Here is a 144,179-nt window from a genome sequence, read left to right on the forward strand (position 1 = left end):
GGAAGCAGAGAACATGGTCCACTCGGACTCAATATCCCCCGCCTCCCCCGGGATCTGAGAGAAGTTCTCTCGGAGGTGAGAGTTGAAGATGTCCCTGACAGAGTGCTCAGCCAGACGTTCCCAACAGCCCCTCACAATCCGTTTGGGTCTGCCCGGTCTGTCCAACCTCATCCTCCACCTGCGCATCCAACTCACCACCAGTTGGTGATCAGTTGACAGCTCAGCCCCTCTCTTCACCCGAGTGTCCAAGACTTGCAGCCGAAGGTCAGATGAAACGACAACAAAGTTGATCATTGACCTCCGGCCTAGGGATTCCTGGTGTCACGTGCACTGATGGACACCCTTATGCTTGAACATGGTGTTTGTTATGGACAAACTGTGACTAGCACAGAAGTCCAACAACAAAGCACCGTTCGGGTTCAGATCGGGGAGGCAGTTCCTCCCAATCAGGTATCACTGTCATTGCCCATGTGAGCGTTGAAGTCTCCCAGTAGAACAATGGAGTCTCCAGTTGGAGCACTATCCAGTACTCCTCCCAGGGACTCCAAGAAGGCCGGGTACTCCGCACTGCTGTTCAGCCCGTAGGCACAAACAACAGTGAGAGACCGCTTCCCGACCCGAAGGCGCAGGGAAGCGACCCTCTCGTTCACCGGGGTAAACTCCAACACATGGCGACTGAGCTGAGGGGCTATAAACAACCCCACATCAGCCCGCCGCCTCTCACCCTGGGCAACTCCAGAGTAGTGGAGGGTCCAGCCCCTTTCAAGGAGCTGGGTTCCAGAGCCCAAGCTATGTGTGGAGGCGAGCCCGACTATCTCTAGCCGGTATCTCTCAACCTCACGCACAAGCTCTGGCTCCTTCCTCCCCAGCGAGGTGACATTCCATGTCCCTACTGAGAGGGGATTTGGTCCAGGTATTGGGTCGTCGAGGCACCCCGCCACGACTGCTACCCAGCCCACATGGCACCAGCTCATCACGGTCCTTCCTGCGGGTGGTGGGCCTACGGGAAGGCGGGCCCACATCGCCATTTCGGGCTGAGCCCGGCCGGGTCCCACGGGCAAAGACCCGGCCATCAGGCGCTCGCCTTCAAGCCCCAACCCCAGGGCTGGCTCCAGGGAGGGGCCCCGGTGACGCCAATCCGGGCGACGTAACGGTCCTTGGTGTTGTGTACCATAATAAGCTTGTGAACCACTCTTAGTCTGGCCGTCACCTAGGACCTGTTTGCCATGGGAGACCCTACCAGGGGCATAATGCCCCCGACAACATAGCTCCTAGGATCACTCGGGCAACACAAACCCCTCCCCCACAGTAAGGTGGCGGTTCAAGGAGGGGTACTCCAAATCTATTAATGTCATTATTGTTGTCTGTTAATCTCTGTTCCTTCAGGTGTTCCTGACGTGTTCCTGTTCTTGTTCACATCTCTTTCCAGTCCGCTGATGGAGGCAGATGTCAACCCTTCCTTAGTTTAGTCAACCAGAGGGGTTTTTTTCTGTTAAAGGGGAGTTTTTCTCTTCCACAGTCACTTGGTAATTATACAGGTCGCTAAATTTTTCTGGGTTTAACAAATAAGATGCAAGGATGCCTTGGACAGCCACATCATCCATTGGTTTTATCAAACTGAATGTGATTGTCCAAACTGTGACACTGCAGAACTGCATGAAGCACACTCAAATACAAGTCTTAAATTATGAGCTGAACACAGTTGTCAGCTGTACCATCTCTCCTGTCACCTTCAGATCTCCAGGGACTGATGTGTACAAAGAGACAGTAGTGACAAGCAGAATGAAATGACTTTCATAAAATAGGTAAAATATGAGAGCATTAAAACACTGCACTTAATCTGTCCATTCAAATTAGTTCCATTAATCATAATTAATTTGCTACATTAGATTTCCCTATTTAATTACATGTTCTACAGAGGAATAATTGCCTTGAAGGATGCATTTCGTGATTCATCATCCCTCCAGAGTGGCGCAGAATTTTCTCTAGTAATTAACAGAGGTGTGCACATTCAGGAGGTGTTGACAAGCATAGACATGACATTGAAATTTAAATTTATACAAGACCTTTTTTTTATTAATTGGAAGTGTGATATTTATTAAAGCAGACCTTCCTGTAGAGGATGCCTAATTATGGGTATGAACTAGGTAAGGGGATGCCCTTTTGTTATGCTGATGACACGTGTAACTCCAATAGAAAAGTTAGAAAAAAACTAATTTAGAGATGAGTTTTCAGAGCATAAGACAAATAGGTACATGTTGCTCAGGGAAATGGCTGGAAAGTGCACAGGGTAAATCTGCTGAGTGATATTGTACTGTAAAATACTACAGACAGTTTATAGAGGCTAAATACTTGTAGTTGGAAGCAATTTCCCATGAAACTTTAAAAGGACTGGATTAAGACTCTTTAGCTGGTGACAGAGGTTACCTATGTGTTGTTGAAAACGATATTCTCTGAAGTAACCAGCTGCTGGTCTCGTTGTTGTAATAAGAACTACATAGGATGACTGAGGTTACATTATAAATTGGTAATTTACAATCTATATAATTATGAACTCTCTGAAGCAGGATTTTAAGGTCTCAGCTGATTCTCCCCTCAACCTGCTATACAGCATCTGTAATGGATTTCTGACTTTGCTCAGCAGGCTGGATGGCCTCTACCTCACTTGACTGCTAGAACTGGGGGCAGCCACGCCATGCATCTCAGCCACCTTTGTCCCCAGACTCTTTCAGGTCGATCTGAGTCATATCAGTTTGATAAACCAGAATGGCAGAGCTTTTTTTTTTTAGCTGTGGCAGTACTTGTTTTAGTTCTCACAAGGCTCCTCTCAGATGTTGTTTCAGTTGTCATTTTAATAGCAGCATCTTTAGGTAGGCTAACACTAATTAGCAGCATTGGTTAACATGAGCTTACTGTAGCTTAGTAAAAAATAGGTAGCTGAAGAAGTTGGGCATATTCCAACTGTAGCCAAGTGATTATTACTGTCACATAAAAATAAGAAGGTACTGGGGGGGAACATGGAAGATGTTAACAAGCCCCCTGTGATATTACATACAAGTTTTGAAACCTTTCTTTTTTTAAGCTGTCTGCATTGAAACTGTCTCCCGCTCCCTCCCTATCTGCCCTGCTATTGCTCTCTGTCTTGTCATGCCAAGTGGTGGCATGACCATATTGCAATGGTCCAAAATGGTCCAAAGGGCAATGTTGCTAGCATTTTGCTAGAAAGCTATGTCTCAAAAATTCCACAGTATGTACAGTATGACCCTGCTCTGATATGGAAGAAAAAATCCCCCAAAAGTAAAACATGCCAGAGAAAACCTGAAAAATGAAAGCGATATATTAGTATCCAGAAAAGGTTTCCCTTTTCTTCTTCTTCTTCTTCTTCTCCTTGACTTTGGACGCTTGTTGCTACACAACAGGTTATCGTAGAGACATCGTACAAATGTTCCCCGACTCGGCATGCTGTGGACTTCAACATATTACAATCTCATGAAGCTGTGCTTTAAGGAAATTTTATGTCAAAATCCATGGCAAATGGCCCCATTCATTCGGATGGGGCTTTTTACTATGGTGAAAAAAAAACCTATCCGTTAATGTAGCCTGAACCGGAACGTGCACCCACACATAGCATACATCAACACATGTGGATCCATCGTGCCTCGAAGGGCAATACTTCTCTCAGTCAAAAGCGTTACCGTGGCAACGCTAGATGCCAAGAAGTGGAAAAAAAGGTGAAAATTCGGACGCTTATTGTTCGGCCGAACTTTATCGTACAGACATCATTCAAATGTTCCCAGACTCGGTTCGCTTCGGACCAAAAGATCTTTCAACCTCATTATGCCAATTATTACAGTTTTTGAGATATTAAACTTTCAGTACAAATTTGGACGCTTGTTGCTAGGCAACAGTTTATCATAGGGACATGATTCAAATGTTTCAAAACTCGCCGCGCTGTGGACTACAACATATTCAAATTTCATGAAGCTGTGATTACATAAATTTAAAAATGCCTGATGTCGCAGGGTGCAGGATTGGGGCGTGGTCTGCAGGGGAGAGAGGCAGTGCGGGGGAGTGGTGCACAGGTGACGCAGCTGGAACAGCTGATGCCTCACAGGTGTGTCTAATCACTCTCTGTGTATTTCAGTAGTGTGCGGGCCCTGGAGACAAGGGAGGAATGACACCGAGCAGAGCTCTACGGAAAGGAGAGCTGCTGAAAGTGCTGAGTGCCGATTTGTGCCTGGCGGAAATAAAGTTTGTGTATTTCTGCACTAAACCCTGTGTCTGCTGTCCTGTCTGGTGACCCCCAGTGGCCCCATCCCCAAAGGTTTATTAACAACATTTAACGGTTTATTAACAACCTTAAACTAATTCTTGGCCATTATTAATCACCCTAAACCACACAACCCTGAAGCAGAGGATGTGGTTTATTAACAACCCTAAACCACACCCCCTGTGGGGAGCACAGGAATGAATATAATACAATACAACCATAAATACCTCAAACTGAAATGGAACCACCCCGAACACAACCGCTACATCCCCAAACCAAAGCAGCAAGAGGGGACGAATGGGCAGTAGGGCATGCCCATATCAAAATTTCCTGAAATTTTCTAGTTTTTGTTTACTACTCTTGTCAGACCAATTAATGTTAAAGTCGCCATACCATATAGTTTCTCTAGACATCTCAAGTTATTTAGCTACATCTGTTAGTTCATCATAAAAAGAAATGTAATGAGATGGTGGATTATAGAGAACCACAATATTGAAATTCATTGAAGGTAACAAAATTATATTCAGACCAAGGCATTCAAGGTAGGTGTTCAATTCAATTAAATGACATTTAAGTGTATCCTTAATGTAGATTAATACCCCTCACCCCTTGCCCATATTTCTGTCCTTCCGAAAGCACTGGTATCCTGTGATGTCTATCATGTTAGTTGGCACAATACTCTGTAGCCAGGTTTCGGTGAAGCAGAGATAGTCCAAGTTTGAATCTAGGAGGAGTGCAGAGATCTGATCTCTTTTGGGGATTAGACTGCGGATGTTTAATTCTCATTTACTGCAACACATTGCTTTAATTTACCATGTGAAATAATCACATGTAATACTTTTTTCTTCCTTTACCTGTAGGTTAGACTCCTGTCAAAGTGTGCAATTTAATTGGAAATAGTTGTATCTTTCGAAAAAAAAGTGTTCATTATGGACTCAGCACTAATCTTTTAAGTCCTCTGGAGGTGTGGAATTTTTGTGCTGCACACCACATCATTAAACCTGGCATCTGGTGAGCCAGGCAGGGTTATGTATTCATTTGGAAAAAGTGTTGTAGCACAAAAAGCTTAAGGCAAGTGTTGCGGGAAAAAACCTTTCTAACCATGGGCACGGGGGAATGTTAAGCACCAAGAAAGCAACAAAAACACAAGCATACACAAAACTAATGGATTCTAAATATCCAGAGTAAAGTTTCTTCAACCCCATAAATTGTAAGTAATTTATGTTGATGTGTAACCATCAATCATGTACCATCTTAATTTGGCCCAATGCTCTTGCTTTGACATGTACTGTAAGGTGTAATGTGAAAGAGTTCTTTATTTAATATTCAGATCAAAATGACACAACAATTTACTCATTAACCTGTATTAATTTTCAAATATTTGATAAATATTCTAATTTATAATAGTAAATCTTGTCCACGTATTATACATATATCCCGAATACACAACAAAGTCATCCTTGGTCACTTATATACATAATAGACTCATACCCAAATATTCTCTTAGAATTTTTGGTAGCGAGAGAATAGGCAGAAAAAATCAGAGAAACAATAACAATGAATGAGTAACAAGATATTTGAAAAATCCTCTCCTTGAACCGTGTGGTGGCAAAAATTGTTGTTTAAAAATGAATGTCAGGACACCTCAGCTGTCTTTCTGAAGTTTTAATGAAAAGAGGAAAAATTACATTCAATTGAATGGAGGGTCACACACATACCGATCTGATCAGGTGAACAGTCGGTCCAAATGCCCCCCGATGTGATCCGCCCATGCTATCTTATACTGTAGTCTCAGTCAGGCTGGGAACAAAGACAAAACATCGCCCATGGCAACCGTTCTAGTCTCTGTGTCAAAGGAGCATGATCTCGCCAAGGAATGTTCAACAAAACAGGATTTGTGAAAGCATACATGATCAGAATTTATATGTTTTACCAAAATTTCCCATTACATTCCACCCTTTTTAGCATTTTATGCTAAACCATAATAAAATAGGAAATTTTGCAATGACCTACCCCGTGACCTTTATGCCCAGCCAAACGCTAGCACACCCAGTCTCCAACTTGGGAGTTAAAGAAACCCCGACAGAGGATCATAGGTCACGGGTACAGAAGAGCCAAAACCCCTCCCCTAGACAAAGGGAGAGTAAAAAGACTCATTCCGTCTAGCTACACTATCATAGATAAAAAGGGAAAAAAACCCCGAAGGGGAAAGTCCCATTATGAAATATAAACTGATCTACTTCAACCAATAACAAAACAAATACCATTCAGCACAATAGTCCATGAAGGGAAAAGGAGAAGAAAAAGAAGGAAAAAAAAATCAAAGGCACTGTGTGACCAAGCAGTTAAGGATAAAATGTGAGAAAAGGGTAAAATAATAATAAAAAAAAAATAATGACAAAATTATCCATATGTCCTGGCATAACTCTCCATGTATTAACCCATCGTAACACGGGGCTAATGCTTGACTCCCTCACATTTTGTCAACAGGACATAACAGCTCAAAATCAGTTCAAAACAGCATAAATGAAAATGTCTGCTGGAGGAAGGATTAATGCAGAATATAAAGTTAAAGTCGCTCTTCTTCCTCCACGAAAGGAGGAACCCACTCATCATCGCTGTCCATCTCCTGGGCAAACCGCCCAGGTGCGGTGGGGATGGCAGAAGCTACTAGTTTCTTCACCAATGGCAAAATACAACACAGAAAATCACACAAACCCAAAAGAATAGTCAGGAGTGGGGCAGAGAGGTGGAACACCGCAGTTTGCCACCCTGAAATGGAAAATCAGGACCTCCTCTGCAAATGCAACAAGTTATTCAGGTGTGCAAAAACATGTGTCATATTGTTCTCGTTGGTCAGCTTCCTCGTCACAGTGGCCATGGCACGATACCACATGTTGTCCTCTAGCTGCGCCGTCTTGGTAAGCCACCTCATTATTAGAGCCTGAGCACTGACAGTGCGAAGGCCCTATTGTATCTGCAGGAATTTATTTTTTTTTCTCGTTTTTCTTCCGATGAAATGAGGGCCTTTTTTCCTCCTTAAACGTGGCCCAAAAGTCACCAAATTTTGCACGCAAGCCAGGCCTGGCGAAAAATTTTATATTCAATGGTTTGCATTAATGGGCATGGCCTAATGGCTCAACAGCGCCCCATAGAAAACTTTGTGCCTCAAGCCCCACAATACGGTGGCACCAGGACACGCTCCGTGAGTATGGGGTCCTGGGCCCTCTGTTCAAGCCTGTTCGGTCTCTGTATGATTGGAGCAGGAGTTTGGTTCGCATTGCTGGCAGTACTGTAAGTCAGACTTGTTCCCAGTGCATTTTGGACTTTGGCAGGGCTGCCCTTTGTCACCGGTTCTGTTCATAATTTTCATGGACAGGATTTCAAGGCGTAGACAGGGGCCGGAGGGAATCTGGTTTGGGAACCACAGGATTTCATTTTTGCAGATCATGTTGTCCTGTTGGCTTCATCAGACCGGGACCTTCAGCATGTGCTGTGGGGGTTTGAAGCAGAGTGCGAAGCGGCGGGGATGATAATCAGCACTTCCAAATCCAAGGCCATGGTTCTCCACCGGAAAAAAATACATAAAATAAAAGCTATGTAAACACTAAACATGAGTCTTCGCTATACAATTCAGCTGGTTCTTTGTTAACATCATTTACATTCGACTATTCCACAACCTCAGTGAAATATGTTCTCTTTAAGTGGTTTCAGTTCCTCTAATCATCACATTTTCATATATAGTTATATTCAATAAACAGTATCAGTAAATACATCACCTATTTGTCTAATTCCGTATTTTACTGGTAGAAATCACTATTCACAGTGTATCATGAAAATCTAGCATGTTGAAATAACATGTGAGTTTAACCCTTTGATGCATGACCCATGATATACTGAGTTAAAAAAATGTTACTAAGTGTTTTTATGTGTTTTTAGACATACAAATAAGAACTGATTTGATCAACAAAGATCAAGTGATATAACATTCAATGTTTATTGAACTATGCAAAAACAATAAAATATACTTTTCAAAATATTTGAAAAGTATTTATTTATTTATTTATTTATTTTCTTGGAGAGGTTTAGGCTTTGTGGTCCGGGTTAGAGTTAAAATTTATGGTATAGTTTAAGGTTGGGTTTAGGGTTTAGTTTTAAGTTTAGGGTTTGGGGTGAGGGTTAGGGTTAAGGTTAAGGTTAGGATTTGGGGTTATGGGTTAAGGTGAGGATTTGGGCTAAGGGTTAGGTTAGGGTTAGGATTAGGATTAGGGTTAAAGGTTAGGATTTGGGCTTAGGGGTTAGGGTTAGGGGTTAGGGTTAGGATTTGGGCTAAGGGTTAGGTTAAAGGTTAGGGTTAGGATTAAGGGTTAGGGGTTATGGTTAGGATTAGGGCTAAGGGTTAGGTTAAGGGTTAGGATTATGATTTGGGCTAAGGGTTAGGTTTAAGGGTTAGGGTTAAGGGTTAGGTTTAAGGGTTAGTGTTAGGGGTTAGGGTTTAGGGTCAGGGTTTGGGGTTTTGGTTAAGGTTTGGGCTGAGGGCTGGATTAAGGTTAAGTTTAGCGTTGAGGTTAGGATTTGGGATGTGTCAGGTTAGGATTTGGGTTGTGTCAGATGAATGTAAAGGAGGAATGAGGACCCCTAGTGGCTGGGATGTGTCAGGTGCATGTAGTCGAGGTATGACGCCTCGTTGAAATGTGTCACGTGAATGTAAGTGAAGCATGGGGACCCCTGGTGTTTGGGATGTGTCAGGTGCGTGCAGATGAGGTATACTGTCACTGTACTGTGAATCTTCTGAGTCATAAGGCAGTTCTTCCACAATTCTGTAGGCCTTGCTGGCATGCCCGGCACTAGCAAAATATGAATTGTGACTGTTACTCATAATTAGGGTGGTGACCAGCAACCCTGCTCATAATGAACAATACACAAAACATAGATATTGATATATACAGAGGAGAAGACGGGTAAGAGGCACCACCCAGTGGATCATGTCAGTGCCCCCCTGCAGCATAGGCCTATAGCAGCATATCTACCACGAAGCTATGTTTGAGACTAACTATTATAGTCTTGTTCTATAGCTGCAGCTATGACTACTGACTCTAACACACTAGAGTTTACACTAACTAGAGATTTACTGACACCAGTTAGAGGTTTACTAAACACTAACTATAGGCTTAAAGCGACACTACGTAACTTTTCCACCTTAATATCATATTTCCAGAGTCATTGTGATGGTACATCAACTTCCAACAGGTTTAATGACACCTCTGTCATGGTCTGGGGGGGTCTGTTTCACATTCACTGGCACTATGTAACTTTGAGGAGCATGGTAGGAACCCTGCCACACTAAAAAACTACAAATCGTTACGACTTTGACTGCTTTACGGCATACGTCACTTCCCCCTCCTTCCCGATTCGCAGTCGAGACGAAAATGGGCGGGGCTTGGAGCTCAGAGCTCCTCAGAACCTGTTGCTGCGTCGTGGCTGCAGCAGCTCCACACAACAGACGTGGGGAAAAGATCCTAATGGTTTAACTTTTCAACGGTTTCCTGCTCGGAGGCAGAACCACGGAGACCAAGTATCTGACATAACAAAGTAAAAGAGTGAAAGAGTCGTCGGCTCGCTTTGGATCGCGGCTGTAACGACCAAACACCGGCTTCCACACAGTAAAGCCTGAATTATGGTTCTGCGTTAAATCGATGCACACCTACGGCGACGCGCAACGTACGTTCACTTGGTGAAACAGAAAAGCGTCCCGTCTTCTATCAAAACAAATGCAGCAACGGGACAGGAGTTTTCCGGCAGTACGCGCTGGTGCTCATGGCAAACGTAGTGATCTTTCTGGTAAAACACTACCGCTTTTGTCCAAAAGATGCCGCCAAACTCAGAAAAGCTGAAAGTTACGTTGTGCTGATTTAACTGAACAGAAAGGTTTTAAGTTTAAGCTTAACAGCAAGTTTAAGTTTAATGATCCCATGCGAACTGTTGACCTCTGAAGCATAAATCCACAGTATTTGTACCATATGTCCGGATGGGGGTGTCGTTGGTGGACGTTAAGGGCGGGCCCCGCACTCCCCCCAGCGGCATCATCCGCGGATGTGGGTATGACACTTCTCTGAGTACTATGGACCCAGTAGGAGAACAGATTACCCTCTGGGATGTTTTCCGCCGGGAGGCAGAGAAGAACATGCCACGGTTCAGGGAGGAGGGGTCCCCCTTCTGGGGAATGCGCCTGGCTTTCAGTGAGCCCAAGAGCATTCAGGCTCAGGGCAGGCAAAGGAGACGACGATGGCAGCGCCAGCCCCAGCCTGTTCTGGTTGGGGTCCTGGACGCACCTCTTCCTGTTCCTGAGGTGGTCCCGGACGCACCCTAGCCTATTCCCCCTTTCTGGGGAACACGACTGGCTCGAGACGGGCCCACGTGTTTCCAGCTCCAGGGGAAACAACGGCGGTGGCAGCCCCAGCCTGTTCCCGAGGTGGTTTCTGGACGCACCCGTTGCTGTTCTCGAGGTGGTCCCGGACGCACTTCAGCCGACGCCGAGGACCCAGTGTCCCCCAAACCGGCCCCTCAGATTCTGTGTCCCCCGAAGCCGGCCCCTCGGATTCTGTGTCCCCCGAAGTGGCCCCCTAGGATTCTGCCTGCACCCAGCCGGCACCTAGACCCCAGCCAGAGCCGGATTAAATAAATGGACTACACTAGGCAGCCTGTGATTTTTGGGCCCCCCTCCATCGATGTTATTTATGAAATCTTAAACTTACCAAAGTTACTAATAAAACTTAATTCACATTTTACATAGCAAAGTCATAGTCAAGTTGGTTCTTTGTATTCCAAAATAAGTCATGTGTTGTATATTAAACAGTCTATCAGACTATTTTTAGATTTTTATTATTTATACGTTATTACAATGCTCTATTAAATGCTATTAAATTATCCTTATCTTATCGATTGTGAGCATTTTGCAGAAAATCTTAATTAAATGTGTTGATTAAATTGAATAGTTAAATAAGAAGTCAAATCTACAAAGACCAATACAATTTGCAGTAAGACAAAGTGTGCTGTAGTATGTACTGTATGTCTGTATGTGTATATGTATGTATGTGCATGCGTATGCAGAGCCGTTTGAGAGATTTGCGAGGCCCTGCGTGAAATAGCCAGGGGGGCCCTCGCGAAATTTTTGGGTTTTTCGGGTCGGATTGGGTGTCTATATGCGCAATTTTAACTCTCCAATTAGCAAAATACTGGATACCTTCCCCTGCCTCATCATCATCTGGGCTTACCTCGACGCGGGGCCCTACGGCTGCTTGAGACCCGGTCGGATCAGTGATTTTTGTAACAAATTTATCAAACGTGCCTTTCAGAGAGGCATTAAACTCTTCCATTTTCTTTTGTTTTTTTCTTTTTTCATGCCCTGATGGAAATTTCCTGAATCTGTCTCGTTCTCTCGACATTGTGTGACAGTTTGTTCCAACTCCACCCGTCTGGATCAGAGCAGCTTGTGTCCGCGCTTGGTCTGATCAGTTGTATTGAACAACAGACACGCGTCATCATTGCACATATATTTATTGATATGCACAGACTAGTACACATTTAGGTCTGTAATGGAACGTGACTGTTGATATTTATAAGGAAAAAAAAAAAAAAATTGGGGGAAAAAAAAAACGGCCCATAGCGCCAGGCCCCTTGGGGCGCCAGGCCCCGTGCGGTCGCACGGTTCGCACATCCCTTGCGGCGGCCCTGTGCGTATGTATGCGTATATATATATGTATGTATACTAAATATAGTAATAATGCACATATATATATGCCTTAGGTTTTTACCGGCATGTTATCAACCATTAATATGTGTGCAGACAAAAAAAAAAAAAAAAAAAAAAATATTATTTTTTTTTTGTCCCTCTGTCTGGTCCCCCCCCCTGTCGGGCCCTAGGCACGTGCCTAGTCTGCCTTTGCGTTAATCCGGCTCTGACCCCAGCCCAGGACTCTGCTCGCACCTCAGCCCAAGTCAAGGTCCCGTGAACGCCCGTCTGCTCAGTCCCGAGAGTGTCCCTCTGACTAGAGGTGGGTGCAATTCATCGATGTGTCGATGCATCGCGATGCGTCACGTGACGATTTGGAATCGATTAATAAAAAAAATAAATTCAAATGTATTTATTTATCTATTTATTTTTTATCCTATCCAGATTCCAGACTGAATAAGCTGCTGAATCATTTCATTTTCAAGAATTCACATTTCTTATTGTTCACTTGAAATATGGCAGATATGTTTACACTAAATAAATTTGATGGAAGTACATATCTTGCTTACTTGAATTAATGAACTAATTAAATCCAGGGCTTGACCGTTTTCAGTGTTTTCCGCCAATAGAGGGGGCTCTCATGCAAGTGCAGCTTTCCCTGGTCAAAGTTAAGTAAGTCAAAGAGCAAATGTTTACATAGTCATAAAATAAATTATTTTGTGTCTTTGAAAAATACATGTCAAATGTTCAAAAAACCTTGTTATTTACTTAATGCGTGTTGTTAGAGGAACTGAGTTAATTGATTGGCTATTTATTTACAAATGTAGCCACAGATGAAGACAAAATCAATCTTGTATGGAAAAAAGCATTAAAAATCACAATAATCGAAGAATCGTGGCACCAATAATCGAATCAAATCGACAATCGTTATAATCGAAGAATTGAAGAATCGAAGCTCCAATAATTGAAATTGAATCAAATCGTGAGGTACCCTTGTTTGCACACCCCTACCTCTGACCCGTCTGCTCAGTCCCGAGAGTGTCCCTCTGACCTGTTTCGCCGGTCTGCCCAACCCCGAGGACGGCCCCCTGAACTGTCTCACCGGTCTGTCCGGCCTAGTGCTCCCTGAGCTCTGACTATGTGTTGGCCTGAGTTCTGGCCTTTTTGTATCCTGCTCAGCAGCGCTTTGGTTTTGTTCAAGTTAAATAAATCAGTTTTTGGAACTCCTGCCTCCTGCTCTCCTGCATCTGGGTCCTACTCCAACTGCATCCTGACACTATTTCCTTTGAACTTTTTTCTATTTGTTAATTTTTTATATATTTTGAAAGAGCTCTATTTTGTTTTTTATTTTCTTATCTGATGGTGAAACGCTTTAACATTGTGCTGTGTAATAAATTGCCTAACTAATTCAGAGTCCAGCTTTTTCCGAGCCTACAGGAATGTGGGTTCCTTAGCCTAGAGGAGGTCAAAGGTGCTACATCTTGCTTATTAAAAAACACCTTGGGTACCTGAGCTCTTCAGTCCAGCCAAGCATCAGAAACCTGGGGGCGTTGTTACACTCATCACTCTCCTTGGAGATACACTCAAAAGAATTGAGCAAATATTACTTTTATCATATGAGGTACATTTCAAAACTAAAGAATATTGGTTCACGCACTGGAAATATAAGATATATCCCCCTTCGGTCTTTCTGTTGCTGCTCTCTTCCTTTATTCATCCTTAGCAGCTGCCGCTCTCCTCTCCTCCTCTGTCTGCTTGCTCTTTCAAGGGATCTAGGAGCTCCTCCCTTGGCCTCTTCCTCCTCTGCTGCCTGTCAGAGCTCTCTGCAGGGGTAGATGTTGGTGAGCTCACTTCACCACCGGCAGTGGCAGCCAGGTTGCCTGCCACTAACAGGTGAGAGCTGATGGAGTGCTGTCCCCCGAGTGCAGCATCCATCCTGCTGTATCACTCCCAGGTGGCAGCAGTCACAGCATCAGCCTCCACACCCATACCTGGGGGTGGGTAGCTAAGCTCCTGAAAATTGGACATTAATAAGTACTGGGAGACAGGGCTTGGATTGTCAACTCAAATACTCTATGTAAACTGAATGTCAAACATATTTACTTTTCAAAGCAAGACAGGAAGAATGGGATATCTTGTATCCCCTTTAAATTATCCCACTTCTTTTTGGCTTGTTTGAATGTAATAGGTAAGCCAGAAGTGGCAATAAAATTATTTAATTAACATACAGGTGGAAATGAGCATACCGCCACTTCGATAAGATATTATTTAATACAGACTGCTTTTAGCTGCTCGAGAGCCCCTATCCAGCATGTTTCCCTGCTTCAGCTCACCGTGATAAAAGTAGCTGTTTCAACAACAGAACTGTCCAGACCTTTATGACAAGCTAATGATGACGAGTAATTTGAATCAGGTGTGAGGAAGCAGGGAAACATCTAAAACATGCTGGATAGGGGCTCTCGAGGACCAGGATTGGGCACCCCTGGTTTAACATATCTTGGTTTGCATGTAATAAGACTAGGTAATATATTAATTTCACCTTTTAAGTTGAATTATTGAAATAAATTCACTTTTACACCATATTCTAGTTGAATTATTGAAACAAGTTAACTTTTACACCATATTATAGTTGAATTATTGAAAAAAGTTAACTTTTACACCATATTATAGTTGAATTATTGAAATAAATTAACTTTTACACCACATTCTAGTTGAATTATTGAAATAAATTAACTTTTACACCATATTCTAGTTGAATTATTGAAAAAAGTTAACTTTTACACCATATTCTAGTTGAATTATTGAAATACATTAACTTTTACACCATATTTTAGTTGAATTATTGAAATGAATTAACTTTTACACCATATTCTTCACCTGTAGGCTATATTTTACATCTTGGCTGATGTGGACATACTGAAATAGGAGGCTATTTCAGTTGCTATATGGTTGTATGTCTGTACAGTCATGCAAGTTCAATGTTATTAAAGCACTTTAAACTTTAAATCAAAGCATTTAGTTTTTTCATATAAAATAAACACATTTCTATGCAGTTTAGAAGTTTGGGTTTTTTTTTTTGGCTCCTGCGCTGCTGAAATCGGGGCGTCCCTTATTTCTATTTCTGAAAAGTGGCAACCCCAGTAGTGACACATGCAGTTTTTCAAAAGTGATGGAACATTTCACACTTTTCCAAATGAGGACCTAAAGTGTCAGATTTGGATATATTGAATCACATCCCTACCTTTTCTCATGTGGCTGCAAAGCACTCCAGCAACAACTAAAGATCCCAATGTGATGCTGCCAACAGGACCATATTATCTACAAAAAGCAGATAAGAAATCCTGAAACCAATGAACTGGAACCCTCTTCCTCTTCTTGACTATACATGGAAAAATTGTTCTGTTTGTACTGAGTGTTTTTTATACCATTCTACAGGAGCACGCCCCACAGTATACCCTGAGGGACATAGTTGAATCCTTACTCGAACTCCACAAATTACATCCTCGCACTAGGACTATAGCCAGGTTAAAGAGCTGGCAGTCTCCTCAACCCGACACATTGCACTCACATAAACCCTTCTTTACATGGTTTATTCCATTAACACCAACTAAGTTCATTGATCTATTTAAAAGAGGAAGAAAACGTATTTAACTATACCTTGTTAATCAGTGCACAACTGCCAAGCTTGCTGCATAACGCTTGCTCAGAAAAAGCTTTTCAAAGCCTCTGACTTCTCCTTGCCTTTTACGATTACGTTTCATACATTAGTATTTTATTGTAGGATCCATTATAATACATTTTGCTCTAGAATACATTCTGAAAGCTTCTCAAGGCCTGTAAAGGGTTCTGACTGCCATCATCACCTGTTTTTCTTCTCTTTTCACTCGGATGTGAAAATGGAGTTCATGATATAAACACTGAAGGAAAGATGAATTGGTAACTTGACCATAAATATTCAAGCACCAGTTATATTAATTTTCATATTAATCTCTGAAGACATTTTAAAAATCTGCTGATTCTGCTATGTGGGAGGTGTGGCCTTTTGGCAAGATGTACAGAGGCTGCTACATTGGGGGTCATGGCTCTAACCAGCAAAGGGCAGCCTCTGTCATTCATTCCTCTTCTGTAAATAAGAAGAGACTGGTTAAGCTTAGCCATTAGAAGCAAATTTATGACTCTTTCAAGAGAGACATTGTGTCTGTCTGTTTTATGGTCGGGTGTGTGCCTCTGGGTTGTTGATACATCACTCTAATCCTACTGTTTAGTGCGATTAACACTGCTGTTTCACAGGCTTAAGTGGTTTTAAACCACTATATGTTGCACAAGTAAAAACACAGATGTTTAGTGCAATTTCATGACAAACAAAACCCAATGTACTTGTTCATATAATAATTAATGCCATAGTCACAGAATGAAATGAAGGTTCGTGATAGTCTCTTCTATTTTTACACTGACACAGGCAAGATTATTCTGTGGTTGGGGGCTGAGGTGGTAGCCCTGGACCAAATTGGTCACCACTTTGGGTGTTTGATCCAGGCACCAGATGAGCCTTCTTCACTCACTGTGAAATCAAATCCAACTTGAAAGGTTTGGAGTCACGGTTGCTGTCCTGCTGCTGCTGGTTGTTCGGCCTGATCCTCTTATGGCCCTTTTCCACTAGTACCTACTCAGCTCGCTTCTACCCGCCACGCCCCCGTCTTCCGCTTCTCCACTACGGGCTGAGGCGGGTGGAGCCGTGCCAAGCAGATACTTTTTCTGTAACCATTCAGGCGAGGTTCTAACCGGGCTGAGCCGGCACTATTTCTGACGTCACCACCCTCCACGCCACTGATTGGTCGGGGGGCGGGGCCGTCAGACGTTTGAATCAGGAAGCGGGAGTCAGCGCGAGAGCGACCCGCGGCTCGCAGCGATTTTATTAAACAGCGCAAACGTCTGTTTGGTGATCCAACTCTGAGGTGCAGATGTTCATAAACCTGGTGGCTGAAGAGAGAATTAAAAAAGGGATGTAGACGGGTGATAAGGAACGATCAGATCAACAGGCGCTCTGTTTTACTCTCAGCCGCTCGCGGCTCCAGCTGATTTCTGATCTGCGCCGACACGAACAAAGGGGTTGTGCAATCGAGTACGTCACAGCAGCTTCACCCCAACCCGCCCACTTCTCACCTGGCTGTGGAAAAACAAACGGGGACAAAACGCGTGGAGCCGACGCGAGTCGGGCTGAGTAGATACTAGTGGAAAAGTGCCATTAGATGTACAGTACCAAGGCTAGGCTAGCAACTGATAGTTGCAGTCCTCATTTCAGACGTTGTTTACAGCAGCATCTGAAAGGATGGAAGAATCAGTAAGAATTAATAAAAGGTAATGTTAGTCAGTATCATGGGACAACATGAGCTTTCAAAGCTATTCTTTAGAAACACATAGGTGACATCAAAAAGGGTTTTTGTAGTTCTGTTTCTACAGTTAATGCGTGAGTACCAAGCAATGACTCGTTAATGTGTACTAATGACAGATTATGCAACCTACTAAAAAGTTTAAATATTAAAAGCAAGTTGAGTTCACCTGCAGCCAGTGCTTCTGTACTTTGTGTATGATGTGTAATGAAATGTATAATGTCTGTTACTGTCAACTCTCATACTAATCTGTAAAAATGGATCTGATCTGCAATTTTGGTGGTCAAAGCATTTTGTGAAACACAATAAGGTCTTTCCAAATACCATGTCCCACTTCGTAGGAACAATTGCACATCCTTCAGATTTTCACCCAGACAGTTTCACCCATGTTTCATCACCACCTTTTTTGTCTCAGCACTGAGCGACTTTTCATGCAGCTTTTTTCTTTAACCTACAAAAAAAAAGCAGCCAATCTGGGTCTTCTGAACCTTAGACAACAGAGTAATAGAAAAGCTGTACTGTCAGCAGTTAAATTGATTGATATATGTATTTTTTCAGTATTTCTCCATTAGATGCTACCATTTATTTTGCATTTGAAATAATTATGTGTAATCACCCTTACAAATGGATGTACCATCTGCATAACAAGAATATATCTTTCACTGCAAAACATACATAATACATACATACATACATACATACATACATACATACATACATACATACATACATACATACATACATACATACATACATACATACATACATACATACATACATACATACATACATACATACATACATACATACATACATACATACATACATACATACAGTATGCATATAAATATGTGACAAAATTGCAGTCTTCATATGTGACCCCCTTTTCTATCCTCAGCTTTACTACTGTCTTTTTTCTATCATCCCTTCTTTCTCTGTTCAGACTCCCCCCCATTAAATCCTCAGTCCTACCCACCTTCCCTTTCTCCTGCCTTCCTTCACTCACCCCCACCCCATCCACTTCCATCACTGAGGCTCTGTCTCCTCAGGCTTGGTAGTCTGATGAAATGAAAAGTGTTGCCAACAATTATTTTTTTCTCCTGTTCTCCAGTTTTAATCTTTGCTCCTTTTCCCTCCCTCTCCCATCCACCAGCCTGAACAATTAATAGAGCTCTTCAGATTTGTGGAAATCTCCTCACCTTGACAAATTATGACAAATTATCACAACCCATTTTTTAAAAGAAAATACAGTGGGCATAATTTTTAGTGAAGTTCATGTTTCTCCTGGTTTGCACAACACGTGTAATTTGAATTTTGCCAACTCATCTCCCTTTAATGTTACAGTGAAACACGGTATGTTTTTCCTACAGGGTTGAATAATGTGAACATTTCAGAGCTCTGAAGCTGAGTACTGTGGATATTAATTTTCGGAGCATCACTGCTACCAAAATCATTTTAACATTAGCACTGAATACTTGGACTCCTTTAAATTGTTTTCTCTTGTTGTAAGCCAAATGCTGCTGAATGCTTCTGTTTTGCTATTTTATTATACTTTTCTTTTCTTCCCTCAACACTGGGCACATTCATTTGTATATGCCTGGTGTAGAGTAACCTGTCTTGAACCTTCATAGGCTTTGAGAGACACCATGCCCCTTAATAGGAAGAGGTAGGCAAAGCTAATGGATGGAAGGATGAATTGATGGTGCCATTCTATGTGCAGAAAATTTGTCCTGCATATACGGTACTCTTGATGCTATTCGTCTGTCATTTTATGTAAAGGTGTTGCACGATCATGGACATTGTTTCAGTTTGACCTATCACTAATATATTATATTATATTATATCACGTGTTCATGAAATTGCTTGTATTCTGACTTAAGTTTGTTTATTTTACATTTATTTGTTGCATGAACAAAAATAGCTTTAAAATGTTTTTGAAAATTTCAAACAAAGGAGGGGTGTGGGCTTGGGTTGGGCCAGATGTTACTAATGAATACTAATGAGGAAACAACAACAAAAACATGAATAATATGGCCATAAAACAGTATCAGCATCAGTTATCAGTTAGCTGAGATATCCTGTGTTTGAATTCAATTGGATATTTTAGTGACATTTACTGTTGGAAAATTAGGTTTTCATAGGCCGAAGCTTTTAGCAGAATTCCTTTCAAATTCATAAAGGATGCATTACAGTACTATTCACTAACACAGAGTATCTGTGGTTACAAAATTCATCATAGGTACCGGTTTCCAGAGAACATAAATAACACTTTCTGTGAGTAAGAACATGGTTGAGTTGTCACCAGTTATGTATAGATTACAGGGTTTTGCCGCATGCCGTTAGGAGAGGCACAAAGTGATTGAAAAGCCTACCTTGCTTTGCAGAGGAGCCTTTCTAATTGAATGCATGGATGGCTGGAGAAATTGATAGAGTTTGGGGGTTTGCTAAGTATGACTAAGCTCATGAAAATTTCTAATGTATCCTATGGAATCCCTGGCAAATTATTTTCAAAGTATGATTAATTGTGTCTGTCAAACATGCACACTCACACACAAAAGAAAAATCAATTTCTGGCAACAGGGCAAATGTGCTACACGATGGAAGGTGGAAGGCTAATGTATAGAAATTCTTCATTTGCTAGACAACTTTTGATATGAGTACCTTTTGATCCTCTACCACAATAATGACCATCAATAAAGGGGAGTACCAAGGTTATAAATACTTTATGTATATGTTAAGCATAATTTTAGCAAAGGTATTAATTTTTTTTTTGAATACAATAAAAAAAAAAGATTAAAATGTCCAAAAGCTCTTGTTATGGATTACAGTTACTACGTGGTCTCAAGCATTAGCATCTCAACCTGCGTGTGAATCATACAGTGTGTCATACACCAGTGGGGGTTGTACAGTAATGTGGGATGATCAGTTACAATTAAATATTTTTTTTAAATGTACTGATTTAAAAAGAAAAACAGTGACAAGCAAGATTTTCTTTTATCAAACGCACGCTGGAAATCCTTGAAGACAACGACAGTAAAGGGCAAGCTTTTCTTAAAGACTTCACAAGGCTTACAATATATCACAGTTACTACTACTACTACTACTGTCACTTAGCAGATGCTTTTATCCAAAGCGACTTACATCTGAGAGAACAACACAAGAAATAAATTACATAGGAGGGTACAGCTGGATAAGTGCTGGTCAGACTGCTGTGAGTCCCTTTGGACAGAGGTACTGCCATGCCAGTGCTACAATTTATTTTCTTTTTTAAAAATTGTATTTTAAGTGTTCCCTTTATACAAGAAAGCTACGTCTTCAAAGACACCATCTTACGATCATCTTGTCACAAGTACAGTACATGCAGCTTACTCAGTGCTGAGTCATGCAAAGAGCTCTTCCAACTAATTCTTATGAGCAGAGAAGTTTACTATAGCCTATGCAGAAGTGCTCCTTAAAGAGCTGAGTCTTTAGCTTGCTCTTAAAAGTAAGTACAGATCTTGTAGATCGCACAGAGTGTAGTAGGTCATTCCACCATCGGGGAACAATGGAGGAGAAGAGTCTGGCTACTGATTTCACGCCACGTTGTGGTGGAAGCACCAGGTGTTTTTCACTGGCTGAGCGGAGCTGCCACCAGAGTGTATCTCTGGATGAAGGACTGAAGGTAGGCAGGAGCCGTTTGGGTGATTGTTTGGTAAGCCAAAAGCAGAGCTTTGAACTTGATGCGCGCTGCAACTAGATGCCAGTGCAGAGAGATTAGCAGCAAAGTGACATGAGCTTTCTTGGGTTGGTTGAAGACCAGACCTGCTACTGCACTCTGAATCATCTGCAGAAGTTTAACTGAGCACACAGGAAGGCCGAACAACAAGGAATTACAGTAGTCAATGCGTGACATGACCAGAGCCTGAACCAAGAGCTGTGTCCTATGTTCTGTCAGGTAGGGTCTGATTTTCCTGATGTTGTAAAGAGCGAATTGACAAGCCCGGGAAACCAAGGCAATATGGTCATTAAAGGTCAGCTGGCTGTCTAATATGACACCAAGATTCCTAGCAGAAGACGTGGGCACAAGTGTGGTGGAATCCAGCTGCACGCTTATCTGAAGTGGTGTACAGTAATCCCTCGCTATAACGCGGTTCACCTTTCACGGTCTCGCTGCTTCAAGGATTTGCATTGTGCATTTTCTTCTGCATGCTGATTGGATAAACATTCTCCCCGCTACAGTTCTCACAGTTAATCGAGGGTGGCATGTTGGTTTATAAGAATCTTTTTGCCCAAAAGAAAACAACTACCCATAACTATGTTCTTCTCTCGCAAAAACACACCTGCACCATGGGCTTTAGAGGAAAAAGACGCAACAGAGGGGAGTAAAGTCAGGATGCAGCAGCTCAGTCAGAAGAGCGGTATACAATAATTACATCATTGTTTGAAAAGTCGTGAAACAACTGACAACATCATCGGACCATGCGGGTGCGGTGTACTTATTGTATTTTTTTCCATTATCGTTTTTCACTTTGACCCGTTCAAATCCAATTACTCGTGTTGCGGTGGGGCGGTGCTGATCTCCGCAATTTGAAGCCTTGTATACATAGCTGCCCCTGACCAAATTGGGGGCCTAAGTGAAATGTTATTTGGAGGCCCCCCTGTTGTGTAGTCATAATGAAAGAAGGCTAGCAGGCAAGCTACTTCAGAAACAGTGTTTACTTTACAGAGTCAGGAGAACAACTGCAGCGTGTATCCAGAATACATGAGTTACATGGAGTGACACTGCCACCTACGGGCAGGATATTTGTATGCAGGCAGACACGTATATACCACATATCCCTCTTACTATACATAAATACATCTTCACACTGAATATCATACAATACACAATATCAAGTTGCAAAAAAACACCTCGCAGCACACGAAGCACAGACGTCACAGGACTTGCATGTGGGTGATGGGGGGTGGGCAAGTCGGGGGGGGGGGGGTCCCGGCACAGTTCATCCAAGTGAGCGCCACGAACACGTGGTGCTCGAACTCAAAACGTCCTTGTCAGGGGGGCTGATAAGAGGGGGTTGGGCCAGGAAGGAGATTGGATATGGGGAGAGGGGGGTGTGTCAGTGTGTATGTGAGAGTCTGTGACGCGATAAGTCCGAGAACCTTTCGCCCAGAGAGCAGCCAAGCGTTCTTGATGTTATCGGGCAGCGGTACAGTTCTGGGAGGTAGATCCGCAGGTGTTTATGGGAGAGGGGGAGGGTTAGGTTGGGTGCAGAGCGTCATGTTTACATTCCTCCAGGGAGATTGTGACGAAGAGGCTTGCCAGCCGCTCCATCAAGGCCAAATCTAATCAACAATTTGCAGGCAGCTCAGTAATTTTCCGTCTGCTTTCCAGTCTTCTGGTTCCTCAATAAACTCCGATCAGACGAATTTGTGATCAGTCCCCGCCAAGCCGGGTGCCCAGCTTCTCCAAGGTGTTCTCCATCTTGTTAAAGAGCTCAAAGACCCCTGCTAGCCTACGATTCTGTTCAAGAATCGCATCCAGCTTGCGGCCCTGCCCACCCAACGTTACAGTCTGAGTGCGGAGCCCCGTGCTCAATCCTTCAGCAGCTTCGGGCAGCTCAGAGAGGGCCAGAACGGCCCCCGCAGCCTTCCGCGATTGTCGATAGGCCAGGAAGATCCCCACTCCAATTAGAAGAAATCCTGCTATCATAAATCCAATTATGAAGGCGTCCTCAATATCCTCGACAGATACAATTTTAAGGCACATCGGCCGCCAGTTCTTGTACGCGTCCATCGTGTAACCAGCAAAAAATGTCCCGTCGGGGCAAGAGGGCTCCCCAACCCCCTGGCTTCTCATTGCAAACATTTGGTCAATGGTACTGAGGGACCAGTTAATCAATTCCATGATTGTAGAGTTTCGGAGGAGTGAAAAGGAGAGACTCTGAAGACGAGACAGGACAAAAGCAGCAGCAGGGCAGATAAGGAGGGAGAGAGCAGAAAAAGCGTCCGCCTTCACTGAGAGCCGGAAGAAGAGTATAGTATAGTATATAGTTCTTATACTAGATAGTATATAGTATAAGAATAGACCTTTGTTCAAATTGGACACAAATAACAGTCCACAATTCACATCACATTTTGCCCTCTTTTAAAAAGACAGGATTCAGGTGGCAAAATCTTCCAGCCAAGCAGGCGGCGGAATCTGCCTGCGGCTCTGCTGGGGCCTAGGAGGTGGTTGAGCAGGCGGGGGTGTCTGAGGAGCCACATAAACATCCTCAGGCCGTACACAGGTACTGGTTGTGTGCACCTCAGGGACGGGGAAACTTGCAGGGGACAGGTGCAGGGCATTCCATACTTTACCATCAGAAAGTTTGTAGGTCGCTGGGCCTTTCTGAGCAACAACACAGAGGGGCTGTGTGAACTTGGTGTGTCCTTTCTTTATGATTCCTGGCTTCCTGATCCGAACATAGGAACCACACTGAAACTTTGGAGACTGTGCACTATGACCTTCATCCACATAGCGCCTCACTTTGGCTTGTTGCAAGAGGTCCATGCCTAGAATGGGTGTACCTCATGGGACAATATGAATGTACTGGGACGTGCATTTTGCCATGTATGTCACTGTCAGTTCCAGACAACCTATCACGGGTATAGGCTTCTTCGTGTATGTAGTCAGTGTTTTTCTGGGTTTCAGGAGTGGGGTGTGGCTGAAGTAACTATTGTACATGTGCTCTGGGAGAATAGAGGAAGCTGACCTGGTATCCACCAGCAGATTAGCAGTAATTGTAGGGCCACCTGAAGCTTCCTCCGTTGGAAGATGAGACCCTACGCACAGTCCGTGTTCTGCGTTTAGGGAGGGGCAGCACTGCTTGTATAATAATTGTAAAAAAAAATAAAGCTTACTACTTCACGGATTTCACAGGTTCTTTTTGGAACGTAACCACCGCGAAAAACGAGGGATTACTGTATAGTGAAAAGAGAAGAGGGCCAAGCACCGATCCCTGTGGCATCCCTGTTGCTAACTGATGCGATCTGGACACTCTTCCTTGCCGTGATACTCTGAAGGATCTTCTTGTGAAGTAAGACATGCACCACAAGAGGACAGATCCTGAAAAGCCAAGCTTTGAGAGTGTGGAGAAGAGGATGTGGTGGTTAACTGTGTCAAAGGCAGCAGACAGGTCAAGCAATATGAGGACTGAGGATAGACCAGCAGATCTGGCAGCCCCTAGTGACTCAGTAACTGACGGAAGAGCAGTTTCAGTTGAGTGGCCCTGCCTAAAGCCAGACTGATGTGGATCATACAGGCAGTTGTCGCGAAGGAACTGTGAGACCTGACTGAAGACAGCTTGTTCAAGAATTTTAGATATGAATGGGAGCAGTGAGACTGGTCGGTTGTTTTTAACCTGGGCAGGGTTGAGTGAGGGTTTTTTCAGCAGTTGGGAGACTCGAGCTTGTTTGAAGGCAGAGTGAAAGACACCAGATTTAAGGGAGGAGTTAATAATGTGGGTTATTGCAGGTTTGATGGTACTGTAGGTAAAATGCTCTGCAGTAGAAGTTTAGAGACTTCATCCTCATTTAGATATTGGAAGGAGCAGAGAGAGGCACTAGTACCAGGTTGGAGCGGGCAGAGATGGTCAGGCTCAGAGAATCGATTACTGATAATAGTAACCTTTTCATTAAAGTAGGAAGCAAACCTTTCTGCAGACAAGCCAGTGGGTGTTTGAGCAGGTAGTGGAGAGAGAAGAGAGTTAAACGTCAACATTTGTTGGGTGTTGGAGCATTTTGGATTTTGTTCTGGTAAAAGGCTATCTTGGCCGCCTTTAAGCTGGATGTGAAAAATGAGTACCAAACACTCTTTGGATTTGGGCCACTTTTTTTCCTGCTGCCCTAAGTCCAGCTCTGTGGTCCCTCAGAACCTCTGTGAGCCATGGACTGAGAGGTTTCTGTCCAGCTGGTTTTGACACCAGAGGACAGAGTTTATCCAGAGAGGAGGCGAGTGAAGAGCAGTGTTACTGTACCCTCATTAACAGAGTGGAAAAGTCGGAGAGAGAAGGGAGGGTAGAGCAGACCTCATCAGACAGCTGTGTGTGGCTGAGAGATTGTACGTTTCTGCGGTAGGAAACCATCTTTGGAGTCGGGTGAGTGACATGAGGATGGAAATTGATTTTTTTTTTTAATATATATTTTTATCCCCGATTCTTTTCCAATTTTTACCACCCAGTGCTCCTAGATAAGTCTGCCAACCCCGGGAGGGCCCTGCACTGAGCTCAGGTCTCCTCCTTAACCTGAGGAGTGAGCAGGCCGCTTCTTTTCACCAGACAGGCTGGGGTTTTTCTGGCCGGACGTAGCGTGTGGAAGGATTGCGTTATTCCGGCCAGATCCTCCCCACCCCATCTGGTGCCCCGGTTGGCCAGAGGGGGTATGTATCAGTTATTCTTCTGACTGATCAGCGTTTCAGTTCCTGTGTTCTGGCTTCCAGATCTGCTTCACGATCATACCAACTGTTTTCTGGTATTCTCTCTCCTGCCACTCTGAGCGTTACCACAATCCTGAGGACTGAACTCTGATCTGCATCTTACTCTGCTCTATTGCCTGCAGTGAGGTTGCTTTTATTAAAGACTTACTCAACACTCCGCCACACTGCCTTGTCAGATGGACAAGAGACTTGGGGGATCATTTTCTGGCATGATTGGGGCCACACCCACAAACACACACACACATACACATACACATACACATACACACACTTTTATGCACCTAGAAAACAATCACTGTTACGTGAAATAGATGTGATGAAACCCAGCTATCACACTGTACTGCTAACAGGTCTGGTTTGAATCAAAACTCAGACATTTTTATCACACTGTCTGTAAAATTAAAGCACTGGTGCAGAAGCCAGAATCTGTATGTATGTTTGGAGGGACAAAGATTTGAACTGTTGTGAACCTCAACAAGTCTGAAGCAAATCACACATTCTACCATTGGTTTGCATTCATTTTCAAGTGATTGGGGGAAGTTTGTAGAATGTGTATTTCATAACTGAATTATTACTTGCAGATGGTAACTGTAACCTCCCATACTTAACTAGACATCATGTTGCACTGAGTACAGGGTGGCTGTGGAGTAGGCTAGTGGGTAGAGTCAATTGCCCTCCAACTGGAGGCCTGCCAGATCAATCCCAACCCTTGTCATGTGCCAAAGTGTCTCTGGGCAAACCCATTATTGCCCCAGTGATTCATGCTGGGGAGGGTTGTGTCAGGAAGGGCATCCGACATTAAAAACCTATGCCAAATCAATATATAACAAAAAAAGATCCACTGTGGTGAACCTAGGGAATAAATATTAAAATTCTAGGGGAAAGTATCTAGTGTCAAAAGAACATTAAATGTTTTGTGCTTTTTATTTAGTTTTTTTTTAGAAAGAAAATGTAAGAATGGGAGCTTTTAATGAAAGTATGGATTTTAAAATATGTTAGAAGAAATGTAGGTTATTACATCTCCACCAAATAGTGGCTATCTGAGCAATTTCAAAAAAGGTTCATGTCGTTTCTGAAAGACCAACTGCATCAGAACAAGCTCTATAAGATAATAATAATGTCAATAATGCTAATAATCATAATAATGATAATAATAATAATAATAATAATAATAATAATTAAAGCTGCAAGCAGCGATGAACGGGCCCTCTCACCCTTGTGCACGTTCAAGCGTGCTGCAGTGGAAGCATTTGTATGACTTTCATGTAGATTCAGGCCTGGACATTTAGTGGATGACACCAGCCACGACTCTCTATATCCAACCATTCAAAAGTTATGGAATCAGATGAAGGGGTGGGGCTTATTTGCACCAATTATGTTCAAGGACTCAAAACCATGTCCGATGACACCACCCACATGTCTTTATCACAACCCGTTCAAAAGTTATGGCAGAGAATAGGGACTATCAAATATCGACCAATCAGAAGAAAAGGCAGGGCTAATTTGCACCAATAATGATCAAGGACTCAAAACTGATTCCGATGACACCACCCACGAGTCTTTATGACAAATGGCAGAAAGTAGGAACTATCAAAATATGGACCAATCAGATGAAGGGGGGGGGGGGCACGCTTTTTGGGGTCTATCGTCGCCACAGTAACGCTTTTGCCTGAGAAAAGTAATGCCCATCGTCGCAGGATGGAGATGCACATTTTGATGTATAACACACCTGGGTGCACGATACGGTTCGGGCCGCATTAACGGCCAAAGAAATGGCATAAATTGCGGAGAAATCACACAATTAATTCAAAATTTGAACGATGTCTCTACAATTACAAGTTCAGCCGAGCAATAAGCGTCCAAATTTTTGCCTTTTGTCATCTAGCGTTGTCACGGTAACACTTTTGACCCATCGAGGCACGATGGAGACGCATCTAACGATGCATGCCATGCATTGGTGCACGTTCAGGCGGCTTTGGTTGTGTTTGAGTTGGTTCTGTCTGAGGTGGTTCTGGTTGTGTTTGGGGTGGTTAATGGTGCTTCCGGGGTTATTAATGAACCACATCCCCTGCTTTGCAGGAGGTTTGGTTCTGGTTGTGTTTGGGGTGGTTCTGGCCCTGTCTGAGGTGGTTCTGGATGTATTCAGGGTGTTCAATGAACCAAAAGACTTCGCAGGGGCTGTTTTGCGACTTCAACTTTGGGCCATTTTGCGATCTGTCTGAAGAGCAGCAAATGCCAGTTCCAACAAAGACAAAGAGAACATTCACTCCAGTATTACAAAATCTTCAGCCAACTCTCGTGACACTTAAAATATTATTTAACCTGTGTAATTTTATAATTTCCAAAGACGTAATTAAAAAGAAAAGTTTTCTTACACAAGAAAATAATTAGCAGCAAAGACCATGCTCTTCGCTGCTGAGGACAAGGCCATAACAATACTTCCTCGATATTTTTGTCTCTTACTTCCAAACATCTTTTATTTCTGATGTTAGTATATTACATTTTTTATTTAATTACTGGTGTCTTACTTATGACCAGACACTATTTATACAAAATAATTGGTTTTCTCTATTAATTATAGGTGGTCATTATAAATTCACCAGCATGCCAAGGCAAATTACTCTCTTTATGGGACTGAAGAATTAGCAAAAATTTGCATCTTTGCGATCAAAGGGCTTGCATAACCTTTTTGTTGTAAATGGTGCAGGGTTGCAAGTTTAGACACTTCATCTGGCCTATCAGTGAACAGTGTTGTCTTATGGTTAGCCAGATCCGTAGCAGGCTTTGACAGCGAAAATAACTTTTGTTTGCTTCTCAGTAGACTTACATTTTTCCCCTTAACTCTATAATCCAATTATATATTAGGTTTTATTTTTCTGTAGCTGATGTGCTGTCTGTTTTATTCAGGCCATGTCTGAGCTTCAACGGAGGGGATGTATCTGTTTGTCACCTGCATGCTCATCAAGTTTCCAGAAAACTCAGACATAGAGTAAGCCCTGTTATTAACTCACATACCCACCAGATTCAGTGTAGGCAAATAAAAAAAATGTTTCTGATTTGTACCACAAAATTTCTGGAATGTTACTTTGAGAACATTTGCAGCAGTGTTGCCAACATTCCGTGGTTGCAAACATTTGCAACATTGCATTGTTGCATACAGTTTTACTGCCCGTGTCTGATGTATTTTATTGCCCACTGGGAAATGAGCTGTGGGTAAAGTGTAATTCATGTCAAATTTAATTCATAAGCAAGACATGCTGTAGGTGGTACTCATTTACTGAACAGATTTCATAATTGTGCAGTGAGAGAGTAAATGTCCTGCTCAAGGACAATCTGACAGCACAAGTGACTGCAGTTTTGACCTTCTCCCTACCCATTATGGGAGTGTCGCTCAAAATACTGGGCCAACCTGCCGATTAACTGATGCACTTCACAGCTTTATCAAGAGCTGTATAGGCCTTTGATGCAATAGAATGATAGTGATTTGTTATCTTCTCGCTCTATATAGCATAAGTCCATGTCTTAGTTTATCATGCACCCTGATCCATCACAGTCACCTTTATCTTTTTTTATTGTTCAGAGGACATATTTCTACTGAGTTAGGGGTATAACAAGTCAGCATAGAGCCCCAATGCAAGATGGTCAATGAAGGCTCTGCCTACTGATATTTAGCTTACTATTCACTCTACATATTTCACACACTGATAAAGCACACATGCCCATAGTGCAGTGGTCTTCAACCCTGGTTCTCGGGACCCCCTGTCCTGCATGTTTTACTGTAGATGTTGCCCTGCATCATCACACCTGATTCAAATTAATGGTCGTCATCAGCTTGTCATCCAGATCTGCACAAGTCTGTTAATGACACAGTCTCTTGTATCGTGATGTGCAGGGAAGCAGGGAAACATGTAAAACATGCAAGACAGTGGGTCCTGAGGACCAGGGTTGAAGACCACTGCCATAGTGGGTTTATATGCTTTAAATATGATCTATTCTCACAATGAAACCAGAATAAATGAAAGTAACTTACATTCCAATGTAACATTAGCAGATTAGGTAACTAGAAAACCTTTATCTTGGGCTTCTTTGTAGAACCAGCTACCAGTTAGTATACAGGTCATAGACACCCTCTCTGCTTTGAGACTGGGCTCGAAACTTTCCTGTTTGGTAGAGTTGGTATTCAGGGGTGGCTCACGTACCCTGAACCATCTCTTTGGTCATACTGGTTTAGATCAAGACTACGGCTTGACTTCCCATGACACACGGGGCTCTTTGCTCTTATTGTGTATATATATATGTACTCTTACTGGCCAATTTATTAGTCACACCTGTACAACTGCTCGTTAACGCAAATTTCGAATCAGCCAATCACCAGGCAGCAACTCAATGTATTTAGGCATGTAGACATGGTCAACACAATCTGCTGCATCAGAATGGGGAAGAAAGGTGATTTAAGTGAATTTGAACGTGGTATGGTTGTTGGTGCCAGACAGGCTGATCTGAGTATTTAGGAAACTGCTGATCTACTGGGATTTTCATGCTTAACCATCTCTAGGGTTTACAGAGAAAAGAAAAGAGAAAATATCCAGTGAGCAGCAGTTCTGTGGGAGGAAATGCCTTGTTGATGCCAGAGGTCAGACTGGTTCGAGCTCATAGAAAGGCAACAGTAACTCAAATAACCACTTGTTACAACCAACGTATGCAGAAGAGCATCTGTGAACGCACATGTCGACCCTTTAGGCGGATGGGCTACAGGAGCAGAAGACCACACCGGGTGCCACTCCTGTCAGCTAAGAACAGGAAACGGAGGAATTCGCACAGGCTCGCACAAATCTTTTTTTCAGCAGGTGTGGACACATTCTTCTTACAAAACTACAACAGTAATTGTCCTCCATTTCCCAAATGATTCAAAAGTGCAAATTAAATGGAAGGATGATATAACACATTGTGAAAAAATTCCTCGCTCCAAACATTTCAAGTCTTTCTGAAAAATATTTTCTTCGTTCTTGTGAATGTTAAATAAAAAGGTTTACACATTTAAAGGAGCCTGAGGCAAGAATAAGAAATGTGACTCATTAGCGCCACGACGACCGTCGGGGGTACTGCAGCCAACAGCGAAGCCGGCACGGGAGAACGCGCATGCAGCGTCATGTGACGTCACATCCGCAGGACAGCACGGGAAATTCGGGCCCAGAATTGCAGCGCATTTTGCAGCACACAGCCTGTTCAAGGCAACGGAGAGATACGCTAGAGGGCTCATTCTTTTTGGTTTGGAACGCTTCATCTGACATTATTACTAGAAAACTTAAAACGTATACGCATTTTTTTCATAAATCCTGCCTCAAGCTCCTTTAAGATTAAATTATTCACTGCATTTAATATTAAATTATTCACTGCATTAAAGAAGGTCGATGTAAGTCGCTTTGGATAAAAGAGTCTGCTAAATGACTATGATACATTAGAAAGTTGGCTGGGGCACCGAAGAAGCTAAATGGAAGTGTCACAAATTGGGACAATCCGTACGAAGAGAAGAACCCTTTTCTTCACTGGAGACAAGTGGATCCACCATTAGCCCTCTGTCAAATCCAGTGTTGTGATAAAATGAACTGTGCCGAACCGGTCCAGGAGTTTGTCGACCATGGGAAAGGTATCACAAATTTTGTGAAACCTTATTTACCTTCCTGTAATCCACACAGACGGGAATAGGTTCTTCTTGCTCACAAGAATGATGGGGCTACAACAAGCACTGTAGGATTTTTCAATACACCCATCTTCAACATGTTTACCATTTACATTTGGACGGTTTCTCTTAGGGATGCCCCGATACCATTTTTTTCACACCGAGTACGAGTACGAGTATTTTAATTTGTGTACTCGCCGATACAGAGTACCGATCCGTTACTTCTACCACAAAAATAACTAGGCTAAAAATTAAATGAAAAATGCAATGAATTGGAAGACAGGTTGGATTTGCAACAGAAATTCAATTTTAAACAAAACTCAGCCAGCGGGGCTTTCCTCCGCGCTTTAGTCTCATCGCAGGAACATCAACTGCGCATGTGCGGTGCTTCACCTGAAGCCGTCCATGTGAAACAGCATTAAAAAATCAAATAGGATTTAAAAAACAGGCTAAATGAAATGATGTTACACACTCTTGTACAGTAGGTGGCGGTATGCACCTTAAAGTTGGTTGCGATCCGCCAATAAAACAGAGAAGAAGAAGAAGAACATAAACAATCCCATTGTTACAGACCGGTTATATAGAGTGATACCCATGAGTGAGACTGGCAGCGCCGTTTCAGGCAAGATAGCGAAAATTAATGTAAGCGGGACGTCAGCAGGGTGGACATATTTCAAAATAAGGGATGACGACAGAAGCAAGGCAGACTGCGGGCTGTTGACGCGGCTAACCGGCTAACGCGACTAACCAGAATGTAACGATGGGATTGTTTATGTTGTACTGTGAGTTACGTGGAGTGTTTAATAAAGTTCCCTGTGAGTAAGGGTAATACTCAACCGTCCAGTTTGTATAATTAAGTAAGATAAAACAAACTGAAACATGGAACAGCTGGCTGAGCAGCGGCAGCTCGGCGGCTGCTGCTCAGCCAGGCTGCAGACTGACCCGGGGAGCCACGGGGCGGCTCAACATCTCCCCCTAGCGGCGCTAACCAGTAACTACAAGTATCGGTGCGTGGTATCGGAGAATTTTTTTGAGTACGAGTATGAGTATATGAGGGCAGTATCGGCCCCGATACCGATACCAGTATCGGTATCGGGGCATCCCTAGTTTCTCTTTTGTGTTTCGGAGGTTTGTAAGGCCGTAAACACACCGTCACGCTCAGGAGAGTCTCTACATTTGGTTTGTAGATGAAGATGTTTATAGCAGACAGCAGAAGAGGTTATAGGTTAGAGAGGAAGACTTCAGCCTTTTAGAGACAAGACAAGCCATCCCCAATCCAAAACACACAAATAAGATTGTTTTATGTTGTTGTTTGTTTTCTCAATGAGTCATCAAAGCTGTAAAACAAAATTGACAGTTCTACTTTATCTAAAGCAAGCCTGTTTGCACTTCATTTTCTATCTGTCAAGCTTGACATGTGCGTTGAGAAGTGTGACAAAACCCTGACTCTCCTTTCCCTGAGTGTCTGCTACAAATGATTTAATCTGTTTTTTTTTTTCATGGCTGGTAAAAAGGAAACATGTTGGTGCTGGTCCAAGGGATAACTTGAATTTTTACTTTTTTAAACAAATAGAGATATAGAAATTCAAAATGTGCAGTTTGATAAATGACTACAACAGATCACTCCAAAAGTGATTCAATTTCTATTGGCACCCTCTACTGCCCACATTTAAATGTAGGGATTTAAAGGAATTTAAAGCTGAAATAAACATATTTATAGCTTGATATAATACTACTACTACTACTACTAATAATAATATTAAGTCATTAACGGGTTATAAATACTTTTCTGACAATTATTAATAATAGAAATAAATGATCAAAATGAATAAATAAAAACGGGGCACCACCTGAATATCAGGAATTAATAACTTAACAGCACAATCAGTTTCAAAATAACAGACATTGTATGCATGTCAGCCTGTCACCACTGGTGACTCACCAGGGGTGGTGCTAGAGAATAATAGAGAGGGAATGAGTCCAAGCACAGGCCTTTGCAACAACAAATGTTAGAAATCTGCAAAATAATAACCACAAATGATTTTCTCATTCAAATGAATCAGAATTTATTTACACACAAGTATTAAACATGGTGTGTGTGTGTGTGTGTGTGTGTGTGTGTGTGTGTGTGTGTGTGTGTGTGTGTGTGTGTGTGTGCGTGTGTATAACACATTTTTAAGTTGATCAGTTTGTAAACTTTGTAATTAAAATTAATGATTAAAGACGATATAACCTTGTGTGATTTTCAGAACCAAATGCAATGGTTTGTTAAATTCCATTTATCAATGGAAAAACTGTTTCAAGTCATTGTGAGTTTAGAAACAAGGTTATAGACATTTGAATATTTTATTTTGAGACCATAGTTAGTTGTTTAATATCTGTCAACATCTTTGGTTTTTGTAAGGTCACCTATAAGTGTTCAATAAGTATAATTTAATCTGAATGAAGTTTAATTAAAGGGGACATATTATGAAAAACACGTTTTTTCTTGTTTTAACATATATAAAGTGGTCTCCCCTCACCCTGCCAGCACAGGGGAGACAAAATACCATGAATTTCTGCAAGGTCTGTGACCCCCGCCTTACAGAATCCCCCAGTGTCACGTGATCATTTTTGAGCCGATGAGAATCTGCGCCTAGGGTGACGTCACCTGAGGCGCAGAGGTTCGGCCTCCGCTGCTGAAACCTGAAGCTGCTGGTGGAGAGAGATGGTCAGGAGGTGATTGGACTGATTGGACGAAATATATGGCTGGAGAAAAAGAGAAGCCCTATAAGTCAAGTTGTACCATTTATGGAGAAAAGTTCTAATATCTCTATGAAGAGAGTATCATAAATATTATGTTGTATGTGTTTTTTGTATTTTTATACATATCCAATGTATGGGTACAATTTCACCCACAATGGGCAAGTAACCATACATGGTAACTTCAGTGTTAGATACAATGTTACTCGCAATGGGCAAGGAACCATATATGGTAACTTCTTTGACCTTGATTTGCATCAAGAATAAAAAAAAAACAAAAACAAAAAAATGAAAAATACTCTGGTAGTAGCCCCCAATAACACTGTAGGGTTGAAATTGTACATTTCCAAGTATTTCAATGAGTGCCCTATAAAGAGTTATTGCATGCTGTTAACAAAACTTCACAACTCAGAGTTAGTTTTTCGTGTGTGTTTTTCCATCATGGTAAAGATCCCTTTGTCAAGAATCTATAACTTTAGACAACTGATCATTTAATTATTATTAATTGGTGTCCAACTCTCATGAGGAAGATGGTTTTTATGTGTCATAATTATTATTGCAGGAGAGGGAGCATGAACCTGTGATTGCAAGACAGAGCGAAAGAGCGGTGCAAGATCCAACCTGGTATTGATGATTATATCGGTGTCTTTTTCAATCAATTTTGTGCCACAGCTGATACTTACTCAGTGAGTAACATGGAGAAAGCCAAACTGACGGCACTAAGACTCCACGCAAAGTTCTCCGGGACAATCATCCAGTTCAGAGGTTTGTGACATTCTGATTTCAATCAATGAGAAGCTTTACAGATTGGATATTGGTACTCATTGAGTCACTTAAAAGAATTTCAACAGCTGCATGAAAGCCTGGAATTCAGCCAACAAATAGCAATACTCACTAAAGAAAATGTCTCTCTTCATGACTGTGTCACATCGATGTCATCTCAGCTCGCAATTGTCATGAAATAAAACAAAGACATTAAATAAATTATTCTTCTTAATTTGCAATTGTGCAGTGTGATGACCATATGATATTTTCTGGAATTCCCAAACAAACGACAGATGACAACCCTGAACAGATGATTCAAGTTTTTGTGAAGAATCAGCTGAAAATCCCCATGGACATGATCAAAGACACCACGTTCCAGAGTTCATCGCATGAAACTCACAAACTCGGAAAACAAATGGCAATGACCAATTGTGGCTAAACACTTTAAACAGAAACAGCTTGTACAATGCCAAGGTAAAAACCTGAAAGGAACCAACTACAGCGTGAACAACCAATTTCCTTACGAGATCCTGAACAGACGAAAAGTTATTTTCCAGATCAGAAGACATTACATGAAAGAAGGACAAAAGGCAGTAGTTAGAATCAGAATCAGCTTTATTGGCCAAGTTAGAACATGTCAGACAGGGAATTTGACTCCGGTTAACACCGTTGGCAACCATTCTTCACGGTGCCATCTTGGAGAAAGGATGACACTGGGATGGAGGAGGAAAAAAGGCATCTTCACACTGTGTATAAATACAATCAATCAATGATTGTATTTATACACAACCATGGCATCACTCATGCCTCATAAGTGATGCCATCAGGACGGATGAATACACTGAAGCGAAGATTCAATGAAATATATTGGTCTTCCCTGTCTTCGCTGTTTTTTATACGTTCAAAATATATTAAATGAACTATAAATCTGGATTCTATTGGAATTACGTTGATTAATTAAATTACAATAATTTGGACTGAAATAGACTATAATTGGAACGAATTAGAATAAGGTGCAGTGACTTTGCCGTGAATAGGTTGTGTAATGAAGCTCTTGGTAGTTTAGGAAAAGTAGTCAACGATATGGGGTGTCTAGTCAGGACACGGGAGGCAGGAATAAACTTTAAACGGTTTATTGTGGCTTTATGGCATAGAACAGATGCACAGGCAACTTCACTCTGTGTGGTTCAAAATGAAAGAATAAAGGAAATCAATATTATGGTACCAAATAGACTATAGACTCTACTGTTACACAATTTAAATAGTGCAAATAATTACTAATGATAATTTACGACAGGAATAATGATTAAAGGCTAAATAAAAGGGACAGATAAAGGAAATAATCGTTCAATGCAAACTAGTGGTAAATTATCACATAAATAGCTGTTAGACTTATAACAACACCGTATAATCACTAACAGTCCCGAAATGTCTTAGCTATAAACAATTAAGCCTTGTGCTGTCTTCGGGTCAAGGGAGGGTGAAAGGAGAAAATAAGGAAGGAAGGAAAGAAGGGAGAAAAGAAGGAAGGAAGGGATTAAGGAAAGAAGGAAGGAAGGAAGGAAGGAAGGAAGGAAGGAAGGAAGGAAGGAAGGAAGGAAGGAAGGAAGGAAGGAAGGAAAGAAGGAAGGAAGGGAGAAAACAAGGTAAGAAGGAAAGAAGGGAGAAAAGAGGAAGGGAAGAAGGAAGGAGAGAGCAGGAGGAAGGAAGCAAGGAAGGAAGGAAGGAAAGAAGGAAGAAAGGAAGTAAGGAAGGAAGGAAAAAAATAAGGAAGGCATGGAGGAAAGAAGGAAGGAAGGGAGGAAAGAAGGAAGGAAGGAAAAAAGGAAGGGAGGAAAGAAGGAAGGAAGGAAGGAAGGAAGGAAGGAAGGAAGGAAGGAAGGAAGGAAGGAAGGAAGGAAGGAAGGAAGGAAGGAAGGAAGGAAGGAAGGAAGGAAGGAAGGAAGGAAAGAAGGAAGGAAGGAAGGAAGGGAAAAAAGAATGAAGGAAGGAAAGAAGGAAGGAAGGACAGAAGGAAGGAAGGAAGGAAGGAAGGAAGGAAGGAAGGAAGGAAGGAAGGAAGGAAGGAAGGGAAGAAGGAAGGGAGAAAAGAAGGAATGAAGGGAAAAAAGAAGGAAGGAAGGGAGGAAAGAAGGAAGAAAAGAAAGAAGGAAAGGAGTAAAGAAGGAAGGGAAGAAGGGACGAGAGAGGAGGAGAAAAGGAGGATAGAAGAATTGGGTCATTTTGACCCAAATACAACACAAGGGTTAAACACTTACTTGTGGTCATGGACACACAAACAGAGAAAAACCAACTCAACTATATGACTGTCTAACTGTTTCAGTCTGTCTGATGCTTCTTCTGAAATCCAGCAAAGGCGGAGCAGATAGCGGACAAGCCCAGACTTGTTGTGGGCAAAGGGCAGCAGAGGTAAGAGAGAGAGAGCAGGCCATATACAGAGGGAAAGTGGGGTGTAACAGGTTAACTCCTAGAGCCTTTTGCACAGGTTGTTTACTGTGTGTTGATTTGATTCATCATAGCAACACATATTTCAACCCAGTCTCACACAAAAACGTACCCTGCCTACGTTGGTCCAAAGTGCAAAAACGTAGAGGGGCTACAATATTAGCCCTTGAAATGTATAACTGTTACGTTTTTTTAGCCCTTAAAACGTATAACTGTTACATTTTTCTGCCGATTCGTTTTGCGCCCAAGTCACGTGACTTTTAAGATTCTGGCCGTGATACCAACAAACACGGTGGACATGTTTCATTTTTGAGTGAAGAAAATCAATATTTTGAGTTAGTTTCTGCATAGAAATGCGTTTTGATTACATTTCTAGCAATACATATTTCACTTTCATAATATTCACTCAGTAAATGTATATAATCTCTTGCTTGCTCGTGGTTGCAAGGTTTTTTCAGATCTCGTCAGAATAATGTAAATCTGGAACGTTTTAAAAACGTGAAATGGTTACATTTTTGGTTGCTGTACACGCTGTGAAGAAAATCAATATTTTGAGTTAGTTTCTGCATAGAAATGCGTTTTGATTACATTTCTAGCAATACATATTTCACTTTCATAATATTCACTCAGTAAATGTATATAATCTCTTGCTTGCTCGTGGTTGCAAGGTTTTTTCAGATCTCGTCAGAATAATGTAAATCTGGAACGTTTTAAAAACGTGAAATGGTTACATTTTTGGTTGCTGTACACGCTGTGAAGAAAATCAATATTTTGAGTTAGTTTCTGCATAGCATTTTGATTACATTTCTAGCAATACATATTTCACTTGCATAATATTCACTCAGTAAATGTATATAATCTCTTGCTTGCTCGTGGTTGCAAGGTTTTTTCAGATCTCGTCAGAATAATGTAAATCTGGAACGTTTTAAAAACGTGAAATGGTTACATTTTTGGTTGCTGTACACGCTGTGAAGAAAATCAATATTTTGAGTTAGTTTCTGCATAGCATTTTGATTACATTTCTAGCAATACATATTTCACTTTCATAATATTCACTCAGTAAATGTATATAATCTCTTGCTTGCTCGTGGTTGCAAGGTTTTTTCAGATCTCGTCAGAATAATGTAAATCTGGAACGTTTTAAAAACGTGAAATGGTTACATTTTTGGTTGCTGTACACGCTGTGAAGAAAATCAATATTTTGAGTTAGTTTCTGCATAGAAATGCGTTTTGATTACATTTCTAGCAATACATATTTCACTTTCATAATATTCACTCAGTAAATGTATATAATCTATTGCTTGCTCGTGGTTGCAAGGTTTTTTCAGATCTCGTCAGAATAATGTAAATCTGGAACGTTTTAAAAACGTGAAATGGTTACATTTTTGGTTGCTGTACACGCTGTGAAGAAAATCAATATTTTGAGTTAGTTTCTGCATAGCATTTTGATTACATTTCTAGCAATACATATTTCACTTTCATAATATTCACTCAGTAAATGTATATAATCTCTTGCTTGCTCGTGGTTGCAAGGTTTTTTCAGATCTCGTCAGAATAATGTAAAACTGGAACGTTTTAAAAACGTGAAATGGTTACATTTTTGGTTGCTGTACACGCTGTGAAGAAAATCAATATTTTGAGTTAGTTTCTGCATAGAAATGCGTTTTGATTACATTTCTAGCAATACATATTTCACTTTCATAATATTCACTCAGTAAATGTATATAATCTCTTGCTTGCTCGTGGTTGCAAGGTTTTTTCAGATCTCGTCAGAATAATGTAAAACTGGAACGTTTTAATAACGTGAAATGGTTACATTTTTGGTTGCTGGACATGCTGTGGAAAAAATCAATATTTTGAGTTAGTTTCTGCATAGAAATGCGTTTTGATTACATTTCTAGCAATACATATTTCACTTTCATAATATTCACTCAATAAATGTACATAATCTCTTGCTTGCTCTGGTTGCAAGGTTTTTCAGATCTCGTCAGAATACCCTGGCTACGTTGGTCCAAATGCAAAAACGTAGAGGGGTTACAATATTAGCCCTTGAAATGTATAACTGTTACATTTTTCTAGCCCTTGAAATGTATAACTGTTACATTTAAGGAAAAATAAAATTGCTGCCATTTCTTTGATTCTCGGTCTAAATTGCAATATTTTAAGATAGTTTCGCCATGAAAAGCAGATTTTATCATATTCATAGCAAGAAATATATTTTGGTTATTTTACCCTCATTTAATGGAACTTATTGACGGAAATGTATGAACCATGTGCTTGTTTTACTTCCTTTGAGTAATAAAACCACCAATTTTCTTGCATGGCCCCGTTATTAAAATATATGCCAGGCCCAGTGCTTAATATCTAAAGTGGGAGGTCCCGGAGCGCAGACGATGAGTGGCTCCGGTGCGAGAGAAAAAAAACACACACACACACACACACACACACACACACACTGTTGAACTGTCCGTTTTGACGTTAACGGCGATTTTCACAATGATATCTGCAACATTTCTTAAGGCAGAAACACCACTGTATCATTGTTAATTACACAACATTAGTAGTTAATTTCCTGCAAACCAATTTTCATGTTTTTCCCTTCGATTGTGAGAAAAAAAAGAGTTGTTTCACGCTGAGAGCATCATGCCAGCCAATCAGAATCCTGGAAAAAACATCAACAAATGACACGTGTAACTTCCAGGCTGATTTATGGTTCCGCGTTACACCAACGCAGAGCCTACGGCGGAAGTGATACTAGTAGCTGATTGGCCGATATGTGATCATCATCATCATCATCATCATCATCATCATCACCACCATCATCATCATCATCATCATCACCATCATCATCATCATCGCTACCACCATCATCATCATCACCATCACCATCATCATCATCATCATCAGTCAAGTCAAATTGCACGTGCGAGGTCCCGTTCATCGCTGCTTGCAGCTTTAATTTATATATAACTATTTTAACATTTCTAAACACAAAAACACGAAAGTGTCCTTGATAATTCAATAATACAATAGGTTCATGTTAAGGACATCCGTTTTAATTAGTTCTCCTCCGATTATGAGATGTTATTAATGCTCAGTAGACACAGGACGTTTGTTATGTATTGTTATGAGGCCTATTTCGTGTCTATTTTTGAACAGTTCACTAATGCTTTGAGCTAGGAAGCTGAAATTCTAGACTCTGTATCAAGAGGTGACTTTCATCCACTGTGTGGATTTTCAGATCTGTGTGACCTTCGGAAGTGTCAAAGGTCACCCCGTCTGTTGCTTTTCGGCCTGCTAAGACTATTTCGTGTCTTTTTTTGCATAGTTCACTAACGCTTTGAGCTAGGAAGCTGAAATTCTAGACTCTGTATCAGGACGTGACTTTCATCCACTGTGCGAATTTTCAGATCTCTGTGACCTTCGGAAGTGTCAAAGGTCACCCCGTCTGTTGCTTTTCGGCCTGCTAAGACTATTTCGTGTCTTTTTTTGCATAGTTCACTAACGCTTTGAGCTAGGAAGCTGAAATTCTAGACTCTGTATCAGGAGGTGACTTTCATCCACTGTGCGAATTTTCAGATCTCTGTGACCTTCGGAAGTGTCAAAGGTCAGCGCGTCTGTTGCTTTTCGGCCTGCTAAGATTATTTTGTGTCTTTTTTTGCATAGTTCACTAACGCTTTGAGCTAGGAAGCTGAAATTCTAGACTCTGTATCAGGAGGTGACTCTCATCCACTGTGCCGAGGTCCAGACCCGTGCAACCTTCGGAAGTGCCAAAGGTCACCGTGTGTGGTGCCTTTTTCGTGCCTTTTTTGTGTGTTTTTTGAATAATTCACTAACGCTTTGAGCTGGGAGGCTGATTTTTGACTATGTTGCAATGCAGAAGGCCCTTTGCTAGGATCTTTTGGTCTTGTGGCTGTACGACTTCCACAGAGCTAGTTGGCATTGCAGAGGGTTTACAGAGTTGAGACTTGGTAAGCCCAATTTAAGCCCCATATGGAGGCCACAGGTCAAGTTTTACTTGGTTTGGTCAAATATTGTGGCAACGGTGTCCGTTCGAATGTTGGAAAAGGTGACGTTTCAAAGCCCCGCCCATCGAAAAGTACAGGTCTGATCTGCACCAAACTAACGTCTGTCTGATCAGGGGATGCCCCCGAACAACATATAAAAAATTCTGATTTCTATGACTTCTGCAACAGTGTTTCCTCTAAAACGTTCTGGCTGGTTAGGAGGGTGTAGAAACCTCTAGCTCTGAGAGACTCCTGACTAATGGAACAGGGCCTATTTTGTGTCTTTTTTTGCATAGTTCACTAACGCCTTTAGCTAGGAGTCTGAATTTGTTCGGGGGCATCCCCTGATCAGACAGACGTTAGTTTGGTGCAGATCAGACCTGTACTTTTCGATGGGCGGGGCTTTGAAACGTCACCTTTTCCAACATTCGAACGGACACCGTTGCCACAATATTTGACCAAACCAAGTAAAACTTGACCTGTGGCCTCCATATGGGGCTTAAATTGGGCTTACCAAGTCTCAACTCTGTAAACCCTCTGCAATGCCAACTAGCTCTGTGGAAGTCGTACAGCCACAAGACCAAAAGATCCTAGCAAAGGGCCTTCTGCATTGCAACATAGTCAAAAATCAGCCTCCCAGCTCAAAGCGTTAGTGAATTATTCAAAAAACACACGAAAAAGGCACCACACACGGTGACCTTTGGCACTTCCGAAGGTTGCACGGGTCTGGACCTCGGCACAGTGGATGAGAGTCACCTCCTGATACAGAGTCTAGAATTTCAGCTTCCTAGCTCAAAGCGTTAGTGAACTATGCAAAAAAAGACACAAAATAATCTTAGCAGGCCGAAAAGCAACAGACGCGCTGACCTTTGACACTTCCGAAGGTCACAGAGATCTGAAAATTCGCACAGTGGATGAAAGTCACCTCCTGATACAGAGTCTAGAATTTCAGCTTCCTAGCTCAAAGCGTTAGTGAACTATGCAAAAAAAGACACGAAATAGTCTTAGCAGGCCGAAAAGCAACAGACGGGGTGACCTTTGACACTTCCGAAGGTCACAGAGATCTGAAAATTCGCACAGTGGATGAAAGTCACGTCCTGATACAGAGTCTAGAATTTCAGCTTCCTAGCTCAAAGCGTTAGTGAACTATGCAAAAAAAGACACGAAATAGTCTTAGCAGGCCGAAAAGCAACAGACGGGGTGACCTTTGACACTTCCGAAGGTCACACAGATCTGAAAATCCACACAGTGGATGAAAGTCACCTCTTGATACAGAGTCTAGAATTTCAGCTTCCTAGCTCAAAGCATTAGTGAACTGTTCAAAAATAGACACGAAATAGGCCTCATAACAATACATAACAAACCTCCTGTGTCTACTGAGCATTAATAACATCTCATAATCGAAGGAGAACTAATTAAAACGGATGTCCTTAACATGAACCTATTGTATTATTGAATTATCAAGGACACTTTCGTGTTTTTGTGTTTAGAAATGTTAAAATAGTTATATATAAATTAAAGCTGCAAGCAGCGATGAACGGGACCTCGCACGTGCAATTTGACTTGACTGATGATGATGATGATGATGGTGATGGTGATGATGATGATGGTGGTAGCGATGATGATGATGATGGTGATGATGATGATGATGATGATGATGATGGTGGTGATGATGATGATGATGATGATGATGATGATGATGATGATGATGATGATGATGATGATGATGATGATGATGATGATGATGATGATGATGATCACATATCGGCCAATCAGCTACTAGTATCACTTCCGCCGTAGGCTCTGCGTTGGTGTAACGCGGAACCATAAATCAGCCTGGAAGTTACACGTGTCATTTGTTGATGTTTTTTCCAGGATTCTGATTGGCTGGCATGATGCTCTCAGCGTGAAACAACTCTTTTTTTTCTCACAATCGAAGGGAAAAACATGAAAATTGGTTTGCAGGAAATTAACCCACTAATGTTGTGTAATTAACAATGATACAGTGGTGTTTCTGCCTTAAGAAATGTTGCAGATATCATTGTGAAAATCGCCGTTAACGTCAAAACGGACAGTTCAACAGTGTGTGTGTGTGTGTGTGTGTGTGTGTGTGTGTGTGTGTGTGTGTGTGTGTGTGTGTGTGTGTTTTTTCTCTCGCACCGGAGCCACTCATCGTCTGCGCTCCGGGACCTCCCACTTTAGAAATTAAGCACTGGGCCTGGCATATATTTTAATAACGGGGCCATGCAAGAGAATTGGTGGTTTTATTACTCAAAGGAAGTAAAACAAGCACATGGTTCATACATTTCCGTCAATAAGTTCCATTAAATGAGGGTAAAATAACCAAAATATATTTCTTGCTATGAATATGATAAAATCTGCTTTTCATGGCGAAACTATCTTAAAATATTGCAATTTAGACCGAGAATCAAAGAAATGGCAGCAATTTTATTTTTCCTTAAATGTAACAGTTATACATTTCAAGGGCTAGAAAAATGTAACAGTTATACATTTCAAGGGCTAATATTGTAACCCCTCTACGTTTTTGCATTTGGACCAACGTAGCCAGGGTATTCTGACGAGATCTGAAAAACCTTGCAACCAGAGCAAGCAAGAGATTATGTACATTTATTGAGTGAATATTATGAAAGTGAAATATGTATTGCTAGAAATGTAATCAAAACGCATTTCTATGCAGAAACTAACTCAAAATATTGATTTTTTCCACAGCGTGTCCAGCAACCAAAAATGTAACCATTTCACGTTATTAAAACGTTCCAGTTTTACATTATTCTGACGAGATCTGAAAAAACCTTGCAACCACGAGCAAGCAAGAGATTATATACATTTACTGAGTGAATATTATGAAAGTGAAATATGTATTGCTAGAAATGTAATCAAAACGCATTTCTATGCAGAAACTAACTCAAAATATTGATTTTCTTCACAGCGTGTACAGCAACCAAAAATGTAACCATTTCACGTTTTTAAAACGTTCCAGATTTACATTATTCTGACGAGATCTGAAAAAACCTTGCAACCACGAGCAAGCAAGAGATTATATACATTTACTGAGTGAATATTATGAAAGTGAAATATGTATTGCTAGAAATGTAATCAAAATGCTATGCAGAAACTAACTCAAAATATTGATTTTCTTCACAGCGTGTACAGCAACCAAAAATGTAACCATTTCACGTTTTTAAAACGTTCCAGATTTACATTATTCTGACGAGATCTGAAAAAACCTTGCAACCACGAGCAAGCAAGAGATTATATACATTTACTGAGTGAATATTATGAAAGTGAAATATGTATTGCTAGAAATGTAATCAAAACGCATTTCTATGCAGAAACTAACTCAAAATATTGATTTTCTTCACAGCGTGTACAGCAACCAAAAATGTAACCATTTCACGTTTTTAAAACGTTCCAGATTTACATTATTCTGACGAGATCTGAAAAAACCTTGCAACCACGAGCAAGCAAGAGATTATATACATTTACTGAGTGAATATTATGAAAGTGAAATATGTATTGCTAGAAATGTAATCAAAACGCATTTCTATGCAGAAACTAACTCAAAATATTGATTTTCTTCACAGCGTGTACAGCAACCAAAAATGTAACCATTTCACGTTTTTAAAACGTTCCAGATTTACATTATTCTGACGAGATCTGAAAAAACCTTGCAACCACGAGCAAGCAAGAGATTATATACATTTACTGAGTGAATATTATGAAAGTGAAATATGTATTGCTAGAAATGTAATCAAAACGCATTTCTATGCAGAAACTAACTCAAAATATTGATTTTCTTCACAGCGTGTACAGCAACCAAAAATGTAACCATTTCACGTTTTTAAAACGTTCCAGATTTACATTATTCTGACGAGATCTGAAAAAACCTTGCAACCACGAGCAAGCAAGAGATTATATACATTTACTGAGTGAATATTATGAAAGTGAAATATGTATTGCTAGAAATGTAATCAAAACGCATTTCTATGCAGAAACTAACTCAAAATATTGATTTTCTTCACTCAAAAATGAAAAATGTCCACCGTGTTTGTTGGTATCACGGCCAGAATCTTAAAAGTCACGTGACTTGGGCGCAAAACGAATCGGCAGAAAAATGTAACAGTTATACGTTTTAAGGGCTAAAAAAACGTAACAGTTATACATTTCAAGGGCTAATATTGTAGCCCCTCTACGTTTTTGCACTTTGGACCAACGTAGGCAGGGTACGTTTTTGTGTGAGACTGGGTTGCATATTTACTTAAATGAAGGTTGTGCTGCAAGATCTGAGCATTTTGGGTCAGATATTTATATAGTAGTGTATGTTTGGGCGCAGTGTAAACAGATTTAGTATCTTGGTTGATATTCATTTAATCAGAGCTTGGCTTCCCTTCAACTAAATTAGTCATTTGATCAAAATACTACTTTGGTTGATTAAAGCATTTGTAACAGTGCAATACATTTTATTCAACTGGGAATGTTGAATTTGAACGGCAGGGAAATCAACAAGCCCTTTTTCTGTCTAAAGGAATTACAATTATTGTTCACTGATTAAACAAAACAATTCCCAGACAATTTATCAAACATATAAGGTATCACACCTATAGTGTTTACACTACTTTGAAGACTTTACACAAACAAAAAATGTCTCAAATAAACAATTTTGTATACTTTGTGTATCTCCCATTGTCTATTATCCTCCATAATGCGTGCTGCTCTTTCCTGCATTGCATCCATTTTGCCTGCAGAAGAATGCTTAACGTGACAAAGATTTCAGCATTTTCTTTGTACCTATACACACACACACACACACACACACACACACATATATATATATATATATATATATATATATATATATATATATATATATATATATATATATATATATATATATATATATATATATATATATATACACATACATACATACATACATACATACATACATACATACAGTATATGTCAATATAAATGTGTGCTAATTTCACCTTTGAGCATCTCTGTAAGACTTTGTGAGTGACTACAAATCACAACATTTATTTTTGTTTACAAATGAACTAAAATGAAAGCAGTCTAATAAAGTCAATAAGAGAAGCTACTTTTATCACAATTTTTATGGCTTTGATGATTTGGAGACTGCTGTCTTTGGATATCTTGAATTATGTTCCATTTCACTGATGAAGTGTTTCAGTTGTAATTTAGCTAAACATACTTTTTAAAGGTTTGTTTTATCATGTCTTTAACCTTACCTTTATACACTTTGATTTATTTCATATAATGGAAAGGGAGATTTAAAAAAAAAAATTTTTTTAATCTTTTCTGTAGCAACTCCTAATTATGCTTATCATTATCCCACAGCCATTTCATCATGATTCACTGACATAATTGTATAAAGATGTACACTGTAGTTATTAAAATGGGTAGATTATCATGGACGTATGACACAGTTTAGAGGCCAGGTAAAGGTTTTTGTCGTTTGTTTTTCTTTTGTCAGACTGTAAGACTACAGTAACTGGTTGTTCATATTGCAGGGACTGCTGCTAATTGGCTTACTTTTGTCACTAAGACCAATCATTAGGCATTTGTTTCGATCGTAAGATTAGACCCCATTACTTTCCCAGAACTGAAAACTTGTTTTTAACACCTGCAAGGCAGTGTAAATGCAAGGGGTGCTATTTATTTTTTATTTAACCTTTATTTAACCAGGAATAGTCTCTTTGAGATTAAAATCGTTTTGCAAAGCAAAGCAAAGCACAATTATAAGAGTTTTAGACAGAAATACAGACTAACATATAAGAATTAATTTAACAATAAGAGAATAAGAACACACCACAGAACAAATATATCAAATATCAAAATTATTCGATATGTAATTGTCAGCAGTCAACAATATCAGGGATCAGTCAGGAGCAATATACAGTACATTAGTCAATCTAGAATATAATTTAAAACATCTACATTCAGAGTCACCTGACTCCAAATCATTTAAATTTGGGATTCAGGTAACTTTGCAGTAGATTCCAAGCAGAGGGTGCCACATACTTAAATACCTTTTTTCCCATTTCAGTACAGGCTTTTGGAACAGATAATAAGTAAAAGTCCCAGGAACGAAAATGAAAATACTTGTATCCATACTTTTTTGATGGATATAGTTTTGCAGATAAGTCCTAGAATCGTCTTATAAATAACAATATGCCAGTCTACAGGTGGACAAAGCTGACCAGCCAACCCCAGCATGCAACAAGCAATGATGTGTGAGGGCTTTAAAGTAGGAAAGTCAGTGCTCCATGATAGATATGATCCAGCATTTGTAAGCTTTTTGAAGATCAATTCATGTGAAAAACATCCCCATAATCCAGTATAGACATGAATGTTGCCTCTTTTTGGCTTCAACGAAAGGCAAGACTTGATTCTGATGTAAAAGCCCAATTTTAATTTCAGTTCTTTTTTTTACATTTTTTATTTATTGTTGAATGTGAGTCATAAAAGAAAGAGAATCGTCAATAAAAAATCCAATATTTCTATTGTGATACAGACTTAATCTTATGGACCTGAAAAGTTTTAATGGATTTGGGGTAGACACTGAGTAGTATATCACTGTGTCATCAGCTTAAAGGAGCTTGAGGCCGGATTGTGGCAGGATTTATGAAAAAAATCCGTATACATTTTAAGTTTTCTAGTAATAATGTCAGATGAAGCGTTCCAAACCCAAAAGAATGAGCCCTCTAGTGTATCTCTCCTTTGCCTTGAACAGGCTGTGTGCTGCAAAATGTGCTGCAATTCGGTCCCGAATTTCCCGCGCTGGGCTGCGGATGTGATGTCACATGACGCTGCATGTGCGTTCTCCCCGTTCTCCCATGCCGGCTTCACTGTTGGCTGCAGTACCCCCAACGGCCGTCGTGGTGAAGGGTGGCGCTAGAGAGTCTCATTTCTTAAAAGGAGCCTCAAGCTCCTTTAAAAGTGAAAATTGGTGTTGGAAACATTTTGACCAAAACTATTAATGTACAGTATAAGGTAGATAGAAGTGGTCCTAAATCCAATCTCGGGGGCATGCATTTGGATGCACTAAGTGAGCTTGAAATGAAACCTGCCTGAATGCAATGAGACCTGCATGACAGATAATTTTTGAACCAAACAGACAGCTTTCTTTTTTTTTTTGATAGCATTGATAAGTCTTTGTTTCAGAATAGTATGGACCACAGTATCAAAAGCCTCCGATAAGTCAATAAAAGGGGCTTTAAAATATTGTTTATTATCTAAACATTCAATAAAATCATTTACTACTTTTATGGCAGCTGTGTTTGTGCTGTGCTTTTTCCTAAAACCAAATTGAGGGTCAGATAAAATTTGGAGATTGGCCTGTGCGCGGTGGCGCGGTGCAGGACACGCCGTGCCGGGAACCTCCTCGTCACCCACCGCTTCCAACTGTAGACTGACTGATGACATAAATAAGTGCCGGGCCATTCTCCTCTTGGCCTCCACCTTCAAATCACACCACTTCTTTTTTATTTCTGCCACAGATCTGTCCGTGGTACTCACGGCGTTTAGTGCAGCAACGACGTGCTGCCACTCACTCGCTTTCTTTTTGTTAGTGATGTCACTACTGTGACCACCAAATAATGTCGTTTTCCTGGCCTCCACCTCATCCACAACATCTCGATCTCCGTGAAATTTAGTGGCACGGTGACCTGGCTCGACACATGTCTCATTCATCCTGACGCACAGCAGAAACAGACTGCAGGCAAGCGCTGCGCATGCTCAGCAGGCTCATTTATATGCAAATTATATATGCAAAGTCATCAAGTATTTTGCATTGACCATTCAAGGTATAAAGTGGGCGTGTAGAGGGTGGAATATGAGGCAAATTCACGTGCGTAACCTTCCAGCTGGACTGTGATTTATAAAGAGAACATTGCGTGCAGATGTGCGTGGACACGGTTTTATAAATCAGGATTTTTTTGTGTGCACGCCATTTTCGGCTTTTGAGCGCAAGTACACTTTTAGTATGAATCCTACGCACACTTTTATAAATGAGGCCCCTGGATATTTTCTTGATGAGTTCTTTATGTATCTCAGAGACTGTGATTGGCCTAAAGTGCAAATATTGATTAGACATAAGATGGTTGTCAGAGCAAACAGTGGGTGAATGTTCAAGTGAAATGTTGTGAGAATCAAACAAGGCACCAGATGCAATGAAATGTTTGTTAAAACAACCTAGCATTTCAGCTTTATCAGAGATTTTATGTGAATCCTTAACAATAGATGGAGAAAGCTCTGTCATTTTCTGTCCCAGCTAGGGATTTAATGGTCCTCCGAAATTGCAATGGATTGTTAAGATTGTTTGAGATTTCAGTGAGGAAAAAAACAGATTTGGCTTTCCTAATTGCAAATGTGTATGCATTACGCAATCACATGAAAACCAGTCAGTTAGAGTGAAAATTTGTTTTTCCGGCTTCTGAAATGCTGATGAAGTAAGTTTCATAGCTCTAGGGCGAACCAAGGATTATTTCTGCGTTTAACTCTATATTTTCTGAGAGGTGCATGCTTATCGACAATTTTGATAAAACCATGATAAAAGAATTTCCAGGTATTTTCAACGTCTGCAAATAAGATCCCAGTTTCTCCCAGTTAAAGTAAAACAGGTTATGAACAAACCCTTGTTCTGAGAAGTTTTTCATGTCACGCCTTATAAGTGGCTTGATTTGGGGAATTTTGGTGTTTCTATCTGTAGCAACAACACAGTGGTCACTGTCATTAGCAAATACAGAAGCAATTGCTTAATTATAAGGAATATTTATTGACATTAAGTCAATTATAAGATAAGATAAGAAACCCTTTATTTGTCCCACAATGGGGAAATTGCAGTTTGCAACAACATACAGAAAGGGCAAAATAAGAAATAAGAGCCAGGAGTAGATTATGAAAGATAAGTAATGAAATAAATTAGCATTGCACAGACTGGTGTTAAACTGGTGTTTTGAAGTTTTTACACCTTATTGTGTAATACTATTGTGTTACGGCCGGTAGAGAACCCAAAAGCAGCCCACAGAGCACAAAGTGGTAGTAGTCTGGTTCACTTTATTTCCCAACAGGGGCGAAGAGCAGGCAAGGAATGCAGGACCAGGATGAGGCAGGAATCAGTGTCAGGTTCGGAAGACAAGGTCAGGCACGGGAGAGCAGGAGACAAGGCAGAGTCCAGGAACAGGCAGGGTCGGCTACAGGAGGTCAGGGCAGAGAACGCTGGAGAGTCTTGCACGGCAAAGAAACAATCTAGCAGTGGACAAAGAGGAGAGTGGTGCTTACATACCTTAGAGTAGAGTTGGTGACTGGAGTGACGAGGTGGGCGTGGCTGGCAGATGGGGTGAGCAGGAGAGAGGGGAGTGGAAAACCACTGAAGGCAGTTCTGAGCGGAGGACTGACCATGACATATTGCTCATATTCAGAGTTTTTGTTATGGAGTCTTACAACAGTAGGAAGGAAATATCTTCTATCTCTTTCCTTCACACATCGAGGCTGAAACAGTCTTTAGCCAGAACTCTCCTGTTAACCACCTCCCTCACTGAGTCTAGCGCAGAGCTGGACTTCCTGATGATCTTATCCAGCTTCTTCCTCCCCTCTCTGTGATGCCATTGTTCCAGCAGACCACTCTGCACAGAATAGCTGATGCCACTATAGTCATAGAAAAGTCTTAAGGGAGTGCCCCTTTCACTCCAAAAGACTTCAGTCCCCTCGGAAGGTAGAGCCTGCTCTGTCCTTTCCTGTAGAGTGCATTAGTGTGGTGAGTCCAGTCCAGTTTGATGTTGAGGTGAACACCTAGGTCCTTATAAATGTCCACTTGCTCAATGTCCATTTTGTGGATGTTCACTGGGGAGGGGATGGCAGAACAGCGTCTGCAAAAATCCACCATCATCTCCTTGGTTTTCCTCCGTGTTGATCAGGAGGTGGTTTCGCTGACACCAGTCCACAGAGTTCTCCTTCAGTTCTCCGTCAGTTCTCTGTACTCTGCGTCTTTATTGTCTCTGAAGAGGCTTACAATCGCAGAGTCAGTCAAAATCATTTACATTATAACCATCAATGTTAATATCCTTGTTCACAACGGATTTGACTTGACCAGGCTACGATGACCGGGAAAAGGGGGACGGTCCGGCTGCCAGTGATGCTGCATTCAACGTCTCCGAGAGACACAAGGAGAGAGAGAGGAAAAGGGAGCCGCTCAAAGCTGAATCACCAGTGGAGCGTAAAAAAATCAGCAATCTGTGAGCAGCGACCAGAACCACGAGTTCCACAACCACCAGGATGCCGCCGACAACCTCCAAGGCATCTCAAAGTATGAGGCTTGTGTCTGGGCAGAGTTAGTTTAAAATGATTAGCACTGAGTGTGTTTGCTGTTGTTTTGTTTGCTTATCACTGTGTAACGCGCCGACGGTCTCTCAGGCGGACCAATGGTTGTTACGTTTGTATTATTATATTGTTACATTTGTATTATTATATTGTGCAAGTGGACCTGTATAACCTGTTACCTCACTACCAAAGCATTTCGTGCTCCTATTTCCCTGTCAAAAGCTTAAATCGAGTCTGGTAGATTTTGCTACAAACACTGGCTCCTGAGTGGGAAACAGCAGAACGTTAAAGATAACGGTGGTAAGGGATTGGGCCAGTTTCCTTCCCTCCTTATTAACCCACACGGACAAGTTAGTATCCCAGCCAGGTATCCAATACTTTCAGTCACCACCGGGTGGAGGAAACCTCCCCCCGCAGTTTTGAAAAGCGCGCGTCCGCTATCTCTCTTCGAGGTCTTATGTAATGTTGTTTGTCATTTTCCTTTTGGTCTAAAGGCTCAGTTATGGTTCTGCGTCACACCAACGCAGAGCACACGCCGCAGCCGTGACGCCGTGCTGAACCCTTCAGACTTCTCCGTCTCTCCATTTGGTCGCGGTGCAGTACCCCCCGCGGCCACTAGTTAGCGATCTTTTTCTGAATGGTTTATCCGACTTTTTCCGGTCACAGTAAATCAAAGAAATAAGGACAACTATTGTGCAAAAAACAAAAACAAAAAAAATCACACATAAACGAAGAAAAGAGCCCTGGAAGTTCACTACTGATTCAAACCGGAAACCGGAAATGCTTCGCTTTCAAACGAACCAATCACAGCCCTCTCGGTCTGCGTGTGTACGGCGTCTCCTCGACGCGTAGTTACAATTTTCGGGAGGTGCACGTCAGTGACGGCGCAGGTGACGGCGTGTCCTCTGCGTCGATCCAAACCACACGCCGTAGGCACGGCGCCATTTTGACGCAGAAGCATAACTGAGCCTTAAGTAACGTGACGTTGTCTCCTATTTTCCTTTTGGCGCACATTACGTGACGTTGTCCTGACACACACAGACACACACACACACACACACACACGTAGATGATCTGAAGTTTGTTTTTAATGTTTAGTTATTTGTTATCTATGTGTGGTTTAAGCGTTAGAATTTATCCCAACTGTTGTTTCATTATCTTTCAACACTTGTCTAAATACATTCTGATTCATTTGAATGAGATAAGTTGTTTGTGTTTAATATTATACATATTTGTCATTTGTCTTTTTTTTTTATTATTTTGCGTTGGATCAATGTAGCAATAAAATTGTTCATGCCATACAGCTCCTCAACCATCAGTTACGTGTTTCACATTCAGAGTTCAGGTAAAAGTGGCAGTCAATCAGCAAAAATGTCAGTTTGCTAGATAAAATATATTAATTCCTGATAAAATAACTTATGCTCATGTATGCATGTGAATGTACAATGTGCATTGAGGCTTCTTGCTTTGGGAATCCCGGTCTGTGATTGGACCGTGCCTCGGTGTTGCCGCTGCTCATTTGCATAAAGTTGAGATACTCTCAACTTCAAATTCACGCACTGGAGGCCTCCGACGCCTCTTGCAGTGAGCTTTCATTGAAAATGAATGGCAGTCGAATGAATGGCCGTCGAATGAATGGCCGAAACCAAACAGGAAGTCAGCCATTTTGAATTAATCGTGTAATTTTGGCGCAATTTATGCCATTCCTTCGACTGCTTCTTCGCCCGAACCGCAACATGCACCCAGGTGTGTTAGACATCAAAATGTGCGTCTACATCTTGCGACAATGGGCATTACTTTTCTCAGTGAAAAGCGTTACCGTGGCGACGATAGACGCCAAAAAGCGCAACCCCCCTTCATTTCATTGGTCCATACAGATAAAAAATCATGCCTAAAGCCCCACAATACGGTTTGACATACATGCACGAAAATCGGTACACACCTGTATCATGTTGCAACTTAAAGAAAAGTCTCTTCGCGCCATGGCCGAAGGCAAAGAAGAAGTTGGCCATTTTAAATTAATCGTGTAATTTTGGCGCAATTTATGCCATTCCTTCGGCAGTTAATGTGGCCCCAACCGTAACGTGCACCCAGGTGTGTTATACATCAAAATGTCCGTCTAGATCCTGCGACGAGGGGGCACGGTGGCGCAGCCGTCTCACAGCAAGAAGGTCCTGGGTTCAATCCCCGCCGGGGATGCTGTGGGCGCTGAAGTGCGTGTTAGTTCCCCCATGACTTCGGTGCCCACACCCTGGGTGGGGTTGGCGAAAGGACCTTTCTGTGTGGAGTTTGCATGTTTTCCCCGTGTTCCCTTGGTAGCTTATGTGAGCTACCCTCACAAAAACATGCACACAGTCCTGGGCTATACATGTCCCCCTCTGGCCAACCGGGGCGCCAGATGGGGTGGGGAGGATCTGATCCTTCCACACGCTACGTCCGGCCAGAGAAACCCCACCCTCCCTGGTGAAAAGATGCGGCCTGCTCACTCCTCAGGATAAGGAGGAGACCTGAGCTCAGTGCAGGGCGCTCCCGGGGTTGGTAGAGGATGGCAATGCCCAGGACTGTCACTTAGGTAGAGCACTGGGTTATGAAAATGGGGAAAAAAATCGGGGATAAAAATATATATATAAAAAAAAAAAGAAGATTTCCCAGCACAGGGCCTCCTCAGCGCATTTCCTCCAGTGCCTCTGATTCTTACCCACATTGCACTGCGTGCAGACCTTAGCCACAGCGTCCTCCTGGTGGGTCCCAAGCAGTCAACAAGGTTTTGGTTTCCCATGCTCTACAGCCTCCTAGTGGCGGAGCCCTGGCAGTTCCGTGGAGCGCAGCCCTCTTATCCCAGTTGGGGGGGGGGGGGTATGGCACCCATCCCTGGGCTGCCTTGAGGCCTGTGAAGATGTCCTGGGGGTGGGAGGTGTGAAAAGGTCGTGGTGAATGTCGGCAGTGGTGGGGGTGACGGGAGTGGTGTGGGGCTGGAGGTGGCAGTAGAGGGTCCGCTGGGGCTGGAGGGGTTGGAGTTGAATCTATTGAACAACAAGTTCAACTCGTTCGCATGTCGTTCATCCCCCTCAGCTGTGCCCTCACTTCTCGTCTGGAAGCCGGTGATCTCTCTCATTCCACTCCAGATGTCCCTGGTGTTGTTATCCTCCAGCTTGCGTTCCAGTTTTCTTCTGTAATTATCCTTGCACTCCCTGATGCTGCTTTTGAGCTCTGTCTGTATCCCCTGTGATGATGATGAAGGCCCCGGGGTGTGGTGTCTGTAATCCAGCAGTCACAGCGTGGACGGTGTCACACGCTGCTTCTGAGTTTCCAGACGGAGGAATAAAAACAGTGATGGGGATAACACTGGTAAACGCCCTCGGCAAATAATAAGGACGTAGTTCGACGGCAAAGAGCTTGATGTCCTGTCCCAACGAGCTCGATGGCTGCATATCCGCTCTTTAACAGTAACATGCCCGGAGTGACACCACCTGTTGTACACCGCAAGGCCACCTCCTTTCTTCTTGCCGATCGCGGTGTGACTCTGTTGGCTCGAACTGTCTGGAAGCCAGGCATGTTGACGTTAGAGTCCGGTATCTGCTCTTGGAGTCACGATTCCGTGAAACACATTATACTGGATTCTCTGTACTCCCTCTGTGTCCTGGCGAGCGCTTCCAGTTCGTCCACTTTATTCGCCAGTGACCTCACGTTTCCAGTGATGACTGCAGGGATGTAAGACTTAAAATTTCTCTTCCTCATCCTCCGTTTCAGCCCTGCTCTATTAGGTATTTAGACCTAAATGTTGCCCACTTGTTATTGGATCTCTCAGGGCGCATACTAATGTCAAATCTGAATGGGCCCACTTTCATGCAAGAGGGTTTTACATGATACTGCTAGTCCTTTATTTTGTGACATGTCGGCTCAAAACAGACATATTACTAGAGACCCAAATACACAGGTTGAAATTGACAGGTTTTTCCCCCACTACCTACCTTCCATTGTTTATGTAGTAATTGCTTGGGGGTTATGTTCTGGGTCTCTGGGAAGCACCTTGAGACAATTTGTATTGTAATAGACCCTATATAAATAAAGTTGAATTGAATTGAATTAATGTTTTATTCCACAAAGAGTTGGTACAGTGCCAATTTAATGATAGTAAAAAGTTTTTCAAGAGGCACTAGTCACCATTCAATGGTGCAGTTAGCCTCATAGTTAAACTGTTCATTTGTAAGTTAATGTAAGTTTTATGGATTTCCCTGTAAGTCGCTTTGGACCATTAACTGCTAAGTACTGTGTTATAAACAATGGCAGTCGCTAATGTAATATATGCTCAGAGATTCTTGAGTTTTAAAGATTGTGCTTGTATTTAAAATGCTGACAGTTTTGTCATTCTGATTGGAATCGACTTTGACTCAACATGGATTTTTCTCTGATGACTGACTTGGGGGAGGACTCGAGACTGGACTCGAGACTGGACTTCGTTTGACTACAACACTACTAAGAAGTATTCAAAAACATACTCTTTTCAGTAATTCATACAGAAGTGCCCATCTGTATAGGGCAGGGGTCTTCAACCCTGGTCCTAGGGACCCCCTGTCCTGCATGTTTTAGATGTTGCCTTGCATCATCACACCTGATTCTAATTAATGGTCGTCATCAGCTTGTCATCCAGGTCTGCACAAGTCTGTTAATGACACAGTCATTTGTATCAGGGTGTGCTGAAGCAGTGAACATCTAAAACATGCAGGGTCCTGGGGACCAGCGTTGAAGACCACTGGACACCATTGTAACACATTCAATTAATGAACAAATGTAAAATAAACAGATCCAGATTGTCCCCCATTTTTATTTTATCATCCATCCATCCATCCATCCATTATCTATACCCGCTTTATCCTTTGCAGGGTCACGGGGGTCTGCTGGAGTCTATCCCAGCTAATTTCAGGCGAAAGGCAGGGGTTACACCCTGGACAGGTCGCCAGTCCATCGCAGGGCCACATATAAACAGACAACCAGACACACTCACACTCACACCTACGGGCAATTTAGAATCATCAATTAACCTAGCATGCATGTTTTTTGGACTGTGGGAGGAAACCGGAGTACCCGGAGGAAACCCACGCAAACACGGAGAGGACATGCAAACTCATATCATTTAGCATTTAAACAGAGTGGTTCTCTTTGAGGGTAACTTGAACAATCAAGTAATAATTGTGCAACTATTAACTAGTAAAATAGTTTACTATTATCTAGTAAAAAATAGTGTAAATTTAAACATAAATTTGAATTAAATAAAAACAGCAACTCAACTTAAAATACCTGGCAGGCATGTAAACAAATAAGCAAATAAAAGTATAACAGTTTCAAAAAGTAAGGCCGCTGACTTGTATCTGCTGCAAGTCTGAAATGAGAAAAACTCAGGAAAACACACAACAGGCACACAAGCCTTTGAAATCTGCAAGAGAGAAAACAAACAAACAGAAACGGGAACAGGCAGAGACACAAACAGCAACCATTTCAGGTCTCTAAAACTGGGCTACTGCGATTATCCGTCCCAAAACTGTGGGGTGAGTATTTAGGTGAGTGAGCAGGTGTGTATGTCTGTGTAACTGTGTGTGTGCAAAGTGAAAACAAGGCTTTACCTGAACTGCCACTACAGTGGAGGAGGGAGGGCACAACCGCGCCTCCCGAGAGACCAGAAGTCGACAATTTTCTCATGGTGCTGAGAAAATGTGCCACGTAAAGGAAAGGAATAAGGCCATTTTGAAATTGATAGCTAGAATTGTTCTTTGTTGATTTTTTTTTCTAAACTGCAGTCAATATACTGGTCTTGCAACTGAGGAGACCAGTTGCTGGAGGTTTAGAGAGGAATAGTCTTTTTATAACATTAAAGGTGTTACGTCTTCCTTGTCTAATTTTATTTTTAACTGGTGAAAGGTCTGGACTGCAAGAAGGCCAGTTCATGACCTGGACTTTCCCACACCACAGATATAGATTTTAAATTGAGTGCAGAAAACAAGCTACATGGTTTCTCTCCTCCTTAGACTAGAGTTTAGAGGATGCAACGTTCATGGTTTCCAAATAGTTTCACATTTTGATTAGTCTAGCCACAGGACCAAGTCAGTCATGTCGCCAATTAACTTGATAGGTTGCAAGATGTTCCTCTTGGCATTTCATTTTAGTGCCACTTATTTTTCCGGGCTTTTGTTGCCCATGTTCCAACTTTTTTGAGATGTTCTGCTGCAGCTACCAAGTTCAAAATGAATTTTAATGAAATGGTAAAAAGTCTCACTTTCAACATTTTATATTTTTTCTATATCCTATTGTGAGTATTGTGAAGTGAATGAGATTTGCTAATCATTGCATTCCATTTTTATTTATATTTTAAACATCATCTCAACATTTTGCATTGGGCTTTTTAAATGAATAAAAAGTAAATCAGTATTAAAATAAATTTTTAGATTATTTAACTGATGTGCCAAGACATTAAAAAACAGACTGAAGTATTGTAACTAATGTTGTCAGCATCACCTAAGGAAAAAAAGAAAGAGATCCCCCTAAATGTGCTTTTTTTCTTCCACAACCCTTCATATCACTGCATTTATGTCTCTACTCTCTTACTTTGTGAAAAGCTATAGATAAATGGTGACTTACATCGAGACAAAAAAGAAAGGCTGCCAGTTAGCTTCTACGTAATTATATATAAAGAGCTTTTTCTAGGAAACAGCGTCTGATAAAGGAAAGCTCATGTGTCGTGATGGAAACAGTCATATCTGATGAGTAGCAGCTATTGCCTATTTTTTCCAATTGCAAGAATCACAACTTTAAAGTTCCAGTCATGGCTCTGACCTTTTAATCTGTAGAGGCCATTAAGGTCTTACTGCATAAAGACCCTCATTATACTGCAAGCAGTTTTTGTATTTTATGGCTCATTATATCACAGAAACTTTCTTACAGAATGGTAGTTTTAGATGTTCAGGATTGCTTAATCCACTAAGATAACACTGAACATTCAAGCAGCACTGAAATAATGACTCTTGGCTAATGTATTCTCAGGGTTTTTCTCTTTTTTCTGAAGTGAACGATAACATGGGTTTTATTGCTTTGTAAGATATAAATATTGGTAATTTTTCTAGTTTTTCTCTTTCTTCTCTGTCCATTTTCAATGTCGCCCAGTACTTCCTCGCAGGAAGCCGTTGGATTATTTCCCTATGATAATTTAAAGGATAGTCCTCATAAGGATCCTCACAGAGATATTGTTCTAAATATGGAAGAAATACAATTTATAAGAATGTCCTACTTCTGTTGTACAGACTGACGGTAGATGCAATAAATGACCAGCTGCAGTGTTCCTTTTTGCATTATAGGTGAAGGCCACTTCAGGAACTGCTTAGGTGTCCTAGTGTGTAATGCAGGGGGTGGAAGGGGTTGTCCATGATAGATGTTTACTTGGCCGACATCCTCCTCTCATTCACCTTCTCTGTGAAATCCAGAGAGCAGTCCAGGACAGAGCCGACCTGTCTGAACAGTTTGTTTCGTCTTTTCCTCTCTCCGCCTTTGTGCTGCTACTGTTCTAGCAGACCACTGCATAAAGGATAACAGAAGCTAACATAGTTCATAAAAGGTTCTGAGCAGTGATCTGCACACACCAAAGCACCTCAGTCTTCCCAGAAGCTGGCAATGACTCTGGCCCTCTACATCCATCCATCCATTATCTATACCCACTTTATCCTTTGCAGGGTCACAGGGGTCTGCTGGAGCCTTTCCCAGCTCATTTTCAAGCGAGAGGCAGGGGTTACACCCTGGACAGGTCGCCAGTCAGAAAGGGCCACATACATACAAACAACCAGACATACTCACACTCACAGCTACGGGCAATTTAGAAGCACCAATTAACCTACTACGCATGTTTTTGGACTGTGGGAAGACGCCGGAGTACCCGGAGGGAACCCACGCAAGCACAGGGAGAACATGCAAACTCCACACAGAAAGACCCCTGCTGGGCCAGGGAGTTGAACCGGGAACCTTCTTGCTGTGAGGCAACAGTGCTAACCACCAAGCCACCATGCTGCCTCCTTCCTGTACAGGTATCTGTATTGTGTGACCAGTCCATTTTATCATTGAGGTAAACACCCATGAATTTGTACTGCTCCCCAATCTCAGTGTCCAAATCCTGGATGTTTACTGCAGTGTGTGGTGGTTTCTTGCTAAATTTGATCATCACCTACTTTGTCTCGCTGGCCTGTACTCCACATCGTTCCCCTGAGATACATGCCTAACAATGGCTGTATCATCGGAAAACCTTTGGAGGTGGCAGAGTGTTGTGTCTGAAGTCCCATGTGGGTGCACGGGTGTCACACTGGGTGTCCCCCAGGGGTCAGTATTGGGTCTGCTTCTTTTCACCATCTACCTCCTGCCCTTGGGCTCAATCCTCCATCACCATGGGGTCCATTTCCACTGCTACGCAGATGACACACAGATTTATATCTCCTCCAAACCCACTGCTACTATTCCTCCCACTTCCCTAACCAACTGTCTGGATGAAATCAATACCTGGATGAGCAAAAATTTTCTAAAACTCAATGGCAACAAAACTGATGCTCGGTTCCAATCCACCCTCACCAAGTCACAACTCTCTCCTGCTCCACCCATCATCATCGACGGCTTCCCGGTACCTTCTCCTCCCAAGTCAAGAGCCTTGGCACTATCCTGGACAGCACCCTCTCATTTGCACCTCATATTTACAACATCACCCGGACTGCATTTTTCCACCACCGCAACATCTCCAGACTCCTAAGACTGCAGCTCTGCATTCTGGCCTGGACCCTGAATTGTGAGGGGGATTGTCTAATAAAATCAGCCAAATTTCTATTAATAAGAGCTGCACCGTCCCGGGTGGGATGAATGCTGTCTCTTCTAATCAGACCAGGCTTTCCTCAAAATGTGTTCTTGTTGTCAATAAAGGTCACGTTGTTCTTCAACTACGCTGTCTTTCAAGTGCATTGGAAGACATTTTGGCACAAGAGTGGGTGCCATCATCTGATTTTTGTTTTTATTTCATTTTACCATACTTTTACCTACTATTACCCCATGCTACTTAAAGCCCCAATAAAAGATACACACAAACAATGGACATTTCTAATTAATCTAGATGTTGTTACTAATTTTAGAGCAATATACCCGATAATGAAGGAGCAGAAACTGCAATTTATGAGTACTATACTTGCTACTCACATAGTTTAAACCCTGCTATGCTACACATTTAAGAGATCTATACAAAAAAAAAGCAAACTATGACAGGAACATTGGCCGATTTAAATGACCGACATGGGTTCTTCACAAATCACACCACACAGTTTATTTGTAACAATGAAAGAACTTCCTTATGTGAGCTTCTGCCAGGCATAGATAGTAAAGGTTTGTACTACAGTATAATTTATACTGTTTTGAAATTACTTATGTGTTGTATTGATCAAATTGAAAATGAACCAATATTTTCCATAAAATGGGAAAATGTTACAGTTGCAATATCTGATATGTTGTTTATGCTTGATTGTGTCTAAAATACGGATTTATAAGATTTGCAGATTTGGTTTATTTGCATTTCATACAGCCTCCCAATTATAACTGCACTGAATTGGATTTGTCCTTAATTGGATTGTATTGACGTTTTATTCCCTGTAAAGTTTTGTGCCCTAATAACCATTACCTGTAAACATATTTTTTTCTCACTCAAAATCTTTGAGTCACCTCATTTTGGACCTGAATTAAAGTTGACACTCCTTATCATCTAACAACAGGCCCTAGGGTTGTTTTAATTCTGTAATGTTCCTTTAATATGAATAAAACAATACAAAACTGTTATCAAATTTAAAATGAGATGAGTGTTTACTATGTTGATGGGAGAAGTGGTCACGTTGGATACTGCAGTTGTTGTAGATTAGGTATCTTTGATCTTCCGAGTTCTGATCCGAGCTGTGCTCTTCTGAGCTATATCACAGTTCATTGTGTAATTCTATGCAAATCTTTGCAAACACTTTTAATTTTTTTTAAAGTAATTCCTGATTAAATTTGATACAAAAAGTAAATGGGGTGATATATTTTAGAATATCGACATTAACTCTGAAAGATACATGTAATAGAGTAGCTTCTGTATAGGTGTTTATACTGTTAAGGAATACGGTGATCGTGATTATTGTATGTATGTATGCAGTGTTTTGTTTATTTCTATTTTGGATTCTATGTCCCACGGAAGGTGCACATTCTGCTGGGATGTGATTTTTAGAGATCTTTACTTATCTATACAGGAATTGTTATTTGAAACTGCCTTAATTGTATGGCTGATTAGTTCATGGAAAACATCTGGCTTGGGTTGCAACAATGCTCTGATTTGCCCATTACTACCAGACCTGGGGTCAGTAGACTTTATAAGGAGGATATGGTTCAGTAAGGGAGAGGCTGCCTCAGTACCTCTTGACTATGTGGCAATTTGTTGTTAGTTTTTTCTTAAGTTTTTGTGGCCTGGAACACATTCAAACTTTTCTTTCATCTACAAGTCTGCTTCCTGTCACATCTTTCATTTCAAGGTATTTTATCTGAGAAACGGCCGTTATACAATCCTCACTGGGTAACAATACATGACAGAAACTAATTTAAAAGATGACTTGAAAATCTTAGTCTCTTTGAGTAAATCTTGCATTCATTTACTTTTAGTGTCATGAAAATACTTTAATAGTAAATATCTAGATTTATCAGTGCAGCAAATTTTGTACAATCAAATGAAACAAACAAAATAAAATTACAACTGGAGGAAAAAACAAATTTTATGTAAATTAAATAAAAAGCTTAGAGGTAAATTAAAGCAACATTGTGTGGCGTTACCATAGTCACTCTCACACGCCCTTGGCTACCTCTGCGTAGGCAGAGAAGAAGAGCTGCATACAGATTTCTGTGTAACGTCATCACAGAGGTGCGTGGGCAGCTAGGGGGCAGAAAACAGTGCCCATTCCAGTATGTTTAACAGAGCCAAGCTCCTAAGCAGAGATGACAAGGCTGTTAACCATACCAGCTGCAAAAGGATAAGTGGAAGTTGTTTAATATTTCTAGGAGATAACAGCACTTTGGCAAAAGTAGAAGAAGATTTTGGATCCAGGCAAGTAAAGGTGTGCAATGAAGTACCAAGAATCCCGAATGTGCCAGAAATATCTGTAGTGCACACTACTGTTCAAAAATGCATAATTCTGGCACAAGACTTTATTCGTGGTACAGACATTGAGAGGATGCTGTCAAATTACCTCTTAATATATACACACACACACACACACACACACACACACAAAAGAAACGTATGGAGAAAAAAAAACAAAAAAAAACCAGCCGATATTTAGAGGCAGTTCATGGAAAAGTAAGTACACCCTATAATTCATTGGCTTTATTTTCAATAATATTAAGTAATTGTTTTCTGTATGGCATCATCAATCTCTCACATTGTTGAGGAGGAATTGTGGCCCACCCTTCCAACTTCATTTGGTTCAGTGAAATTGTGAATGAGGATTTAGCTATTCATATGTTTTAAGTTCCTGCCACAGTCGAGTTGACGTCTGAACCTTGCCATGTTGACTTCCTTTTTCAGCGAGTCTTGTACATTTGTGTGTTTGGTATCATGTGGTATCATCACCCCATCCTGGCTGAGCTGTAGCTGCTGAACAGATTTTAATTTTTAATCTAGAAAATGTTGGTGTAAAGGGATGTTTTGTGCCTAAACATTCAAAAACAATCCATCCATCCATCGTCCGCCGCTTATCCATTCCCGGGTCGCGGGGGCAGCAGCCTCAGCAGGGATGCCCAGACTTCCCTCACCCCAGACACTTCCCACAGCTCTTCCGGGGGGAGTCCGAGGTGTTCCCAGGCACGCCGAGAGACATAGTCTCTCCAGCATGTCCTGGGTCTTCCCCGGGGTCTCCTCCCGGTGGGACATGCCTGGAACACCTCCCTAGGGAGGTGTCCAGGAGGCATCCGATACAGATGCCCAAGCCACCTCAGCTGACTCCTCTCAATGTGAAGGAGTAGCGGCTCGACTCCGAGCTCCTCCCGGGTGACCGAACTCCTCACCCTATCTCTAAGGGAGCGTGCAGCCACCCTGCGGAGGAAACTCATCTCGGCCGCTTGTATCTGCAATCTTGTCCTTTCGGTCACTACCCAAAGCTCATGACCATAGGTGAAGGTAGGTGCGTAGATTGACCGGTAAATAGAGAGCTTCGCCTTTCGTCTCAGCTCCTTCTTCACCACGACGGTCCGGTACATCGACCGCATAACTGCGGACGCTTCACCGATCAGTCTGTCAATCTCACGCTCCATCGTTCCCTCACTCGTGAACAAGATCCCGAGATACTTGAACTCCTCCACCTGAGGCAGGACTTCTCCACCCACCCGGAGAAGGCACGCCACCCTTTCCCGGTGGAGAACCATGGCCTCGGTCTTGGAGGTGCTGATTCTCATCCCTGCCGCATCGCACTCGGCCACAAACCGCCCCAGCACATGCTGAGGTCCCGGTCCGATGAAGCCAACAGGACAACGTCATCCGCAAAAAGCAGAGACAAAATCCTGTGGTTCCCAAACCGGATCCCCTCCGGCCCCTGGCTGCGCCTAGAAATCCTGTCCATAAAAATTATGAACAGGACCGGTGACAAAGGGCAGCCCTGCCGGAGTCCAACATGCACCGGGAACAAGTCTGACTTACTGCCGGCAATGCGAACCAGACTCCTGAGGGGCCCCGGACTCCATAATCACCGAGCACCCCCCACAGAATGGCACGAGGGACACCGCCCGACGATATCCCCAGTCGAGGTCAACAGCTCCCCACCCACACCATAAACGGTGCCGGCAGAGTACTGCTTCCCCCTTCTGAGGCGCCGAACGGTCCTCCAGAATTTCCTCGAGGCCGACCGAAAGTCTTCCTCCATGGCCTCCCCAAACTCCTCCCAGACCCGGGTTTTTGCCTCCAGGACCGCCCGAGCCGTGGCTCGCTTGGCCTGCTGGTACCTATCTACTGCGTCAGGAGTCCCACAGGCCAACATAGCCCGAAAGGACTCCTTCAGTCTGACGGCATCCTGTACTTCCGGTGTCCACCACCGGGTTCTAGGATTACCGCCACGACAGGCACCAGAGACCTTGCAACCACAACTTCGCCGCGTCGACAATGGAGGCAGAGAACATGGTCCACTCGGACTCAATGTCCCCCGCCTCCCCCGGGATCCGAGAGAAGCTCTCTCGGAGGTGGGAGTTGAAGATGTCCCTGACAGAGGGCTCGGCCAGACGTTCCCAACAGACCCTCACAATCCGTTTGGATCTGCCCGGTCTGTCCAGCCTTCTCCTCCGCCAGCGCATCCAACTCACCACCAGGTGGTGATCAGTTGACAGCTCAGCCCCTCTCTTCACCCGAATGTCCAAGACATGCGGCCGAAGGTCAGATGAAACGACAACAAAGTCGATCATTGACCTCCGGCCTAGGGTGTCCTGGTGCCACGTGCACAGATGGACACCCTTATGCCTGAACATGGTGTTCGTTATGGACAAACTGTGACTAGCACAGAAGTCCAACAACAAAACACCGCTCGGGTTCAGATCGGGGAGGCCGTTCCTCCCAATCACGCCTCTCCAGGTATCACTGTCATTGCCCACGTGAGCGTTGAAGTCCCCCAGTAGAACAATGGAGTCCCCAGTTGGAGCACTATCCAGTACCCCTCCCAGGGACTCCAAGAAGGCCGGGTACTCCGCACTGCTGTTCGGCCCGTAGGCACAAACAACAGTGAGGGACCTTTTCCCGACCGGAAGGCGCAGGGAAGCGACCCTCTCGTTCACCGAGGTGAACTCCAAAAGAACTTCAAAAACGATGTTCTATTAAACTGTTCCTGGGGCTCGTTTAAAAAAAAAAAAAAAACTTTTTTCCCATTTTTGCTCTCATAAACCTCAGTTTTTGCCATAAGTGATATCTGTACAGTATGAAATGTAGTACTTAGGTGTTTGCAATTTCTCTAAGCATTACATTATCTGATCTTTGGGCAAACTTGCCAATCTTCACAGAAGTACATTTTTCATGACCTTTCTTGAATGTGTTTCATTTGTGAATAAAGTTTCTTGCTTTTGAATGATGTGGCCCTAATTGTTTGTAAACTACCTTATCAACCTTTCCCAAACAGTTGCACCAACAATTACTTATCTAAGAGCACTTGATCTAATGGTCTTCTGTTCTGATCTTTCATCTTGAAAAATAACTTCTGGCTCTCTATTCTAATTTTAATACAACCCATCTTTTCTTCATCTCCACCTCCAGGAGGCCTAAAGCAATTTTCTAAACTCTCCTGATTCAGAATTTGGACTCTTTCCTCTGGGAAGTTCCATCAGAGCCTAACTGTAAGACGACTGATTTTTTTTTCATTGATCTCTACTTATTAAACACTTGGCTTAATGACGCCTAATGACAATTGTATATCAGGCATATCTATTAACTCACCTGCAAATGTCTGACCATTTACTTTCAGGAAAAAGCACTTCTCTTAAGAAAACAGTATAACTTTATGGTAGAAAATGTAATCCTTAAAATAAAATTGCAGTTAAATCAACCCAAGGTCTATTATTAGATGGCATTGAACAAAGTTAAGAATACCATTTTAATTTCTTAAAGCTATTGATAAATCCATTATGCTTTTAAATGTATATTCAGTTTGAACTCAAAACTAATTTTGAAATCGCATTATTTTGCTCCTCCATTGAAAGTTTACAATTACCATCTGGTAACAGACCTAGGGTTGATTTAACACATTAAATATTTATTTAAATAATGAAGATCCTCTGAGTAACAACTAAGAATATTGCTTCTCTCCACTTGAGGGGAAATACAATTTTATTCAGTGTTTTGATCAGATTTAATCAGTAACAACTCATGAAAAAAGTCAGATTATGATCATGATTGATCATGATTAATGATTTTGAACTAATGACTACTTCAAGATTCACTAAAATGTTATATCTCATATTTTCCATAAGGACTAATCATTATATCCCAGAATGAACTGGACTGGGGGACATTTGGGAAGTACTGGTACTTAAGAATAAAACATTAATTATTCGCCAGTTCCTTGTTTGATCTTCTTTCAAAATGCAAAATTATGTGTGATTTATTTCAAAGTTTCACCCTGGTGAGATTTGTATTCAACACTGCAAACCTGGGTAGCCTCAGAAAATATGAACTATTTCTTGAGTGTTCTACTGAGCCACAGTCACGATCAGACTGTTAATGAGGCTCATGCTGCAAATATATGATAAAAGGTCTGTACAACTCCTATCTTGTTCAATAACTGCTTGATTTTTATTTATTTATTATTTTCTTAGGTGCCCACGCAAACAAACAGGTCTCCTACAACCACTTCAAACAAGGACAGTGTGTCTTGGCCAGAGAGAGAGAAATGCTTGCAGCATTATGGGTTTCACAGAAATATGTCTCCTATCTTTCCATTTTTTCTCATTTATCAATTTATTCATTTTATGTAGTTCTGTCTTTTTGTCTAACATAATGGCTCTCTCTCTCTCTTTGTCCTTTTCCATCTATACCTTTCATTTCCATTTCATTGGCAGTGTTTCTTCTGCTCTCCTGTTCATGGTCTCTTGTTGCCATAACAACCAATGAATCCCGTGCCCTTCAAAACAATTAGCATTCAACACTGTCCCTCCTGTGAACGGTAACCACATCCAACCATCCCAGGAGCTCATAGGTTCAATGTAGATGTGATTGTAGAAAACAGTGGCTTATAAGGCAGTATCGCCCAACTAGTCGTGTCTCTAGGTGACTTAGGTGCTATGTAGGGTGCCACCCACTTGTAGCAGGTTTGATCTGTCTTGACAGGTACTGTTGCATAACTCTAGACATTAGGCAGCTTCATTAACATCAGACGGAAGAGAAAAAATCTGTTAAGCATCTCCCATTGAAAATCACTAACTGACGGAGAAGAGACATAAAAATGAAGCTGTCAGTGGAAACGCATATACAGCAAATAATAAATCAGTGTTTCCCTGTACTGGTTGTCAGGACCTACTGCTTTGCGTGGCTTAATGTTTCCGTGCTACAACACACCGGATTCAAATGAATGGATCTCCTCATGAAATTGTTAAAAAAAAAAAAAAAAAAAAAGCACAAAATAAAGTTAATGTCCTGCACCTAGGACTATTTAATAAATTTTTCTACTCTGCTGTTTTAATGACCATCATATTTCTTTAGTTTTTTATTCTTGGAAATAATGCTATGAGTAATCTAGTGAATTTACAATGATTTGTACTGTAGTAAAAAAAATATATAATTGTATGTGAATTTTAACAGCCCTTTCGTTTACTATTTTACATGTATTTTTAAAGTATAAGGCTCAATTTCCCCACCCTAATGAAGGCACAAAGACAGAAAATGACAGGGTGGTCGTGTAATCACATGGGGTTAGCTGGCCTGGGCATTTCCGGTCTCACCTCAAAACTTTTAATGAAGAAGAGTTTATTAACACAGATTTCAGAAAATTAGTTAGCTAGAGGACATTTTACAGCAAAAGGGAGGATTTTTGAAAATAATAAATAAATACAAGTGTTAAGGCTGGATTATGGTACTGCGTTAAATTGACGCCAAGCGTGCGCCGCAATGAGCACCCCACGGCGCACCTCTCAAAAATTGTAACTACGCGTCAAGAGGTCGCAGACCAACGCAGACTGAGAGGGCTGTGATTGGTTTGCTTGGTAGCAACGCATTTCCGGTTCCGGTTCGTAAAGCAGTCGTGAACTTTCAGCGCTCTTGTCTTCATGTGTGTGTGATTTTTTTTTTTTTTTTGTTTTGTTTTTTTGCACAATAGTTGTCCTTATCACTTTGATTCACTGTTACCGGAAAAGTTGGATAAACCATTCAGGAAAAGAACACACACCCCTAGCGCTCTGGGGGGGGGGGGGTACTGCACCGCGGCGAAATGGAGTGACAGAGTCCGGAGGGTTCACGATGGCGTCACAGCAGCGGCATGTGCTCTGCGTTGGTTTAACCATAATCCAGGCTTTAGTTAGGGCTGCCACTAACGATTATTTTCTTGTCGATTTAATCTATCCATTATTTTTTTAGATTAATATTATGACCCCCCCCCCCCCCCTTTTTGATACATCTTTCTGATAAATACCAACAAATAACACATTTTACCATTCTCACAATTTTTTCACAATTTACTTAAAATAAATTTCATAAATAAAATAAAAGCAAAGCTGCAAGTCTAAATGGTTTTCCATCACAAGTGTTAATCACTGCACATGTAGTTACTTTTTTAATCTTAAATGATCCTTTACAAGGTGATGGGACAAAAAGGGGTGTATATTTGCTAACTTTTATATTGACAGACAGCACAAACATGACATTAATAAAAATCAATATTGTTTCGTTTTAAGTGCTCAAAAAAGACCCAAATAGGCTGGAACACTTTGAAGCAGGTAAGCTGTATCAACGTTTTATTTTTTTACACCAGAAAAAATATCAAGCCACGACTTACATGTGAAAACTATAAAATAACAAACTACATTTAGTGCAAATTATGGGTTTACTGTCACAATTTATGAATTTATTTATTAGGTAAATGTTTGTTTGTTTGTTTATTGGTTTAAAATATACAAAGACAATGCACATTAATAAACATTTTCGATTAATTCGATGTTGCAGTTCTAGTGTTAGTGGATTTAGTTGCAGTTTCAGATCAGACGTATGAAGACCTGGAAGACTGTGATGAAGCTGAATCTGACCGCAGGAGGTGCAGCGTCATGAACAAAGTTAGCTGAAAGATGATAGATAAATAGAATGGATGTACATTTCACAAAAAAATCGCAGTCAAATACCCCGGATTGATTTTTCAGATGTTTTTTAGTGACTATCAATGGTCAGCTGACAAGCAAACAAACATCAAGAGACCAAGATGGTTACCATATGCACTCAGATTTGGCTTTGTTGCACTCTCCCAGGTCTACATACTTTTGCTATGCAGCTGCAACAAATCAGCCAATTCTTGTTTTTCTTTCCACAAACATATAATCCCATTTGCTGTCAAATTTATTTTAAATTTTCTGAAAGTCTTGTTGATGAGTAGACTGATCTTTAACTCTTTTTCTTTTGTTCAGTTTTTGAGGTGAGACCACACATGCCAAGGTCTGCTAACCTGTCCGCCCCCTCTGTCTTTGCACCCAAGCAGCATCAGCAGGAGAGGTCCCTTTCAATGAAATGTCTGCTAGAGATGAAACTATAATTTTACGGGGAGAAAGGAATTACAAGAGTGCTTCAAATTTGAACATATGTATATTTCAGAAAGCAAATCTAAGCAAAGCAAATGCTGAACATCTAAAGTGGTCTAATATTTACATAGTTTTTTTAAAATATAAACCTCCTCTGCTTTGCTTCTCCATGTTTCTATGTCTTTTAATTATATCAGTCCATTAGCTGCATCAGTTTGTTAATTTTATATTACACTGTTTATTACAATTCATTAAAAACCATGTTGGATTTTATGGAGCACCAGAGAGGAGCTTTGCCTCCATGAGCTTTGACTGGTATTGTATTGTCAGTAAACTCACAACATTTGCCAAGCCTAACGGCAAGTTTCATAAAAGGTCCTTGGCCGCTGGCCTAATAAAGACTCTCCTAATGACTGCGTGTCTGTGTTGGAAGTCTGATGCTAGATGGATCACTGCTCAGAGTTCTTTCTCTCAGCTTGTAAATACAAATTGCAATGTTCAGAATGATGGTTTCTAATTGCTTTAATCCACCCCCTTTTCTGGTAAGATCTAAAGAAAGCCCTAATCACCTATATTAACAGATCTTGCTTATAATTGAGATGCATGGGACAGACCAGAGCCTCGGGGAACACGTTTATTATCAGTGAAGTCACTTCATGGCCACACATACAAACACTGTTCCAATAGATGAATATCAGTATTCCTGGCTTTCCTGTTGTATCTCATTTAAAAATCATTAATCTGAGTTATCTTTAACTTAATCAATTGAATTATATTGGCAACTAATTGAATTAAATCTTTAGGGGATGTGAATTATTTTGGTAACTTCTCTCAAAGAGAATTGACTGGTCTTTTTTCTCTCTCTCTCTCTCTTTCTGGCTCATCAACAGTTTCATAGTTTATTAGATTTTTTTTTAATATTAAAAATTAAAGGGAAGGTGTGAACCTTTTTTTAAAAGAAAATCTAATTACCCTTTGAATTTTTTTTTTTTTCCAGCTCTGAGGGTCTCCCATTCTGTAGGCGTGGGGGTCAAATCAGTTGTGGAGCTACTTGTTTTGTCTCTTGCTCAGTTTGTGGATAACTGATTAAAATGACACATTTAAACAAATATACACAATAACTGTAACAAATGTCATAACGACACAAGATATGCCAATTTACTGCCACTCCCAAGTGGCTAAAATGTTGGATTTTTTTTGCTCAGTGTAAGAGTTTTTGCAGAGTTTTTGCTGATTGACACCCAGCTCTGACTGGGTGAGCATTTGAAACTATGAAAATTATCGCGAGCCTCAGGTGGCTGAATAACCTTGTCATCTGCCAGACAAATCAGTGGATATTTTATGCCGCATTGCCAACAATATGATTGACACTGATACAAAAGAAGTTGTATTCTTCAGATACATTCAGCCTTGCAAGATTTTGCTTTGTAACACTGTTTCTCTGGTAGGCATCTGATCTTGGTGTTGTGGCTTCTGAAATCAGAACCTGATAATAAGGCATTGTTAAAATATTAGAGATAGTAACTGCATCAATCAAGGATATCTGCAGCTCTAACTGCCAACCAAAAATGAACATAATGCTAGAGCGGGACTGTTCACCATTTCACAAGGCCACACAGAGAAATAGCCATGTATGCTCACATGGTCTATTGAGAATCACCATTAAGCCTAAAATACTTGTTTTTTGGAGTTCAGAAGGAAGTATCCAGAGAAAGGACGGTGAGAACATGCGGCCCAGTCCAACCTTGATATAAAGTGGGAAGCTTCTTGCTGTGAGGCAACAGTACAAACTATCACACTATTGTTTTATTCATGTGCAGCATTATATGCAGCTTTTAAATAGCTTCCCAGAAGGGTTTGGTTAAGTAAGACCTATTGCACATCAACAATATCACTGTTGCCCTTGGTAAAAATGGGGATGAAAGGCTTAAAACTTTTTTTTCCTTCTGCAGTTGAATACCTACATTCACAATGGAGATTAAATGTTAAATATGTTAGCTGGGAGAAATAGAGCCTGAGTTTGTCATCAGGCATTTGTGGATTATGAAAAGACTGCATGAAGTCAACATGACTTTACACATCAGTTGTGCAAAAGTATGAAGAAAATTAAAAAAAAGTTAAGATAATTTTGTAGGGCACAAGAAGCAATTTGGAAAAATCCATCAGTGCAACGTGCTATGTTTTACTGATATTCATCCTGGGACAGGGGAAAAAAACAAAGACAAAAACCAACTGAAAGATTAGTTGACTACCAATACAACAATCATTTCCAGCTAATTTCCAAATACCTATTGAAGCACTTAAAATATTACCAGTCAAAGCAGCTATCTAAACTTTTAAAATAAAGTTTTTGTTTGAGTACAAAAATGTCATTTTAAAAAGTGATATGACACTTGATGGCTTCTCATTGACATTTCAAACTCTATGGGTCTAGGTTTCCACAACTTTTGACAGTCAACACCTGCGTATCACCTTTTTAGCCTGTGTGAGACAGATGGGAATAGAAGACATCATCGTCATATACCCATTAGAAAGAATAAATGCTCTGACAGAACTTGTTCTCAGAGGAAACGAGGGGAGTGCCTCAAGCCTTCTATCAGCTCTGGAGATCTGTTCAGCTGCACTGCACACATTGTTTTCAATCGAGTTAGCAGTTCAGAATAGATTCAATCAATTAATGTGACATTGTTGCAGGCTGGCAGTCAAATGGAAACATTAAATCATCTTTCCAAGTGTTCTAGCACCACTGCACCCCTGCAGAGAGCGACCATTTGCTTGCAGTGAGTGATGTGGATTAATGCCCCCAAACATCCTAATTGCCTAATGAACCTTTTTCAAACAGTAGAACAGTTTTGAGTAACAGAAGCCTTGAAGATGCACCCAAAGTCAAAGTCAAAGCAGCCATGTAAAAAATAGTCACTCAACTAAGAAGTATTAGCTGCCACTTTTTTCATATGCACTCTTCAAACAAATGAATATGCTATGATTGACACCAAAACAGAGGAAAAAAATAATGCATTGTGTAGAACATCTCATTGTACTGTGAATGCCACACCATCCCAAAAGTAAGGATTATCTTGACGATGGTGATACGTCTTGTGCTTTTTAAAATATAATAAGCTGTGGGAGGTTCTTCTGCGCCATGTATCACACAATATATTTCCTTGGGATAAAAGATTAGTCTTACTTTTAAGATTTAATCTGTTTTTTAAACTTTGGAGGCATCCTTTCCTCTATGGAAAGTGCTTTTGCTGAGCTTTTGAGGCTTAAGTCTTGAATGTTTTTCCCAAAGTATTGTTCACACACAACTGCGTCCACATCTGTGTAGGATGAGATTGTGCACAGGTCATTTAACCAATGCATACCTAACACAATAAACGTACAGTCTTTGTTATAATATGTTGCTATAGATCAGACAATCTGAATGCACATGTCAGCACTGCAGCATTATGTTATGGGGCTGATTCTCCTCAGCCGGGCACTTGTCAAGATAGATGGGAAAATGAATATGTCAAAATTCCAAGGGATTGTTGCACAAAACCTTCTGTCCTCTTTCAAAAAGCAAAAAAATCACACACCGAAATGATCCAAGACTTGGTTTTAGAAAAGGAAAAGCAAAGTCCTGGAATCACAGTCCCATTGAAAACTAATGACTTAAAAAGAGACAACCACAAGGGATTCCCTCACAGTATGAAGCAATAGTTTTTTTAGCAGAGAAGAATGTGATAAAAGTCCCTTGTCTAGATGTGTCAAGTTAACGGAGACTTGATGCTGTAATATGGCAAAATGTGAAACATGTCTGAAGACTGGACAACTCTGAGCTGCAAAAAAATCATGAAGTTATGTGTTATAGCACTTCGTTTCAATGTGCTAGGGAATTTATGTGATCACATAATTAATCTGATGTACTGTAATCCCAGATAGAAAGCCTTGAGTACAGGTGTAAATGCAGCCCGGATGCATTTGAAGAGTCATGCAACTGATCACTCAAACAAGTTAATAGGTGGTCTGGATCAAATGTGGGCCATAATCTTTTAGTACTTTAGACATAATGGTCATCATTCATGAAATCACCATAAAAACTTCAGTAGATTTGCAGATAAACCACCTATCTAAGAAAAACCTGCTCTGAATTCACCAACACTTGACATAACTATCATCATGTGAGCATCATATAAGGAGATGTAAAGGTGCATCATTTTGCAGATTTTGTACCTGTAACATGTGTGACAGGTGGGACACTAGGACCTGGGAGCCACCTACCTAGACTTATGCAGAGCGGTAACCTGAGCCTGTATAAACTCCTATAAAAGAGAGAGGAGCGGAGCTATATATATATTTTTTTTAAAGAGCGTAGCTATATCGTTTGTTCTCGTTTGGTCCGTTTGCGTCAGTGCGTGTGTGCAGCACCTGTGTGTGTCTAGATTAAAGTGCCAACACTGTTACTGGTGCTGTTGGGCCATAATTGGCTACAGATTCCACATACACCTTAGCAGTAGAAACAGGTACGACTCATGCATTGGCATGCAACCACACTCAGTATGATTCTGCATTATATTGTTAATTTAAGAATTAATATTATTTTGTTGTCTTACTGTGTCAGACTGGACCTGGATTTCTGCAAGGATCCTGAGCCTTACTCCTACTTGCTGGGCAAGTAAATGCTGTAGGCCCAAGAGGTAGGGTGTTAGGCTGGCCAGTATATATGATAATGGACAATTATAAGTATTATAAGTATTCAGTGTCTAATTGGTCTGTGTATATTGCAGGCTGGACTGGTGACGCAGCGGTCAGCATGCAGCCATTGCCCCTTTCCTCAGTTTTATTTTTATACAGTTTTATTTTAAGCGTTGCTACTCTCGTGGTCTCAAACAGTTTACAAGGAAAAGTCATTTAATTTTGGTGTACCTCGTACATGGTGACCGGTGGCGCTGGTCACACATGCATATATGTCTCTCTGCAAAAAGTGCAAGCGCACATTTGTCACACAGGAACAAGCCCCTATATGTCCTGGGCCACATTTTTTACAAAATTTAAATGGAAGAATGGAGATGGTAGAACATTAATAGAACCATGACGTGAGTAGAATCTGAGGGAGAGCAATACTCAAAAATTCAGTGGGAGAAGGTATTAGTGGGGTTAAAAAAACAGACATATGAGTCTAGTATTAGTTGTAATGGGTAAACTATGGCCCGGTTTCACAGACACGGCTTATATCAAGCCAGGAGTAGGCCTAAGTCAGACTAGTAAAGCTAGGTCATTTAAGTGGCTTGCATGAGCGTGGCTTATATTTGTCTTAGTTAGTCCCAGACTGTGGAGTCCTGGAGTAAGCTTAAATGAGAACGCCTCATTAGCCTAAGTGGGAGCACAGTCTGTTAGCCTAATGGTGTTCATGAAAACCTGGAACGGAATTGAGGACAGTTTTGCTGGAGGGAATTTTGACACCAAACATGGTTGAAGCTAAAAGAACACACTCAAAGAACTATACTATGTATGAAAAAAAAACTCTACTTAAACAAATTTTGGGAAATCATGCTGTTATTGAAAGTAAAGGGCATAGTGCTGCTGTTGAACATAAAACGAACAATGCTTGGGCTGCCATTTGCAGTGAATTCAATGCAAATGAAAATGTATGACTGTGCACCCTCCACATCTGGCATGGCATCCCAGAGAAAAGATGCTGCCAAAACCTTCCAGCAGAGACCAAAAAGGATGTCAATGCATGAAAAGTTAGCCTTAGAAGTTCATGAGCAGAAAATGAAATATCTGAAAGAAGAGCATGACATGAAAATGAGAATTCTATAGGTCGAATTGGATATGAAATTAGAAGAGAGAGTTGTTCAAAGAAAGATGCATGAGATAGCTATGTAATGTAATGAAATACACTTGACAAGAGTTTGAGTATTGTAGTCACCACAACCTAAATTTTAGGACAGCCTTGGTTGAGTTTCTCATTTAATTTTTCAGCACACTATTGCACTGCAATGTGAAAGCAGCTCTGAGTGCAAGTCCTCGTTGGACTGGCATGGGCACATCTGAATCATTCTGGTCTTCCATTGGAGGGTCAGGACAATTATACTGCTTTAGGTAGTTGTGCAGAACAGTTGTAGCAATGATCACCTTGCAGCATCTTCTTGGCTCAAAACGAAGTGTATTGCATAAACACTGGAATTGATTTTTCCACACTCCAAACATACGCTTGATCATCCCTCTAGTGCGAATATGAGCTCTGTTATATCTTTGCTGCTCAGTTGTTGTGGGATGTGGCCAAGGCGTGAATAAATAGGAACTCTGAGCATATCCACTGTCACCAAGTAGTATTCCACTATGTTGCCCTCTCTCAAACTGAGCACACAATGAAGAGTTGTGAAAAATCCTTGAGTCATGTGTTGCTCCCTTCAAACGGGCAACAATGTTTGAAAATTCTAAATTGGGAGTGCATACAGCCTGAACATTGATGGAAAACCAGTTCTTACGGTTCCTGTGCTCCTCAGCATCAGGAGTTGATGGACACTTGATTTCAACATGACATCCATCGATAAAGCCAATCACTCCTGGGAAGTTCCATAGTCCATATTCCATATTCGTAGAATCGCGATTTATAGTTGGCTTGCTCAGCAGCATCAGGGAACTTAATGTACAGATTTCTCAGTTCACAAATGGCACTGCAGACATTGTGAACTATTCTACACGCTGTTGCTTTGCTGACACCACACAAATCACCAGTTTCACGATGAAAGGTTCCAGATCCCAAGAATCTCAAAGTGATCAGAACTTGGAGAGAACTGGGTACAGGCCTTCCTCTTTGAGACATGGAGGAAAGTCTAGGCTCAAGCAAAGTAATTATCTCCAGTACATCTTCTTTGTACATACGAAAGCGGTCTCGGAAAGTTATTTCATCAAACTGATTCAATGGATGACTCCTATCCACAAGTATTTGTTTGGCTGGCCTCCGTAGCGAATATTGGTCTTCATTTAGATATTCCAAATACTCCATGCTCCCAAACCATCTGTGCTCCCTTTCACAAACAGGACTAAACTGAAGTTAAACCTGCCTCTTTGCAGGATTAATATAAACTTAAATTTAGTCCTAGAGTAGCTCTAATCCACCCTCTTGCAATTGGCTTTGTTTAATCCAGAACAGACTAAATCTATGACTATTTTAAGATATGTCTGTGCAAGTGACTTAAAGTTAAGCCAGCTCAAACAGCATTTTAGTCTGAGACTAGGCTTAAGCCTTGTCTGTGAAACCGGGCCTATGTGTGGATGGCTTCATCTGTTCCAAAGACAAACATTGAAAAAAATCCTCTCTAGATAAATATTCTCCAGCCAAAAAGTTACTCTTCTAAACATCCAGAAATGGGCTTCTAGAGAGTATCACAGCCCTATCAGATTTCTTCAGAAAAAGAGGGTCTTACAGAAGCCTCTCATCATGGCTGACATCCATGCTTAAGAGAGATGTTAGGTCCGTCTCCTTGTATCCACTGACCCTCTCCATCTTAACAGCAGCTCTGATGTTCACTTGAAGGTTATTCCACAGTCAGGGATTGCAATTGTACAAAGCCCTGCAGATTGTTGACGACCTTTCAAATGTTTTTGCACAGATAGAAGTCCAATACACTCGGAGCAGAAACTGTGACACGAAATACAAGATTTAAATACATCAGTCGGGTGGAGGGGGAAGCCTGTCTAAGCTTTGCGTGCTAAAGTGTCACCTCTAAGTCCTATTTTCTGCAAGCACTGGGACTAAATGAAGGGATGCTAATCATTGATCAAATTACATTTTTAACAGCATTTCATGCTGCAACATTTGATAGTAGTTGCTCTGATGCTATCCTTGGAAGATTTATTTTGATGTGATATATGGTCTACTGGATTTTATATTTGTCATGTCTGAGCAGCTTTCCTCCCAGATTCAAACAGAAAGGATCAAAGGATTGCAGCCACCCTGCCACTGTATCTCTTTAGCATCTTTAACAAGTATCCCATGACAGCGACTTGACCAGATATTTTGTTATAACCAATATTCCAGAAAGAACAGATAAAGACATGGTGGTTTGAACCCTATTTTTTATTTTTTTTTTAAATCACTGTGCCTGTTGTTTGAGCTTTAACTGAGCATTGTGTCTTCAACTTTGGCACTCTCATAATAAAGAATTGCAACATCAGCATGAACTCCTACACAAAATAAATTACTTTTGAAATACTTGCTGTGTGATCAGAAACGAAAAAAGCGAATGACAACAGTAAGAAGAAACACTAGTTAGAAATCCCACTGAATTGTTACAGCTACTTGCACATTCCTTTTTTTGAGAAAAGGGGAACAAGGGTTCAGAATCAATAAATCAAAGAGGATCTTTGTCTCCAATCTCACAAAAGACTTTTGCTTTTGTCCAAATCTTCCAGACTTAGAAGTGTCACGATCCCTAGTTAGAAATCCTAACATGACAATGTCTCTGTGGCATATGCTGTCTCGCTTAGACAAGGATACAGATGACAATGTATTGTAGAAGTATGTCCTTTAATCTATAAGATGCCTTATCTAGATTTAGTATACATCAAGGCGGTGTTAGTTAAAGTTACATATGACTGTCTTCTTACCTCTGATAACTTTCTTTTCTTTGTGTTTTGTCCTTAAGCATGAAAGGAAAGGTGGAAGCTCCTCAACCAATTTTCTTCCGCCTCCCCAGGAGTCACTGAAGCAGTTTCAGAGTTTAATGTGGAGGAGAAAAGTCTCCAGGAGCAGCCCTCTAGTGTCCACGCTTACCAGCCCTCCATTGTCTGACCTCCTGGTAGCCAAGGATGCACCACATCCCATCTCCAAGAGGGTCAGTGATCCACCTCAGCCAGTCTACATTCCCTGCAACCTGACAATCCTTAAAAAAAAAATCAAAATGTATTGTTAATCTTAATCTCCAATCTAATCTGTTCCATTTGCTTTTCATTTGTTTTTTTCCACTTTAGGTTTTCTGTTTCTCTAACAAGTTCCGTTTTTTTTGTTTTCAAAGTGCTATATAAATACAGTTGACTTTATTAATGTTCAAATTCAACCTACAACGTTTGGCTATCATGTCCAATTCTGCCCAAACTGATAATTCGGAAAGCATTTGTTACAAAAGGCAAATTTCAGGTTCCATGTTAGTCGAGATTGATTTCTTTGCAGCAAAATACCAATAATAATTAAAGGTGCAAGCAGCGATAAAAGGGCCCTCGCACCCTTGTGCATGTTCAGGCGTGCTGCAGTGGAAGCTTGTATGACTTGCATGAAGATTCTTCAGGCCTGGACATCTAGCGGGTGACCAGCCACGACTCTCTATGTCAAACCATTCAAAAGTTATTGCAGAGAATAGGAACTATCACATATCAACCAATCAGATAAAGGGGCGGGGCTAATTCATGCCAATGAAGGTCAAGTACTCAATACCGAGTCTGATGACACCACCCACATGTCTTTATCACAACCCGTTCAAAAGTTATGGCAGAGAATAGGGACTATCAAAGTTTAAAGCCACATCTAGTCAGACCTTTACTATAAATACCTTGGAAAAAAAATCTTTATTTTATTAAATAAGTAGAAGATCATTGAGAAGATCAAAATGGTTGTTAAAGAAGCAGAATGTTAAAAGAAGGATGCTGACATTTACACACTGAAGATGTTTAGAATTACCACAATTGTAAGAGTTCCTTGAATAATTCATCAGCGAGGACAGCAGGATTAAATTTGAACATGCATTTCCAAGATTTTGTCCAAAATAATTTGTTAAATTGATTTTTAAGGAATATTCTCGAAGTTGACACCACACAGGACCCCCTGGTATGCAGTGTTGTGCTAGTTACTGAAAAATAGTAACTAGTTACCTTTACTAGTTACTTCATTAAAAATTAACTCAGTTACTTGGACCAAAAAGTCACTTTAGTTCTATTAAGGCTTGTTTTCTCAGTTCAGTACTCTGTTTATTAAAACATTGATAGTTTAAAATAAGACCAGAACAGAGGAGCATACTCTGTTTAATATATAAGAAAAAATGCAATCCAATGGAAACATTTTGCCAAAGGATACTGTGTATAGAAGTAACGTCCTGCCATCCCTTTTGCTTTTGCTTTCCCAGCTTTATTAGCATATTTTATTAAAGAGACAGCACTGTATTTAGTCAACCTTATCACTAGGTGCTGTTTTCTCTCGTTTCTGACTAGAGTCTGATTTCTCTGATCTTTGAGATGATGAGGCCATTAACTGGTTCTGACAGAGTGCCCTTTTTCTGTGTGAAAGAACTGCCATCGATTTTAGGACTGTAACCTAATATCTACATTTTGGAATTTTTTTCCCCTGTAAACCATTTCCTGAAGTGGTTATTCACAGCATATTCCAGCTGTTCTGCAGCAGTGGAAGTTAATTAAGCCTTGCATGCTGATGCCATCAATTCCTACTGGTATCCCAACTGTTATTCCTGTCATTATGGTGGGAAAAAAGGGCATTAACAACGGAAAAAAGACAAACTATCATGAAAAGCGCATTTTGTTCTTCAGAAATTGCAAAGAAAGCTAATGTGTCAGGGAGAGTAACAGTTGTAGTTGCATACTCCACCAAAAGCCACTTGGAAACTGGATGAAACTCTCACAGGAAGATTTCTTGCCAACCCAGAGCCAAGAGAAGCATGTTTGGCATATATATATATACCGGTATATATATATATATATATATATATATATATATATATATATATATATATATATATATATATATATATATATATATATATATATATATATATATATTTATTAGGGGTGGGTTAAAAATATCTATATATCGATATTTTATCAATATGCATGTGTAGGAACAAGTATCAATACTTAAATCCAAGTATAGATAAAAAACAAATGATTTTTTTTTTAATCCCGATTTTTTTCCCCATTTTATCACCCAGTGCTCCTACCTAAGTCAGTCCTTGCTCCCTCTACCAACCCCGGGAGGCCCAACACTGAGCTCAAGTCTCCTCCTTACTTGAAGAGTGAGCAGGCCGCTTCTTTTCACCAGTCAGGGTGGGGCGCCACCGTGCCCCTCGATTTAATTTTTTTTTTTTTGAGAATCCCTTCCATTGCCAAAGCAAAATTGGTATTGTAACTAGAATATCGATATCAAATCATATCGGAAATCGTATCGACTTGGGACCTAGTGTATCGGAATTGTATCGGGAGGTCAGTGATGATACCAAACTCTTTTATTTATATATATATATATATATATATATATATATATATATATATATATATATATATACACACACACACACACACACACACCTTTTTTTAACAATCAAGGACACAGCAGAACAAATTACAAACAGCAACAAGACAAGTCTAAAAATAGTGTGTCTGTTCCTGCTAATATGGCGCCTTGCGGACAGAAAACAACTCTTCAGAAAATGTATGGCTGACATGAAAGAGGGTTTGGGTTCTGGTACTTACAATCTATTCTCATCTCACACCTGAGCTTCAAAACACCTTGCACAATCTGTTAATACCCTTTAAAAAAACAAAAAACAAACAAACAAATAGTTTACTTGTAAACCTGACATTCAAGCTGCACTTGCGTTGTGGTCGAACTAGATGAAAAATAATTGTGGAGTGAAAATGGTGACTAGGAGACCAAACTAACAAACGGCGACAGAGAAATGAACTGTAGCCACAACACACGTCCACCCACAATGCACCAAAACACTGTAGGAGGGAGACGCACTGCAGATTTATAACACAAACAACCGTAGGCTTATGATAATAATTAAGGCCCTTGAAAAAGAATCCCTGTGACTAAACATATCTTGTACTTTAAGTGTGGCTCAGGCATATACATAGAGAGGTAGCTGAAGCAGACGGAGCAGATATCTGCACCTCATCAGTACAACATCAACAGCTCTACCAAACGGGAAACGGATGCACAAGACTGGAAGGACCCCGGCGACCGAGGCCAATTCGGAGGAGGCAGTTGCAGTGGAGAATCTGCATGCTAAAATACACCCCAGAGGGGCCTTCCTCAAGGGCAGTGGCAGAACGGAAAATATTTACATATACTTTAAAAGTACATTTGTGAGCATAATAAAGTATAGTCATATTAACCCTGTAGACACAAAAATACCAGTTTTTAATACCAAATAAATAATTGTATACTTGTCACTGAAACCATCAAATGCCAATTAATATGACTTATCCAAAGTTAGTGGTTTTAAAATGGGCACATAATCATCTACAGGAAGTCTGCAGCACACAGTGAACTCAACTTTGTAAGCGGCGAGAAGACCTAAAAAATTCTGCACATCTTTTGTCGCGTACAGAAGATTAGAGACTGCAAACCTGCCAACTTGGTTGGCTGCGTCTAGCTGCTGATGCACGAGTTGTTATGCCACAGGCAAAACAACAGCTCACCCCCTTGCACTACAGTGTGTGTGTTGCAGGTCAGTTATCTGCTTTGTTTCATGTCACCAGCTCCGAGGACATACTTACTTGCTCTTTGTAATTTGTTATTAAAATTAGACCGGCTGTGCATGAGTGACTCCTGCAACGCCACAGACTTTCCTGATCTGTTGTTGGAATGGCCGTAGGTGGTTACATGAACAAGGAGGCTTGAGGCAGAGGTAGGTGCACACCAACCAGGTGTTTATTAATCCGCAATAAAAATCTTCCCTTAACATCTTTGCACACTGAGATTCACAAAGACGGTCTCAACAGCAGCTCAACCTGCTGTTACCTGTCAGACCTTTTATGGTCAACCATTATGTCATCCCTCAGCCATACCATGCAGCAGGCTAAATTGATATTCACAAAACATGAAGAAAATAAAAATATTCAAATATACAACCAGCATATTTAATCAACAATTTACTATAATAATTAGGGGTGTAACAATATATCGTGCCACGAAATTTCGCGATACAAAAACGTCACGATACGTGTCGTGGAGGTGACAACCTGTATCGCGATATTGGGTTATTAATATTAATCTATTGTGTTGACTAGAAACGCGCATACGACCGCGACCGCGCGGGCCAAAATCTTACTCTGCTCAGAAGAAACTAGTCCCGTTTTGCGGTCCTGTTTTGAGCTCTGAACCTTTACTTATTTAAGGCTGGTGTAGAGTTAAGCCTTACCTTATTAAATTAAACCTTTTTGGGGTCGTGAGTAGGATAAACACGGGGACAACTTCTGCGTGAGTTTGCGTGTACTTCAATGTCCGCTCAACAGCGTAGGAATTCAGAACATCAACACAGCACCTAGTGCTGTATCACTCCGCCCAATCTAAAACATACTAACAACTGATATACTGACTAGTGTCATTATAGTCCCTGATTTACAGAATATAAAGAATATATTTATAAAATAATGAACCCTGAATTACCAAAATAACCTTCTGAACTGAAATAAATATCCTCTTACACTTATAAGGTGAGCATGAATCAATCTTTTTTATGATGTAAAATTGTATCTATTTATTTACTTTTATTTATTTATTTAATTTTAGTTGTTACATTTCTGGAAAAGAAAAAAGTCAAATCATACATGAGAGAAACTATTCAGTTTGTGTCTAAATATTTGTACTTGTATGAAACTGAAGATGCATAATGCAAACCTGACATTTACTTTTAGTTCAGTTTGTGGAAAATGGTTGGCCTGGCTTTCTCTTTAAAACTTAAACAGTTATAAAGCATTACAAACTGGAACAATAGGCAAACGCACAGCATTGTTTTGTATTATGTGTCTTTATGTCTTTGTCTTTATGTCTTTGTCTTTATGTGTCTATAAAAGACAATTTTTTCCAGTCATATATTCCTCTATCAAGATTGTTAAAAAATACTGCTATAATATCGTATTGTATCGTTATCGTGACCTCAATATCGTGTATCGTACCGTATCGTGAGATTAGTGTATCGTTACACCCCTAATAATAATACTAAAAGAATTCAGCATATTAACATTTAAATCTAGCCACGTTAGGGACCCATTAACACATTACCAAACCTGCTCAATCAACAGGTGGTACATCCTGGTGTTCAGATCTTCTAAGGACGATTTAAACTTTAACACCACAGAAAGAAGACCACACAAGAAGTAAGAAATGGACATAGCATCCCAAACAATTACACATTTGAAATATGAGCTCAAAATTAAATTATTAAAACAATCATCCTCAGCATGTGCTTCTTTTAAAGGAAAGGCCTATCCAGCTGACAGGCAGATACCACAGTACACATGTCAAAATAACAATAAAATCCATCCACTCGGTGTAATCTCTACCTCATGAGTCTTCAATTACAAATACATATGAAGTGTCTCCCATGCATGAAATGAAAACCTTCATTATATCTAGAGAAAGGAAAAAAAATCAATGCGACTTACAATTTTGTTAGTGTGAGAGTATACCATTGCTGTTATTGGTGAAATGTCATCTGAAGCGAAACAGTGAAGCAAAATGTATACTTCCATATTTGCTGACCTTGTTAAAGACATGAAACTCCTTAGTGAAGACCAAGTAATTCATATTCTGTCAGAAAAAGAGTGCCAAGAATCTTCTTATTAAAACTGCCCTGTAAATCCAGCATAGACGAGTTCTGGCCTTATTACATTGTGGTTTTAATAAAGCTGTCAATTCTCAAGATTATGCTAGTGACCTCTTTTTATGTGAGTCATCTTAATGTTCTGTTGGAATGGGTTTATAAAGCTTCATAAAGCTGCTGCCAAATCATCATACTTAATCAAACACCTATAGCCTCCCCCCTCAACTCCAAATTCATAAGTATAAACAAAACATATTCCCATCCGTTTAAAAGCACGAGAAATTGAAAAGAGAATAGCGTGTATTTATATGGAAACATATTTATTGCTGCAATAAATTCCAACCATTCATCAATCAATGGAGGGGTTGGACCCTATCTTGACTGTCACTGGACAAGAAGGAGGATTGTCAGTCGATTACAGGGCTCTTGAGTCTCAAAAAATGATACTTCTCCTCTGAACAAACAGATCTGAATAGATCTGTCAGATAAACAGAATGACGAGAAGGGTTCTGGAGATGGAGCTGCCAGGCAAGAGAAGAAACGAAAGACCAAAGAGGAGATTTCTGCATGCGGTGGGTGAGAGGATATGCAGGTGGCAGGTGTGACAGAGGAAGATGGAAATGAATGGTCTGCTGTGGCGAGCCCTATACATTCCCATTCATGTCTGAAACTCACCAGACTGCATGTGAATATATATGCTTATATATGCTTCATGACATCAGATGGGAGTTTTGGTAAGTCCAGAAGTCAGGTGGGTCATTAACAGAGTTCTGCAGAGTTTAATGACAACCTGATGGTGAAACCTGGCATTAGAACTTTATACATTCATAATATGGTTCTGGTCAGTGATGAAGCATTGTTGCACGTGCCCCCTGCAGGGCTTTGAACTTGACTCAACACCTTTAGGGGTAGCTTCAGCTTCCTACCCCCCGTGCAGATCCCGACACCTCGGAAGTTGGTTCAAACAGACTAAGATCACGAGAGCACCCTATGGGGTGATTTGGAGGTCTGTGACAGTCATGCCAAATGTCTGATAATGACATTTGGCCCGATTCACATCCGACTGTAAATTACTTTTTGTCTCTCGCCTGATTCGTGTATTCCTGCATTTTGTTGTTAAATTTCTTGTATAAAAATCTGGTTACAACATCACTCGAGGTCAGCACTTCAACCAGACCCCTGGTCTGTGTAGACGTGCTCACCGCCGGCTTAATAAAACTTCATAAAACCACAAAGCGGACTTCTGAACTGGTTTGATAAATTCCTCAACATCAGTCATGACCAAAAATGTCCTAATAGGAACTGTATAGAGACAATTTTTAACTTTTTAAAATATATTTACAATATGTATGTGGCATATCTCACAATAAAAGAAATATGATTAATCCTAATAAATAAATGTTTTAGGAAGTTTGATGTATGTTGTTTTTTTTACATCACTCGTTTTTGTAGAACAAGATTTACTCTCACACAGTATCACGTCCTCTTTTTCAATAGACATAAAAACAGCAATAATGATTTGAATATATTTTACTGTATTTGAAAATTGCAGGAAGGTTCTGAAATTGTAAAACTGTCAAATATGACTATGTTTAAGCATTATAATTATTGAACTGCTACTAAACGGCTACTAAATATATCACAAGAAGTTCAAACTATTCATAGCAGCAATAGGGAACTTTGCATGTGTGGAATTCGCTGATGTGTTTCTCACATTTGCAGCAGCTTGTCTCTGTTTTAAAGTCCTTATCAGCAGGGCAGAATTTGCATCTTCTCCCCTTGTGTGGGCTTCTTGCGTGACTTTTTGATGAGGCCCAGGCTTAGAATGTTGCTGAAGCTGCGGTGTGGGGAAGGCGCTGTTACTTCTGTGTGCAAGTACTCACAAGGTGCAGGTGCGGATCTTGCATCTGGATGAGTCCTGTCCCTTAACAACATTCATACATAATGACAACAATATTGTTTTACTATTTCATTGTTTCAAAGTTCCCCGCACACACCGTCAAAGACCGGTAGGTGTCTGTCTCTGGGAGAATCTGGGCAATAGTGGTGGGAAAAGATAGTTCTCGTGATAGTCAGGGTTTCCCTTTAAACTCTTTCTCACTTCCCCATAAACAATACTAACCTTATTTGTATAGTTTCACAGGTTCAAGAATTCTTAAACCTACAATTTCCTTTGACCTTACCAACATTGTTAGATCTAAAATCCATCTAAATAAATACAGGTGAAAGTTGACCTGAGTAATTTTCCTTTCTTAGGCTTTCAGGCTAAAAGAATATTGCTTAGGGTAGTTTTAATGTTGTTGGATGTCCAAACGGGTCAAATTTGACCTTAACAGTACTTTGGGGTTAATTTCAATCATCTGTGATGGAGCAAGAGAATATCCAAAGTAAGCAGGGCAGCTGCCCTTGAGGAACTGGGAATCGGGGGAAACTGTTTCAGTGTGTGACCGCTGTAAGGCTGCAGATTAGATAGGAAACAAGAAATGAGGGCAAATGGACTGCCTCACCACTACCAGCACTCTCTCCTGTCAAAACAAAGTTCTACGAAAGGAAAAAGTGATAAGCAAAACACCAAACAAAGATCAACATCGGTGTTGCTTGCCCGTGATGTAGAGAGTGCTTTGTAAAAAAAAAAAAGGAACGAAACACAATGAAAAACTGGCACCGCCTCTTAAAGATTAGTGAGTGAGTTAATATGACACTAAAGTTATAATGCTAGTTGTTGCAGAAAGGCATCACTGCACTACATTTTTACACTTTCTGTTATGAGCACTGGCTATGACCAATGGAGTGACATGAGGGAAGACATGTTACTATTGTCTTCTGAACCCTATCTTCTGTAAGGTTAAGGGTAATATTACACCAATGCATCAAGAAATAAAAATCAATAAGTTCTTTAAAATGGATCAGTTGTCTGACTGTCCTACACCACTCGAGTTAGTACCAGCAGAGTGATTCTCCCCATCATGTCCACGGTGTCCACACTGCAGAGTGTGGTCTACACCTGAGACCGGGATGCTTTCTTTAACATGTTTATTTTAAGTTTAAAGCCGTCTTTTGAAGTTCACAAAGCAGGGATCTGAACTCTGTTTGTAACTGATAAATTGAACTGGGAAAGAGTTGAAAGGAAGTGCCAGGTGATATGATAGCCTTCATATCCTGAGGGAAATCAAACCAGCCTGGCATATCGACTGTTGTGAGCCTGCGTGCCCTAGTCCACTAAAAACACAGGGAATCTAAGCTTTTACTTTGTGCAACCTTTTTGTCATGTCCCTGCAGCAAAACCGAAGATAAAAATAAATAAATTTAAAGAATACAAACAAAAAAAAACTTGAAATGTGCAAGAGAAAGGCAGCATGAATTATGTATGATGGTTGTTTTCAGTTTGATTTTTCTCTTTGAAAAATAAAGAGACTCCAAGAAAATTTTTACCTCCTTTTCTTGTCAAACCAACAAAAATAAAACTGCCTGGCTTTTACATTACACCAACAAATACCAGCAAGAGGGAGGTTGTCGAACGGTCACAACTTAAACATTATTCCTTTTTTTTTTTTTGTTCCTTTTTGAGTCTGTGTGATTGATACCAGAAAGGACATTTTGTTGTGGCTGTTTGCTAAATATCTCTTCTAGGTCATGTAGAGGATTACAGCCACAAGAACGGTTGTGATTAATCATCTGATGTTATAAGTCACTCCTATTTCAAACAAGTTACATCTTCTGTTTCCATCCATCTCTTTCTGCATGCGGGTATTGATATATTTCTGTCAATTGCTGAGGCAAAATAACCCTCGTGTCTGATTCAGCTATTTTTCCCAACAAATATCGGTGATCAATGAGCACTGGACCAGCAGGGCTGTTGAGGCTGGACATTAACTCTATCACTGAGAAAAAACAGCACTTGCCAAAATGATTGCAGGCTTTAATCCTGATGACTGCAGCATGGCTGGATGGAGAATTATGTTTGCTTTATTTCATTTGACTGATCCTTTATAACAGTACTATCACTTGCTATTTTTATTCTACATTTGGACAATTTAATGGTTTGATTTTCTTTGTTTCTCAGGCAATGGCTGATACAAATAAGAGATTAGTGGATGTGTTTTGAGGAACAGATTGCAGGGTGTGCTAGAAAATAGTCTGGCCTTCCTCCACTTATTTTGTCTCTTTATTCAGTCCATGCATAAACCATCACTTATTAGTTTCCAACATAATTTGAAAAAGTGATTTCCAATATTTTTATCAATGTGCATTTTTATTGTAAAGCTGTGCAGAAAAAAACGACCCTTGGAAACTGTTGCGATTGTTATGTTTTTCATATATTCATCATAACTTCATACAGTCAATTGTGCCAGTTAGAAGCCCAATATTAGACCTTCCAGTTGGGGAAAGAGGTCACAGTAATATGTGATTTAAAGTTGCATTTTAATTGGATAGTCAGTAGTGGGTGTTGTCTCCCAGTTTTGTTTTTTTGTCAGGACCTTTTTTCAAGATCTTTAGTCTGAGAGTAACTAGACTCTTCTCCTCCATTGTTCCCCGATGGTGGAATGTCCTACCAAACTCTGTCCAATCTACTGGGTCTGTACCTACTTTTAAGAGCAAGCTAAAGACTCAGCTCTTTAAGGACCATTTCTGCATCAAACCTTCTGCTCATCAGAATTAGTTAGAAGATTTGTCCAGCTCTTTACAGGACTCAGCACTGAGTAAGCTGCATGCACTTATGATCGCGTGATGGTGTCTTTTTAGACGTAGCTTTCTTGTATAAAGGGACTGTTGGGTTGGGCCAAAATAGTAAAAATATAAATTGTAGCACTGGAATGGCAGCACCTGTGTCCAACTGGACTCACAGCAGTCTGACCAGCACTGATCCAGCTGTACCGTCCTATGTGGTTTCGTTCTTGTGTTGTTCTCTCAGATGTAAGTTGCTTTGGATAAAAGTGTCTGCTAAATGAAAGTAGTAGTAATAGTAGAGGTAGCCGAAACCGCCCAATATGGACTCAGCATAAGAGACTCAGGAAGGTCATGATGGAAGAGAAAATGAGGGTGATTGAATAAGACATCATACATAAGTAAATGGAAAGCAACTTAACTTCCCCACCTGTAGGAGGAGCTAAACTTGTGGAACTTCCTTTGTGCCATTTTAAATCTTTTAAATTGTGTTCATTTTTCCAGAGAAGATTGTTTTATTAATTATTTCCAGGCACCAAGCATCTAACTTAAAGGAGCTTGAGGCCAGATTGTGGCAAGATTTATGAAAAAAATCTGTATACATTTTAAGTTTTCTAATAATAATGTCAGATGAAGCGTTCCAAACCCAAAATAATGAGCCCTCTAGTGTATCTCTCCTTTGCCTTGAACAGGCTGTGTGCTGCAAAATGTGCTGCAATTCGGTCCCGAATTTCCCGCGCTGGGCTGCGGATGTGACGTCACATGACGCTGCATGTGCGTTCTCCCCGTTCTCCCGTGCCGGCTTCACTGTTGGCTGCAGTACCCCCAACGGCCGTCGTGGTGCAGGGTGGCGCTAGAGAGTCTCATTTCTTAAAAGGAGCCTCAAGCTCCTTTAAGGACTGAGACTCATGCGGAACAGAGTTTCGTAGCAGTTCCTCTAGAGCCACTAAAGGCTGGCTCCAAAAGCAAGTCACTCTCCATTGACTGCCATGTTTAAATGTCCAACTTTAAAGCAGAAATGAATATATTTACAACCTGGTTAAAAAAAAGTTTGTGTCTTCACACCCATGACAAATCTGAGGAGAGTGAGTTATTTTTTGTACCACGTCAGGAGAATTTATATGAAGCAATACATTTATTTCTAATATGAGCCAGTGGCTAGTAGCTATCACTTCCTCGTCCCTAATCGTCATTCTACCACGCTTAGCCAAGCAACCAGCCGTTTGTACTACACCGTTTGCAATTTTCTTGGCCGATTCCTATTACCGATTTTTCAGTGAGTGTGACCTGCCGATACAGATTTTGTCGGTTCCGATTTTTCAGAAACACTTTAATTATCACATTTTCTTAATACTCAAAGCTTAATTTTTTCAAATGTTTTTTTTTTTTGCATCATGGTTTTTTATTATTTAGCAAATATCAAATAATTTATCAATGTGAATGCCTATGGATCTCAAAATTAATTTCAAACGCCTTTATTTTTTTTTTAAGTAATCTCTCACACTACAAACAATCTACAAGTGCTGTAAGGTTTAAAACCAGTTCACAGCACAGACATTCAAGACTGGCCATCTGAGCAAACTCATCATGAAAGCAGGCTGATGCAGGGGGAAAGAAACAAAACAAATCTGTCTGCTGAAACAGAAGCTGTGTTTGGCCATAAACACAACATGTCAGTCATGAAGTTTAATTATCCGTGTAAATAAATAAGAAATGTGCAGCACCAGACACGACAGACTCCTGGTTATCAGAAGCTCTGCTTGTTTGCAGCTCATTATTAATCGTCACTGCCTCTAGTAGACTGCTCTGAAAAGACCTGCTTGTGCCTCTGTTTGTAGATCACCTGCTGTTGCCGGCTTAATCCGGACCCCAGAGTAAAAGTTCAAAGAGTCGTTTCAATTTAGACACTGTTAATATGTACTCATACACACTTGGATTCTATAAATGTTTAAATAATGTAATGGTGAATTGCAACAGTTTTTTAAGCTATAGTCAGATTATCAACCTCAGTCAGATAAAGAACTAATAAATAATCACACAGAAAAGCCTTTAAGTGTGAGGTATTTTGACGCGAATAACTGTCTAATTTTTCAAACCTTATAATAATCTAATTTCTCATCATCACACCCGTCTCATCTTTATCCCTCCACATTCATTACATGGGTATTAATATTTGATATTATTCTACAAATCCTGAGGCATGCTGGGGTTTGGGCTAATAAATATTCAGTGGTTAATTATATATGACTTTTAAGGCTTCATTATTCTAGATGGCAAAAGTTCAGCAGTGCAACTGCAACATAGACACCGCTAAAGACGCAGAAGAGGGAAACTGCTTCAGGAAGGACTAAATTGCAGTCTGCTGTCATTTTATATTTGACCTCAACTGTCTCTTTTGGTAAGAATTAATTTATATGAGCGCCTGTAATAAATCTTGATTAAGATTTACTTAATCTCCCCCCATTTCCATGTTAATGTGTGGGATATCTGGTAGATGCATTGAAACGAACTAACTTAATTTAAGTTATATCCTCTTAATAATGGGATAATTCAGCAGGATAATTAACAATTATTCTGATGAATTTTGGTATAAGACTGAGCATTTTATTTGCTTGGAGTAGGTGCAAAGTTTAATGAAAAGAAGAGAAATGCCATGAGTGCAAATCACCTCTGCACTTGAAGGTCTCCTATAAATTTGAATTTTTTTGCAAAAGAATGGACCGCTGCATGGTACTAATCTTCCCCTTTAACCGAAGCCCTCAAACTCCAACCCTGATAAAACCAACATTTAAAGCATTGTAACAGTTATTCTTTTTTTTTTAACCAGGTAAGTCAGTTGAGAACAGTTTCTCATTTACAATGATGACCTGGGCAAGAGGCAGCACGAAGAGTCAAGCACATACAATCACAGTGAAACAACAATCAAACACGATATATAAAAAACACACAACATATAAAAAAAATATGAGTAAAAAGTGGTAGCGCTGGTCCGGAAGAGTTACAAACATGTGCAATGATCACAGATTCATGTTGGGAGTGTATTTTTGAAGGAGGAGAATGGAATTAATGTGTGAAGTTTAAGTGTTTGCTGCAGATGATTCAAATCACTAACAGCAGCGAACTGAAATTAATTATGGCCAAAGGAGGTGCAGGCTTTTAGAATGACCAGGTTAATGTAACTGCTTGAACGTAAGTTCCGATTACTGATGTTGATATTAAGTAGTTAGCCAAGATATGAAGGGGTGCTTCCAGTGATGGTTTTGTAGATGAAGTGATACCAGTAGATCACTCTACGAGAGTGAAGTGAAGGCCAGTTGACGAGTGAGTAGAGGTTAAAGTGATGGGTATTAAAAGGAGCACCTGTAACAAAGCGGATGGCGGTGTGGTAGATGACGTCAAGTTTATTGAGAAGAGTTTTGGAGGCAGACCTACAGTATATACTATATCATTGTAATCTAGAATTGGGAGGATTGTCATTTTAACCAGAGCGTGCTTTGCAGAGTGGGTGAAAGATGCTTTATTTCGGAACAAAAAAACTATTCTAGATCTGACTTTAGAAAGTAGTGTATTAATGTGGACGTCAAAAGAGAGTGAACTGTCGAGCCAGACACCCAGATATTTAAAAGAATTGACAAATTGGAGTGATCCTTCCAGGGAGGAGATATTGAAAGGGCAGGTGATATGAGGTTTGAATTTGAATATCATGCACTTTGTTTTGTTGGTGTTTAAGTGAAGGCGAAGGTTGCAGAAAGAGTGTTGGAAATTGTTGAAGCTAGTTTGCAAGGAAGTCAAGTCAGTGCATATTTGTGTATGACTGACATGGTTTTGAACCTATTTGAGATCGGATTTATATTTTACAAGAAAGGTTGAATTAGACTTGGCTGAGGAGGAAGGTAGCACGAGTCCTGGACTGACACACCTGTGTCACTGCTTTGTTTCCTCAAAGCCTGAACACCTTTTAAAGGAACTTTGCAGAGATGAAACAACCCTAGGTCTATAATACATTGTAAACTCTCGTTCTAAACCAAAACAATGTGAATCAATAACATTTTGAGAAGGAATATATGTGTTTGTAGGAAAATGGTAGTACATGGACAGGGACAATGGAGCTACAATAATAAAAAAAAAAACAAGCTATTTTTAGCCTCTAACGAGAATAAAAAATGTAATTCCACTGAAGTGACAGTGTGAATGCTGTCCAGATGGCCCTAAATTCAAGCATACTTCAAAGCATAATTTCAAGACCAGATCTAAGCAAAGGGCAGCTTACCTCTTTGTGCATGCTATGATTGTTCTCATATTTCATACTACTATACAAGCTGGTCCCAAGCAAACGTGACAACCTTGACACCAATAGAAACCCCTTATAAACAGACTTTAAAAGTGCTGGATCAAAAACCTATGAGCTCCCACCAATGTCATATTGTGAAGAATTATAATTTATTCAATTTTAGCAGTTTTCTTTTTTACATCTTTATAATGTTTGCCGTAAGCGTGGACTTCCTCCAATGACTGATTTTATAAAGCAGAGAGATATCAATTCAATTCAAGTTATATCACATCTATTACAACATAAGTTGTGTCTAGAGACCGGTATCCATGGTAGGAGAATCAGGAAAAACTCAAGAAATGGATTAATAGTAATCAATAGTAATTAATAGTAAAAAAACAGAGAGAGAGCAAAAAAAGTATGGATATTTTGTCAATTATTTCTGACCAGTGACCAACACAACCACCCTGATTGACTTGTGACAACAGCCAGCTGAAGAATGGGATGCCATCCCACGGCAGTGTGTGAGCAGGCTGGTGACCAGCATGAGGAGGTGGTGCCAGGCTGCTGTGGCTGTGTATGGTTTGTGCTGTACACAGCTACTCAGGCTCCTGTTTGTTAAATTGCCAACGTATGTTGCTTCTTCAAATTTCAATCAAATTTCAATCAACAAAACACCAAACAAGAGTCAGTTGTTTGGCACTGGCAAAGAAGATTTGGCAAATTCTTCACGAGTACAACCCACATACTCAGCTCTGCTGCTCATCCACAAATGCATGTTCCTTACAAATGTCGCACCATTTAAAAGGGAATTAAACAGGCTTTGCAACAGTATACAATTTATTGTCAAGGTGCATTGTCACAACAAAGAAATAATTAAACACCAATTTTCTTACTTTTTTGTGCTAAGTTTATACTTACATATATAGAGTACTGTACATGTCTGCAGTACTGACTATATATATTGTTTTGTTGTTATGTTGACGTGCCAAGAGACTACAGATGATAGCTTTTTTTCTAACTCTGGCACATTTACATTTCAAAACTGAGATCTTGATAAAAATGCAACGTCCCATACAAATACATACATAATACTAAAACAAATTGAATACATCTTATCAAGAGAGTGTCAATCAAATCATTTGTATGATTTCTGTTGAATACAGAAAATTTGAGTATTAATTTTGCACAAACTACTGTCAGTACATTTAAGGATAAGAGTTCATGGCCTCTGCGTCCACAGAACTAGATCGGTACTCAGGAAATTATCCCCAAGAGTTTTTTTTAGGCAGACAATCTCTTTAGTCTGCGTTTTTGCTTTCAGCTGTCTGCATGGCTCATTCCAATTACTCTATCTGGTTTTAGACCTATGTGAGGAGTAAAAGGATGTTGTTTCTCAGATACTTACAGATGTCTCCCCCATCAAACTCCCTCCTGCTTTTAAAAATCCCAACGCCTCTCCAGCTTCCATCGGTACGCTCTGATTCTAATGAGGGGGATTGAGTTCATCACCCACGATATATCTACTTCTTCTTCTTTTCCTTTTGGCAGTTCCCTCCAGGGCTCGCCACAGCAAATCACCCTCCTCCATCTAATCCTATCCTCTGCATCCGTTACCCTCATAGATGGGGTTTCGTCAGAGCCTTGGAGAAAAACTGAAGAACGTCCTCTTATCAATGAAATGTTTGAAGTCTTACAGTAACTGTGAGCTGTTTGAAATATGTTTGACAAAACAGAAAGTGTTAGGAGCAAGGCCGTGAACTTGTCTTCTTTTGTGTCTACTCACAGTAGTTTGTGCAACATCAATAGTCGACTTCTCTGAAATCCACTAAAAATATCAAAATTATATGATTGACACTCTCTTGATTAGATGCACTTTGCACCTTTTCTCCCAAAATAGCTGCCTTGAAGAAGAAAAGCCATAGGCCTATAGTGCGTCACTACATTTACTAAAACGCTACACAGCCAAATAATCTTTCTAATCTTCCAGACTGTCTTGAACTCTCCAGTAATGAAAGGACAAATTATGAATCTACTGTCAAGAATCTTCAAGCAACAATGTTTTATTAAAAACTTGGATGGATGTAAGGAATAGTTTTGTTACAAAATCAGTCTACAAAGCAGTATTGTTTTTTTTGTTTATTTTGGTCATTCTTCTTGGGCCACCTTTTCATTTTGATGAATTGCTCTGTGAGGTTTGAGCAAGTCCTTTGCAAGCTCACATTTTGTGCTTGAGCCTTGAATTAGTCTGACATTTCATGCCTGAATGCCTTCATGACATTTAGTTTAAGAAAATATCATGGTTCACTGAAGTGTCCAGAAGTAACCACAAACACAGGCGAGCAGCAGATGCACTGAAGTCTTGCAGGGGCTCGTTTTACTTTTAAACAGCATATTAGCACTCACATTTCAGAGAGGGCGCTTTTCACCCTTTTAAAAGTTGTATAATGATATCTATGCAGTTTGCAGTTTGATTAAGCTTAATTAGATGTGGTCAAAATTGTCTTTGGAGGGGAAAAAATGTCGAGTGTGCTACTGCAATATTTCCCTCAGGCATTTCTATGTGATGATTTTTCTGGTTCATTCATTTTCTGGTCTAAAGAGAAATTGAATATGTTGAAATGATGAACAAGTCTCTTGATCGCTTTGAGATTGAAATTGAAGAGATAATTGTCTTTTAAGATTGATTTTTTTTCTCAGTTTCCTTTTTTAATTCAGTCCACACAACTCATTAGAAATGCAGCAAAAATTCAAAACCCAGATGTCAGCACAGACTTTCATAGAGCCACACTAGCAAGATCATGTAAAACAAGTTTAATCATCTCTACAAATGTTTTACCACACATGTTCATAACCATGTACAAATTGTATTTAACCTGCAAACATAGAAGAGCAACTCTGCATGAGCTCAATATAATCTCATCAGTTTTAAATGCAGGTAGTTATTTGTCTTTATGACCATAGTTACAGACATGCAGGTCCTACAGTTCAAATGTTTATTTTCTTCCTTTTTATGAATCTGGGTACAGCGAGCGAAATAACCGGAGTCAAATTCCTTGTTGGACAATGTTCAAACTTGGCCAATAAAGATGATTCTGATTCTGATGAAGAATATTGAGCCAAAAAAAGGCAAAAAAAGACTGCTGTTACATCCCGTGGGACCTTGTGTGTGTGTGTGTGTGTGTGTGTGTGTGTGTGTGTGTGTGTGGTTCAGTGTTGCAGCCAGGTGAGCTGCCCCAGCTGTGGTTGGTCGGGTATAATCAGCTGGGCTGCTTTACTAAATGAGGACACCAATCTGGGGCCAGTGAGCCAGCTGTAGTTGGTGAAACAACCTGCAGTACCTCTGAGCAGTGTTGTTTTTGACAACCATCTTAGAGTTAGTCTTAGTCTTTTGGACTAAAAGGCTTATTAGTTTTAATCCATTTTAAGTCGACAAAAACTCAAAAGGGTTTTAGTCTAGTTTTAGTCCACAAAAAGAAGTAAAGTCTTTTAACAAATTGATTTAGGTCAATATGTATTGGAGATTGCTGTTGGGCAGTACCACACATAAATTGTGACAATTGCAGCAGATCTGTAATTTCAACAAAATGCCACATTGCATAAAAATACCATATAAAATAATATGAAAAATAGTCAGAATACTAACATGTTAAGAAAATAGATAATCTTAACTATCAAACAAGCAAAACAACCCTGTACTAAAGCTTTCTGATCTTTCAATCTGAGTAGCAGCCAAATTAAGTCGTGGGCTTGGACGGCTCTCGGTGTGGATGGTTCCCATCGGATGGTGTTTCCTCACCTGGTCTATCGGTGCTCAGCCATACTCCATTTTTATCACAAGGGTGGGGGGGTGCCGGCTGTGTATGCATCTGAATAGTATGCTGTGTGTACGTGTGTGTATGTTGTATGAATGAGGGTACGGGGAGTGGGGGGGGTCAAGGGAGATTTTTTCTTTTTACTTTTTTAATTAATGTAAAGCACTTTGTGTTGCACTCTACCTGTATGAAAAATGCTATATAAATAAATAAAGTTTAAAGTTTATCATGTATCTGTACATGTTTAACATATCAAGTTACTTGGTGACAGAACATAAACACACAAAGAGATGACCATACCATCGCTGAATGTAAACGTGGCTAAACATGCTGCTCAAGTAACACAAACATAATGAATTGACTTTAGCTTTACAAAAGCTAACTAGTCCGAAGTAGGGCTGTTCGATTTTGCCCAAAAATAAAATCTCGATTTTTTTCTCTCAAAATCCGATTTTCGATTATGATTATTTTGTGAATTGACAAAAGGCAAATAAATGATTTCAAATATGCAGTTTTTTTATTGAACATTTGCCCCATTGGGCTTTAAGTGCAAACTTTGCTCTTATTAAACCAAAAATGAATGAATAAAGTGCAAAACTCTGTAAAATAAGTTGAAAAAAAGTTTTAAAAAATATAATAAAATATAAAGTTTTATCTCTGAAAAAAAAAATCAGCAAATCAGCACTTGCAAACATACAGTAAGTTATATTTCCAATTAAATAAAACAAGACATTTTCTAATTAAACTAAACTGGTTCTTTGCATGCTAAATAATAATGCAACCCATGAAGGAGGTAGAGGTGTGTAATGTCAGTCATTACATTTGCTATTCACATTTGCAAGTTTTTTGCAAGGAACACGAGCCGGTCCACCGCATCTGGCTTGAGGGATGCCCGGTGGCATGTTACAACGCCCCCTCCTATACTAAAGAGCCTCTCCGATGGGGCACTTGTCGCAGGTATTGATAGGTATCTCCATCAATCATTAATATGGTATCAATCATTAATATGTGTGCAGAAAAGGTTAAAAAAAAAAAAATAAATAAATACAAATAAAAAAAAAGTGAAAAATCGATTTTACGAGTTTCACGTTTTAACATCGTTCTAATTACATAATCGCGATTACGATTTAAAATCGATTAATCGAACAGCCCTAGTCCGAAGTTAGCAGCCTATTTGCACCAGGAGTATGTGGAAACCATAGTTGTATCATTGACCACCATACACCACCCTGAACCACCCCAAACACAACCAGAACCAACTCAAACAGAACCAGAACTACCTCAAATACATTCAGAACAACCTTTAAACGGAGAACCCAGAACCAGAACCCAGGCCTCAAGATTCACCAGAGCAGGATCAAGTGTTTGGTGGAGGAGAATGTGTCACAACCGCACATATACCACATCTGGTGAGATGCAGGAGGAGCCTGGCTGGGAATAACCCCACAGAGCTCAGAGCCTCCAAGTGGCAGTACCTGTTCCCCCAACTTCGCCTTTGGCAAAGGTTCGAATCAAGTGGCCACAGGCCTGTAAAACGGCAATTTGGGAGCAGTTTGACAAGGATGTCGACAAGGTGCTCGAAGCATCTGCAAAGGGAGATGTGGATCAGAGGCTGCAGGCAATGACAACCATCATCATTAGTCTGTCCAAAGGGTGGTTTGGTGCAGAAGAGAAGAGAGCAGCGCGGACATCCTACACCAGGAACCAACGAACAGTGAAGATCCACAAAATCTGACACAAACTGAAGTCCCTCAAGAAACAGCACAAGGCAGCCAGTGGGGAGCAACGCCCCCCCCTTGGCAGAGCTGCAGACTATCTTGAGGAAAAGGCTGATGACCCTGCGCAGAGCTGAATACCACCGAAGGCGTCAGAAAGCGTGCTTCCTTCATATCCAACCCCTTTGGGTTCACCAAACAGCTGCTGGGACAGAAACGGGATGGGAACCTGGAATGTTCCAAGGAGGAAGTCGACATCCATCTCCACAACACCTACAGTGACCCCTGCAGACAGGACGAGCTGGGCCAGTGTGAGTTCCTTGTAGACCCAACACCTTCTACCAAGGAGTTTGACACCAGGGAGCCACTTTTGAAAGAGGTTCAAGAGGTCGTGAAAAAGGCAAGGGCTAGCTCAGCCCCAGGACCTAGTGGTGTACCCTACAAGGTCTACAAGAACTGTCCATTGCTACTGAAGAGACTCTGGAAGATCATCAGAGTAATATGGAAGAGGGGAAAGGTTGCTCAGCAGAGGAGATTTGCTGAAGGAGTCTGGATCCCCAAAGCGAAAGATTCCATGAAGATTGACCAGTTAAGGATCATCTCCCTGCTGAGTGCGGAAGGTAAGATCTTCTTCAGCATAGTACCAAGGAGGCTGGCAGACTTCCTCTCCAGGAACAACTACATAGACACGTCGGTGCAAAAGGTATTGCCGGAGTACCTGGGTGTTTAGAACATACTGGAGTGGTGACTAAGCTCATCCGGGAAGCCCGGGAGAACAAGGGAGACCTCACCGTTCTTTGGTTAGACCTAGCCAATGCATATGGCTCCATCCCACACAAACTGGTCCAGACCACCATGACCAAACACCATGTGCCACACCACGTTGTACAACTCATCCTGGATTATTATGACCAGTTCAGGATGAGAGTCACAGCAGGGGAAGTAACATCAGAGTGGCATCGGTTGGAAGTGGGGATAATCACAGGCTCCACCATCTCTGTGACCTTGTTTGCCTTGGCGATGAACATGATTGTGAAGTCGGCGGAGCCAGAGTGCAGAGGCCCACGGACTCAATCAGGGACTCGTCAACCCCCAATCAGGGCTTTCATGGAGGACCTGACAGTCACCACAGAGTCAGTGCCAGGGTGCAGGTGGATCCTCCAAGGGCTGGAAATGCTCATCCGTTGGGCTCGAGTGGGATTCAAACCAGCCAAGTCCAGATCACTGGTGGTGAAGAGGGGCAAGGTCACGGACAGGTTCCGGTTCAACATCGAAGAGACAATGATACGATCACTCTCAGAAAAGACTGTGAAGAGCTTAGGCAAGGTCTTTGACAGCAGCCTCAAAGACTCCACATCAGTCCAGTCAACCTGCCAGGAACTGGAAACTGGCTGAGAGCTGACAAGTTTAAGGCGTGGTTATACCAGCATGGGATCTTACCAAGGGTACTCTTGCCACTACTTGTCTATGAGGTCTCCATCCCCACTGTAGAGACCTTGGAGAGGAAGGTCAGCACCTGTCTCAGAAGATGGTTGGGGTTGCCCAGGAGCCTCAGCAGCATTAACCTCTATGGGAACACCACAAAGCTGAAGTTGCCCTTGAAGTCTCTGGAAGAAGAGTTCAAGGTGACTCGGACCAGAGAGGTGCTGCTGTATCGTGACTCAAAGGACCCAAAGGTGGCCCAGGCAGGAGTCGTGGTGAAAACCGGGAGGAAGTGGAGTGCCCAGTCTGCTGTGCTGGATGCAGAAACAAGGCTGCGCCACAGAGATCTGGTGGGCGTAGTGGCCGACGGTAGAGCAGGTCTGGGGTTGTTCTTGACACCAACTCGACACAAGGAGTGCAAGGGGAAGGAACAGCAAAGGCAAATACAGGAGGAGGTCAGGACTGCAGTGGAGGAAGGGAGAACCAGCAGATCGGCTGGTCTCAGACAGCAGGTGTCCTGGACCAGATGGGAGCTTGCCATGGACCGGAAAGTCACCTGGACGGATCTGTGGCAGGCTGACCCACACCGTATCAGCTTCCTAATCCGGGCAGTCAATGATGTCCTACCAAGTCCAGCAAACTTCTTCACCTGGGAGAAGGCGGAGACCCCAAACTGCTTGCTGTGTTCAGGAAGAGGAATGCTGGAACACGTCCTGAGCTCCCAACAGCACTCGGCCAGGGCCGATACACCTGGCGCCACAACCAGGTGCTGAAGCCAATTGCTGAAGCCATCAGCTTCAGGTGTATCAGCAGCGACAGCCAGGTGCGCAACACCACCAACACCATTGCTGGTGGCAAGAAGGCACCCAAGACTGGCAGCTCTCGGTAGATCTGGAGAAGCAGCTACGGTTCCCCCAGCACGTCGTCAGACATCCTCCTGGTCTCAGAGAGCACCAAGAACATCGTAATCATGGAGCTGACGGTGCCATAGGAGGACCGCTTGGGGGAGGCCCATGAAAGGAAGAGGACCAAGTACGAACATCTGGTCATTGAATGTCGTCAACAGGGCTGGAAGGCACGATGTATGCCCATCGAAGTTGGCAGCAGGGGATTTGTGGGGCGCTCATTCCACAAAGCCCTGAGTGCGTTGGGTATTACGGGAACAGCAAGGAGCAGAGCCATTAAGAACACCACCGAGGCAGCTGAGAAAGCCTCAAAATGGCTCTGGCTCCGGAGAGGAGAACCACGGGGACAAGTGAGTGCCACCTGAACACAAGCCGCGGATTGATCAACCGCGGGTGGGTCGCCTGGGCGAGGTTGTATAATGTTGTAAGACCCGAAACACCCTATGAACCCAGGATACATTACTGATGATGTGTTCAGGTTGCATCAGTAGATGTATTCTAACGAACCATAATTTGTATTAATTTTTACATGAATAGAGGCATATTTTGTGAACAATATTAGCCTTTTAGCTCAATAGCTTGTAGGTCATTTGGTTAATTGACTCAAAATCAGCGTTGGATAATAGTGCTACTCCCGCTTCATGAGATACGCCTCCTGGTTTTATATTTCAAATCTGTTCATAATTTGTATTAATTTTATGTTTTAAATATTAGCATTTTAGCTCAATAGCTCCCATGTCACGTAATCAATTGACTCAAAATCAGTGTTGGATCATAGTACTACTCTGGCTGCATGAGATACGCGTCCTAATTTTATATTTCATATCTGTTCATAATTTTTATTAAATTGTATATGTAATATACAGAGCTTGTTAGCTCCTCAACAGCTTTAAATACAGTATCTGTGCTTATATCTCAAATTTCATTTTTAAAACATGAAGTCAGGACAAGCTTCAGCCTTCTTGTCTTTTCTGTGTCCCTGTATTTACTGTAAAGTCCGCATTGTGTGCATTTGAAATGTTGGAGCAGCTTGCTCAGTGTCACCCTGGACCCTAAGCGAATGAGAGGTTTACCCAGAGCGAATGTCTGTTGATTATCCAACTTAAAACTAACTTCACTGCAGCTATTTTTTTATAACAATTTATACACGATGTTCATGAACACATCACACAAGTCCCGTCATGTTTTAGTAATCAAAGAGGGTTTAACATGTTTATCTCGTCACCGTCTCGTTATTGTCATGTAAAAAAGTGGCGTCAATTAAATTATTTTGTTGAGGAACCTTTTTCTTTTCTTTTTTTAATCATTTTTCAGCCATTCTGATTTGGATTTATTAGTGTCCTTTTGATCTTGTTATGACCCAATTTGGACCAAGCTTTAGCTGTTGTGGAGATAGCTTCACATTTAAAAACGACAGTATACAGAGAAGTTCTTGGTCAACTCAATGACCTCAAGTGGCCCAGGTCTTTATCTGAAAAACAACCCAAAATCCTCACCCTTGGACCACTGTGCTTGACGGACAGTTTGAGGTGAAATTAAGTAATTATAGGTAATAATAATACGTAAATCATGTTGAGCATTAAGGCCACAAAACTTCGTTTTAGCCTCAACTGTCAATTCCTTTAAGAGGACATTGTTCCAGAAGTGTTTTGGTTTCTGGTTTACGCAGATGTGTTTTCTGAAACTCAATAGAATTTTAAACTACTATGTATTCTGCAAAAAGAGCCATCAGATTCATAAAGTTGGGTATCTGGAACACAACAATTTATTATTTCTAAAGTCTAAAATAATAAAACTTTATGATATGGTAGAATTTCAAACAGCACAATTTCTATACAGAGCCAGGAAGAACAAAGGGGTGCTTTGGGGGTAATTGCTCTGCCACTATGAATAGCTTTTTGATTTTTGTTTTTCCTTTTGTGTATTTGTCATATATTTCTGATATTGATATATAAACTTCAGGATGGTTATATTTTATATATATATATATATATATATATACACATATTTATTTCCGAACTGGAAAACATGAACAGCATCATATGGGGAAAAAAGTTAGTAAAAGCTTAGTTTTATCTTTCATCTTTATATTCCTGTCTCGTTCCTGTGTGACACCTTTCTCTCAACTGTAATCCACTGAACAAAGTGCCTTTTATCGTGCTTTATGAGTGAGTTTATGTTATGCAATGTACTCTCTGCAACCCAGTGACGCCTGTGGTTATAGCTGTAAAGTTTGCCCAAATGACAGAAGATGGAAATTAAAAGCCACATTTACCAGCACCAAGTGAGAACAGTCGTAACAGCATTCATGTGTACGGGAGCCTTGGGGGAGTTTTACTGGTTTATTGGAAAGGCACTATATAGGAACACAGTGTCAGAGGATGAGGAGGATAAGCGAGGTTGATGCAGTGCACAGCTTGTGATGCTTCTGTAGTGATTAACTGGCTCCGACACCAGGGGTTAAGGTGGCAATTAAAAAATGTCAAGGAAGTTCCTTGTACGTTAATACATGCCTCCCTCTCACCTCCCTCTGCCACTTGATATTGAGTGTCTTTTGAAAGCTTTGTATAACTCACTTCATTAATGTTAATTTGGATGTATGGCTCCTCTCTTTCCCTGCAGATGCCTTCAAAAAAAAGAAAGAAAATGAAGCATCAGCACTTAGGACAAGTGAATGAGCTTTAAAGGTGTGTATACAATAAACTATTCAAGAAATTAAATCAGAGTTGATTTGGAAACAGACAAATCAAATTTTTTACCAAAAGGAACCGTATCGGATTATTCTTTTTTTAAACATATGGAGTTGTATTGTTTCTTTAGCTATGATGATATTATGAGTAAAGACGTAGAATCATGTCAATCAAGAATTATTTTCTAAAAAAACAAAAAAAAAACAAATCAGATTTTAAGTCAAAGAACATTCAGGGCTTCTCATAGTAGTCTCCATAAATGCATTATTCATGAAAGACTTTGTCATTGTTTATAAGCGACTATATCCCACTGGGTGAATATGTTCCTTTGAATGCAAATTTTAAGAGCTACTGGGACATTAAGAAGTTTCATTGTGTTTGGAGGAAAGTTTAAAAGATGGTATAATCAAAGTGATGGCTTCTCACTTTCGAGAAAAAAAACACTCAAATGTCAAACATCTTAATGAGTCATCAGCTGCTAAACACCTTCTTAGGGTAGAAGAAATCAAAATATTTGCTCCAGAATTTGAATTTTAGATTCTCACTTCAGTTTAAATTTCAAGTTTGAGTTATGTTCTGAACTATGATGGACCCATGTGGGTCAACCACATTGTCAATGAATTATTCAGACAGTTGTTGGCAAAATGGAAATTTCTCTTTTTTTTTTTTTCCAGAAGAGGGAGGGAGGAAACTCCCCACCAGCAAGGCCCGCCCCCCGGCGGGCCAATTTCTCAAACGCATATTATTAATATCCACAATATTGAACGAACTAGACACATTTTTTTTGGTCCATTTCAAATAAATTAAACGAGAATCACAAATTTTGAGTGTGTAATGTCATTAAAAGTTACTGTTGCTCAACATTTATCAGAACTCTCAAAAGATATTGTTAATTTGTTCACAATGTCATGTCTGAGAAATAATCAACACTGCCCTTTTGTGTTTGGTGGTGTAATTGCAGCGCAGCACAAACAACAATGAACAAATATAAACACCTGGCAACATGTCCAGGGTGATCTCCTGCCTCTCACCTGTAATGAGCTGGGACAGGCTCCAGCAGACCCCCGTGACCCTGCAAAGGATACAACGGGTATAGAAAAACAATGGATGGAAACACCTAGCCTGGATAGCCATTGCTAATTCTTATCCTTTTCGATATAAATAACGTATCACGATTTGACCTTGATTTCAAAAGAAGAGTAGCAAAAGAAACTGCCCCTGGATGCTAGTGGATAGGCATAAAACTAGTAACAAAACATGTGAAATTAGCAGAGCGATAACCAGACTAGTATCAACTAAAGACATACAAAATGGCGTGCGGTAGAGGAGGATATTGATTTTTGTAGGTTTTGCAGAAAATATTGCTTGTTGATTATGTTATTAGCCTTCTACAGGATCTTGGTGTTTTGGGTAGTGGCTCTTGGACACCCATACACAGAGCCGCCTGGGAGATTTGCGAGGCCCTGTGCGAAATGGCTGGGGGGGCCCGAGCGCGCGTGAAATTTTTGGGTTTTTCTGGTCGGATCAGGTCTCTATATGCGCAATTTTAACTCTCCAATTATCAAAATACTGGATACCTTCCCCTGCCTCATCATCATCTCTTGCCTCGACGCGGGGCCCCGCGGCTGCTCGAGACCCGGTCGGATCAGTGATTTTTGTAACAAATTTATCAAACAAGCCTTTTAGAGAGGCTTTAAACTCTTCCATTTTCTTTAGTTTTTTCTTTTTTCATCCCCTGATGGAAATTTCCTGAATCTGTCTCGTTCTCTCGACATTGTGTGACAGTTTGTTCCAACTCCACCGTCTGGATCAGAGCAGCTTGTGTCTGCGCTTGGTCTGATCAGTTGTATTGAACAACAGACACGCGCATCATTGCACATATATTTATTGATATGCACAGATTAGTACACATTTAGGTATGTAATGGAACGTGACTGTTGATATTTATTAGGGAAAAAACAAAAAACAAAAACAAAAAAAAAAAAATTGAAAAAAAAAAAATTGAAAAAAAACGGCCCATAGCGCGAGGCCCCCTGGGGCGCGAGGCCCCGTGCGGTCGCACGGTTCGCACGCCCCTTGCGGCGGCCCTGCCCATACATATTGCATAAAGTCCACCCTGCCATGTTTCAATAAGTTTGTTACATTCTTTACTGAATTAGAGGGCTATCAGCCCCATGTCAAGAGAGACTAAATTTGTATGACTCAGGCTAACAAACAAAAACTACGAAGTCCCATAAAAATGCTACATGCATAGTTGGTACATAGAACCATACTTGAGGCACCTTATGCAAACCGACAAGGCTGTGTTACATCAGAGTTTCTGGGTTTGTAGCCTACTTTAAAATTTCCAGTTTATGCTCTCAACCACAGAAAAATGAATATTTTTCACAATCTATCACCTTTTAACACATATATTTAATGTGCTTTTATTCAAAATTACTAGGATTATTGTAAGGAACTACAAGCATGATGAGTAATTTGAAATGTGAGTTAGTTTCAGCCTCCAGGGGATCCTCACAGTTAGACAGTATAGTTATGGTGAGCTTTACAAGCATATGTCCATTTTAGTTACATTAAAAATCAATGAATTGATTCAAACCCTCAAAACAAGCTTTATGGTTTTTATTGTTATCTTAAATTTGCAGAATCGTGCCAAGCTGCAGATTTGTGCTGTTGTCATCTATTAAATAGTACTTTTCAGATCATTTAGTTGTGAAACAATGATGAAAAAGCGATGGTCCACTCTTTCAGTAGCATACTCCTGTATTTCCTCACCATTTTGTAGTGTACAATAAGATTTCCTTCTGGGAGGTCCTTTGCAGTTCAAGCATACACCTTCATTGATATTTAATTCATTGTGGTCTACTGCGACCGTGAGGATGTAAAAAGACATGTTGTTTTGCTCTCTGTTATGTATTTTCCATTTGTTAAAGTAAACGTCCTGGTGTGATGAACTGATCCCTGTGTGACTGCAGCTAACGTAGCAGCAAATATATCATGAATCATTTCAATTGTGTATGTTTTCCTTATGGAAAACATATTTCTTCGGGATTTTTCTTTCTGTTTGAAACAACCATGAACCTCTTGAATAAGGAACTTAATTTCAACCCATATAAAATGAAAGCCTATGTGATTTGATAAAGATGTCGACCTTTCAATTCAATTTTATTTAAATAGCATCTATTGCATTACAAACTGTGATGGAGATAGAAAATGATAATGTAATTTAATAATAATGTAAAAGAAATAACCCTATATCAAACTTTAATAAGGACAATGTCTAAAGTAATACCACATAAATCATTAAGCATTATAAATCAATACATTTGGGCTTCCTACGTGATAAAACTCAGATTTCAGATATAAGAAATATGAATGAATGAATGTGCACTCATATCATATTCTGTTCATTGAACCTATTCAAATCATTTTGCTTTCATTCATTCTTGAGGCAGACTTGAGTGTAAGTAGTTTTCATTTTTATTTCATTGACACTGATTTACTGAGAACGTACAGTGGGGCAAAAAAGTATTTAGTCAGCAACCAATTGTGCAATTTCTCCCACTTAAAAAGATGAGGTCTGTAATTTCCATCATAGGTACACTTCAACTATGAGAGACAGAATGGGGGGAAAGAATTCAGGAAATCACATTGTAGGATTTTTACTGAATTAATTGATAAATTCCTGGGTAAAATAAGTATTTGGTCACTTACAAACAAGCAAGATTTCTGGCTTTCACAGGCGTGTAACTTCTTCTTTAAGAGGCTCCTCTTTCCTAAACTTGTCACCTGTATTAATGACAGCTGTTTTAACTCGTTATCAGTATAAAAGACACCTATCCACAACCTCAAACAGTCAAACTCCAAACTCCACTATGGCCAAGACCAAAGAGCTGTCAAAGGACGTGAGAAACAAAATTGTAGACCAGGCTGGGAAGACTGAATCTGCAATAGGTAAGCAACTTGGTGTGAAGAAATCAACTGTGGGAGCAATTATTAGAAAATGGAAGACAGGGCTACTATCAGTAACACACGCCGCCAGGGACTCAAATCCTGCAGTGCCAGACGTGTCCCCTGCTTAAGCCAGTACTGTACATGTCCAGGCCCGTCTGAAGTTTGCTAGAGGGCATTTGGATGATGCAGAAGAAGATTGGGAGAATGTTATATGGTCAGATGAAACCAAGTTGAACTTTTTGGTAGTTTTTGGAGGAAAAAGAAAGCTGAGTTGCATCCAAAGAACACCAAACCTACTGTGAAGCATGGGGGTGGAAACATCATGCTTTGGGGATGTTTTTCTGCAAAGGGACCAAGACGACTGATCCGTGTAAGGGAAAGAATGAAAGGGGCCATGTATGGTGAGATTTTGTGAGAGAAAACCTCTTTCCATCAGCAAGGGCATTGAATATGAAACGTGGCTGGGTCTTTCAGCAATGACAATGATCCCAAACACACCAATGGGGCAACGAAGGAGTGGCTTGGTAAGACATTTCAAGGTCCTGGAGCAGCCTAGCCAGTCTCCAGATCTCAACCCCAAAGAAAATCTTTGGAGGGAGTTTAAAGTCCGTGTTGCCCAGCGACAGCCCCAAAACATCACTGCGCTGGAGGAGATCTGCATGGAGGAATGGGCCAAAATACCAGCAACAGTCTGTGAAAACCTTGTGAAGACTTAAAGAAAGAGCTCTGTAATTGCCAACAAAGGGTATATAACAACGTATTGAAATTAACTTTTGTCATTGACCAAATATTTCCACTATAATTTGCAAATACAGTCTTTAAATATCATACAATGTGATTTTCTGTTTGTTTTTATTCATTTTGTCTCTCATAGTTGAGATATACCTGTGATGAAAATTACAGGCCCCTCTTATCTTTTTAAGTGGGAGAACTTGCACAACTGGTGTCTGACTAAATACTTTTTTGCCCCACTGTATGTTTCATTGAGCTGCGGCGCTCATATTCAGATGTCTAAGGGCAATGTTTAATTGGAATTCAGCGGATATGTAGTCTTGGAAGAAATAGGCTGCAAGTTTTCACACAGTATAGTTCTTCAAAGAATGCTTTTAAATGAAAAGGAAATGTTCTTGTCCTCTCTGTTGAACACAACAAAACTCGGATACAGAGTTCTAACATTTTACACCTACAGTATTTCATAGAGTGAATGTTATTTATTTCATTTGTAAAAACAAAAACAGTATTTGGAAGTACAGGAACTCTATCTCTAAAGTGTGAAATATTATTTACAAACACTAAGAGATGGGACTTATTTTTTTATAATGGTGTGTTATCTTAAGGATATAGGCACAACCAAAACTACATTTATGTAGAAAAGACATTTAAAAAGTTCTGTTTCTTAAAAAAAAAAGATAGATATATTTGTAATATTGTGGTATAGGTTGAACACAAAATTACTTCAGCTTCCAAAATGTCACAGGCATCCTCAGAGTATATTTCCTGGTTTAAGCTCATGGAACTACTCACCCTAGAACAGATGTGACGTTCCACAAAACAGCTGCTGCAGAGTGACATTTGTGACAAGGTCATAAAACTGAGTCATCCATTGTTTAAAAGCAAGTTTATCACCTATATACTAATACTAGTGTAAGTATGGACATTTTTAGGGCCCGAGTACTGACAGTGCGAAGGCCCTATTGTATCTGTAGGAATAGGAATTGTTCTCGTTTTTATTCTCATTCTCGTTTTTATTTTTCCAACGAAATTAGGGCCTTTTTGCCCCCCTGTAACGCCGCTTTATGTAATAACGCTGCATTATGTAATACATTTTCACATCATTATGTAATAACGCCGCATTATGTAATAACTTGCCGCATTTTGTAATAAAATTCTTGAACGCAATATGTAATAAAGTTTGCCGCATTTTGTAATAAGTTGTTACATATTGCGTCGGTTATTACAAAATGCGGATGTTACACTTTTTTTTTTATGAAGAAAATGTAATAATTTGGTGCATTATGTAATAAACCACCAAAATTGATGTCTTAATAAAAAAAAAAAACAAATAACGTCAGAACAACATTGATTTTAAGCATTCTAGCATGACTCATAACTAAGAATTAATTTTACAAACTAATAAGATGTTTCATTCATTAATCAAATATAACTGTTTATTATAATCATAGAGAATGTGTTTGAAGGAGTTAGTTCGGCTATATTTTGAACGGGTCCATGTCATTGGGTCGAAGTCCCATTAGGTCGAACTCCCATTAGTTCGACAAGTCTGGCCTGGTCGAACCAATGGGAGGTCCCATTAGTCCGACTCTCCATTCTGACTGTTCACCAATACACCAATTCTGCCAATACATCTGTAATCTAAACAGACCGGTCGTATATTTGACAGTTGCCAACTTGAAATCAAATACTGTCCGTTCGCTATACAGCGTGTGAAATAAAACAGAACTCTTTGAAAACAAACGGCAAAAATCCCCTTCCTATTTCTGTCTTATGACAATTTACTTTTTAGCATTTTTGCAGCAGTGAAATGTGCAGCTGCTGATTTAAAATAAAATGTGCCAGGCGCCTCATTTATGAGCGCTGCTTACACACAAAAGAAGGCGTACCTCACTCTCTAAGCTAAATTTGCGATTGTTTTTATTGATTGTTTTTATTGTCCTTTGGTACGGCAACCTTGAGTGTCCTGAAACGCGCCTATAAATAACATTTATTATTATTATTATTATTATTATTTATAAAAATCAAACTTGACAAGAGAATGTGCAGACCTCCAGGCAACTCAATGATCCTCTCACACATTTAATTTAACTTCAGATCAAACTTTAATTGTAGATCCACGTTATCATAAATATTCAAACCGACCTTTCCCCGACATTGAATATGCAGATTCATTTTCATCTCAACTGCATTAACTGATAAATTCATCATCATCAGTTGTCGAAATCCAAAATCAGTATCAATCAAAAATTAAAGCTGCAAGCAGCGATGAATGGGCCCTCGCACCCTTGTGCAAGTTCAGGCGTGCTGCAGTGGAAGCGCTTGTATGACTTGCATGTAGATGTCTTCAGGCCTGGACATTTAGGGGATGACACCACCTACGACTCTCTATATCAAACCAAAAGTTATGGCATAAAATAGGAACAATCAAATATCGACCAATCCGAACAAGGGGCGGGGCTAATTTGCACCAATTATGGTCAGGACTCAAAACCGAGTCTGATGACACCACCCACGACTCTCTATATCAAACCAATCAAAGGTTATGGCCGAAAATAGAAACTATTAAATATCGACCAGTCAGATGAAGGGGCGGGGCTAATTTGCACCAATCATATTCAAGGACTCAAAACCATGTCTGTTGACCCCACCCAAGAGTCTCTATGTCAAACCATTCAAAAGTTATAGAAATTAACACATATCGACCAATCAGAAGAAGGGGTGGGGCTAATTCATGCCAATGATGGTCAAGAACTCAAAACTGAGTCAGATAACACCACCCACAACTCTGTCAAACCATTCAGAAGTTATAGCAGAAAATAGGGACTATCAAATATTTACCAATCAGAAGAAGGGGCGGGGCTAATTTAGGCCAATGAAGGTCAAGAACTCAATACAGAGTCCGATGACACCACCCACATGTCTTTATCCCAACCCGTTCAAAAGTTATGGCAGAGAATATGGACTATCAAATATCGACCAATCAGAAGAAGGGGAGGCGCTAATTTGCACCAATTATGTTCAAGGACTCAAATCCGAGTCCGATGACACTACCCACGACTCTCTATATCAAACCATGCAAAAGTTATGGCAGAAAGTAGGAATGATCAGATATCGATCAATCAGAAGAAGGGGCGGGGCTAATTCATGCTAATGAAGGTCAAGTACTCAATACCGAGTCCGATGACACCAAACACATGTCTTTATCACAACCCGTTCAAAAGTTATGGCAGAGAATATGGTCAAGGACTCAAAACCGAGTCCGATGACATCACCCACGAGTCTTTACGTTAAACCATTCAAAAGTTATGGCAGAAAGTAGGAACTATCAAATATGGACCAATCAGATGAAGAGAGGGCAAGCTTTTTGGCGTCTATCGTCGCCAGGGTAACGCTTTTGACTGAAAAAAGTAATGCGCATAATCGCAGGATCGAGACGCACATTTTAATGTATAACACACCTGGGTGCACATTACGGTGCGGGCGAAGACGCGGCCGAAGAAATGGCATAAATTGCGCCAAAATTACACGATTAATTCAAAATAGCCGACTTCCTGTTAGTGTCGCGGCTGATGGCGACTGAACTTTGGTTTTAACTGTTTTTATTGGAAACATTCTGGACAGTGAACTGTGTGTGTGTGTGGGTGTGTGTGGGAGAGCATTGAACTGGGACTTGGCTGTCAATTGCGCAGGGGTGGGTGTGTCTTCCCTTGTTGTGCTCTGTTCACAGGTGAAGCGAATCCTGCAATCAAGGCTCTCAGGTGGAGACAGCGGGGATAAAAAGGGGAAACAGATGCGGCACGGGGGGAACGACGCACGGCAGAGAGGCCAAGGTGCTGGAGGCTGAACGCAGACGGAGATTCCTGCTCGCCGTCCCGGATGTAGAAAGAACCCCCGCTTGATCACCTCATCTGTTTGGGAACATCGCTCTCTATTTTCCCCACATAGAGGGACGGTCTACCCTAGAGCTTGAGAACGAGTGAGTTGAACTTCTCATGATCCAGTCCACTGATCGCACTCTTTTCCTGCATTCCAGCCTGGTTTGACTCGCCGACGCTGCTTCTCTCCTGACGGCGAGAGTCTGCCGGACCCCGCCCCCTCACCTGCCGGACTGATCCCACGGCTACTTTCCTGGTGCGGTACGCCAGAGCTCCCCCAGCGCACGCAGCCTTTGAGGCAGACGCGCAGGTACTGTAGGCCAGTACAGACTGAGTGAGACTGTTGCCTTATTGTATGGCCACTGGTTTTTATCACTGACTTTTATTACTGAGTTCTATTAATTGTTCTTTTTTTTACTATATTGCCTCGGCTGAGCATTTTAATTCCTATTCTTAGTTTTAGGGGCCACTGACTGTCATCTTTATCTGGGTGATACAAAATTTGATTGTGGGGAGGGGGTTGAAGGGGTTTGGAGCCACCCTAGACATTTCTTCGAGACCTGCTTGCAACGGTGTTGCATGTGTGTGTTTTGTGAACTTATTATTTAAGTTACCTTGTTGATGCCTTAATCTTTGCTGTGATCTTTGTTTGGTTTTGAAATTACTTTTGTGCAGTGGTATGTCTAGGTCTCGGCCTCTGTCTAGTTCAGGTGGCCAAACTATTTAATTGGAGCCCCCCCTTCCTCCCGTTAAATTACCAATATTACTGGTTGCAGACCTTAATATTACCATAACTGGTGCAAATTAGCCCCGCCCCTTAATCTGATTGGTTGATATTTGATAGTTCCTATTTTCTGCCATATTTTTGAATGGTTTTGAATCACTCCACTGGCTCCCCATCCGCTACCGTATTCATTTCAAACTTCTCCTGACCGCTTACAAATCCCTCCACGGCCTGGCCCCCACATACCTGACATTCTCCACCACCACATCCCATCTAGAGCACTCCGGTCAGCCGACCAACTGTTGTTGGAAGTGCCCAGGACCAGGCTTAAAACCAGGGGGGACAGAGCCTTCGCTGTGGCAGCCCCCAGACTCTGGAACTCCCTTCCCCTACACATCCGGGGCGGCCCAGTCTTTACATATTTTTACATCTCAGTTAAAGACCCACCTTTTTTCCCTTGCTTTTAATAAGTGTCTTTTTATATTGTCTTATTCAGATTTTGTCTCTTAGCCCTTTTCTAGTCCCTTTTTTATGTCTTTGCTTTTTAAAGCACTTTCTGTGAAGCACTTTGGTTCAGCCGTTTGTTTATGTGCTACAGTATATAAATAGAATTTGACTTGAGTTCCTATTTTCTGCCATATTTTTGAATGGTTTGACATAAAGACTCGTGGGTGGTGTCATCAAACTTAGTTTTGAGTCCTTGACCTATTGGTGAAAATTGCACGCGCAAGGGCCCGTTCATCGCTGCTTGCAGCTTTAATTAGGGTCCGAGCACTTACAGTGCGAAGGCACTATTGTATCTGTAGGAATTTTCCTTCTTTTTATTTTTCCGACGAAAGGAGGGCCTTTTTGCCCCCCTAAACGTGCACCGGTGCATTGCTACACACCTGTATCATGTCGCAACTTAAAGAAAAGTCTCTTGGCGCCATGGCCGAAACCGAACAGGAAGTCGGCCATTTTGAATTAATCGTGTAATTTTGGCACAATTTATGCCATTCCTTCGGCAGTTAACACGGCCCGAACCGTAACGTGCTCCCAGGTGTGTTATACATCAAAATGTGCGTCTCCATCATGCAACGGCGTGCATTACTTTTCTCAGTCAAAAGCGTTACCGTGGCGACGCTAGATGCCAAAAAGCGCGCCCCCCCTTCATCTGATTTCTCCATATTTGGTAGTTCCTACTTTCTGCCATAACTTTTGAATGGTTTGACATAAAGACTTATGGGTGGTGTCATCGGACTCGGTTTTGAGTCCTTGAACAAAATTGGTGCAAATTAGCCCCGCCCCTTCTTCTGATTGGTCGATATTTGATAGTCCATATTTTCGGCCATAACTTTTGAATGGTTTGATATAGAAAGTCGTGGCTGGTGTCATCCGCTAAATGTCCAGGCCTGAAGAATCTACATGCAAATCATACAAGCGCTTCCATTGCAGCACGCCTGAATGTGCACAAGGGTGCGAGGGCCCATTCATCGCTGCTTGTAGCTTTAATTTTATTCTTATTATTCCATCTGAGATCACTAATGTGGTCTTTGATATTTTATCCTGTATACAGGTTGGAGTTTCGGTTTTCCGTTTTTAGGTTTTGTGTTTTATTGCCAAGTACTTGTTTTATTTATCTCAGAAATGTGTTATAACAAAAACATTTGAATGGATTGAATTCAGACACGATATAACCTATGACCATTGTGGCGCTTTGTGGTCTGCAGCATTCAGTTTTAACACCATGCAAAAATGGAAAGAGATAAGTAGTGGTCTTGGAGAAGCAATGATTGCTTGCCATCAATCTGGAAAGGATTTTAAAACCATTTCCAAATTATGTGGAGCTCAATAATGTCTAACTAGGGGTTCCCACATTCTGACATTGGAAATGCACCAGAAAATGTACCCCAGGGTCAGAGTTAAATGATCAGTGAACTGCAAAAAAAAACAAAAACAAACAACAAAAAACATTAGCCTACCTGGTCTTTGCTCAGGATGAGGGTGTTGGGCTACAGCTCTGTGTTGAACAAAGAAAGGCCAAACATCAACTGTAATCAGAATCATGTTTATTTGGCCAAGTCAGGTCAAACAAGACATGGAATTTGACTCACTGTACAGTAAATAGGCAAATTACAGCTCTTAACATATATACAATTTAAAAAAAGTGAAAGGTGCAGCAGTATGAGGTAGACATGGTTATTGAAAGGTGCACTGTTACAGCATATGATTGTGGTTATTATTATCATTATTACACAGTGATTGATTACTCTGAGACTCTATGAGTGATGATAAGTGATGTACAGGTATGACCATATTCAGTATGTTTACATGCACTAACAGAAAGTCGAATTGTTGCCTTAATCCGACCGATATCGAATTTTTAAAAGCCATGTCTACACCTTAGCCGGACCGAACTGAAGCTCTTGAGATCGAGCTATTAGTGCCAGATAATGCGGTTCTAATACAAGTTATTTTGGCATGTATACGCAACCCATGCTGAACCGAGCTACTGACCGCCCCGGGACTCCCCCTTCACGAAGTGAAGTGATTCCCGCGGGAGCGGGAATAATAACAGTCACGGCATCACAACATTAGAGTAACAGACGAAAAATAGGGAGACTTTGCGTGCATCTTACGTGCAACATGATCACGCTTTGTACGTATGAAATTTACAGAGCTGCTGCATTGTTAGTCTCCATGTTTTTGCATGTTGTAATTCCTGATATTCAGGTGGTGCCCCCATTGTAATGTATTAATTTATAGAATATTTTTAATTCATATCTGTCAGACAAATATCAATGACCCTTTAATAACTGAACAAGCATCCCTTTGTTGCACAACAAGGGACTGCACCGGTGTAAAAATTTGATTAAATCTGTCTGGTTTCTTGTCAGGTACAATGGTAGGGGAGTGATGATTTGTGGTTGCTTTGCAGCCGTAGGACATGGGCTCCTTACATTCATTGACTAAACAGTGATCTCCTCTGCACACCACAGTAATCTAGATTTTGAAATGATTTAGTGCAGACATGGATCCAACTGAAATACTGTGCTGGGACCTTAATAGCGATGTGCATAAGCAAATTCTCAATAAAACTCAATGAACAGAACCATAGCACTAAATATGATATGACTGATGTGAGAGATGCAGTCACACAGGAAATGACAACTTCACGTTACTGATAATGGTGGATCTAAAAGCTATTGGATCATGGGGGAAACATATTATTGGCAAACATTTTCTTTTCTCTTTCCACTTACATAACCTGCTGTTCATTAAACAAAAATATTTCTAAGGAAACAAAGCAAACAAAGACACCCTACAATACCTCCTGATGCAGATCCTTTCATCTCTCAGGTCACAAATAATTTCCTTTATATCCAGGTTTTTTTTAGGTAGTGTCAGACGTTTACATAAGTCATCTTGGGACATATTAAGTTCAAGACTCTGTTTTTGCTATCTTTATAGCAGAAATGCCAACCAAAAGGCTAGTTTACATTAGAAAAGCCCCAACAACCCCACAATTACACTTCCCTGTTCCAGACCATAGTAAACTAGCTAGCAAAAATCATGATATCATAGGTACATTTATGAGGTTGATTTTTTTTTTTTCTTAACCTGTAACATATTCTGTTTTAACAATTTAGTAAATTAGACCTCTGCCCCTCTTTTCGTCTATTTTCATGCTTTAGAAAATTCCGTTTGTGATGGAAGATTTGAGGCAATTAATGGTCTTTCATATCAGATCAGTTTAAAAATTAGAAAGGTCATGAAAAGTGCAAGATGTTGTAGATGAAAAGATCAAATGCTGGCTCTCATCCAGAGGCGTAAGATTTAAATCCCTTAGTTGGTGACCTGAATTGGGTGAGAAAAACTTAGGAGAGGTGGCAGATGTTCTATTTTTCTCTTTTTAGAAGGTGGAGAGCAACTTACTAGGGACCATTAACATTAGTTGCATTTCCATTACCCCATGAATTTGCACATAACCTAAATATCGCAAAGAAAAATCTGTAATGTAAACATCTTTTGTACAAAAACACAGCCAAATATCACAAACACCTTTTTAGGCTAGCATATGGTCGTTTTTCAGACACGTCCATAATCCAGTTTATCGCAAAGGGTAATGGAAATGCTTTTTGGCGCTTTTGCACATCTCTGGCAGCACGAGATGTGATGTCGTCAGCAGTGTTGTGCTAGTTACTGAAAAATAGTAACTAGTTACCGTTATTAGTTAGTTAGTTAGTAACTCAGTAACTAGTTAGTTAGTTAGTTAGTAACTCAGTTAGTAACTCAGTTACTTAGACCAAGTAGTAATGCGTTACTATGAAAAGTAACTTTTTAGTTACTTTAAATAAAAACATTATTTTAAATGCTCGCATTTAATGCCCCTCTAGCCTTCATATCAGCAGGTACTGTATGTATTTGCATTGTGCATCGTGTTCTGCATTCTGATTGGCTAAACAGTCTCCCCGCTTCTTCACTTCCTGTGTCAATAACGTTGGTCGCTTAGCAACAAGCTGAGAACGGCCAATGAGCTTCAGCAGCAGCTCAAGAATGGAACCCTTTGATGAATCGTTCGTTACAGTTCTCAGATATAACAAATGGTGGCATGTCGGCTTAAGAATCTTTTTGCCTAGCTTAAGAATCTTTTTGCCCAGAAGAAAAAAAGAGCGACAACAACTACCTATAACTATTTTCTTCTCTCGAAAAAACACACCTGCAGCGCGGGCTTTAGAAGAAAAAGACGCTACAGAGTCAGGATGCAGCGGCTCAGAAGAGCAGTGAAATACGTGCGAGGCGGTGCTGATCTCCGCAATTTGAAGCCTTCTATAATAATTATAAAAATAATTTCACTTATCACGGGTTCTTTTTGGAACGTAACCCCCGCGAAAAACCAGGGATTACTGTAATGACGATATCTCCACGTTGCGAAACTCACCTTGCTCTCTTGGCTCGCCATGACTATGGACACCTATTGTATTACAGGTGATTTATTACATATCACCACAATGACCGTCATGTTTTTGAAAGAACACTACTTTTCCTCCGGTCTCTGTGGGGAAAAGAAGCTTCACGGTAATTGCATTACTGAATTTAAAAAGTAATGCGTTAGAGTATTAGTTACCGCAAAACTGACAGCGTTACTGTAACGCGTTACTAAATAATGCGTTAGTCCCACCACTGGTCGTCAGTCGATGTAAAGTCATCAAAATGTATTTCTCAGCTGTTTTGGCCTATTTAATATGATGTACTTGTGTCATAATATTACTTAATCATTATACATTATTGCATTACATAAGGGCTTTGCCTCTGAATACTCATTTGATTGACCATCCTCTGCCTTTATCCTCTGTTGACTATTTTCACAACAGCAGTACCAATAATTTGTCAACGACTAAAAACGTTTTTTTTCCCACCTTTTTCAAAGTCAAAATCTTCATTTTCATTGTTCTGAAGAAAGATCTTGCAGGACGAGATATGGAAAGTTACAGATATATGGAGAGAAAGTTATGCTCATAAAAAACAAAAAATCTTTCATGGAAACAACAGCCCCCTGGTACCTTTATCAATTCAGAGTTTCTTTTCACATCTTTTGTGTAAAGTGTAATGAAAATGCGATTATTGGAAAGTGTAATGGAAAAGGGCCACCAGGCGCTCACTCCTATTTATTCCTGGCTGCAGTAGGTTCACATTTAGAAAAAGTTAACTTCTCTTTTTAAAACAAGAAAGAAAGCCAAAGAGAAATAATAAGCAAATAAATGATGAATTAAAAAAAAAAATATAAAGGGTGAACTGAAGGAGGGGATGAGGAGCTATACAGAGAAATAGAAGCCGGAGCACAAACTCCAGCAAAGCAACATCAGACACATGTGGGAATGAGGTAGATCATAGGCTTCAACATCAAGGGCCATCAGCAGCAGGGGGCGCAGCCTGGACAGACCCAATGAACTGAATCTGTTCTTCAACATATTCAGCAAAGGGACCACTGCTGGTCCATTCCACAGTCCACCAGACCTCTCCTCTTCCTGGACTATTGGTGTCACAAGCTCCTAAATCCGTTCTGTGAGCTGACTGCCATAGGAAGTCACTGGGGTGAAAGTGGGCCGGAGCCCACCAGAGCTCAGCTCCGCCACCCCAGAGCTCGGCCCCTTAGTCAAATAAATAAATTATTCAATTCAATCTAGTAGGAGCGCCACGGAGCGCTTTGAGCTCTCACAAGTACCAAGATGCTCAACAAATCAGACCGGCCTTCTTTTACTAAGTCAGTAAAGCCATAGTGTTATCATTTGAATGAGTGCATGTGCATCGATTCACAGACAAATCTGCGGCAGTTTTTTTAAGCCAAAGTAAGTAGAATAAGATAAATTGGCATTGATGGTGAAGGTTTGTAATATTCAACAGTTCAAATAGGCCAATAAGAAGAATTGAAATGTAAAAATGGCTAGCTGCTTTAGATTATGTTGCTTGTGTAATGGCAAAACATCAATGGTTATCCAAAGGTAGAAGCTGTCTAGGCTGCTAATGGTGAAATTGTTATGTTATGCGATATTTGCTGTTTCCGTTGACCTATTCTAAAATTGTAATTTGGGGCGGTACCTACATGACTGATGTGTTCAAGTACACCTACAAACTGTGAGACTTCTTCATGTCAGCATGTTGTGCTGATGCTGATATGTTGCTTGCTACCGCCACACATGGCAGAAACTGGTATTACAGGACTGGATGGATCGAAACTAGTTACTTATGGCACTTTTCCACTAGTACCTACTCGGCTCTACTCATCTCAGCTCGGCTCGACTCAACTCGGCCTAGTTTCTTTTCCATAACAATTCAGCACCTGCAGCAGGCAGCAGGCGGGGTTGGAAAAGCGCAAAAACCAAGGAGAGGCGAGTCGAGTTGGGCTGAGTATGTACTAGTGGAAAAGCGCCATTAGTACCTTAACTTATATGTATCTCAGCAGCCAATTATATAGTCATCATTTTTGTGACATGACTGCACTTATTTCTTCTCACTATATTACTATTTCTATGTCGCAGCGTCGAGTAAAGGGCTGCACCAATACAAAGTCAAATCACATTGCCTGACAACGCCACCTCGGGAATTTCACCCAAAGAATTATTTAATATCTCTAGTCAAGACACACAAGTTCGTTTACTCAAGGCAAGAGACGTGAAATCCAGATACTTTATAAAAATAGGTTTTATTACACAATGTTTTAAAAGAATACTAAAAAAGACCAGTCATGAAAATAAATAAGGGGCAGGAGCTGTAGCGTACTGGTGCAGAGGGGAACTAGTGAAGGGAGTGGGAGTCTACAAAAATGAAAGATATTAACGTAAAAATAATTAAACACTCAACCACACGTGGCAAGCACACAGCACACAAAAGGGAAGGACTCCACCCAGGTCACCAACACCACCACCGGCCTACAGCAACTGCAAAACAACCAAATTGTTACAAAAATAATCATATAATTAAAGCTGCAAGCAGCGATGAACGGGCCCTCGCACTCATGGCCAACGCCCCTCCTTCCAGCCCCCCCCAAAAAGAGAATATTAAAAATACGATAAATGTAAAAAAAATAAAATTAAACAAGATTTATCTTCTCATTACAAGCATTCCACTGGCAGATTTTTCTACTTATTTTAAGTGAAAACAGGTGAACAGGTGAAACAGATGAAAATGGTGTTTTTTTTTTCCAGTGATGAGTCTTGTTTTAAGTGTAATGAGGTTTTTTTTACTAAAATGAGACATTTTCACTAGAAATAAGACAAATATTTTTGTTAAGATTTTGAGTTTTTGCAGTGATCCATTTTACTTATCCTGTGAAAGACAGATGCATATTGATAAGTTCAGAAAAGTGTTTTTTATTTTTGTGTTTTGATGTATTTGATGTAAGCCCAGTGGATATTTAAAGCTTACAGAAGGCTGCATTTAACTGCTGCTATGTCATTCCTGCAGTATTTCTGCAGGTGTTTTGGTCACTGCTATTTGTAATATATTATAATATTTGTAATCAGAACAAATTATCTGTCCCCATATGATAAAATCCACCATCCCCCCTGATTTCTTTTTACAACTCGAGTACTGGCTGCGGTTCTGTTTAAAGCCGGGCAGACACTGTGCCATTGCCGGCTCGTTTTGAACCAATTTTCCTCTTGTTTCAATCATTAATATGTGTGCAGACAAGGTAAAAAAAAAAAAAAAAAAAAAACTCAAACTCTTTCAGTTCACTGTGTTTTCTAGTAGTTCTTCTAGTTTTCTATTGTTACTTTTAAGTTTACTGTTCCCTTTGTGGTTTTACTGGTTGTAAAGCATGTAGCTTTAATTATCACCCAATTCTGTGTTTCACCTTGTTAGTCAACTTCACTCCAACTCATTACCACCAATTTTACGCTTATTTTTGGAATGAATGGTCAATAGACCTCATTTACATAAAATCATAGCTCATTTTTGAGATAGATAAAGATAAGCCGAAATTCTGAATTTTTTTGACTATAGTTAAACTCAGAGGCATATAAATTGATGGATTATCACAGACGGGTATATGTGAAAATGAAATGAAATCATTTAAAATGTTTGGACCACCACCCAGCACCAGCCAGTGGTTGGTGGGTCAAATTGAATATCACAGGAGAGGAGAAATTGAATAAAATATCCATAATTCAATGCAAGTAGTGATCAGAGGTGGGTAGTAACGAGTTACATTTACTCCGTTACATTTACTTGAGTAAGTTTTGGGAAATTTTGTACTTTTAGGAGTAGTTTTGGATAACTGTACTTTTTACTTTTACTTGAGTAGATTTGTGAAGGACAAACTGTTCCTCTTACTCCGCTACATTAGGCTACGTTGAGCTGTTACTTTTCTTTTATCCCTTTTATCTGTGTACGCGTCAATCTCATGACATCACTGAGTGATTATTTGGGAAAAATGTTTGTTTTTGCATGTTTTGTCACATTTACACAGACTCAAACACACACAGAGTTTCTATGAGTTCATGTTTGTTCTAGTTCTGCCTGGTTAAAAAAGAAAAGTACAAAGGCTTGAAATTTTGTGCTACTGGTGCTTAATTTATTTTTTTATTCTGTTATTTTATTATTTATTAAAGTTCTTGAATTTACTTTACGCTTATTTTAATTTAAGCTATTTTTCATTTTTTTATTAATTTTAATTTATTTTATTATTTTATTGATTTTAATTTGCCTGAAGGTGATTATTTTGTACTTTTGTCTTTTTGAATGGGTGTGTTAAAAAAATAAATCAGACTTTACTCAACAGTTACTCAGTACTTGAGTAGTTTTTTCACCAAGTACTTTTTTTACTTTTACTCAAGTAATTATTTGGATGACTACTTTTTACTTCTACTTGAGTCATATTATTCTGAAGTAACAGTACTTTTACTTGAGTACAATTTTTGGCTACTCTACCAGCTCTGGTACTGATCATCAATTTTATTTGAAATGAGTGTAACAGAGGCAGTTATATGGATGAAAATCATATTTTTGATATAAAAGAAAAGTGAATATGGGTCAATTTGACCAAAAGACCACAGAAGGGTTATCTATTAACATTTCAACATAATCAACTCATCCAAGAGATATTCAGAAGAGCTTCTCTTCTGCAAATGGTACAGTAGATGAGCTGCCATACAAAGGAATTTCCCTTTGGGGATTAATAAAGTAATTCTTATTCTTATTCTTAAAATCCGTCTAGCTGACGTGACCCAGGCAGACCAAACAACAGGCTTCAGCTTGAGCGGCCGTTTTCCGCTTGGTCCTAGTGCTGACCTGTCTCCATTTAATATAGCGTAACATTGTTTTTGGACGGTAAAAACTGCAGGGGACCAAAACTGCCTTTTGAAAAAGTGCAGGATACATGCCCCCCCCCCCATATTACGTCCGTGTATGAATGTACAGTCAGTGTGAGCAGAGACCTGTCGCATCAGAGCATCAGGTCCGTCCCAGCCGGTGTTCTGCCAATTTCTGCTCCCTGCCGAAAAAAATGCTACGTTTGGGTTCTGCGCATGCGCACAGTCGATTTTCAAAGTTTGCATCATTTCTTGCACGATGTAAAATGGATAATGGGATGTTGATTATTTGATCCTTCAAAATACACGACCCATGACATGAATGCATTACACTTTGTGAACATTATACGATAAAGAGAAAAACAACAACAATTCTATGGCTTTATTTGATATTCATTCAGTCATTCGCCTTTATTTAACCAGGCAGGTCATTAAGAACATTCTTATTTACAATGACGGCCTGGCAAGAGACAAGGACCACTTGGGGGTGAAAGGAAGTGGTTTAGGGAGTAAAACACAGTAAAGTTGTGGCTCTACAAAGGTGGAAAACCTTTAGGTAGCATTTTTTGGCAAAGCTGCAGAAATGGGCAGAAACTGGCTCTCGGCTCTGCGCGTGGCCGCGCGCGGCCGCGCGCTCCTGATCGGGATCGCGGATGGAAGCTCAATAATAATATAATAATATAATAAAATAATTGCAACACGCATTAAAAAACCACAATACAACTTACGTGACGTGACGGCGTGACTCCACATGTTGCTGCAAGTTGCAACAACCCCCCTCCCCCGGCAGCTTCCAGGAGCTGCGGCTGCGCGTTCCCGCGGTCTGCGCGCACGCGGCCCGCAGACAGCTTCATGCTTCTAATCGAACTCAAAACATTCATTATAAATCGCCTCTTGCACATACAATGCTCAAATCATATTATTTTCAACAATATTTTTACGAAGTTAGAAGTTAATTCGACATTGCATGACAAAGTAAAGATTTATTTCAAAATGAGTTCATATTTTGAATAAAGTCGGTGACAAACTGCCCCAAATATAGAATGGATATCAGAATGGAAGCCTGATTAAATGTATTGATTTTGGGTCAATTTGGACCAAGTATTTGAAAGTTAAAACAACTTTTATGTTCATGGCGAGACACCGAAATTTGACAACCTCTAACAGCGACGCCCTTTGAGAAAAACTTACAGTTTTCTCTGTCAGCCATCGTCAATGTCTTACCTATTTATCTGACCAACTTTGAGATCCATCCGCTCATCTCCCTTTGAGCACAGATGCATACTAGAAGACATGACAATTCCTGGTGCCAACAGGTGGCGCTACAACCGATCCTGAATATTCCACCATAGATGTCTTCAGGCTCAGCCTACAATCATGCACATACGTTTTCAACCACATCAAATCATGTATTGCTGAATTACAGCCAATTGGTGTTTCATGGCGAGCCTTAAAAATGACCCCAAACTTCGCCGGATCACTACGGTCAAGCCCTCTGCTAAAAACGTAAAAGCTTCGCAATTTAGCGTCGGCCATGTGTCTAGATTGTACAAACCAAGTTGTGAACCAATTCGATAAAATCTCTAGGAGGAGTTCGTTAAAGTACGAGGCCTAGAAATGATCAGAATTCATAAAAAATGACATTTTCTATTCAAAATGCCGGACTTCCTGTGTAACTTAGAGCATGGGTCCAAGAGACTTTTTTGTAGGGCTTTGTCTGATATAATAGACACATAAAGGTCATTGCTGTAAGTCAAACCATATTGTGGGGCTCGTCGAAAAACATAAAATAGGTGGCGCTATAGAGCCTAATCCTTTTTGACCCATGCCTGTCGCCCATAAAATACGTAATTTTACGCGACTCTGGAAGCGTGTGCAAAATTTGGTGAGTTTTTGAGCATTTTAAGGCCTCCAAAAAGGCAATTTATTTATGGCGAGAATAATAATAATAATAACTAGAAAATTTCTGGAAATTTTGATATGGGCATGCCCTACCGCCCATTCGAGCCCTCTCGCTGCTCTGGTTTGGGGCTGCAGTGTTTGTGTTCGGGGCGGTTTTATGTCAGTTTGAGGTGTTTACGGTTGTATTTCATTCATTCCTGTGCTCCCAATAGCTATTAATGGGGCGCGCTTTTTGCCGTCTAGCGTCCCCACGGTAACGCTTTTGACTGAGAAAAGCAATACCCATCGAGGCACGATGGAGACGCATCCAACGATGTATGCCATGCATGGGTGCACGTTCCGGTTCAGGCTACGTTAACGGATAGGTTTTTTTTCCACCATGGTTTAAAAAAACCCATCCGAATGAATGGGGCCATTTGGCATGGATTTTACATTAAACTTTCCTTAAATCACAGCTTCATGAAATTTTAATACGTTGAAGGTCACAGCGTGCCGAGTCAGAGAACATTTGTATGATGTCTCTACGATAATCTGTTGCCTAGCAACAAGCGTCCAAAGTCAAACGGAAATTTAAAAAAAAATGAAAGGTCAATATCACAAAAACTTAAAAAAATGGCATAATGAGGTTCTAGGCTCCGTTAGTGCCAATCGGGCAGAGTGTTTGAAAGTTTGAACTATGTCTCTACGATAAAGTCCGGCCGAGCAATAAGCGTCTGAATTTTCGCCTTTTTTTTGGCTTTTTGGCATCTAGCGTTGCCACGGTAGCACTTTTGACTGAAAAAAGTAATGCCCATCGAGGCACGATGGAGACGCATCCAACGATATATGCCATGCATGGGTGCACATTGCGGTCCGAGCAGTATTAACAGATTGTTTATTCACATGCTCTCCCATACAAATGCATAGGTTTTTGTTGCCATGGTAACAAGCCCCATAGGATAGAATGGGACAATTTGGCTTTAATATCTCAAAAGCTGTAAACGAGAGCGTAATGAGACCTCAGTATGTTGTAGTCCACATCAACCTGAGTCTTTTAACGTTGGAACAAAGTCTCTGCGATACCGCGTTGCCGCGCAACAAGCATCCGAAGTTCCGTTAGCATCAAAATGAACAATGTGGAATATCTCAAAAACCATAATAGCAAGCATGACGAGACTAAAATATGTTGCAGTACAAAGCGTCCCGGGTTTGTCAATGTTGTAATGATGTCTGTACGATAAACCGTTGCCTAGCAACAAGCGTCCAAAATAAAATAGATTTTTTTTTTAAATTGAAAGTTAAATATCGCAAAAACCGTGATAAGTAGCATGATGAAGTTTTATGGTCCTTTAGTGACTATCGGGCCGAGTGTTTGAAAGTTTGAACGATGTCTCTACGATAAAGTTCGGCCGAGCAATAAGCGTGGGAATTTTCGCCTTTTTTTTTGCTTTTTGGCAACTAGTGTTGCCACGGTAACCCCTATTACGGAGAAAAGTAATGCCCATCGAATCACGATGGAGACGCATCCAACGATGTTTGCCATGCATGGGTGCACGTTGCGGTTCGGGCCGTATTAACGGACAAAAAAAAGTGCGGAATAAGAATAATAACTAGACAAAATTCCCGGGAAATTTTGAAGTGCCACGGACTACTGCCGGATGATCGCGGGGCTCGATACTGATTAATATACTGATTAATATGACATCATCCATGACTCTGTATGTCATACCATTCAAAAGATATTTGACTATAACGTATCAGCCAATCAGAAGAAGGGGCGGGGCTAATTTGCACCAATGAGGGTCAAGGACTCGATACAGATTCCAATGACACCACCCATGACTCTCTATGTCAAACTATTCAAAAGTTATTACAGAAAATATGTAATAGGCTAATAGAACCGCTAACAAGACCGCTAACGGGACCGCTAACGGGATAGCTAACAGAACCGCTAACGGAACCTCTAACAGTATCGCTAACTGAACCGCTAACGGGATCGCTAAAGGGATCGCTAACGGGACCGCTAACGGGACTGCTAACCGAGCCGCTAACGGAATCGCTAACCGAGCCGCTAACAACCGCTAACGGAACCGCTAACGGGACCGCTAATGGGACCGCTAATGGGATCGCTAACGGAACCGCTAACGGGACCGCTAACGGGACCGCTAACAGGATCGCTAACGGGATCACTAACCGAGCCGCTAACGGAATCGCTAACCGAGCCGCTAACAACCGCTAACGGAACCGCTAACAAGACCGCTAATGGGACCGCTAATGGGATCGCTAACGGGATCGCTAACGGGACCGCTAACGGGATCGCTAACGGGATCGCTAACGGGATCGCTAATGGGACCGCTAACCGAGCCGCTAATGGGGTCGCTAACGGGACCGCTAACAACCGCTAACGGAACCGCTAACGGGACCGCTAACAGAACCGCTAACATAACCGCTAACAGGACCGCTAACGGGATCGCTAACAACCGCTAGCGGAACCGCTAACGGGACCGCTAATGGGATTGCTAACGGGACCGCTAACGGGGTCGCTAACTGGACCGCTAACGGGACCGCTAACGGGATCGCTAACGGAATCGCTAACTGAACCGCTAACGGGACCGCTAACCGAACCGCTAACGGGATCGCTAACTGAGCCGCTAACGGGATCGCTAACGGGATCGCTAACAACCGCTAACGGGACCGCTAACAGGATTGCTAACGGGACCGCTAACGGGGTCGCTAACTGGACCGCTAACGGGACCGCTAACGGGATCGCTAACAGGACCGCTAACAGAACCGCTAACGGGACCGCTAACACCAATAACACTACCATCCCATAATAAACACCTACCATTCCATAATAACACTAACATCCCATAATAACACTAACATCCTATAAAAACACCTGACATCCCATAATAACACTAACATCCTATAAAAACACCTGCCATCCCATAATAACACTAACATCCTATAAAAACACCTGACATCCCATAATAACACTAACATCCTATAAAAACACCTGACATCCCATAATAACACTAATATCCTATAAAAACACCTGCCATCCCATAATAACACCTATCGTGTGTGTGTGTGTGTGTGTGTGTGTGTGTGTGTGTGTGTGTGTGTGTGTGTGTGTGTGTGTGTGTGTGTGTGTGTGTGTGTGTGTGTGTTCATCTAAGGTTAAAAGGTCAGGGTTCAGATTTCTCCATTTTCCAGGTTATACTATGAATTCTGTACTGAGTGAGTCATGTGACCAGTTCTGGGTCAGTCTAATCAGTACAGCTGAGCTCTGGTTGCTAGGGGCAACAAGAACCTGATACAGAGGGAGCGGGAATGACTCAGCTGGATTTTCGGTTGTGACAAACCTGAAATCACTCCACTTTGCGCTCAAACCGTAGCTCTTAGCAGAAAAACGAAAACATTTTGAGAAACGGAGAACCTACCAGATTATCTAAATGTTATTTTCATACAGATATTCCTTAAAATGTGTTAGTAACGGCAATTCGAAAACAAAAATGAGATTTTTTTTAAGAAAACTTCATTTAACATGGGAGTCAATGAAGAGAGAGACAGGAACTGGCGTGTCTGTTGGCTCCCCCGTTAAAATTTTGTGCACACCACGCCTGTCAAAGTCACATTTTATGAATCACAACACCTATGTCTATATTCTGACCAAAAATTATCTGTCTACCTTTTACGGTTTGGCCGTGACCTCGAGTTACAAATAAGAAATCATGTTTTTTTTTCAGTGTAACTACACTCTAGCAAACTGACTCCCGTGCTCTAGATTTGAAAAAAAGTGATTTCCAGTCCTCGCTTGAGGGCTCATATCTTGAAAAGTGTACATTTTAGGAAAAAACTGTCCGGGGTTTGGAGAGAGAAGAGAACTTTTCCTCCGTTTTGAAGTTTGAATGACGTTTCTACGTGCAAGTATGAGAAAGATACGTGACTCGGAAAAAAGGTGAATTTTGTCTTTTTTTTCTCAACATTTTCCCATCCGCTTATAATGGCGCCATTGAAATGCATGGGAAAATCTTCCCCATTAGTTTGGAAATTTGGAAATGTTTTTGCACTTCGTGCAAAAACTATTCGTGCCATCGTTCTGAAAATCCACAGGACTGTAGTTAAATTCAGGGCCTACAACTTTCTAAATCGGTTCATAATTTTTCGAGTAACGGTGTGCGAGTGGTGAGGCCCCAAAGTTCACGCAATGCGTTCCGGATGGGGCAAAAAGCGCACGTTTGTGCACGTTGCGCAAAAACGTGCACGCCAATCGCTAATAAAAGTCATACCCATCGATTCCCGATTAAGGCGCACGTTTCTACGTTTTTACTTTTCGCGTTTTCTCAAAGCTGTAGGAGGAGTAGCCGGACAAAGTTTTTACGGAAGAATATATAATAACTAGACAAAATTCCCGGGAAATTTTGAAGTGCCACGGACTACTGCCGGATGATCGCGGGGCTTATTTGCACCCATGAAGGTCAAGGACTCGATACAGATTCCAATGACACCACCCATGACTCTCTATGTCAAACCATTCAAAAGTTATTACAGAAAATATAGAACCGCTAACTGAACCGCTAACGGGATCGCTAACGGGATCGCTAACGGGACCGCTAACGGGACCGCTAACCGAGCCGCTAACGGGATCGCTAACCGAGCCGCTAACAACCGCTAACGGAACCGCTAACGGGACCGCTAACGGGACCGCTAACGGAACCGCTAACGGGACCGCTAACGGGATCGCTAACGGGATCGCTAACGGGATCGCTAACGGGACCGCTAACCGAGCCGCTAATGGGATCGCTAACGGGACCGCTAACAACCGCTAACAGAACCGCTAACGGGACCGCTAACAGAACCGCTAACAGAACCGCTAACGGGATCGCTAACAACCGCTAGCGGAACCGCTAACGGGACCACTAATGGGATTGCTAACGGGACCGCTAACGGGGTCGCTAACTGGACCGCTAACGGGATCGCTAACTGGACTGCTAACGGTACCGCTAACGGGATCGCTAACGGAATCACTAACTGAACCGCTAACGGGACCGCTAACCGAGCCGCTAACGGGATTGCTAACCGAGCCGCTAATGGGATCGCTAACGGGACCGCTAACAACCGCTAACGGAACCGCTAACAGGACCGCTAACAGAACCGCTAACAGAACCGCTAACGGGACCGCTAACGGGGTCGCTAACTGGACCGCTAACGGAACCGCTAGCGGAACCGCTAACGGGGTCGCTAACTGGACCGCTAACGGGATCGCTAACTGGACCGCTAACGGGACCGCTAACGGGATCGCTAACGGAATCGCTAACTGAACCGCTAACGGGACCGCTAACGGGATCGCTAACAACCGCTAGCGGAACCGCTAACGGGACCGCTAACGGGGTCGCTAACTGGACCGCTAACGGGATCGCTAACTGGACCGCTAACGGGACCGCTAACGGGACCGCTAACGGGATCGCTAACGGAATCGCTAACTGAACCGCTAACGGGACCGCTAACCGAGCCGCTAACGGGATCGCTAACCAAGCCGCTAACGGGATCGCTAACTGGACCGCTAACGGGATCGCTAACTGGACCGCTAACGGGACCGCTAACGGGATCGCTAACAGGACCGCTAACAGAACCGCTAACGGGACCGCTAACACCAATAACACTACCATCCCATAATAAACACCTACCATCCCATAATAACACTAACATCCCATAATAACACTAACATCCTATAAAAACACCTGCCATCCCATAATAACACTAACATCCTATAAAAACACCTGCCATCCCATAATAACACTAACATCCTATAAAAACACCTGTCATCCCATAATAACACTAACATCCTATAAAAACACCTGACATCCCATAATAACACTAACATCCTATAAAAACACCTGACATCCCATAATAACACCTATCGTGTGTGTGTGTGTGTGTGTGTGTGTGTGTGTGTGTGTGTGTGTGTGTGTGTGTGTGTGTGTGTGTGTGTGTGTGTGTGTGTTCATCTAAGGTTAAAAGGTCAGGGTTCAGATTTCTCCATTTTCCAGGTTATACTATGAAGTCTGTACTGAGTGAGTCATGTGACCAGTTCTGGGTCAGTCTAATCAGTCAACAGCTGAGCTCTGGTTGCTAGGGGCAACAAGAACCTGATACAGAGGGAGCGGGAATGACTCAGCTGGATTTTTGGTTGTGACAAACCTGAAATCACTCCACTTTGCGCTCAAACCGTAGCTCTTAGCAGAAAAACGAAAACATTTTGAGAAACAGAGAACCTACCAGATTATCTAAATGTTATTTTCATACAGATATTCCTTAGAATGTGTTAGTAACGGCAATTCGAAAACAAAAATGAGATTTTTTTTAAGAAAACTTCATTTAACATGGGAGTCAATGAAGAGAGAGACAGGAACTGGCGTGTCTGTTGGCTCCCCCGTTAAAATTTTGTGCACACCACGCCTGTCAAAGTCACATTTTATAAATCACAACACCTATGTCTATATTCTGACCAAAAATTATCTGTCTACCTTTTACGGTTTGGCCGTGACCTCGAGTTACAAATAAGAAATCATGTTTTTTTTTCAGTGTAACTACACTCTAGCAAACTGACTCCCGTGCTCTAGATTTGAAAAAAAGTGATTTCCAGTCCTCGCTTGAGGGCTCATATCTTGAAAAGTGTACATTTTAGGAAAAAACTGTTTCGGGTTTGGAGAGAGAAGAGAAGTTTTCCTCCGTTTTGAAGTTTGAATGACGTTTCTATGTGCAAGTATGAGAAAGATACGTGACTCAGAAAAAAGGTGAATTTTGTCTTTTTTCTCGACATTTTCCCATCCGCTTTGAATGGCGCCATAGGAATACATAGGGAAAATGAGCTCCCCATTAGTTTGGAAATTTGGAAATGTTTTTGCACTTCGTGCAAAAACTATTCGTGCCATCGTTCTGAAAATCCACAGGACTGTAGTTAAATTCAGGGCCTACAACTTTCTAAATCGGTTCATAATTTTTCGAGTAACGGTGTGCGAGTGGTGAGGCCCCAAAGTTCACGCAATGCGTTCCGGATGGGGCAAAAAGCGCACGTTTGTGCACGTTGCGCAAAAACGTGCACGCCAATCGCTAATAAAAGTCATACCCATCGATTCCCGATTAAGGCGCACGTTTCTACGTTTTTACTTTTCGCGTTTTCTCAAAGCTGTAGGAGGAGTAGCCGGACAAAGTTTTTACGGAAGAATATATAATAACTAGACAAAATTCCTGGGAAATTTTGAAGTGCCACGGACTACTGCCGGATGATCGCGGGGCTTATTTGCACCCATGAAGGTCAAGGACTCGATACTTAGTCATTTGACACCACCCATGACTCTCTATGTCAAACCATTCAAAAGTTATTACAGAAAATATGTAATAGGCTAATAGAACCGCTAACAAGACCGCTAACAGAACCGCTAACTGAACCGCTAACGGGATCGCTAACGGGATCGCTAACGGGACCGCTAACCGAGCCGCTAACGGAATCGCTAACCGAGCCGCTAACAACCGCTAACGGAACCGATAACGGGACCGCTAACGGGACCGCTAATGGGATCGCTAACGGAACCGCTAACGGGACCGCTAACGGGACCGCTAATGGGATCGCTAACGGGACCGCTAACCGAGCCGCTAACGGGATTGCTAACGGGATCGCTAACAACCGCTAACGGGACCGCTAACGGGATTGCTAACGGGGTCGCTAACTGGACCGCTAACGGGATCGCTAACTGGACCGCTAACGGGATCGCTAACAGGACCGCTAACAGAACCGCTAACGGGACCGCTAACATCAATAACACTACCATCCCATAATAAACACCTACCATCCCATAATAACACTAACATCCTATAAAAACACCTGCCATCCCATAATAACACTAACATCCTATAAAAACACCTGCCATCCCATAATAACACTAACATCCTATAAAAACACCTGCCATCCCATAATAACACTAACATCCTATAAAAATAAAATGGGGATCATGTAAGGTCAGGGTTCAGATTCCTCCATTATCCAAGGTAAAGTATTATGAAGTCTGCATTGATGTGTCATGTGACCAGTTCTGGGTCACATGACCCGGAAGTATGGTAGTGTATATTGTATTGGAATGACTCAGCTAGTTTTTTGGATTTGACAAGCCTCAAATAACTTCACCTTGTAATCAAACTGTAGCTCCTATCAGAAAAACAAAGACATCGTGAGAGAGACAGAACCCGGAAGATTCTGACAATCTTAATTTTATTCAGATATTCCTTAAAATGTGTTAGTAACGGCAATTCGAAAACAAAAATGAGATTTTTTTTAAGAAAACTTCATTTAACATGGGAGTCAATGAAGAGACAGACAGGAATTGGCGTGTCTGTTGGCTCCACCGTTAAAATTTTGTGCACACCACGCCTGTGAAAGTCACATTTTATAAATCACAACACCTATGTCTATATTCTGACCAAAAATTATCTGTCTACCTTTTACGGTTTGGCCGTGACCTCGAGTTACAAATAAGAAATCATGTTTTTTTTTCAGTGTAACTACACTCTAGCAAACTGACTCCCGTGCTCTAGATTTGAAAAAAAGTGATTTCCAGTCCTCGCTTGAGGGCTCATATCTTGAAAAGTGTACATTTTAGGAAAAAACAGTCCGGGGTTTGGAGAGAGAAGAGAAGTTTTCCTCCGTTTTGAAGTTTGAATGACGTTTCTACGTCCAAGTATGAGAAAGATACGTGACTCGGAAAAAAGGTGAATTTTGTCTTTTTTTTCTCAACATTTTCCCATCCGCTTATAATGGCGCCATTGAAATGCATGGGAAAATCTTCCCCATTAGTTTGGAAATTTGGAAATGTTTTTGCACTTCGTGCAAAAACTATTCGTGCCATCGTTCTGAAAATCCACAGGACTGTAGTTAAATTCAGGGCCTACAACTTTCTAAATCGGTTCAGAATTTTTCGAGTAACGGTGTGCGAGTGGTGAGGCCCCAAAGTTCTCGCAATGCGTTCCGGATGGGGCAAAAAGCGCACGTTTGTGCACGTTGCGCAAAAACGTGCACGTCAATCGCTAATAAAAGTCATTCCCATCGATTCCCGATTAAGGCGCACGTTTCTACGTTTTTACTTTTTGAGTTTTCTCAAAGCTGCGCAACTAGTTACGCGCCGAAGTTTATACGGAAGAATAAATAAATAAATAAATAAATAAATAAGCCTGAGCAATAGTATGAGTGCCTCGTGCTGCGCACGAGGCACTCCTCCTCCATTGAGCTTGCGCATCTCAATGGAGGAGGAGTGCCACGTGGCGCAGCCGTGGCACTAACTAGACAAAATTCCCGGGAAATTTTGAAGTGCCACGGACTACTGCCGGATGATCGCGGGGCTTATTTGCACCCATGAAGGTCAAGGACTCGATACAGATTCCAATGACACCACCCATGACTCTCTATGTCAAACCATTCAAAAGTTATTACAGAAAATATAGAACCGCTAACTGAACCGCTAACGGGATCGCTAACGGGATTGCTAACGGGACCGCTAACGGGACCGCTAACCGAGCCGCTAACGGGATCGCTAACTGAGCCGCTAACAACCGCTAACGGAACCGCTAACGGGACCGCTAATGGGATCGCTAACGGGACCGCTAACGGGACCGCTAACGGGATCGCTAACGGGACCGCTAATGGGATCGCTAACGGGACCGCTAACGGGACCGCTAACGGGATCGCTAACGGGATCGCTAACGGGATCGCTAACGGGATCGCTAACGGGATCGCTAACGGGATCGCTAACGGGATCGCTAACGGGACCGCTAACCGAGCCGCTAATGGGATCGCTAACGGGACCGCTAACAACCGCTAACAGAACCGCTAACAGAACCGCTAACAGGATCGCTAACAACCGCTAGCGGAACCGCTAACGGGACCGCTAATGGGATTGCTAACGGGACCGCTAACGGGGTCGCTAACTGGACCGCTAACGGGATCGCTAACTGGACCGCTAACGGTACCGCTAACGGGATCGCTAACGGAATCGCTAACTGAACCGCTAACGGGACCGCTAACCGAGCCGCTAACGGGATTGCTAACCGAGCCGCTAATGGGATCGCTAACGGGACCGCTAACAACCGCTAACGGAACCGCTAACAGGACCGCTAACAGAACCGCTAACAGAACCGCTAACGGGACCGCTAACAACCGCTAGCGGAACCGCTAACGGGACCGCTAACGGGACCGCTAACGGGGTCGCTAACTGGACCGCTAACGGGATCGCTAACTGGACCGCTAACGGGACCGCTAACGGGATCGCTAACGGAATCGCTAACTGAACCGCTAACGGGACCGCTAACGGGATCGCTAACAACCGCTAGCGGAACCGCTAACGGGACCGCTAACGGGGTCGCTAACTGGACCGCTAACGGGACCGCTAACGGGATCGCTAACGGAATCGCTAACTGAACCGCTAACGGGACCGCTAACGGGATCGCTAACAACCGCTAGCGGAACCGCTAACTGGACCGCTAACGGGATCGCTAACTGGACCGCTAACGGGACAGCTAACGGGACCGCTAACGGGATCGCTAACGGAATCGCTAACTGAACCGCTAACGGGACCGCTAACCGAGCCGCTAACGGGATCGCTAACCAAGCCGCTAACGGGATCGCTAACGGGATCGCTAACAACCGCTAACGGGACCGCTAACGGGATTGCTAACGGGACCGCTAACGGGGTCGCTAACGGGGTCGCTAACTGGACCGCTAACGGGATCGCTAACTGGACCGCTAACGGGACCGCTAACGGGATCGCTAACAGGACCGCTAACAGAACCGCTAACGGGACCGCTAACACCAATAACACTACCATCCCATAATAAACACCTACCATCCCATAATAACACTAACATCCCATAATAACACTAACATCCTATAAAAACACCTGCCATCCCATAATAACACTAACATCCTATAAAAACACCTGCCATCCCATAATAACACTAACATCCTATAAAAACACCTGACATCCCATAATAACACTAACATCCTATAAAAACACCTGTCATCCCATAATAACACTAACATCCTATAAAAACACCTGACATCCCATAATAACACTAACATCCTATAAAAACACCTTACATCCCATAATAACACCTATCGTGTGTGTGTGTGTGTGTGTGTGTGTGTGTGTGTGTGTGTGTGTGTGTGTGTGTGTGTGTGTGTTCATCTAAGGTTAAAAGGTCAGGGTTCAGATTTCTCCATTTTCCAGGTTATACTATGAATTCTGTACTGAGTGAGTCATGTGACCAGTTCTGGGTCAGTCTAATCAGTCAACAGCTGAGCTCTGGTTGCTAGGGGCAACAAGAACCTGATACAGAGGGAGCGGGAATGACTCAGCTGGATTTTTGGTTGTGACAAACCTGAAATCCCTCCACTTTGCGCTCAAACCGTAGCTCTTAGCAGAAAAACGAAAACATTTTGAGAAACAGAGAACCTACCAGATTATCTAAATGTTATTTTCATACAGATATTCCTTAAAATGTGTTAGTAACGGCAATTCGAAAACAAAAATGAGATTTTTTTTAAGAAAACTTCATTTAACATGGGAGTCAATGAAGAGAGAGACAGGAATTGGCGTGTCTGTTGGCTCCTCCGTTAAAATTTTGTGCACACCACGCCTGTCAAAGTCACATTTTATGAATCACAACACCTATGTCTATATTCTGACCAAAAATTATCTGTCTACCTTTTACGGTTTGCCCGTGAGCTCGAGTTACAAATAAGAAATCATGTTTTTTTTTCAGTGTAACTACACTCTAGCAAACTGACTCCCGTGCTCTAGATTTGAAAAAAAGTGATTTCCAGTCCTCGCTTGAGGGCTCATATCTTGAAAAGTGTACATTTTAGGAAAAAACTGTTTCGGGTTTGGAGAGAAAAGAGAAGTTTTCCTCCGTTTTGAAGTTTGAATGACGTTTCTACGTGCAAGTATGAGAAAGATACGTGACTCAGAAAAAAGGTGAATTTTGTCTTTTTTCTCGACATTTTCCCATCCGCTTTGAATGGCGCCATAGGAATACATAGGGAAAATGAGCTCCCCATTAGTTTGGAAATTTGGAAATGTTTTTGCACTTCGTGCAAAAACTATTCGTGCCATCGTTCTGAAAATCCACAGGACTGTAGTTAAATTCAGGGCCTACAACTTTCTAAATCGGTTCATAATTTTTCGAGTAACGGTGTGCGAGTGGTGAGGCCCCAAAGTTCACGCAATGCGTTCCGGATGGGGCAAAAAGCGCACGTTTGTGCACGTTGCGCAAAAACGTGCACGCCAATCGCTAATAAAAGTCATACCCATCGATTCCCGATTAAGGCGCACGTTTCTACGTTTTTACTTTTCGCGTTTTCTCAAAGCTGTAGGAGGAGTAGCCGGACAAAGTTTTTACGGAAGAATATATAATAAATAATAAATAAGCCTGAGCAATAGTATGAGTGCCTCGTGCTGCGCACGAGGCACTCCTCCTCCATTGAGCTTGCGCAGCTCAATGGAGGAGGCGTGCCACGTGGCGCAGCCGTGGCACTAATAATAAATAAGCCTGAGCAATAGTATGAGTGCCTCGTGCTGCGCACGAGGCACTCCTCCTCCATTGAGCTTGCGCAGCTCAATGGAGGAGGCGTGCCACGTGGCGCAGCCGTGGCACTAACTAGACAAAATTCCCGGGAAATTTTGAAGTGCCACGGACTACTGCCGGATGATCGCGGGATGCACCCATGAAGGTCAAGGACTCGATACTGATTAATATGACATCATTCATGACTCTGTATCTCAAACCATTCAAAAGATATTGGACTATAACGTATCGGCCAATCAGAAGAAAGGGCGGGGCTAATTTGCACCAATGAGGGTCAAGGACTCGATACTTAGTCATTTGACACCATCCATGACTCTCTATGTCAAACCATTCAAAAGATATTGGACTATAACGTATCGGCCAATCAGAAGAAGGGGCGTGGCTAATTTGCACCAATGAGGGTCAGGGACTCCATACTTAGTCATTTGACACCACCCATGTCTCTGTATGTCAAACCATTCAAAAGATATTGGACTAAAACGTATCGGCCAATCAGAAGAAGGGGCGGGGCTAATTTGCACCAATGAGGGTCAGGGACTCGATACTTAGTCATTTGACACCACCCATGTCTCTGTATGTCAAACCATTCAAAAGATATTGGACTATTACGTATCGGCCAATCAGAAGAAGGGGCGTGGCTAATTTGCACCAATGAGGGTCGGGGACTCGATACTTAGTCATTTGACACCACCCATGTCTCTGTATGTCAAACCATTCAAAAGATATTGGACTATAACGTATCGGCCAATCAGAAGAAGGGGCGGGGCTAATTTGCACCAATGAGGGTCAGGGACTCGATACTTAGTCATTTGACACCACCCATGTCTCTGTATGTCAAACCATTCAAAAGATATTGGACTTTAACGTATCGGCCAATCAGAAGAAGGGGCGTGGCTAATTTGCACCAATGAGGGTCAGGGACTCGATACTTAGTCATTTGACACCACCCATGTCTCTGTATGTCAAACCATTCAAAAGATATTGGACTTTAACGTATCAGCCAATCAGAAGAAGGGGCGGGGCTAATTTGCACCAATGAGGGTCAGGGGCTCGATACTTAGTCATTTGACACCACCCATGTCTCTGTATGTCAAACCATTCAAAAGATATTGGACTTTAACGTATCAGCCAATCAGAAGAAGGGGCGTGGCTAATTTGCACCAATGAGGGTCAAGGACTCGATACTTAGTCATTTGACACCACCCATGTCTCTGTATGTCAAACCATTCAAAAGATATTGGACTATAACGTATCGGCCAATCAGAAGAAGGGGCGGGGCTAATTTGTATATATAATATTCAAATGTAAATATTTATATGTATAATAATAATAATATACATATATATCCAATGAACCTGTTCCCAGCAGGACTGGGGATCATGTAAGGTCAAAAGGTCAGGGTTCAGATTCCTCCATTTTCCAGGTTATATTACATGAAGTCTGTAATGACTGTGTCATGTGACCAGGTCTGGGTCAGTCTAATCAGCACAGCTGTGCTCATGTTGTTAGGGGCAACAAGAACCTGATACAGAGGGAGCGGGAATGACAGCTAGATTTTGGTTGTGACAAACCTCAAATCACTCCACTTTGCGGTCAAACCGTAGCTCTTAGCAGAAAAATGAAAACATCGTGAGAGACGGAGAACCCAGAACATTCTGTCAATCTTATTTTCATTCAGATATTCCTTAAAATGTGTTAGTAACGGCAATTCGAAAACAAAAATGAGATTTTTTTGAAGAAAACGTTATTTAACATGGGAGTCAATGGAGAGAAAGACAGGATTTGGCGTGTCTGTTGGGCCCCCCGGTCAAATTTTGTGCACACCACGCCTGTCAAAGTCACATTTTATGAATCACAACACCTATGTCTATATTCTGACCAAAAATGATCTGTCTACCTTTTACGGTTTGGCCGTGAGGTCGAGTTACAAATAAAAATTATGATCATTTTTTTAAAGTCTCTCGCACTCTGATCAATTAGAACCGCACTGTAGATTTGACAAAAAAGTGATTTCCAGTCCTCGCTTGAGCGCTCATATCTTGAAAAGTGTACATTTTAGGAAAAAACAGTCCGGGGTTTGGAGAGAGAAGAGAAGTTTTCCTCCATTTTGAAGTTTGAATGACGTTTCTACGTCCAAGTATGAGAAAGATACGTGACTCGGAAAAAAGGTGAATTTTGCCTTTTTTTTCTCAACATTTTCCCATCCGCTTATAATGGCGCCATTGAAATGCATGGGAAAATCTTCCCCATTAGTTTGGAAATTTGGAAATGTTTTTGCACTTCGTGCAAAAACTATTCGTGCCATCGTTCTGAAAATCCACAGGACTGTAGTTAAATTCAGGGCCTACAACTTTCTAAATCGGTTCATAATTTTTCGAGTAACGGTGTGCGAGTGGTGAGGCCCCAAAGTTCACGCAATGCGTTCCGGATGGGGCAAAAAGCGCACGTTTGTGCACGTTGCGCAAAAACGTGCACGCCAATCGCTAATAAAAGTCATACCCATCGATTCCCGATTAAGGCGCACGTTTCTACGTTTTTACTTTTCGCGTTTTCTCAAAGCTGTAGGAGGAGTAGCCGGACAAAGTTTTTACGGAAGAATATATAATAACTAGACAAAATTCCCGGGAAATTTTGAAGTGCCACGGACTACTGCCGGATGATCGCGGGATGCAACCATGAAGGTCAAGGACTCGATACTTGGTCATTTGACACCACCCATGACTCTCTATGTCAAACCATTCAAAAGATATTGGACTATAACGTATCGGCCAATCAGAAGAAGGGGCGGGGCTAATTTGCACCAATGAGGGTCAGGGACTCCATACTTAGTCATTTGACACCACCCATGTCTCTGTATGTCAAACCATTCAAAAGATATTGGACTTTAACGTATCAGCCAATCAGAAGAAGGGGCGTGGCTAATTTGCACCAATGAGGGTCAGGGACTCGATACTTAGTCATTTGACACCACCCATGTCTCTGTATGTCAAACCATTCAAAAGATATTGGACTTTAACGTATCAGCCAATCAGAAGAAGGGGCGTGGCTAATTTGCACCAATGAGGGTCAGGGACTCGATACTTAGTCATTTGACACCACCCATGTCTCTGTATGTCAAACCATTCAAAAGATATTGGACTATAACGTATCGGCCAATCAGAAGAAGGGGCGTGGCTAATTTGCACCAATGAGGGTCAGGGACTCGATACTTAGTCATTTGACACCACCCATGTTTCTGTATGTCAAACCATTCAAAAGATATTGGACTATAACGTATCGGCCAATCAGAAGAAGGGGCGGGGCTAATTTGCACCAATGAAGGTCAGGGACTCGATAATTAGTCATTTGACACCACCCATTACTCTGTATGTCAAACCATTCAAAAGATATTCGACTATAACGTATCGGCCAATCAGAAGAAGGGGCGGGGCTAATTTGTATATATAATATACAAATGTAAATATTTATATGTATAATAATAATAATATACATATATATCCAATGAACCTGTTCCCAGCAGGACTGGGGATCATGTAAGGTCAAAAGGTCAGGGTTCAGATTCCTCCATTTTCCAGGTTATATTACATGAAGTCTGTAATGACTGTGTCATGTGACCAGGTCTGGGTCAGTCTAATCAGCACAGCTGTGCTCTGGTTGTTAGGGGCAACAAGAAGCTGATACAGAGGGAGCGGGAATGACAGCTAGATTTTCGGTTGTGACAAACCTCAAATCACTCCACTTTGCGGTCAAACCGTAGCTCTTAGCAGAAATATGAAAACATCGTGAGAGACGGAGAACCCAGAACATTCTGTCAATCTTATTTTCATTCAGATATTCCTTAAAATGTGTTAGTAACGGCAATTCGAAAACAAAAATGAGATTTTTTTTAAGAAAATGTTTTTTAACATGGGAGTCAATGAACAGCGAGACAGGAATTGGCGCGTCTGTTGGGCCCCCCGTTAAAATTTTGTGCACACCACGCCTGTCAAAGTCACATTTTATAAATCACAACACCTATGTCTATATTCTGACCAAAAATGATCTGTCTACCTTTTACGGTTTGGCCGTGACCTCGAGTTACAAATAAGAAATCATGTTTTTTTTTCAGTGTAACTACACTCTAGCAAACTGACTCCCGTGCTCTAGATTTGAAAAAAAGTGATTTCCAGTCCTCGCTTGAGGGCTCATATCTTGAAAAGTGTACATTTTAGGAAAAAACAGTCCGGGGTTTGGAGAGAGAAGAGAAGTTTTCCTCCGTTTTGATGTTTGAATGACGTTTCTACGTGCAAGTATGAGAAAGATACGTGACTCGGAAAAAAGGTGAATTTTGTCTTTTTTTCTCAACATTTTCCCATCCGCTTATAATGGCGCCATTGAAATGCATGGGAAAATCTTCCCCATTAGTTTGGAAATTTGGAAATGTTTTTGCACTTCGTGCAAAAACTATTCGTGCCATCGTTCTGAAAATCCACAGGACTGTAGTTAAATTCAGGGCCTACAACTTTCTAAATCGGTTCAGAATTTTTCGAGTAACGGTGTGCGAGTGGTGAGGCCCCAAAGTTCACGCAATGCGTTCCGGATGGGGCAAAAAGCGCACGTTTGTGCACGTTGCGCAAAAACGTGCACGCCAATCGCTAATAAAAGTCATACCCATCGATTCCCGATTAAGGCGCACGTTTCTACGTTTTTACTTTTCGCGTTTTCTCAAAGCTGTAGGAGGAGTAGCCGGACAAAGTTTTTACGGAAGAATATATAAATAATAATAAGCCTGAGCAATAGTATGAGTGCCTCGTGCTGCGCACGAGGCACTCCTCCTCCATTGAGCTTGCGCAGCTCAATGGAGGAGGCGTGCCACGTGGCGCAGCCGTGGCACTAATAAATAAGCCTGAGCAATAGTATGAGTGCCTCGTGCTGCGCACGAGGCACTCCTCCTCCATTGAGCTTGCGCAGCTCAATGGAGGAGGCGTGCCACGTGGCGCAGCCGTGGCACTAATAAATAAGCCTGAGCAATAGTATGAGTGCCTCGTGCTGCGCACGAGGCACTCCTCCTCCATTGAGCTTGCGCAGCTCAATGGAGGAGGCGTGCCACGTGGCGCAGCCGTGGCACTAATAATAAAAATAATAATAAGAAAAGGGAAACCTTTTCTGGGTACTAATTTACGCCTTCATTTTCATGTTTTTCCTCATTTTTTCGGCCGTGTTTTACTTTTTGGGGATTTTTTTTTTCCACATCAGTGCGGGGTCATGCTGTACACCCGCTGGTACGCAGTGGGACTTTTGCGACTTTAGCATGTTAGCGAAACGCTAGCAACATTGCCTTTTGGGCCATTCTGGACGATTGCAATATGGTCATGCCACTACTTGGCATGCCCATAATAATTAAAGCTGCAAGCAGCGATGAACGGGCCCTCGCACTCACGGCCACCGCCCCCCATAAGCATATCAGAAATGACACCACCCACGACTTCCTATGTCAAACCATTCAAAAGATATAGCAGAAAAAAGGGACAACCAATCAGAAGAAGGGGCGGGGCTAATTCAGGCCAATGAAGGTGAAGGACTCCATACAGAATGTGATGACACCACCCACGACTCTCTATGTCAAACCATTCAAAAGTTATAGCAGAAAATCGGGACAACCAATCAGAAGAAGGGCCGGGGCTAATTTTCACCAATTATGGTCAAGGACTCAATACCGAGTCCCATGATACCACCCACGACTCTTTATGTCAAACCATTCAAAAGTTATGGCAGAGAAAAGTATTCTAGGGGGCTCTGTTGAGCCGTTAGGCCACGCCCATTAATGCAAACCATGAAATATCAAATGTATCACCAGGCCTGGCTTGCCCATAGGAAAAACAACACCAACCGCCGCTGAGTTTGTGTGCAGTTTCCCATTGAAACAATATCTCACACTACTGAGGTTAGATGAAAAACATTAATTAGATGAAGTTGGTAATTAAAGGAGCTTGAGGCAGGATTGAGGCAGGATTTATGAAAAAAATGTGTATACGTTTGAAGTTTTCTAGTAATAATGTCAGATGAAGCGTTCCAAACCAAAAAGAGTGTTTCCTCTAGTGTATCTCTCCGTTGCCTTGAACAGGCTGTTGCTGCAAAATGTGCTGCAATTGTGCCCGGAATTTCCCGCACTGTCCTGCGGATGTGACGTCACATGACGCTGCATGCGCGTTCTCCCCGTTCTCCCGTGCCGGCTTCGCTGTTGGCTGCAGTACCCCCAACGTCCGTCGTGGCGAAGGATGGCGCTAGAGAGTCTCATTTCTTAAAAGGAGCCTCAAGCTCCTTTAAAGATTACAATATTTAGATATCACTCATCACACCAGTAAACAGGAGAAACCACAATGGTCAATTCTCGCCAAATTGAGTAAATTCCAATTGTCCCTGAACGCACCAGTGGATGAAAGATGCAGTGGATGAAGAAA

Source organism: Cololabis saira, chromosome 1 (assembly GCF_033807715.1).
Source record: "Cololabis saira isolate AMF1-May2022 chromosome 1, fColSai1.1, whole genome shotgun sequence".
In the NCBI taxonomy this organism is placed as follows: domain Eukaryota; kingdom Metazoa; phylum Chordata; class Actinopteri; order Beloniformes; family Belonidae; genus Cololabis; species Cololabis saira.